The following is a 138,296-nucleotide window of genomic DNA, read 5'->3' as shown; positions in this document are numbered from 1 at the left end:
GAGCAGGGTGTCTGGGGGGTAGACGCTCCCCTCTTCCCCCAGGCACTGGTTCTGTGCAGGGAGAAGCAGGGGCGTGATGACCGGGGTCAAAGGTGAGGGCTTCCCACAGAAATAGCCCCAGATGGGTCCCAACTGGCCCCTAAATGAGTGTGGCCTGGGGGTGAGGACAGTCACAGTCACAGGAGGTGAAGGGGAGGCCACCTGCCCGAGGGCACAGCTATGGGACACACTCCAGGGACAGCAGTGTCACTGAGGCATTGGGGGGGGGGGAAGGGCAGGGAGATCGCCAGGAGGCTGGGGAAGCCAAACCACTGGGGAGAAGTGGCCCCAGGGCTCAAACACGTGTCCCTGACAGGGACCCACGTCCCTGGGGACACGAGTGAGTGCTGTTGAAATTCCCGCTGTAGCCCTTGGGCCAGCACCGCAAGCCAGAAGCTCAAGGTGAGTCACACAGAGGCAGCCTAGGGCCCAGCCGGGGTGTCTCAGAGGTTTAGGTCGACGTATGGACCAGGCGGTCACGGGTTCGATTCCCGGTCAGGGCACAGGCCTGGGTTGTGGGCTCCATCCCCAGCGGGGGGCCTGCAGGAGGCAGCGATCCCTGATTCTCTCTCATCATGGATGTTTCTCTCTCTCTCTCTTCCTCTCTGAAATCAATACAAATATGAAAATAAGAAGAAGAAGCCCTGGCTGGTATTGCTAAGTGGGTAGAGCCTCACTGAAGGGTCCCAGGTTCGATTCTGCTCAGGTGCAAGGACCTTGGTTGCAGGCTCCTCCCCTGGTTGGGGCACGTGCAGGAGGCAACCCATTGATGTGTTTCTCTCACATCAATGTTTCTCTCTGTCTCTCCCTCTCCCTTCCACTCTCTCTAAAAGTGAATGGAAAGATATCCTGGGGTGAAAGTTAAAATAATCTATACTAATAAAAGGATAATATGCTAATTAGAATGGACATCCTTCAGGACAAAGCCATGATGGCAGGGGTTGAGGCAGAGGCGATTAGGGGAGATCAGGCTGGCAGGGGAAAGGGGTTAGGGGAGATCAGGCTGGCAGGGGAAAGCAGTGAGGGGCGATCAGGCTGGCAGGGAGAGGGGTGAGGGGCGATCAGGCCGGCAGGGGAGAGGGGTGAGGGGCGATCAGGCTGGCAGGCAGTCCTGGATTGCAAGGGGGATGTCCGACTGTCGGTTTAGGCCCCATCCTGTGATTGGGCCTAAACCGGCAGTCAGACATCCCCCAAGGGGTCCTGGATTGGAGAGGGTGCAGGCCGGGCTGAGGGACCGCCGACCCGTGCATGAATTTCATGCACTGGGCCTCTAGTTATAATAATAATACTGAGGAGGAGGAGGGGGAGGAGGGGGAGGAGGGGAGGAGGGAGGAGGAGGAGAGGGAGGAAGGCTCCATAGCAGGTGGCGCTGAGAGCCTTCCCCCATCACCTGGGTGACTCTCCCAGGACCCTTTTGTCTCCGGTTACCGTGATCTTCCTTTACGGATGGGCACGGTGACTGGAGGAGCCCAGGACACACAGCTGGTAAGTGACATGAAGGCGACCATTCTGTCCTTCTCCCCTGGAAACCCCCCCCCCCCCAGCCTCCGGCCTGTCACTCACTCTGTGTCACTGTCTGTAAGCCTGTCTTTTTAAAAATATATATTTTTATTGATTTTAGAGAGGAAGGGAGAGGGAGAGCGAGACACAGAAACATCCAGGATGAGAGAGAATCATGGGTCGGCTGCGTCCTGCACGCCCCCCACTGGGGATCAAGCCCACAACCTGGACACGTGCCCCTGATGGGAATTGAACTGGGACCTTCCGGTCCGCAAGTCAACCCTCTGTCGACTGAACCAAACTGACTAGGGCTGAGCCTAATCCTATATAATAAAGAGGTAATATGCAAATTAACCCTCATGTCCTCTCAAGATGGCTGGCTACAACCAGGCCAGCAGGGGGGTCAGTGAGGGACGACCAAATGACTGAACAGCAGGCTGTGGGGGCAACAGGCTGGGGGGGGGGCCGTGAGGGGCGACCAGGTTGGCAGGGGGGACAGTTGGGGGCTTCCAGGCCAGCGGGGGGCAGTTGGGGGTGACCAGGCCAGCAAGGGGGGCAGTTGGGGGCGATTAGGCTGTCAAGGGGGGCAGTGAGGGGCGACTAGGCTGGCGGGGGGGGGTGTAGTTGGGGGCAACCAGGCCAGCAGGTGGGGGCGGTTAGAGGCAACCAGTCGTGCAGGCAGGTCAGCGATTAGCAGCCAGTGGTCCAGGATTGTGAGAGGGATGTCCGATCTCGGGCCTAAACCGGCAGCTGGACGTCCCCCAAGGGGTCCCGGATTGGAGAGGGTGCAGGCGGGGCTGAGGGGACTCCCTGCTCCATGCACGAATTTCATGCACCGGGCTCTAGTTTTAAAATAACGTGGACATGTCTGTGGTCTCATTTTAAAGTCCTACTCCTGTTCTACTTTAATTTTTTCTAGTTTGGCTTTGAAAAAAAAAATAACCTTTTTTTAAAAAATGACAACACGTATATACACATGCATATTAGGAAGTTTGAAAATAAAGACAAGCAAAACTGTTTTTTAATCTATTTTATTGATTTTTTTACAGAGAGGAAGGGAGAGGGATAGAGAGTTAGAAACATCGACCAGCTGCCTCCTGCACGCCCCCCACTGAGGATGTGCCCGCAACCCAGGCACATGCCCTTGACCGGAATCGAACCCGGGACCTCCTGGTTCATAGGTCGACCCTCAACCACTGAGCCACACTGACCAGGCCCCAAAATCTTTTTTCATGGCTGGGTTACTCAGAGCAGTATCCGATCCAGGATTGCCTATTGGGTCTGGTTATTATGGCCCGCTGTGTCCTTTACTCTAGCAAACGTCATTTCTAGCCCTGGCCGGTGTGGCTCAGTGGATAGAGTGTCTGCCCGCGGACGGAAGGGTCCCGGGTTCGATTCTGGCCAAGGGCACAGGCCCGGGTCGCGGGCTGGATCCCCACTGGGGGGCGTGCAGGAGGCAGCCGCTCCGTGATTCTCATCATGGATGTTTCTATCTCTCTCTCCCTCTCCCTTTCTCTCTAAAAATCAATAAAAATATATATTTTTAAAAAAGTCATTTCAAGGAAGATAATACTTGTAAGAAAACAAAGATAACACTTGCGTAGGACACTCGGCCAGCTGTCCTGCAGGATGGCTCACTTCCTGACCTTGCGTGATTGCTCCCTTGTGACACCATTTCTCCGTTCCTCATCCCTCTTCATTTCCGGTGAAACTTGTTTTGGGAGAATAAATAATTACCATGGACCGCCCGTCCCCCATAGAGCACCCTGAGGACGTGCTGTCTTGCCGACCATTCCTAAGCCACTAGCAAAACTCAGATTAAAATTTTTTTAAAAATATTTTTATTGATGTCAGAGAGGAAGGAAGAAGGAGAGAGAGAAACATCCATGATGAGAGAGAATCAGGGACCGGCCGCCTCCTGCACGCCCCCCACTGGGGATGGAGCCCGCAACCCGGGCCTGTGCCCTGACCGGGAATCGAACCCGGGACCCTTTAGTCTGCAGGCCGACGCTCTATCCACTGAGCCAAACCGGCCGGGGCAGCAGATAAAAAATTTTTGAAAATATGTTTTAATTGATTTCAGAGAGGAAAGAAGAGGGAGAGAGAAATAGAAATACCCAAGCCCACACCCCAGACATGTGCCCTGACGGGGAATCGAACCGTGACCTCCTGGTTCATAGGTCCTCCCTCAACCACTGAGCCACACAGGCCGGGCTCAGATTAATTTTTCTTTTCGGGTGGTGGCAGCCAGGTCCCCCTCATTATACATTTAGATTGTTCCCCCCCCCTTTTTTAAAAAATATTTTTATTGATTTTAGAGAAAAAGGGAGAGGAGGAGAGAGATAGAAGCATCAGTGACTGCCTTCTGCACGTTGGACCAAACCCACAACCCAGGCATGTGCTCCCCCGACCGAAATAGAACCTGGGACCCTTAGGTCTGCAGGCCAGTGCTCTACCCACTGGACCACACCCCCTCTCCCCCCCACCTAGGATTTAACCTGTGTTAGTCCAACCCTGTGTGAGTATCCAGTTCCTCCCCAGCTATGGGTGGAACGGGTTAACCAGTGGATAATCCTCACTGATTAAGGGTATGACGCATTATGCTTTATTTTATTTTATTATTTTATTTATTTTATATTTTATTTTATTTACTTTATTGTTTTATTTTATATTTTATTTATTGTTTTATTTTATTTATTGTATTTTATATTATATTTTATTTTATTATTTTATTTTTTGCCCTCACTGGTGTGGCCCAGTCGGTTGGGCACGCACGGCTTGCTGGCTCCATTCGCAGACGGGTGCAGGCCAGGGGACGAGCCCTCGCTCTTCCTCTCTCTAAAAATCAACAGCCAATCTTTTTAAAAAAATAAATAAATAAATTCTTTATTGCTTACCAGTGGTTCTCAACCTTCCGGCCCTTTCAATACAGTTCCTCATGTGGTGACCCAACCATGAAATTATTTTCGTCGCTATTTCATCGCTGTCATGTTGCTCCTGTGATGAATCGTCATGTAAATATCTGACCTGGTCGTTCGACCGCCAAAGGGGTCGCGACCCCCACGTTGAGAACCGCTGGGCCTTAAAGTATGACTTTTGTCTCCTTTCCCCACCTACCCCCCGCCCCTACCCCCCAGCACATGCCCTCACCCCGATAGCGTCTGGGTCCATGGGTTATGCTCATATGCATGCGTACAAGTCCTTTGGTTGATCTTTTACACCCCCACCCCCACCCCCCACCCCTGCACCCCGCACCCCCACCCCCGCCTTCCCTCTGAGGTTGGACAGTCTGTTGGCTGCTTCTAAGTCTCTGGGTCTGTTTTTGTTCATCAGTTTATGTTGCTCATTATATTCCACACCTGAGTGAGGTCGTGGGAAACGTGTCTTTCTCCCCCGGGCTGATCTGGCTCAGCCTAAGGCTCTGCAGGTCCACCCACTGCTGGTGCCAATGGAAAGAGTTCTTTAAATCAACAACAGATCTAAATAATATAAATAAAATAAAATAAAATAAAATAAAATAAAATAAAATAAAATAAAATAAAATAAAATAAAATAAAATAAATAAATAAATAAATAAATAAATAAATAAAATAAATAAAATAAATAAAATAAAATAAATAAAATAATAAAATAAAATAAAATAAAATAAATAAATAAAATAAAATAAATAAATAAATAAAATAAATAAATAAATAAAATAAAATAATAAAATAATCTGCTTCCCCCCCCCCCATCCTCCCTGTTTTTTTTGTTTTCATCCCCCCCCCCCACCCCCATTGCAAAGCAGAGCCTTCTCTCTGGGACTATTTGGGGGGGATGGGGCGCCAAAGATCTTATAGGAGAAAAGTCAGAATAAAGCTGGAATTTTTCGGGTTCATCCACGTCCTCCCTTTCCGTTTTGGGGGTGAGCAGACGCTCCGTGGTCTTTTCCCCTGGAGGTCAGGGCCTGCTTTTAACTTTTTATAGTATTTTTTATTTTTAAATATATTTCACAGAGAGCAAGGGAGAGAGACAGAGAGTCGGAAACATCGACTTGAGAGAGAAACATCGATGGGCCGCCTCCTGCACCGGTGCCCGCCACCGAGGCACGTGCCCGTGACCGGAACCGAACCCGGGACCCTTCAGCTCCGCAGGCCGGCGCTCTACCCACTGAGCACCACCGGCCGGGGCCTGCTTTTTTTTTTTTTTAGCTTTTTAATCAGCGCCTGTTGTGGGAAGAACCGGGGGTGGCGGAGCGGAACCGCCAGGAACCTCGGAACCGAACGGGCCGGGAGGCCAGCGGGGCAGCCGGGCTCTGCGGGCGGAGGACGGGCTTTCCTGCTCGTGCGTGGGGCTCGGTGGGTCGGGGACCCGGGATCCCCTGCCCTTTCCCCGCCCCCCAGCCCCCCGATTGCGTCCTGGGGTCCCGGACCACCCGCACCCACCGCGCGCTTCTGGCCGCAAGGGGGCCGCTTGGGGGGTTCGAGGACACAGTGTTTGTGCGCGAAACGGGGCATAAGGCTGAGAAGGAAAAAAAGCAAAAATGTTGATCCCCAAAATGAGAAAAACAAAACAAAACAAACCCCAAACTAAGACCGAAAGCAACGCCAGTCTTGGAGGAAGTGCGTCGGGACCCTTTGAAAGGACCGAGAGGCGGGCGGAGATGCCACCTGCCCGGCTAGCTCAGTCGGTAGAGCATGGGACTCTTAATCCCAGGGTCGTGGGTTCGAGCCCCACGTTGGGCGGTTCGCTTTTCTTTTCTCGTTTTGTTATTTTTTATTCTTTTCCTTCCCCAGTTCGATCTCAGACCTCATCCGGGGTTTCTCCTTTTTCCAACAATTGAAGACATAAAAAACAACAACTAGTGAGACGGAAGGAACTGGTGAAGAGGGAACCCAGGAAACCAGGGAGCCGCTCATCTGAGAAATACGCAAAGGTCAAAGGAAACAAATAAGCAAATAAGTAAGTAAATAAATAAATACGTAAAAAATCAATAAATGGAAAAATAAATAAAAAGAACGAAAGCAAGAAATACGCCAACGTTAAAATACATAAATGAGCAAATAAGTAAGTAAATAAATAGATACATAAAAAATAAATAAATAGTGGGTAGAGCATCGGCCTGCGGACTGACTCTCTATCTCTCTTCCTTCCTCTCTGTAAAAAATCAGTAAAAATATATTAAAAAAAAAAAAATAATAAAAATAATAAATAAATAAATAGAAATACGCAAAGATTAAAAATAAATAAAAAGAAAAAGAAATACGCAAAGGTTAAAATAAGTAAATAAGTAAGTAAATAAATACATAAAAATAAATAAGTAGTAATACACAAATGTTAAAATAAACAAACAAACAAACAAATAAATAAGTAAATAAATAGAAAGAAAGAAAGAAATAAGCAAAGGTTATCTGGTGTAGGAAAATATTGGTTACTTAAAGAAAAACAAAAAACAAACAAAAAACAGACAAACAAAAATATTGGTTGGGGAGTGGCCTATTGAAGCCAGAGGTCAGAAGACAGGAACATTTATGAAATTGTGGGGTGTGTAAATATTACTGAGGTCATCCCTGTGCAAACGTGGGAAATGTGATGTTTACAGCTGAACGCCATGTGACGTGCAAGATTCCTTTGGAGATCAGCTGGGCCTCACGGGGTGTACGATACAGATTAAGATCATGTCTGTACATTCCTTTACTTTATTTTATTTTTTTTACTTTGTGTATAAATTCCTTGCAATGCCTGCGCTTTCTGCCTGTGGGAAGGACTAGTGATTATCCCAGGCTGTTTTGAAACCTCTGGACGACTGGTTTTAGTCATTCGCTTTTATTTTAATCAGGTGGCTCCTGTGAACAGACCCTTGGGAGTTTTTTTTATTTTGTTTTCCCTAAATGAGTTATTCAAACGGAAAATTTCTCCTTCGGCCATTTTAGTCTCCAAACATACTTCCAAGCAAATAATGAGACTTTCCTAACATAACTCAATTTCTCAGGGCAAAAACGTTGCTTTTCTCTGCAAATTCTTTGTCTTAAATATTTTCTTTTTTTAAAAAAAAATAAATAACTTATTGATTTTTTATAGAAGGAAGAGAGAGGGATAGAGAGCTAGAAACATCGATGAGAGAGAAACATTGATCAGCTGCCTCCTGCACGCCCCCACTGGATATGTGCCTGCAACCCAGGTACATGCCCTTGACCGGAATCGAACCCGGGACCCTTCAGTCCGCAGGCCGATGCTCTCTCCACTGAGCCACACCGGTTAGGACAATATTTTCTTTCTTTTTTTTTTCTTTCTTTTTTTAATGTTTTATTGATTTTTAGAGAGAGAGGGAAGGAGAGGCATGGAAAAATAGAAACATTGATGAGAGAGAAATGTCATTGATCGGCCGCCTCTGGCAGGCCCCACCATGGGGATCAAGCCCGCAACCCAGGCCTGTGCCCTGACCAGGAATCAAACCCGTAGCAATCAAACCGGTTGGTCCCTGGGCTGACAATCGCTAAGCCACACTAGCTGGGCTTATATTTCTTCCCTCATTCCCAGCAATTCTCAGACATCCTCCACAATGACCATATATTATATATATTTTTTAATATATTTTATTGATTTTTTACAGAGAGGAAGGGAGAGGGATAGTTAGAAACATCGATGAGAGAGGAACATCGATCAGCTGCCTCCTGCACACCCCCCACTGGGGATGTGCCTGCAACCAAGGTCCATGCCCTTGACCGGAATCAAACCTGGGACCCTTGAGTCCGCAGGCCGACGCTCTATCCGCTGAGCCAAACCGGTCAGGGCCATGACCATATATTATTATTATCATCACTTCATGACACAATTTCAGACTTTGGAAGGAGCACACAGAAAATTTCAGCATCAGCAATGAAGGTCCCTAAATACCCTTGTTATTACAGAGGGGTACTTAATCACTAGGTGATGGGAGGAGAGGTAGAAGCTTTAAATAGATATAGATATAGATATAGATATAGATATAGATATAGATATAGATATAGATACAGATGATATAGATATAGATATAGATAGATATAGATAGATATAGATATATAGACATAGATATAGATATATAGATAGAGATAGATAGATAGATAGAGATATAGATATAGATATAAATATTTTATTGATTTCATATATATATTATTGATTTCAGAGAGGGAGGGAGAGGGAGCGAGAGATCGAAACATCAACGATGAGAGAGAATCACGGATCAGCTTCCCCCATGCACGCCCCACACTGGGGATGGAGCCTGCAACCCAGGCCTGTGGCCTGACCTGGGATGGAAGGTGACCTCCTGGTTCATAGGTCAAAGCTCAACCACTGAGTCACGCTGGCGGCCGGGCTGTGACCTTATTTGGAAATAAGGTTGTTGCAGACGGAATTCCTGAGGACGTCTGGCCATACCAGAGTGGAATGGGCTCTGCATCCAGGGTGACCGGTGTCTCTATGAAAAGGGGAAATTTGGAAACAGACGCACACAGGAGAACGCCCTGTGAAGGTGAAGGCAGGGATGGGGTGGTGCTTTTACCAGCCAAGAAGCGAAAGGGCGGAGATTGCCAGGAAACTTCTAGAAGCTGGGGGAGGAGGGGGGGCATGGAACAGATTCTTCCTCAGGGCCACCCAGATAACACATGTGCTGTGTAAGCCAGTTTACCGTATTCTGTCCTGATTATATCCCAGGGCACAGATATCATCCGCGTTCTACTGCGAGGCGATTTTTCATTTTAATGTTTTTGCACCTCACACTAGGCAATTGTCACCGTATCTTCATTTTGTTTCAAAAACCTCAGGAAAAGCAATGGTTTGTGCTGCTATTTGGGGGAGTGGGCAGATAAGGGACGGAGGTGGGAAAGGGACTTTTTCAGCCCTGGCTGGTTGACACGCGAACTCATTTTTTTTGGTTGATTTTTCTTTGTTAAAGGGCATTTAAATACATAAAATAAATATCAAACATATAAGTCTTTGTTTTACGATGGTTGCAAAGATCAAGAAATTTCTCTATGTGACACGGCACCAGAGTTAAGTTAGGGTTCTTCAAAATGCTGACAGAGAGAATTGCACAGAAGGGAGGAGACCCTAACGGTGAACGCGTGCCCAACAAACTGACCACACCTGACCGGCTCGGGGAAGGCCTGCCTGCATGGCGGCCTCGCCAACTCAGAGATGGGAAGTGTCTCCATAGGAGGGTCTGAAATTAAAACTTTCCAACCGAAAACGAGTCATGGCGGCGAGTCCTGTCCCGGCTGGTGTCTTCCTTGACAAAGGCCAATCTTTACCTGCGCTGAGCCTATGAAATCCTTCGGCACAAAATCCTTTTGTAATGTGTAAAATCAGGTGCAGCCCTGGCTGGTGTGGCTCAGCGGATAGAGCACCGGCCTGCGGACTCAAGGGTCTTCCGGGTTTGATTCCGGTCAAGGGCGCATGCTTGGGTTGCGGGGCTCAGTCCCCAGTGGGGGGGCGTGCAGGAGACATCAATGATTCTCTCTCAGCGTTGATGTTTCTCTCCCTCGCCCTTCCGCTCTGAAATCAACAAAAATATATATTTTTAAAAAATCCTTCCCTAGCCCAAACCGATTTGGCTCAGTGGATAGAGCGTCGGCCTGCGGACTGAGGGGTCCCATGTTTGATTCCGGTCAAGGGCATGTGCCTGGGTTGCGGGTATATCCCCGGTTGGGGGCGTGCAGGAGGCGGCTGATCGATGTTTCTCTCTCATCGATGTTTCTAGCTCTCTATCCCTCTCCTTTCTTCTCTGTAAAAAATCAATAAAATATATATATTTTTTAAATATATTTTATTGATTTTTTACAGAGAGGAAGGGAGAGAGATAGTTAGAAACATCGATGAGAGAGAAACATCGATCAGCTGCCTCCTGCAAATCTCCCACTGGGGATGTGCCCGCAACCCAGGCACATGCCCTTGACCGGAATCGAACCCGGGACCCCTCAGTCCGCAGGCCGACGCTCTATCCACTGAGCCAAACCGGCTTCGGCTAAATGTATTTTTCATCATCATAGACTGTGTTTTTGTCGCTGGAGTGAATTTTATTATTTCTTCAAGGTTCTTCACATACGTACACCTTAAGGGATATCAAGTAGGCATAACACGCTCTGAAAAAATTAGGGTTGGCACGCAGCATTTTGAGCCAGAGATTTTGCTGGTTTTGGCACGCACTCACAAAAAGGTTGCCCACCCCTGCTCTAGGGGCTCCAAGGCCAAGCTCCCGCCTGCATCCCCAGGGGACCCGGGTTTGAGCCCCGCAGGCCACGTGGGCTAGCGGTGAGCGGGGATGATTGATGGTGGATCACCCCCAGGCCTCGGGGCCCTCACGCTGCCCACGCCCCTTCCCCTCGCCAGCCGCCTCGCACCACGTCCCGGCGGCCCGCGGCCTGCACACACGGTGCCTTTCCCGCTCTTGATCGCCCCCACGAACCTCCTCCCTCCCGCACCCCAAACACCGCCCAGAATCAGGGGGGTGGGGGATGGGAGGCGGATGAGGAGGGGCCCCACGGAACTACAGTTCCCGGCATGCCTCGCGCGGCGCGACGCAGGGCGCGTGCGCGGCGTGCGCGGCGGCGGCGGGGACGGGCAGTTGGCAGTGCGGCTGCGCACTCGCGGCTCCGTGAGGTGTTCGGGCGCCGGCAAATCGCGCCCGGGATGTAGAGCTGGTGCCGCGCTCGGCGTGTGACGCGCAGCCGGGTGGGTGGCGAGCGGGGGGCGGCGGTCGGGGCGGTGGGCGCAGGAGGCGGCGGCGAATCCCTATAAATGGCGCCGAAGCAGGACCCGAAGCCTAAGTTCCAGGAGGGTGAGTGCGGGCCCCGGCGCGGCGGGGCGGGGCGGGTAACGGCGGCGGCGGGGCGGCGGCGCTTTGTGCGGAGGCGCATTGCGGCGCGGGGTTCGGGGCGCGGCCCGGGAGGGCGCTGTGTTGGGGGCGGGGGAGGCCGAGGGCCCCGGGGGCGCGGGCGCGGCGGGGCCTGTCCCGGCGGCTGTTGTGTGCGCGGCGGCGGCGCGGCCGGGGGCGCAGGCGGCGGGAGGGCCGGACGCCATGGCGGCGCGGAGGCGGGAGGCGGGAGGCGGGCGGCGGGCGGGCGGGCAACGGCCGGGGGCTCGGGGCGGCGACGTGGGTGCGGGGGGAGGAGGGGGATGCGGGGCCCGGCGGGGCGGGCGGGAGAGCGGCGCCGCGAAATGGCCGCCGCAAGATGGCGGCCGGCGCCTCCCGCGCCCCCTCCCCCCTCCCCCCCCCCCTCCCCTCCCCCTCCCCCCCCCCCCGGGGCGGGCGGGCGGGCGCCGCTTTGTGCTGCCCGCGGGGCCCAGCTCCCCCGCTTCCCGCCCGGGGCCGGTCCCGCTGCCTCCGCGCCGCCCTTTTTGGAAATAACGGGGCGGCCGGGCGTCTGGCGGCGGCGTCGGATGAGCAGCGATGGGGGAGCCCCCGTGAGTGTATTTTGTTTTGTTTTTAGAAATCTGTTTTTGTTGGCTTTTTTAGAGGAGGGGGGTGGGGAGAGAGACGGACAGACAGACATGCGGCGGGGCCGCCTCCTGCCCGCCCCCTGCTGGGGGCCGGGCCTGTGCCCCGAGCGGGAGCCAATCGGGGACCCTCCCGTGGGTGCCCGGATGGAGGACCAACCACTGTGCCACACCGGCCGGGCCCTTAGAGTGTGTGTGTGTTCATTGGCTATTTAATTTAATTTATTTTTTTAAAAATATATTTTATTGATTTTTCACAGAGAGGAAGGGAGAGAGAGAGAGTTAGAAACATGGATGAGAGAGAAACATCGGTCAGCTGCCTCCTGCACGCCCCCCACTGGGGATGTGCCCGCAACCAAGGTCCATGCCCTTGACCGGAATCGAACCCGGGACCCTTCAGTCCGCAGGCCGAGGTTCTATCCATTGAGCCACACCGGTCAGGGCTGTTTTATTTCTTGATTGGTTTCCGAGAGGAAAGGGCGGGGGGCGAGACAGACAGATACACATCCTTGATGAGGGAGCATCATGGATCGGCCGCCTCCTGCGCGCCCCACACTGGGGATCGAGCCCCGTAACTCGGTCTGTGGCCCCGGCGGGAATCGAACCCGGGCCCTTCAGTATCCACTGAGCCAAACAGGACTAGGGCAGTTTTTTATTTTTATTTTTTATTTTTATTTTTAATAGAGAGGAAGGGAGAGAGAGAAACATCCGTGATGAGAGAGAATGGTGGATCGGCCGCCTCCTGCACGCCCCCCACTGGGGATCGAACCCGCAACCCGGGACCCTTCCCTCTGCAGGTTGGCACTCTACCCGTTGAACCACACCGGCCAGGGCTATCCATTGGCTTTTGATGGACAGGGCTTTGGGCCGGAGCGTGGAACCTGGGGGCAACCCCCCCCCCCCCCGCCGCCCCCGTAAGACAGCGCTTTAATTTCACAGTTAAGGAGTGTTAGAGGGGAGGCCTCATCGTGGGCTGAAATAGTAAAACGCTTTAAAATTCCCTTCTTATCGCCCTGGCCTGTGTGGGTCAGTGGGTAGAGCGTCGGCCTGGGGACCGAAGGGTCGGGGCTCGATCCCCACTAGGGGGCGCGCAGGAGGCGGCCGATCCATGATCTCTCTCAACGTGGATCTTTTTATCTCCCTCTCTCCCTCTCTGCAATCGATAAAAATGTCTATAAAAAAAAACAAGATTCCCTTCCTTGCCCGCCTGTACCTGCTTGTGTGCTTGCTCTCCGTCGGTGTCAGGAGGGCGGCGGAAAACGTTCGTGGTCGGATTTTCAGACTTGAATGTGCTTTAGGATTGCGCACAGGGTCATGTATCCCAGACCCAAGTGCCTGGTGAAAGTGTAACATTTAAGAAGTTTTTAAGGGAAATTTAAAAGTGCATGTTTTTATTTATTATTGTTTTAGAGGGGGGGGAGGGAAAGGGAGAGAGGGAAACATGAATGAGGAGAAACATCAGGGAGCGGCTGCCTCCTGCGCGCCCCCTGCTGGCGACCGGCCCGCAACCCGGGCCTGTGCCCTGGCCTCCTGGGTGGATGCTCAACCGCTGAGCCACACCGGCCCGGGCTTAGCGGCCACTGTGGCTCAGGATGGACTCCTTTTGTTTGTTCTATGATTGGCCCCCTGGGGTTTGCTTTCCTTCCCGGGTGTTGAGAGCAGGGATTCTCAGTCACCTCGGGTCGGTGGATAGAATTCAGAAGGTTCCCAGACTTGGGCCGGAAGATAGGATCTAACTGAGATTCATTCTAGTGTTTCAGTTAGGAATGTGCCCCCGCCCCCCGCCCCCCGAAAACAACCACCCGGCAGTATTAGGGAGCCGCGTTTCCATAGTCTCTGTATTAAAGATGAAGAAGGTAGTGTCTCCGTGACTTGAGAATGTTTTGCTCTATCACCTGAGTTAATGTCAGAAATAACGTGCTGTTTTGCTAACTGTCAGTGTGGGTGGTTTCCTTGGTAACACCGTGTGTTACGTGTTTATGGAACATTCTAGGGAAAGGCCGATGGGCGCCATCAGACCGTCAGGGCGGGTGACACGGATCCTCCCACAGGGGCTGGGCCTTCAGGGGAAAGCGCTTAAATTCTAAACTAGAGGGATGGAGGGTGAGGGGCCTGGGTGACAACACGGGGATCCCTGTGCTGCTAGAGAGGTGGTCTGTTTTTTAAATCCTCCCCCAAAGAGAGGATATTTTTCCCATTGGTTTTTTGGGGGGCGGAGGGAAGGGAGGGAGGAAGGAGAGACAGACACATCAGTGTGAGAGAAACACTAGTTGCCTTCCAGGAGCACCCAGCAGGGGCGGGGATGGAATCTGCAACCCAGATAGTGCCCGTGACTGGACTCGAACCCGAGACCCTCCCCCCTGCAGGCCTGCGCTCTAACCACTGAGCAACCCTGGCGTAGCTAAAGGGAGTTCGAGAGAAGTGGGAACCAGGTGCCTTTGAGAAGGTTTTGGAAGCTCCCGAGTCCCGTCCTTACCATCCCTTCCGGCTGTTTTCTACTCGCTGTCAAAGCCGAGTTGCAGAACGGTCACTGAGGAATGATAATTATTTATGTGACAAGTTCCGAGAATACCTTGTAAGGAAAAAGGAGTGTTCTAGCAGTTATAATAAACACTGCAGAAGAATTGGCCGGAAGTAATGCTGCTAATACGAATGATCAGAAATGGTACTTTTTATAATTCCTTTAAGCTTGGAAGTATTTTTCTCATTTCGTAACGGTACAGCGTATGTTATAAAGCAGCGTTTGAGCACAGAGAGTGTCTCGCACTTGCAGTCCTGTTCCAGCGTCGTGTGAAGAAGGCGGGCCGTTCCCAGGGGGAGGGCTCCGGGCCTGGCCAGGCTGACGCGGGCCTGGGTGTGTTCCTAGAGGGAGCGGGGCTGGCATCGGGGGCATCGGGCAGAATGACTGTAGTTCGATATCAGAGGGGATTCGCGTGGAGAAAGGCTTGTAAGGAACACCTGACACAGGGGCTGCTCTTTCTCCGATCGGCAGGCTTTCCCTCCACTTCCGTGGAAATGAGGCGTTTGTTAGCCGGGGTCGTGCTCCTCGGCCGGCTTCTGTTTGTTTTTGACAAACTTTTAGGGCCGAGCAGCTAGAATAGAGGGCAGAGGGCTTGAGCTTCAGTGCTGCTGTCTTGGGCCGCAGGAGCCAAAGGAGGGGGGGGGGGCGGGGGGAGGCCATTTTAGGTCCCTTTAAACTTCAGTAAAGTTTCCCTGGAGGGAAATTGAGACACAGGCCAGGTCTTCGGTGCTGCTGAGCTCTGTGCCTCCCCGTACCCCGGGCTCCTGGCCCAGGTCTCTCCTCAGCCCCAGACGGGCACTCGGCTGCCGACTGGATGGCTCCGCTTTGGGTGTGCTGACCCTGACATCCTCCCAGATGGATCTGAACCCCCCCCCCCCCCCCAGCAGCCTGGCCGTCCTGCACTCGGGGCTCGCTTCGCTGTCCTGACCTCCCACTGGGTCATGTTCAGGCCCATTCGGCTTCCCCAGCTGTGACGCTCCCTGCTCCAGTCTCCGCTTCACCTCTGAGGGCCCCGCAGCCCCGGCAGTGTCCTCAGGGGACCACTCACAGGAGCCGCATGGCGAGAGTTACAGCAGGCCAGGCGGAGGGCCCGCCCGTGCACGCACGCACGCACCATTCCTCTGGTCCAGCGGTGCTCAGCCTTCCGAACGCCGCGGCCCTTTAATGTGGCTCCTGGTGCTGTGGGGACCCCCAACCATAACATTATCTTCGTGGCTGCTTCATCGCTGTCATGTGGCTGCTGTGATGAATCGTCATGTAAATACCTGATCTGCAGGATGGATTTTCACGGTTACACATTGAACATCATGAAAGCACAGTGATTAACCACAAAAACAATATGTAATGATAGATGTGCTTTCCGATGGTCTGAGGCGACCCCTGTGAAAGGGTCGTTCGACTCCAAAGGGGTCGCGACTGAGAACTCCCGCTCTAGTCTACACATTCCTCAGTCTGTTCCGTGGTTCCGTGTTTCCATGTCTGTGCGTTGAGTGTCTGCCCCCTGGTGGTGGTCCGTGCACATCCTGGGTAACGGCCCAATGGCCGGATGGTGGCTTAGGCTTCTCTGTAACAGAGAGGTGTGTCCTGTGCTCTGGTGATGGCACACGTTTACGTTAAACAGGAATGTCCCTCAGCATGTTTCTCTGCGTTTGACCAGCTGTTTCCCTCCACGGGACCTTTCCCTGTGACCTTTCCAGCAGCTCCTCAGCCACTCTCGTGTTTATGAAGATAGTTAACGTGAAATCAGGGCGTTGTGTGAACTGTCTGCTCACATATCAGTGCTCCCGTCAGTCTGACGTGCTCATACAGGCAGCTGCAGGGCAGGCGCTGGGTCCACACGTGGGAAATGGATATTCAGGTTTGCTGGGTGATGTTTCAGGTGGAAGGTTTTTAAGGTGTAAGTTTTGAAAACTTAAAAGCAGCAGTAACATGTTTCAATGGCGAAACTTCTATAGTCTCTTCGGAATGGAGCCGGCAGGCTCTTTCAATTTAATTTTAGACTTAAAGGAGCTGAGTGTGGGACTACTCTTGTCACCTGTGGGCCTGCTGACCACGTGGAGAAATGTTTCTGCTACAATAACGTGATGTGCTGCCGGGAACGCCTGCCTGATGGGTCGGCCCGGCTGCAGGCTGGCTTCCAGGCCTGTATTCTGGGTTCATTGCAGCAGCCCAGTGCCCAGAACATGGATGAACACACGTCGTGGACATGAACCTCTTTAAAAACAAACCCCAGCCATTTCCGATGCACATGGCAATTTTCATGCGTAGATTATTTTACTGATTTTAATTAATAAAAAGTTTGGAAGCGGAGCCATAGATAGAGCATTTGGTTGGGATACATCTTAGACACTGAAAGGCAAAACCAACCCTTCCAACGGTAGGCAGAGGTTTTATTTAGTAGCTCTAGACCTTACCTGTACCCTTTAGCCAGGTGCTAGGCGGGTTGCTGATTTAAGTAGATGGACATTCTGTTACGTGGTTTTTGTTGTTTGCAGCAGATACTAAGGTGTTCTGTTGTAGGACTCTTACTGTATGAAGATAGTTAAAATGGGAAATATTGACGTTTGATCGGAAGTGGTGATCCATGCATAGCCGCTCCCACTTCCCTGGTTTTGTGAGGAAATCCCAAGCACAGGTGTGCGGCCTCTCGGGTGAGACAGGAGAAATGACCGCTAACCCACTGCTCTCTTCCTCCCCCAGGTGAGCGCGTGCTGTGCTTTCACGGGCCTCTTCTTTATGAAGCAAAGGTAGGAAGCCCGTTTTCCTTTCAGAAGTCACCAGAAACTACTGGTTAGGTCTGACCGTGTGAGTTCCCTTTCCCGTCGGGGTGAGGAGTTCCCACCTTCTCTGACGGGGTGTTTCCCGCTTGCTTAGTGTTAGCGGATCAGATCAATCATTGCTGTCCTGCTCGTGCATCCAGGAGTTGGAAGGCGCATTTGAGAGAGAAGATGGTTATTGATGGGAGCGATAGCATTTGTAATCAATGACTGGCTTGTGAGAAAACACTACCAAGATCAATTTTATTTTTAAATCCTCATCTGAGGATATTTTCCATTGATTTTTTAGGGAGAGTGGAAAGGAGGGGGAGAGAGGAAACATCGGTGTGAGAGAGACACATCGATTGGTTGCCTCCCAGGGCCAGGGATCCAGCCTGCAACCGAGGCCGGTGCCCTTGACCAGAGTGATCCCGGGACCCTTCAGTTCGCAGGCACGTGGTCTATCCACTGAGCCAAACCGCCTAGGGTTCAAGGTCAATTTTATTTTTATTTTATTATTTTTCCCCCCAAGGTCAATTTTATATGCAATTGCAGAATGCTACGTATGCACTGAGCTAGTTAAAGTATGTTAAAGGTAAAAGCTAACATTAACCCTTTGCGGTCCAATGTTATTCTTGGAATTCAAACAGTCTGGTCCAAATTAATTGACGGGATTGAATGTTGAACTTTTAATGTTCTTATAGCTCAACGTTGGACCTGCTCCTAGCGCCTGGTCTGTCGAGTCGGCCTCGAGGTTGGACCGAAAAGGGTTAAAAATGAGTCCATTTAACTTTTATTTGTTGTTTGAACCCTGAGGGGGCTCCCTTTCCTCCACCTGTGTGTGCTGAGATTATAAAAACTGATTTTACATTTAGCCAAAGGTGAATGGAATAATGCATTCCAAAATCAAAAGTATTTCTAGTGTTTTCTTCCTGTTAACTTCTTTAGGACAAGTATTAGGATGTGACTATTTTTAACAGTTGTTTTGTTTTGTTTTTTAAGAAAATGCACCACGATATACAAAACAGCAAGCTGTATATGTTTAATGCTTTCATTGAGTGTTTCTGAGAGAGGAAAGGAGAAGGGTAGAGAGAAACATCGATCAGCTGCTGCCTCCTGCATGCCCCCTACTGGGGATGGAGCCCACAACCCAGGCCTGTGCTCCCGCCAACTGAGCCACACCGGTCATGGCAGGGAGCGGTTCACATGTTTGTGTTCCTCTTTGTCAAGAGTTTTAAGTTAAAAACCAGGCCCCCTGGAGGGGCTCAGTGGTTGATGTCAGTCTATGAACCAGGAGGTCATGGTTTGATTCCCGGTCGGGGCACGTGCCTGCGTCGCGGGCTCCATCCCTGGTGAAGGGTGTGCAGGAGGCAGCCCATCCATGGTTCTCTCTCATCATGGATGTTTCTCTCCTCTCCCTTCCTCTCTGAAATCAATTAAAAAATGTAAACAATAAGTCTACACGCAGATATTTCTCACTTGTCATAGTTGACAGCCTCCTGTGTCCATTCTGATTTGTTGGCTGCTTTTAAGAACAGCAAACATTTTTACTTCATCACTTTGCTAGTTGCTGTATTCTGCACCCAAACATTTTACCGCCTTTTCATAAGCTCGTCCAACTTTCACACGTCGTCAATGTTTTTCTTTAGCTGAACTTGTTTTTGGAATTACAGTTTCTGGCTATTTAGACTTTGAGGAAGTAAACAGTAACCGGCACTAGTTGCTGTTGGGGAGCTTGTCCGGCCCCTTGCATTCAGGGTTGGGGGCCCCTTATGCTCATGGTCCTTGGCTTTGTTAGACTGACTCCCGCAACTTGTCACCTTTCGGCAATTTCAGAATTCTTTTTTTTTTTTTTTAAATATATATTTTATTGATTTTTTACAGAGTGGAAGGGAGAGAGAGATAGAGAGTTAGAAACATCGATGAGAGAGAAACATCGATCAGCTGCCTCCTGCACATCTCCTACTGGGGATATGCCCGCAACCCAGGTACATGCCCTTGACCGGAATCGAACCTGGGACCCTTCAGTCCGCAGGCCGACGCTCTATCCACTGAGCCAAACCGGTTTCGGCCAGAATTCTTAATACTTATAAACTTTAAACAATGTTCTTTAGAGCAGCGGTTCTCAACCGTCCTAACGCCGCGGCCCTTTAATGCGGCTCCTCATGCTGTGGGGACCCTCAGCCATAACATTATTTTCGTTGCTACTTCATCGCTGTCATGTTGCTACTGTGATGAATCGTCATGTAAATACCTGATATGCAGGATGGATTTTCATTGTTACACATTGAACATAATGAAAGCATAGTGATTCATCACAGAAACAATCTGTAATGATATATGTGTTTTCTGATGGTCTTAGAGGCGACCCCTGTGAAAGGGTCCTTCGACTCCAAAGGGGTCGCGACCCCCAGGTTGAGAACCGCTGTTTTAGAGAGTCACATTTTGGGGGGCTTCATTTTGGCCACCTAAGAGTTTAAGTGTAGAAAGAATCTTTGAAAGATTGGCTACTTTAAAACCATCTCTTCTTTAGTATCTCTAAGTGACATTTTTCCTCTTTTATTTCAGTGCGTAAAGGTTGCCATAAAGGACAAACAAGTGAAATACTTCATACATTACAGTGGTTGGAATAAAAAGTGAGTATTAGATCTTTAAAAGCAATCTTCTGTTTATAATTTTCAAAGTAACGTGTATCATAGACTGGTACAAACATGCTTCTTGAGTGTGTAGTTTTAACGTGACATATTGCAGCAAGGGTGAGCCATTTGAGTGTGAGGGAAATACAATAGAAATTAGGGTGCAGCCATTTTATTTTAAATTTTTTGGAGTAATTCTTGGTTCTAGTGTCATGTCTGATAATCATTGGTCAACCAGCCACCCTTTTTGGGGTTTGTCCACGTTATTTTATATTTATTTACTTTGTCCCCATTACCGTCTACCCACTCTGCCCTCTTCCACCTCTGACCCCCCCAGTCACCACACTTGTCCATGAGTTTCTCTCTTTTTTTTTTTTTTTGCTCAATCCCTCCACCCTACAACCCTCCCCTCCCCCATAATTCCCCCCTCACATTTTGGAATATTTTAGGATAGTTTGATATATATATATATATATATTTTGCCTTTAGCACAAACTCAGTCACCATGTATGTTATGTCCAGCAGTTATAGTCAAAGTGAGTTGGATTTTTCTACCTAGAAAAGGGAAAAGGATAAAGGTTGTCTGATCTCGAAGTAATGACCAACTTAGGTTGACAGAATGTGATTTCATGTATTTTTACCACATGGTCTAATACAGACACAGGAATTTAATTACAGGACTTCACTTTCCACCTTGAAAAGTTAGTTTTTTTTTTTAAAGATATTTTTATTGATTTCAGAGAGGAAGGGAGAGAGATAGAAACCTCAATGATGAGAGAGAATTGTTGATCCGTTGCCTCCTGCACGCCCCCTCCTGGGGATCGAGCCAGCAGCCTGGGCATGTGCCCTTGACTGGAATCGAACCCTCGACCCTTCAGTCCAGGGGCTGAATCTGTATCCACTGAGCCACACGGGCCAGGGCGAGAGCATCTTGTTAAGCTGTGGTGTGTTGGTGTGTTCCTGGGAGCGGACGGTGCATAGATTGAACCCGTTCTAGAATATCCAGCGAGTGTCTCTCGGCCAGCCCTTCACCTGGGGCCACAGACGCCACGTCTCAGGATTTACTCCTGGTGGTGCTGGTGGCTTTTGCTGTGAGAGGTCGTCAGTTACTTCAGTTAGACAGGGCGTTCTATCCTCCAAGGTGGCGCTGCCAGGAAGTGCAGGTCTCCCGGAGTGGCTCTGTAGCAGCTACTCCTGCTTCGTGTGCCTGAGCCGCGTGTGGTACCCGGGTCTCCCCGTGGCACTGCCCTGACTGGCCGGGGCTCTGGCTGGGGGGAGGCTCGCTCTGTGGTCTTGTTCCCACAGTTCCCTCCCCAGTGACCAGCCCAGGAGTTAGATCAGTTAGAAACGTTTTCCACAAATGCTTTCATTTATTTATTTATTTATCTTTAAATAGATCTTTACTGATTTTAGAGAGGAAGGGAGAGGGGGAGAGAGAGAGAAACATCAATGATGAAAGAGAATCATTGATTGGCTGCCTCTTGCACGCCCCCTCCTGGGGATCAAGCCCACAATCCAGGCACGTGCCCTTGACCAGAATCGAACCCAGGACCCTTCAGTCCGCAGGCCGATGCTCTATCCAGAGAACCACACCGGCCAGGGCTCCACAAATGCTTTTAGCTAAAAAGAGAAAACACAGCAAAACAAACAACAGACCCTTATCTCCTTCTGTGAGTGTAATTGTAGAACGGCGGGAATCTAGAAGCACATTCTGACAACTTAGGAACCCCCCCAGTTAGTGATAATGGGAATAGTTCTAACAGTGATAGTCAGGTAATAGTAACCCAGGACCATGAGCGGTGGACATAGCTTTGAGCCTAACTCTTTCGTGTGTAAGAGATATTTTGCATAAAATTATGTGTAGATGTGTACAGCTTAAAGATGGGTTTTAAGTGGTGTTTATAGTTTAAGAAATTGTGAAAATACCAAATTCTTAGAGTTTCTCATTTCACTGCTTCAAAATATATTAAGAACACTTTTTCCTTTGTAATGTTATAGTCTAGTTTTCAGCTAATTTTATATCAAATATGAATTGGTTCCTTTGAAAGAGAAGAAAAATGGCAATAAATATTAGAGATCTTTATTAATACCTTTGTAGATATTCTGAGGAATGTTAACATATCAAGGTGTGTTCTGTGTTTGATTTGGTTTGTAGGTAAATAGATGTAAGTTTGAAAGTGACCATCCTTAGTGTTTGGGGAAGCCTGGAGGAAGCCCATCTTAGGGGGCTGTTCCGGGCCCGGCGTCGGGTCGCTGGTGCTGCGTGCGCAGGGCCAGCCTCCCCGTGGCTGTGGGTTCCCCCGGGCTGCCTGTAGGAACCTCCTTCAGCCTCTTGACTTACCTGCACACACAGTTCCTGAGTATTTACTTGCCCTTTAGCTACAGCCTTAGTAACGAGCGATGGATGCTCCTCAGAGCAAAACACGTCCTCTCGTTTCCCTGGGGCTCAGCGAGGGGGTCCAGCTCCTGGCAGACAAAGAAGCTCAGAGATGATTGTGTTCTTTAGATCAAAGTCCCTTTTTTTTTTTTTAAATTAAAAAAATGGTTAACTTTTAGGGAGGGGAGAGAGAAAAAGAGAAACATTGATTTGTGGTTCCCCTTATTGGTGCATTCACTGGTTGACTCTTGTATGTGCCCTGACCCGGGATCGAACCCGGACCGTGGGGTATCGGGGAGGCTCTAAGGCAGCAGAGCTCCCTGGCCAGGCCCAAGGTGCTCCTTCAACGTGTTTCTTTGTCGGGGGGAAGGGGTTTGCAAGGTTCTGAATGAACTTTGCGGTAAGTAAGTCAGCCAGTCCCTTTGGGAGAGAATTAGAATAGCGATACGTAGATACGTAAGTAAAATCCTCATTTCCAAAGTGGTTTGTAGGCTATCTTACAACTCAGGCTCAATCCCCGAATTGGAATTTGCTTAAACTTCCGTAAATCTGTACGCGGTCTTTAAAGGCTCAGGAGGTAAGGTCTTTGTGAATTGCCAAAGCCCGTTGGAGCGCGTTGGCCCAGACGGCGGAGTGAGTTACAGTCGTACCTGAATCGTGGGCGTCGCTCGTTGTGCGCTGGTGACTGAGACTCTGCTGTGCTTCTGCATCAGAGGAGCCGGGAGGCCCAGGCGCTCTGACCACACTTGGAGGACACGGGAGGATATTGTAGCCCCTTTTCCTGTTCCTGAAGGAGCTCCCTCAGTCCGCCACCCCCTCCTGACCTCTAGGTAAATGCATGTTTTACCGTTTCTTCTAGGAATCATGTGGAGGGTTGTTTGATTTATTCTCCTTCCGGCCATCGTCCTCAGAGGTCAGGGGGGGAAGGCACTGACGGGAAGCCCGGCGGGCACGTCCCCGTGCCGCGAAGGCGCTCCCTCGGAGGAGGAAAGAGGCCCTCGGCACGCGATGGCGCCCCCTAGGGAGGAGCCGGCCTCATTTCCCCGCGGACAGAACCTGGCAGGCCCGGCCGGGGTGGCTCAGTGCGTGAGCCTCACTGTGACCTCCCTGTGCTATTCCCGGTCGGGTCAGAAATCATGGGTTTTTTTGTTGTTGTTTTTTTAACCATCTTAAACACCTGAGGATATGTTTTTCATTGATTCAAGAGAGAGAAGAAGGGGGGGGGGCGGGGGGGAAGACATCTGTTCGTTGCCTCACGCACACACCCAGACCAGGGATTGACCCGCGGCCCTTTGGTGCGTGGAATAACGCTCTAACCACTGAGCCCACCGGCCAGGGCAGGAATCCTATTTTGAAGGAGCTTTTTTCTAACGGCCAGAACGCCTTAGCAGTCAGCTGTTTCAGCAGAGGGGGCGGTTCTACCTTTGGATGTTTAGAAAGACATCTTCTCAGCTGTGCCTTGGAAGTCAGTATTCCTTTGCGAGTGAAGGTGCAAGAGGTGTCGTCTGATGACCATTATCTGTGATGCTTTGATTTCCAGTGTGAGCCCAGCCGGTGGACGTGGTCCTGAGTCCTGTATGTTCCTGAAGCGCGAGTGTTTATTTTGTGTGAAACTCCCAGGCGCTGGGCCTGCGGTGGCGTGGGCACTGTTGTCGCCATTTAAAGGCGACAGAACTGAGGCACAGAGTTCTGTGACTTCGCTGTTACAGCCGAGGGGCCGCTTAGTTTTAGTTCTTTAAAAAGCCCGCTGGTGGTCTCCTGGGCCCCTTTTTTGAAAGTACACTTTGTGAAGGGATCTCCATTCTGTAAAGACAATTGTTTAGGGACATGCCACCTGGTGACCGGGATTCCTCTGTGTCTGCCTCCGCGTCAGACGTGCTGTGAGGCCCGGGCGCGCTCCACACTCTCACAGGCCAGACTCCGTTACATGCCAGACTCATATGCTGTTTTGAAAAAATGATTTGAATAATTTGGTTTTGAACTCTGGCAGTTTATTATTTTTTTAAAATATATTTTTATTGATTTCATGGAGGAAGGGAGAGGGAGAGAGAGAGGTAGAAACATCAATGATGAGAAAGAATCATTGATGGCTGCCTCCTGCACGCCCCCCACTGGGGATCGAGCCTGCAACCCAGGGAATGTGCCCTTGAGTGGAATCGAACCCGGGACCCTTCGGTCTGCAGGGCAATCAATGCTCTATCCACTGAGCCACACCAGCCAGGGCAAACTCTGGCAGGTCAGAGGTGGAACGCTGCTTTTGAGAATAGGAAGTTTACTTCTTTACAGAAGAGAAATTTTCGCTTTAGTCCTAGTCTTGTCTTGTACATTTCTAAAAAGTAATTGGAGGACAGAGCCTGAGTGAAGGTGAAAATGCTTTTGAATGACGTTTCCCTTCTCTCGTTTGCAGTTGGGATGAGTGGGTCCCAGAGAGCAGAGTGCTCAAGTACGTGGACACCAACCTGCAGAAGCAGCGGGAGCTCCAGAAGGCTAATCAGTAAGTCTGGTCGCAGCACGAGTCTGAGGAGAGGGGCCTTTGGGTTAATTTCTGGAAACGGAGTGAACAGTAGAATCCACGCTGGCGGCCTGGCTCTGAGACGGCTCCTGGCGCTTGTCAGGTGCTGTGTGACGGCTGTGACCGCACGCAGCTGAGAAGCCTCTCCTGGGAAAACGGAGCACGGCTGTGAGTTCCCGAGTCCGTCCTTAGAGGCAGGTGGGAAGCAGGATGTGACTGGGAATTCCTGTGGTTGGCAAGCTCACGGTCACCTGCGCTTGTGGGCTCAGGAAGGTGCACTTAAGGAGAGGGGCGCCCCGCTCTCCTGCAGCGGTAGGAGCACACTGGGAAAAGGAACCCAGGAGACTGGGAGGTCTGTAGGGTCATTGTTTTCTCTTCATTTCAAAGCTGAAATGTGTGTCAAAATTGAAATAAAAGTGATCAAATAAAGCATTGGGATTAGTGAATTCCAAAACAAATGGAATTTTCAATTATGTGTTACAATCTATTATAATCACCTTCTACTACATTTTTACTTTAATTCTGGTAGATACAGAGAGCAAGTTCTTAGGCCTTTTAGTCTTCTTGAGTGATTTCCTTTCTGTAAATATATCATCTGTCCAACTTGTGAGAAACTATCAGAACATGTCTGTATAGACCAGGGACTGCCATCCCATCTAATAAAGCGGGAATATGCAAATTGACCATCACTCTGACAAAGATGGCAGCACCAACAGCCAATAAAGAGGGAATATGCAAATTAATGCAACAAAGATGGAGGTGAAGGTGGGAGGTGGCGGCCAGAGAGAAGGCCCGGGTCCCGGGTGCCGGAGGGAAACCGGTGCCAGCAGCCAGGGGAAGGAAGGCCTATTCTTGCACGAATCTTTGTGCACCGGCCCTCTAGTTTGAATATAAACTTCAAGATGGAATCAAGCTGTCACAGTTTACTTTTCCACCTAAGGACTCCCGTTATGACGACTGTATTGCACTTGTTTTTGCAGGGAGCAGTATGCGGAGGGGAAGATGAGAGGGGCGGCCCCAGGAAAGAAGACGGCGGGCCTGCAGCAGAAGAGCGTGGAAGTGTAAGCAAGGCTCCCTCTGTCCCTGTGCGCACGGCTCTGTCCGTGAGCGTCCTGTCGGCGCCGTTACCCGGCACTAGGGCTTGTGGGTCATAGAAGCTGGAATATGGTAACTTTTTAAAATTCTCACCTGAGAATATTCTTTTCCATGGACTTTTAGAGCAGAAGGGGCGGGGGGGTGGAGACTGAGAAACCGATATGGAGGGAGAGGTGGATTTAACCAGCCACCAATAAGAGTCCTGTGTCTGAGCAGGAACTATTCCTGCCTGATTTTATCATTCGAGGCCGTATTTCCCTAGGAATGTATTCCTGATAAAAAGGGGTTGGCACAGAGGCAGTCTTACTGGCAACAATTATTTATCTTTCTCCCTTTTCTTTTCAGGAAAACAAAAAAGAACAAACAGAAAAGTAAGCATATTTTGTTAACATTATTTTACTTTTACAATACTGAATTTTAAATTGATTTAAATTTAAGGTAGGAAGTTTTTTTTAACATTTATTTTTATTTCCTTATTTATTATTTTAGTTTTTTATTGATTTCAGAAAAGGAGGGGGCGGGAGAGAGAGAAACATCAGTCCCGGTTCAAAGGTCGGTGCTCAGCCACAGCGACCGGCGAGAGCTTTTCCTAGAGTAGCTCAGGCCTCTGATGCCTCAGGTGTGAGTACCGGCGCCGTAGGGACACACTAGCACCAGTGGCCTGACGCTCGTTTACCATGGAGCAGCCTGAGAGCACTTACTTCCGTCATCTTCCTTCTCAGTGACTGACCCTGAAGAGACCCTGCCGAGGCAACATTGTAGATGTTCACAGAGGTCACATTTGTGGTCGGGATGTGATTTTTTTTTTTAAATATATATTTTATTGATTTTTTTTACAGAGAGGAAGGGAGAGGGAGAGAGAGAGTTAGAAACATCGATGGGAGAGAAACATCGATCAGCTGCCTCCTGCACACCCCCCACTGGGGATGTGCCCCCAGCCAAGGTACATGCCCTTGACCGGAATGGAACCTGGGACCCTTCAGTCCGCAGGCCGACGCTCTGTCCACTGAGCCACACCGGTCAGGGCGGGAATGGGATTCTTTAACAGATTCAGGTAACACTGTGTCATGGGAAAATGAAAAGGAAGGTGTGTTCTGAGAGACTTTCTTATGAATGTGTCATTTAATCACTTACCCATCTCTCACCCCCGCGTTTCTAGCACCTGGGAATGGAGACGGCGGCAGCACCAGCGAGACCCCTCAGCCTCCTCGCAAGAAGAGAGCGCGAGTGGACCCGACTGTGGAAAACGTGAGTTTCCCTCCCTCTCAGCAGCAGCAGGTCAGCGTGGCTGGTCTCCGCTCCTGTGCCAGCGCAGTCAGGTGGCCAGGACCCAGTCTCGGAGCTGCTAACGGGTTCACTGCTGGAAGGAAAACCCTCCTCTTGTTGGGAGACCGGGTTTGTGTGTGTGTTTTTACTTGTAATTCTGGGTGTGTCTTTGTTAGATCCCCTCCCCCAGCTTATCCGACGTTGAGGAGTTTGTGTTTCTGCACAAGATTGACGTTTCTGTGGTGTCGACGGTGCATCAGGTGTCCAATAACGTCACCTTGGGCAGCACTGCGGAGATGCTGTAGGAACTGAGCTCTTTTTATATATATTTGATGTCAGAGAGGAAGGGAGAGGTGGAGAAAGAGAAACATCCATGATGAGAGAGAATCATTGATTGGCTGCCTCCTGCACGCCCCCTACTGGAGACCAAGCCCGAAACCTGGCATGTGCCCTTGACCGGAATTGAACCCAAACCCGGGACCCTTCAGTCTGCAGACCGACGCTCTATCTGCTGAGCCAAACCGGCTAGTACTTAACTCTTGTTTATATCCATTTGCCTGTGGTGCAGCTGGTTTTATTTTACGTCGTTTTGCTCAGAGTCAGAGAACTCATTAATGACATTGAGAACCTGCAGTATAGATTGATTAGGTCACACTAAATGGCTTAGTGTGTGACAAGATGACTCCATAAACCAAGAAAACTAGTAAGTGTGTGTGTGTGTGTGTGTGTGTGTGTGTGTGTAATAGCTTTGAATTTTTTAAAATATATTTTTATTGATTTCAGAGAGGAAAGAAGAGGGAGAGAGAGTGAGAAACATCAGTGATGAGAGAGAATCATTGATCGGCTGCCACCTACACGCCCCCACACTGGGGATCGGTGTATGCCCTTGACCGGAATTGAATCTGGGACCCTTCAGTCCACAGGCCAACACTCTGTCCACTGAGCCAAACCAGCTAAGGCTAGCTTTGAGTTGTTAAGTGATAAAAAGTCTTATTTCCAATTTATTGTATTTACTAGAGGCCCAGTGCACGACATTCATGCACTGGTGGTGGTGGTGGGGGGAGTGTCCCTCAGCCTGGCCTGCGCCCTTTTGCAGTCCGGGACCCCTGGGGGATGTCTACCTACCCTGAGCCCAGCTTCTGGCTGAGCAGCGCTCCCCCGTGCGAGCGCACTGACTACCAGCGGCAGCTCCTGTGTTGATCATCTGCCCCCTGGTGGTCAGTGCGTGTTATAGTGACTGGTCGTTCCACTGTTTGGGTGATTTGCATATTAGTCTTTTATTATATGGGATAACTTCCCAAATTTTAAATTATAACCCTGAAAGCAAGGTTAGTATTTTTTTTTTAATTAAATCTTTATTGTTCAGATTACATTTGTTCCTCTTTTTTTTCCCCCCATAACTCCCCTCCTCCCAGTTCCCGCCCCACCCTCCGCCCTCACTCCCCACCCACTGTCCTCATCCATAGGTGCACGATTTTTGTCCAGTCTCTTCCCGCATCTCCCACACCCCTTCCCCCCCCAGGAATAGTCAGTCCATTCCCTTTCTATGTCCCTGATTCTATTATAATCAACAGTTCATTCTGTTCATCAGATTATTTATTCACTTGATTCTTAGATTCACTTGTTGATAGATGCATATTTGTTGTTCATAATTTGTATCTTTACCTTTTTCTTCCTCTTCCTCTTCTTAAAGGATACCTTTCAGCATTTCATATAATCCTGGTTTGGTGGTGATGAACTCCTTTAGCTTTTCCTTATCTGTGAAGCTCTTTATCTGACCTTCAGTTCTGAATGATAGCTTTGCTGGATAAAGTAATCTTGGTTGTAGGTTCTTGGTGTTCATCACTATGAATATTTCTTGCCATTCCCTCCTGGCCTGCAAAGTTTCTGTTGAGAAATCAGCTGACAGTCGTATGGGTATTCCCTTGTAGGTAACTGAGTTTCTTTCTCTTGCTGTTTTTAAGATTCTCTCTTTATCTTTTGCTCTTGGCATTTTAATTATGATGTGTCTTGGTGTGGTCCTCTTTGGATTCCTTTTGTTTGGGGTTCTCCGCGCTTCTTGGACCTGTAAGTCCATTTCTTTCACCAGGTGGGGGAAGTTTTCTGTCATTATTTCTTCAAATAGGTTTTCAATATCTTGCTCTCTCTCATCTTCTGGCACCCCTATAATTCTGATGTTGGTACGCTTGAAGCTGTCCCAGAGGCTCCTTACACTATCCTCGCATTTTTGGATTCTTTTTTCATTTTGCTTTTCCAGTTGGGTGTTTTTTGCTTCCTCGCATTTCAAATCATTGACTTGATTCTTGCGCTCCTCTGGTCTGCTGTCGGGAGTCTGTATAATATTCGTTATTTCAGTCCGTGTATGCTTAATTTCTAGTTGGTTCCCCAATATAAGATCGAGGGTCTTATTAGTTTTCTTGTAGATCTCATTAAGTTTATCGGCGGCTTCTAAATAGTTCTTGAGAGACCTTAAAAGTGTGGTTCTGAACTCTATATCTTCCATTGACAATTTTGTCCTGTTTCTTTGTCTCCGCATTTTGTTATGCTTCCTTGGTGCCTGTATTTTTTAATATTTTGCAGAGAAGAAGGGGGGCGGGGGAGAAAGAGAGAGAAACAGAAACATGAACGATGAGAGTATCATCACTTGGCTGCCTCCTGCTCGCCCCCCAGTGGGGCTCGAGCCCACAGCTGGGCACGTGCCCTGACCGGGGACCAAACCACGACCTGGTTCAAGGGTCAGTTCCCCTGTGGAGTCACATCGGACGGGCAGCGGGGATGTTACTTGTAACTGACACAGTTTGCGTGTCTGACGCTGAGGTTACATGGCAGTGATGTGCTCAGACAGGGTGTGCTCTGGAAGTCAGGCACCTGAGGAGACATTGAAGATGTCACTGGCCGTCAGGACACTTAACTTTATGTTGTAACTTCTCGTTTGTTGTGTTTGGGATGGTCATTGAATATCAACAAATACAGAAACACTAAAAGCTCAACAAATGAGCCCTGGAAGGGTGATCGTACAGAAGAGGAGGGAACTAGCTAAGGAACTGTTGCCTTCACGTGAACTAGCACCGAGTCAACTGCTTTTCTATCAGGAGAAGATTCCTGGCTCCCAGCAGCTGCTTATGGTCTTTTCATTCTGACTTTGAAAAGACAGTGAGGGGGCCTCTGTGGGTCCTGGAAGATTTACACCCAGTGCCTCTCCAGGTGGAGGAGAAACGCCAGAGAGGACGTTTCGAAGTACCGTTTCCTTTTCCTTTCAGGAGGAAACATTCATGAACAGAGTTGAAGTCAAAGTAAAGATTCCTGAAGAGCTGAAACCATGGCTGGTTGATGACTGGGACTTAATTACCCGCCAGAAGCAGGTAACGTGAAAGCGCCTCTGGTTATTAATGGGCGTGTGGTGTTTCTAGTTTGGAAAACAAAACCGCTGGTAAAGGAGAAGTGTATGGACCAGAACGTGGAAGGTGTCACTGGTGATTGCTGTCATTCAGAGAGTGTGTGTGAATAGAACAAGTACATAAAAGTGCGTTTAGAATGATACAGAAAGGTGGGGAGGATTCACTTTGGAAGCTGCTAGCGTGGGAATTGTTCTGAAAACTGGTAAAGACAAAGAAGCCTGTTTCCTGTCCTCACATGAGCCCCCTAATGAGACGCCATAGGAAGCGCACAGCACCGCCTGCAGGTGTGCGTGGCCAGAACCAGACCAGTCCCCTTGCTGGGTCTGGGGACTAGTGGACAGGAAGTGGGGGCCGTGTGAGGAGGTGCCTGTAGGACCCACAGCTGCTCTAGAATGAGGCTTGGACCGTGAGCCGTGTCCTGTGACAGACGGCAGGGGCGGCGGGGGAGGGTCCGGGGGGGCGACGGACGGACGCCTGAGTGCTGTGCCACCAGAGCCGGGGCCATGAATAGCGTGGGCTGCATTCAGTTCTTGACGTGGGTCTGGCTACACCGCCAGGACCGAAGCTTGGCTCTGCCGTGGACCATCGGTGGTGGCACAGGTTCCCGGTGTTTGTGCTTTAGTTCCACCCGGAGTGGAAAGGCCCTGCCTCAGCGAGGGTGACGGAGGCTGAGCAAGAACGGCGCACGGTCCGCGGACGGCCGGTGACGGGCAGCGTGTGAGCCCCTCCGTGGGCGGGTCCCCCGTGCGGTGGTTACGTGTGTCCGATGGCAGCCGCCGGCCACGTTTGACTGTTAATCGACGTTCAGGAAAATCCAGTTTCCTGGGCCACAGCGGCCATGTTTTCAGGACGAACATGCTTTTTCCTGTTTTGTGATACTGTTGAGGGTTTTCTTTATCGTTAAAGCTCGGCCACTGTGACTTCCCTGTAAAAGGCAGTGTGGTATGTGAGTGTCTTTCTGTTCTCACAGCTCTTCTATCTTCCTGCCAAGAAGAACGTGGATTCCGTCCTGGAGGACTACGCGAACTACAAGAGATCCCGCGGGAACACGGACAACAAGTAGGAAGGGGCTCCGGTTTGAGCCGGGTCCAAGGAGCGTTCTCTGTCTTCTTTCAGACAGTCTTATTTCCGAATCGGTTACATGAAATGCGTGCCCACTTTACAAAACACCGTCAAACACTAACAAAAGGGGCACACGCGTTTGGCTGCAGGCTTTTCCTTACAGAGCAGACAGTAAAATTCTAGGCAAAAATCACTTTTAGCCCGAGAGGTTTATTTGTGGAATTGTTTTTCTGTGCTCTTGCTAGATCCTTTTTAAAGAAAGAAATCTGTTTAGTAAGATTTCGTCTCTTTTTATTTGTGAGTACATCTATTTTACCCTAGCCCTCATCTCATTATGTAACCCTTACCTTCTTCCCCGGCACTCACAGCGAGTGGCTGTTTTGGATGTAGCTTGTCTTTGCCCGTTTGTCAGGGAGTACGCTGTGAACGAAGTGGTGGCCGGCATCAAGGAGTACTTCAATGTCATGCTGGGCACGCAGCTGCTCTACAAGTTCGAGCGGCCGCAGTACGCCGAGATCCTCGCGGACCACCCCGACGCGCCCATGTCCCAGGTGTACGGGGCGCCGCATCTGCTGAGGCTGTTCGGTAATGTGCCTTTTAGGAACGAAATGCCACTTCTTCCCCTTGAGCCTTAATTTAAAAAAAAAAAAGTTCTTTCTTTCTTTATTTATTTATTTTAGAGAGAGGGGAAGGGAGAGGGATAGAGAGAAACATCCATCAGAAACATCATTGATCAGCTGCCTCCGGCACAACCCTCCTGGGGATTGAGCCCGCAACCCGGGCATGTGGCCTGACGGAATGGAACCGTGACCTGGGTCCTGGGTTAGCACTCGACCACTGGGCCACGCCATCTGGGCCTTGAATATTCTTTTCTTTCCTCATTGATATCAAGGAGTAACACAAAATAACGTTCTAAAACATTGCGTTCCCATTTGAACTTTTGTCTAAAATTACCATCAGTTTAAAAGTCAAGTTTCTAAAATTACGTATTTTATTTTATTTTAATTTTTTTATTTTTTTAAATATATTTTATTGATTTTTCACAGAGAGGAAGGGAGAGAGAGAGAGTTAGAAACATCGATGAGAGAGAAACACCGATCAGCTGCCTCTTGCACATCCCCCACCGGGGATGTGCCCGCAACCCAGGTACATGCCCTTGATCGGAATCGAACCCGGGACCTCTCAGTCCGCAGACTGACGCTCTATCCACTGAACCAAACCGGTTTCGGCTAAAATTACGTATTTTAAAGGAGTTGGCGATGGTTGCATTTGCTGCCGTAATTAGGATAAGCACGTAGCGCTCCCGTGGAGGTAACTGACGGAGTTGCTTTGTCTGAACAGTGCGCATCGGAGCCATGCTGGCCTACACGCCGCTGGACGAGAAGAGCCTGGCTTTGTTACTGAATTACCTGCACGATTTCCTCAAGTAAGTCTGGGCGGCGCTCGAGGTGAGAACCAGGGTGAGCGCAGGCCCCTGAACCTGACTCCATGGTGGGCGGGCTCTCGGTGTTAAACCATAAAGCGGAAGTAAAGATGATGGTGGTGGCGCCGAAGTAGAGATGGTGATGGAACAGATTCGTGCGGCGGTGGCGGTGACGGCAACAGCCGCTGGGCTGGGAGGGGACGGAGCTCAGATCCGCACTGTCAGGCCTGAAAACTGGGTGACTCAGAAACTTCAACCGTGAGGGTAGCGAAGGGGAACATGTAGCGCAGTATGTTTATGATTTCTGTAGTGAGCACGGCCTTTCCAAAAAACAATACAGGCAATGATTGATGAATTGGACGACAAATACTGAGAATTCCACGTGATAGGACTCTGCTCGTGAAGGTGACGGGCGATGGGATGCTCCGTAGCGTAGAGGACCTGGTACCCTGAGCGAACAAAGAAGAGTGTGCAGTAGGGAACGACGAACAGCAGTGATGAGGGCACGCTGGGGATTCACAGACGTGGGCGCACAGCGAATGTCCAGCACGACGACAGTCAGCATAGCTCTTGTCAGGTTCGCTAAGAGTAGAGATTGAAGACCTGGGGGGCAGACGTCTCTTTCTACAGGGTTTGGGGGCTCCTGGCAGGGCATGTTCAGTTTTTCCACATGCTTCCTCTTGGACTGGGAAGCTGGGCTTTTGGGAACACCGATAGAAATACTTGGATGCACAAAGATTTCCAAGCAGGTTGTGATGGAGAGGGCGCTGTGACCCCTCGTTGGTAGGGAAGCATCTTCAATCTTTTTTTTTTTTTTTTTTTACTATATTTGTATTGATTTCAGAGAGGAGGGGAGAGAGAGAAACATCAGTGATGAGAGAGAATCATGAATCAGCTGCCTCCCGCACACCTCCCACTGGGGATGTGCCCGCAACCAAGGTCCATGCCCTTGACCGGAATCGAACCCGGGACCCTTCTGTCCGCAGGCTGAGGCTCTATCCACTGAGTCACACCAGTCAGGGCTTTTTTTTTTTTTTTTTTTTTTTCTTCCGGATTTGTATTGATTTCAGAGAGGAGGGGAGAGGGAGAGAGAAATAGAAACAACGATGGGAGAGAATCCTGGACCAGCTGCCTCCGCACACTCCCCACTGGGGATCAAGCTTGCAGCCGGACCTGTGCCCTTGACTGGATCAAACCGGGACCTTCCAGTCCGCAGGCCGACGCTCTGTCCACTGAGCCACACCGAGTAGAGCAACATTTTCAATCTTTACAGACACCTGGGGAAGTCTGGTTCAACCTGACGGTGGATTATTTCTTGGTGTGGTCCTGGGAAGAAAGGGTGACGTTTTCTATTGCTACTTCACACGTTTCTGTGTTTGAATTTTCTTAACACCGTCTGTTTTATAATAAAAGAATTGAAGGCTGCCACGTGAGCCTGGGAATGGAAATAGCTTTAAATCGTCTCAAAGAGCTAAGAAAACGCCAGTTATTCTTGGGAGGTAACACCAAGGGTTTCTTACAAGAAACAGTGCAAACTCAAGTGGGTTTTCTGAAGGTAACTTCTCGCTTGGGAATAGGGGAGTCATTCAGGACTTTATTCTTTCTTCCTGGGATCTAACTATTTGCGCTGTAATTCTGTGGTGTTCCTGTGCGGTGTGATGGTCCTGGTACATGTTCACAAGTGTTTGTGCGGCTTGTTCTGTGATAAGGGAGAAGTGATCTGGGCCAGGACCTTCCTTGTGACGAGTGACTTTTGTCCGCAGGTACCTGGCGAAGAACTCGGCGACGCTGTTCAGCGCCAGCGACTATGAGGTGGCGCCGCCCGAGTACCACCGCAAGGCCGTGTGAGGCCTCCCGGGGTCCCCCCGTCCCTCGTCCTGTACAAATGCTGACCTTGACCATGTCCGTGTATAACTGAACCGGTGTTTGTTTTCTGTTGGATTTTAAACAGAGAAAATAAAAGGGGTCCCAGCTCCTTTTTCCTTTTCTTTTTCCTTTTTCATTTGAAAGTCGCTACCAGTGTATCGACAGACCACGGAGAGACGGACTGTAGTCTTCTGTGCCTAGTTGGCGAAGCTGCTTTTAATGCTGGTGGTCCTCCTCCTTTGACACTACGCACTTTTATAACACGTGTTTCTGCTCGATGGCAAACGCTGTCCCCAGTGCCAAAGGTTCGCCCCGTGTACATAACCCCAGTCCGTCCGTTTGTACTCTTTGTTTTTATGGTGCTGACAGTGAGAGCGTCTCCTCTGCAAGGCGCGCCCGCGGTGCCCTGGGCCTCGGTCTTTGCTCAGATGCTGAAGAGGTGGCTTGTTCCCGGTTTTGTGTTTGTGTCTGATGCACGTTTGCCCACGATAGACGCCACGCATTGTGTAGCCGCGGTTTTCCGGAACAGCCAGTCTTAGGACTTGTTCTTCAGATCTTCAATAAATTTTTCTTTCAATTTCAAAGAGCGACATGCTTGTGTGGCTGCGTTACACACCCTTCCTGTCTGTGTTCCCCTCGTGTGGAGACTGGCTCAGGTGGTGGTGGTCCTGCCTGGCCTCGGGGACGAGACGCGCGGCTCCGGCCCCTGCCCCTGCCCCGCAGCAGCTCTGGCGGTTCGCTGTCCCGTTCTGTCGAGTTCCGGCTCAGAAGTTAGAGGTTCCCGTGGCTGTGGCTGTGTTTTTCCTAAACCGTCACTAATTCTGAGCATTGAGGGATTTTCACCTGAGTGACAGCTTGCTGTCCATCATTGTTTAGGGCCGTGGTCGGCAAACCGCCGCTCGCGAGCCACATGCGGCTCTTTGGCCTCTTGAGTGTGGCTCTTCCACAAAATACCACGTGTGGGCGCGCACGTACAGTGCGATGGAAACGTCGTGGCCCATGCGCAGAAGTTGGTTTTCGGCCTGGGCGAGTGTATTTTGGAGAAGTGGCGTTAGAAGAAGTGGGGGGTGTTGGCCGGTTGGGCCACGAGATACGCACCGCAGCGTGGGGGAGGTACATTGTTTTGAGGTACGTTCGCTGAGGCTGACCCCTCCCAACTCTCCCATCCACACTCGTCTCTCTGAAACAGGTCTACAAGACGAGTGTGGATGGGAGAGGTGGAAGGGGTCGGCCTCAGCGAACGTACCTCCATCAGATTGAGGACGTTTTTAGCAAAGGCCGGCTTAGGAGCACCCTCAGTAAGTTAATAACAATGCACCTCCCTAGAGAGTTTACGTTTAAAAAATTTGGCTCTCAAAAGAAATTTCAGTCGTCGTGCTGTTGACATTTGGCTCTGTTGACGAATGAGTTTGCCGACCACTGGGTTAGGTGTTACCCACACTCACGGTGCCTGAAATCCTGGGTTTTTCATTGTTCACTAGCCACACGGATAGGTTTCCCCGCGGATGCTGAAGAAGGCAGTGTCTTCCTGGACATAAAATCTGTGAAGTGTTCTTTTAATTTAGTCATCCTTTTTTTTTTTAATTGATTTTTTTTTTTTTAGAGGGAGGGAGGGAGAGAGAGATTGATGGATGTGAGCGCACCCACCAGCTGCCTTCTGCACGCCCCCTACCAGGGATGGGGCTGGCAACCTTTGGGTGCACAGGACAGCGCCCAGCCAGCCGAGCCACCACCCAGGGCTGACGGTAATTCCGAATGTGACTCCAGAGTAACTCATGCGACCATCAGAGCAACTGGAGCTAAATACAGGCCGCACTGGTCCTAATGTGTCACCAGAAGTTGAAGTGAGATTCATACTAAGGCCATTTTGTGAGGTGTTGACATGCGAGTGTCAGGTGCACAGCGTGACCTGATACTGAAAACAGACTGTGAAACGGTCAGGAACTCTAACATCCGTCAACGTACGTAGTTAACATTTTTTGAGCCATTTTGTTCTAATATATTTTTAAACCCAGGTCCTTATTTCTGTTTGCACTTCTCGTCTTCGTTAAACTCACCAGCACATGTGAGTCGCAGCCAAGTCGGAGACCTTTGCATCAGCTGCCTCACGGCCCGGGACCTAGATTCGTAGGGTTCAGCCTATTCCTTGAACCGGTGACTCCGTCAAACGGAAGGAACAGACTTGAAGGCCAGGGAGGTGCATTGCTGACGTCGAGGCTGCGACAGTCTTGGCTTCTCGCCTCCGTCTCGTTACTGCTGCCCTTCGGTGAAAGGCCCGGGGCTGTTCACAGTGAGGTCTTCTTCGTGTGTCCTTGCTACACAGGGTGGGGCAAACGGTTTACAGCGTTCGTATGGAAAACGGTACCATCTGTATCATAAAAGGCCAGTGGCCGGAACGACCAGACGACCGGTCGCCAGGAGGGGCATTGATGGGTCTGGCGGTGCGGCGAGTTTCTGGGTCCCGTCTCCCCCCCAAGCCCCCCGGCACGGCGGGTCTGGGTCTCGCGATGTCGCGTGCTGGGCCTCTAGAAAATAAGAATAAATGTCCACTGCTCACATCTGTAAGCCTGCTTTTGCCCCACCCCGGACAGTGCACAGACATTGCCTTCGGGTCAGGCGTGCTTTCACATCTGTACCAACGGGCAGTTCTTTTAAAAGTGAACTTTCCAGCCGAAACCGGTTTGGCTCAGTGGATAGAGCGTCGGCCTGTGGACTGAAAGGTCCCAGGTTCGATTCCGGTCAAGGGCATGTACCTTGGTTGCGGGCACATCCCCAGTGGGGGGTGTGCAGGAGGCAGCTGATCGATGTTTCTCTCTCATCGATGTTTCTAGCGCGCTCTCTCTCTCCCTTCCTCTCTGTAAAAAAATCAATAAAATATATTTTAAAAAAAAAGAAAAAAAAAAATGAACTTTCCAGACCATCGTTGCTGAAGCGGCGCCCTGGGTAGTGACTAGCGCTGCAGCCCGTCTGAGTAGCACTCGCTGTTCACGCGTGTGCAGACGCCGTGTGTAAAGCTGTCGGCTCCACGTTTGCTAACAGTCGGGCGAGATGTACGCGTGGAATAGTTGGGGAGCGTCGACACACCCGTGGCATTTGTATGAATCCCTGGGCTGGTCCCTGGCCAACGACCATGGCCACCCTGCCTTCCCCTTCCCACTGAGGCCGGGGGGACAGAGATGAGCGGGGGGCCCTGGCTGTCCCTCTGTGTCTGCTGGTGGGACCCTGGGGCCCGGGTTCCGGGGGAGGTGGGTCCCGGGTTCCGGGGGAGCTGGGCCCTGGCCGTGCGGTCCCGCAGTGAAGCAGAGCCTGTGTTCGTCCCGTGGCTCCTGCGCCCAGCGCTCCAGGGGCAGCAGGCGAGTGCGCTTGGCTGGGGGAAAGTCCGGTTGCCCGTTCCCACGCCAAGTCGAGCCCTGTTTGTGCGGGTGCAGGTCCTCCCGGGGCTGTTCCCTGGGGTCGGGGCTGGGCCGGGGGCAGCGAGCAGCCCTGTGGGGACCCCGCAGAGGACGGTACCAGGTCCAGCCGTCCTGCTCCTGCTCCGGCGACGAGCCCGGCGGAGGGCGGAGGGCGGAGGGCGGAGGGCGGAGGGCGGGGCGGCCCCGGCGCCCGTGGGGAGAAGGGAAAGTAAGAGGAACATCTGGGGCGTCGCTCCTGTTCCAACATCTAGGGCAGCGGTTCTCAACCTGGGGGTCGCGGCCCCTTTGGCGGTCGAACGACCCTTTCACAGGGGTCGCCTGAGACCGTCCTGCAGATCGGATATTTACATGACGACTCATCACAGTGGCAACATGACAGTGATGACGTAGCCACGAGAATGATGTTATGGTTGGGTCCCAACAGGAGGAGATGCATTTAAAGGGCCGGAAGGCTGAGAACCGCTGCCCCGGAAGATTGGGAACAATAATAGAAAAAGGAATTGAAATTGAGGAAGGAGAACCGAGAGCCCCAGTGGTTTCGGAAGAACAGACGGGCGAGGCTTCTGTCTGGACAGACGGACAGACGGACGGGGCGGCTGAGCCGGGATGGGTTCCCGCTGCCGGGAGGGGTGGGGCCCACGGTGTGTGTCCGCGCGTGGACACCCGGGCACCCTGTGGGCACCCGGCTGAGCTGTGCGTGTGAGCGTCAGGAGAAGGGCGGTTTGGTTCATCCCTGACCTGAGCTCGGGCACGTGCTGCGACCGCCCTGCGGGCCCCACATCGCGGACCCCAAAGCGGAGACCCCAGAGCCGGGTGGAGGGCGGGCTTGGGGCTCAGTGCCCCGACGTGATCCGTGTCACCCACTCGGGCCATGCGCCTTCCCTCCAGCTTCCCAGGTGACCGATAAGCAGGGAGTCCCGTTCCTCCCTCCCCCCACCCCCGGTTGTCTGGGAATTTGGGGGCCACTCCCCCCTCCACAGCCACATGGCAGCCCGACAGGTGTGCACGCTGGGTGTCGTGGGGGCCACAGCTGTCCCTGTTGTGAGGGTCTCCCCACCCTGGGGGCCTGCACAGGGCGGCAGGGCCCCCCATGTGGCGCCCTAAACTGCTCAGGGTCACACGCTCATCAGAGCAGGACTGAGCAGGACGTCCCCCGGGGCTGCAGCTGCCTGCCCCCTGGGCCTTCAGCTCCGGGCCTGGGTCAGCCTTGGGGTCCGGTCTCCTCCCCTGGGCAGTCCCCTGCAGGCCTTTCCCGCCAACAGCCTGCGCCCCCAGGGCTGGCCCTGCCGGCACCCTCTGGGGGCCTGGGCACCGGTCACCCCACACCATGGGTCTGGGAGAGGGGCGCTCTGCTGAGCCGCACGCAGCCGGGCCAGTGCCCCGTTCGCCTGGAGCAAGCTGCTGGGTTTCCATTCCCACGGCCACGGGGCTGGGCAAGGGTGGCTCCCCCAGACCCACCTTCTCTCACTTGACATTAAAATATTTAAAAACAGCCCTGGCCGGTGTGGCTCCGGGGCTGAGCGCCGACCTGTGAACCAGGAGGTCCCAGTTCGATTCCCGGTCAGGGCACAGGCCTGGGTTGTGGGCTCCATCCCCAGTGTGGGGCGTGCAGGAGGCGGCTGATCCGTGATTCTCTCTCATCATGGATGTTTCTCTTTCACTCTCTCCCTCTCCCTTCCTCTTTTTTTAAAAAAAATATATTTCATTGATTTTTTTACAGAGAGGAAGGGAGAGGGAGAGTTAGAAACATGGATGAGAGAGAAACATCGATCAGCTGCCTCCTGCACACCCCACACTGGGGATGTGCCCGCAGCCAAGGTACATGCCCTTGACCGGAATCGAACCCGGGACCCTTCAGTCCGCAGGCCGGCGCTCTATCCACTGAGCCACACCGGTCAGGGCTCTCTCTTCCTCTCTTAATTAAAACAAAAATTAAAAAAATATATACCAAGAATTATATAAGGAAAGTACCTAATCTTACCCTTGACTGGGGGCTGGGTTCCCGCTGGTGGGCTCGGCCCCCCTGGGCTTCTGGGGGCCCGTTCCCCGGGAGCCATGTGAGCTGCTTCAAATTACGTTCAAAGTCAGGGTTCTGGGCCTCATTGGAGGCAGCAGAGGGGAGGGGCTGCGAGCCAACTAGAGCGAACCCCGACTCTGCCGATGCTGTGGGCGGGCATGTTGCTTGACCACAGTCTGTGCCTCAGTTTCCTCCTCTGAAAACGGGGGGGGGGGGGTGTCACACAGTGTCTGCCTAGTCGGGGAGCCATGTGGGACAAGGTGGCTCCTGGCAAGTGACGGGATGACACTGGGGGGGGAAGGGTCTGTGGGAGGCGCTGACGTGGGCGGCGTGACTGCCACGGAGGGAGGCCACGGACTCCGGGTCCGGAGCTCGCCCCCGGGGGCTGTAGCGGGAATTCCTGCCGCCTTACCACCTCCTCCCCTCCATTCGGGCACAGCAGCCTGGGGCTTGGCAGCCAGCGCGTCCAGGAGGATTCCCCTGTCTGCCCAGTCCCCACCCCCCCTTCCCGTCCCCACCCCCATGGTCCCCCCAAGCCAGTCCCTGTGACACAGTCGCCCACCCAGACCCGTGGGAAACCCAGGATGCTAAAACAGTCACTGAAAGCGTGAAGTTCGTTAAGGGCTGAAAACACGTTCCCTGGACTCGCTGCCCGCGGGTGGGAGTCGGCCGAACCCCATTCAGCTCAGCGTGTGGACCAGCCGGGCGTTGCCGTTAGAGGACCCGGGGTGTGGGGGCTAGAGGACGGGGGGTGGGGGTTTAGTGAGGGGAGCCTGGAGCGAGGGAGGTGCTCAGGTTTAACAAGCGTCTGTGACTCAGAAACACGCCCGGCCCGGTCGGGGCATCGGCTCGCGGCACACACACTGGCTCGCCGTCCGGGGAGCAAGGAGCGCGTGGAGGGAGTCACCGGCTTTGGGCCCGTTGGCGGGTTTGTGGAATAAACTAAACAAACCGGAAGGTTTGCTGTGGGGGCCGGGTCCCCGCTGGCGGGCTGGGCTTTCTCCCGTCACCCCAGGACCGAAGACTGTCTGCACAGGGAGGAGGTGGAGGGGGTACGAGCGGCCCCGGGCACATGTGTCATGAAATGCGCTCCCCTCTGGGCCCCACCTGGCAGACCGAGACGAGCACCCACCGCCCCACCGTCGCCCAGCCAGACCCCGCGCAGCCCCCCCCCTCCCTGCCCTCCCCCCGGAGGCCGGTGCCCCCAGGGCCGGCCCGTGGGTCCCGCGGCTGCAGCACACACAGCGCAGGCCTGGCCGGGAGGTGCTCGCTGAGTGTTTATTGGGTAAAGGCCACAGGAGGGCCCAGCGCTCCCTGCGGGGCGCACGCGGCCTCGGAAATAAAGAATATCATGGAGAATAATACCCTTGGAGCCCTTACATCCGGGCCTAAGGCACGGCTGGTGGTCGGCTTTGGTTGGAGGCAGGTGGGCTGGTGGCTGGAACTCCCCCTCCTCCCCCTCCTCCTCCTCCTCCCTGGGGGTGAGGACGCCGCAGGGAGGCTGGGGGCTCCCCCGCGTCCTCGGGCAGGACAGCCTCCAGCGGCCCAGTGCCCCGCTCCCCGGCCCCGTCTGGCCAGCGGTCCCCGGTCCCCGCTGCGGCCGGTCACACCTGCGGGATGGGGTAGGAGGCGCAGGCGGCCAGCCCGCACATGTTCTTCCCGCGCTCGATGAGGAAGTACCTGCGGGAGGGGAGGGCGGGTGAGGCCTGGCGGGCGGGCGGCGGACCTGCCGGGGGGTCTGCTGCTCCCCGAGACCTGGCTCCACCATCAGCCCCGGGTTGAGGCTAAAACGGTGGCCTTGGGCTTGTTGATCTCCAGGAAATCACTGGCCTGACTTGGTGAGCTCCCCCTTCTCTCACCCCCTCAGAATTCCCTGCGGGCCCCTGGGGAGCCCTCCCTGGCCCCCCCTTGTAGTTATTTCATTACCACAAGGTCCCCCCCAAAGTGAGGACACGGACAAAGTCAGTTCAGGGGCCCGGCCGGCGTAGCCCAGTGGCTGAGCGTCGAGCCAGGAACCAGGAGGTCAGGGTTCGATTCCCGGTCGGGGCACAGGCCCGGGTTGCGGGCTCCATGCCCAGTGGGGGGCGTGCAGGAGGCGGCCCGTCCATGATTCTCATCATGGATGTTTCTCTCTCTCCCTCCCCCTCTCCCTTCCCCTCGCTCTAATATCAATAAAAACCTTGCGACGTGCCCAGCCACCTGGTTCCAGCCCTTTTCTCCCACATGGAGGGGCTGTCAGCCCACCGTCAGGACAGCCTGGCTGCCTGGACGGAACTGTTCAGATCTGGGCCCGGGACCGGGACCGCGACCGGGACGGGGGAGGGGCTGCTAGAGGGGCCTAGGCGCGGAGGTCTCCTTCTCACCCCCAGCCCCTGCCCGCCCCCCAGGGCTCCCCCACCTGAGCAGGCCCGCCCGCCCCTGCCCCCCTCCCCCCAGCACAGGGACCGGGCCGCCTACCCGTTCATCCCCCACTGGGGGCCCCAGGAGTTCTTGACGATCCAGTAGGGCGTCCCGTTCTCCTCTCCGTACCCCACGGCCAGCACCGCGTGGTTCACCTTGTCCGGGGTCTTGTGGCAGGAAGTGCTGGGGACACAGAAGCGGGAGGGACACGCTCCACGTCAGCGGCGCGCGGTGCTCCCAGAGGGGGGCCCTGGTGGCATCGGCTCCTCCACTCGCGGGGCCAGAGACCCCGCTCTCCGCTGTGCTCACGCAAAGGGCCATCACGCGCAAGGGAGCCGCAAGGTGCTGGCCCCGCCCCCGCCCTCACCCCGCCCGGCCCCGGCCCCGCCCCCGCCCCGCCTGGCCCCGCCCTCACCCTGCCCGGCCCCGCCCTCACCCCGCCCTGCCCGGCCCCGCCCTCACCCCGCCCTGCCCCGCCCTAACCCCGCCCTGACCCTTCTGTGGGGAGAGGACAGAAGGGCTCCCTGTGCAAGGGCTTGGCCGCCCTGGTGCTTATTTTCAAGCCAACAACAGGCTTCCCATGACCACAGTGAATTAGTTTCCATCAAGAAAGGGCCGGTGTGGCTCAGTGGATAGAGCGTCAGCCTGCGGACCACAGGGTCCCGAGTTCGATTCCCGGTCAGGGCACAGGCCCGGGTTGCGGGCTCCATCCCCAGTGTGGGGCGTGCAGGAGGCAGCTGATCCCTGATCCTCTCTCATCATGGATGTTCCTCTCCCTCTCTCCCTCTCCCTTCCTCTCTGACATCAATTAAAAAAACAAAAGACATGGCAAGACGTTCGCGGACAGGCTGTGGGGCCCTGTGTTAGTTCAGCTGACGTGTAACTGTGTTCCTGGCACCACTGGGCCTGGGCCCGCCCCCCCCCCCCCCCCCCCGCCCCCCGCGTCTGGTCGGTGCAGGTGGCGGTGGGGCTGAGGGCATAGCCAGAGGAGGGCGGTCTCACCTGGAGTAGATGCCCTTCCGGTACTGCATGAAGTCGCCGGTCACCTCGAAGGCAAAGCTCACGGGGTTGTACAGGGCCACCGCCTCCACCATGGCCTCCTCGTCGTTCTGGGGGCGGACGGACAGGTGGACAAGGGTCCCCTCCCCGCCCCACTCCAAGCTTCGGCTCCTCACCCCACGGTCGGTCGGTGGGGGAGGCCCAGGCAGTGCAGATGACCCCGAGGGGGGCGAGGTCGGGACATTTGTCGCATCCCTGGAGGGCCATTCAGAACTACCCACCCGAACATGAGCCTGCTCCGCTGGGTCAAGCATTTCACGGACTCACCTGCAGCCTGGGCGGGGCCAGACCGGGTGATGGTGCAGGCGGCCCGCGGGCCCGACGTTCCCCACCCTTGTTTCAGACCAAAACGCAGCCTCCAAGGGCCGCCAGCCGCCCCTCCCAGCAGGTGTGGGGGGAGTGTGGGGGACCCCCACTCTCTTAATGCCGGAAGGGCCAGGTCGCACTGGGTTTTTCTGTCTGGCTCCCAGGTCCCTCCTCCCCAGCCCTGGCCCCCTGACCTCCCAGCCTTGCCTGGAAGGGTCGGCCTGGCCCCCTCTCTCCCCCCTGCTTGGTTCCTGGGGAACCTGCACCCAGTCACTCCTGACGGCTCGCTGGGCCCTCATGAGCCACGGACGGTGACCCACCCACCCCAACACGCTGTCCCTGCACCCCCACCCCACCTGCAAAGCCAGGCTGGGAGCTTTCATGGGGGACCCGGGTTAGGAGCCATGAGCAGGTAGAACCTGGTGGGGGGAAGCGGGGGTGGACAAGGAGACCCAGCCAGGCCCAGTGCCCAGAGGACGTGTCCCCTCCGGCCGGGGAGGCCGCTGGAGGAAGTGCGAGGCTTTGGGTCTGGGCTGTGGGCCAGCAGCCGCCAAAACCCCCGGGGGGAGTTTGCAGAAAGTCCCCGGGCCCAGGCCGCAGCCCCGGCGTGTCATCAGCGCCCCGGGGTGGGTCCCGGACGCTGGGAACCCACTGGTGTCGCCGAGCTAAGGAGCCGGCCCCTGGCTGGGCGCTCGGGGAGTGGACTTGAGGGTGGGGGTCAGCCGAGCTGGGGCCAGACCTGCCTCCCAGGGGCCGGGCTGAGATCCAGACGGGTCAGGGCAGATGGAGGCCGGGAAGGCAGGCCCAGCAGGACCGAGTGTCCGCATTCCTGCCCGCATTCCCGTGGCCCTGCCAGCGAGGGCTGGACGCCAGTGCTGGCTGGCGCCTCGGGGCCCGCAGGCCACGGACAGGGCTCTCCTGGGAACCAGGCAGAGGGGTTCCACGGAACCCCGATTCCCCTCCGAGCAGGATATAAACAGCCGCCCGGCTATGTTGGGGAGATAAATTCACAGACATCCCTGCTACAGGGCGTGGGGCCTGGGATGGAGTGAGCTCGGCTCACAACAGCTGCCCCCGCCCGCTGAGCCGGCTCCTGCTCCTTGAGGTGCAGGTGACGGTGACCCTGTCTCCCAGGGCTGCGTCCTCGGAGGTGATGCGTGGTGAGTGCTGGGCACAGCGCCTGGACGTGCCCCGGCCACCTGGTCGCGGCTGCTACTGCACAGACAGGAGCCCCACACGTCTGTGGGCATGCGTGTGCTCGGCCCGGCGCTCCCGTGTGCACACGTCACGCCTACACACCCACGGAGACGTGCTCTCGGCCTTCACATGCATCCTCCCCCACCCCAGGGTCACCGGGGGCCGCTCACCCTGCCGGCAGCTCCCCACCCACGTGGGGGGAGGCCTGGCTGGGAGACTTCGGGGGGCGTGATGGGTGCACCCCTGTGCCCGCCTTCTGGCCTGGCCCTGCCTGAGCCGTGGACGTGCCCACGAGAGGCTGAAACTCTGCATTCAGCCGGGCGACGTCACTGCAGCGGAACCTGGCTGGTCCTAGCTCAGTGAGGTCACGTTCACGCTCTCGGGCCCGCCCCCGGCCCCCCCTCCCCCGCCCGCCCCCGGCCCCCCCTCCCCCGCCCGCCCGCCGACATCACACATGCTCACACCCCTGTCTGCAGGGTGGCGATGACTGACCCCATTTTACAGACAAGAAAACAGAGGACACGGGGGTGTGAAGACTCGGGCAGACCCAGGTCAGAGTGTCTGCCCGCCCGCGGTCCTGCCCGCTGCTCTCTGGGACCAGTCACCGTTATCTAAGGGACGCGAGCCCGCCGTGCCCGCGGGCCCGATGGTGGCCTCCATGTGGGACGGAGGGCGTGGGACTCACCAGGGTGATGTTGGCCACGTCCTTGACGAACGCGATGGCCTTCTCGGGCTGGAACTTGCATTTGCCGTCCTGTTGAGGGCAAAGGGCGGGGGGCACAGGTGAGGGCCTCCCCCACGCAGCCTGGCAACACGGACAGACGGAGCAGACGCTGCGTGGGCCGGGCCTGGGGTGGGCGCAGAAGCTCACAGTCCAGCGGCAGGAGACGGGCCTGCACTGGCCACGCCCAGGGGGCCCATGGGGGCGCTAGGTGGGAGGGGGTGGAGGGCATAACCCTGCCCCAGGACACGGGGAGATGGAGCTCAAGGCAGTGGGTGGGGGAGATGCGCCGGTCTCTGTCCGGGGAGGTCACGTGGAGGGAGGGGAGGTCAGATGACCGGAGGCAGGACCTGGCCCGGCCAGTGTGGCTCGGTGGTTGAGCATTAACCTATGAACCAGGAGGTCACAGTTCGATTCCCGATCAGGGCACATACCCGGGTTGTGGGCTCGATCCCCAGTGGGGGGCGTGCAGGAGGCAGCCGATGCAGGATTCTCTCTCATCATGGATGTTTCTCTCTCTCCCTCTCCCTTCCTCTCTGAAATCACTCCTATACAATAAATGCCTAATATGCAAATCGACTGAATGACCGGTCAGTGGGGGGTGGGGCTGGCGAGCAGGCAGCGCCAGGCCAGCCAAGGCGGGTGCCAGTGGGCAGAGGGAGGGGACGGCGATCAGGGGGCGGGCGGTGGCGACCGGTGGTGGTGGAGGGGCGATCGGGGATGGGGCGGGCCACTCGCTGTCCCCCAATTGGTCCCCGGTCCCCTCACGCAGAGGGAGGCCACTGGAGGCGGCCGTGGTGGTGATCGGCCCGCCAGTTGCCTTCTGCAGAAGAGCGGGCCTAAGCCGTCAGTCAGACATCCCCCAAGGGCTCCTGGACTGCGAGAGGGCGCAGGCCGGGCTGAGGGCCCCCCGAGTGCACGGATTTTTGTGCGCCGGGCCTCTAGTAAAATATATATTTTTAAAAAAATAAAAAAGAGGAGGAGGGGTGGCCCTGAAGAGGCAGAGGGTGCTGTGTTCCGGCCTAAGGGGCGGCCCGGGCCTGAGGAGGGGTGGGGAGGGAGAGTCCGGGTGGGGGTTGGCGCGGAGTTACCTTGCCCTTGTAGGGGTAGGTGTCCTCGCCCATGATGCCCTTGTTGTAGCGGATGTACTCAAAGGCCTGGCTGGGGAGGCCCCTGCGAGAGGCACACACAGAGGTGGCAGGCGGGCCCGCAGGCCGGAGCTCACGGCCGGTCGCCCCGCGGGGGCCCGCTGATCCCGGGCACGGGGCATGTCGGGGCTTACCCCGTGCCCGAGGGACCCTGGGCGTGTCAGGCTACCCTCCCTCCCCACCCCGGGCACCGGCTGGGCCCACCCCAGGTCCCCTCGGAGCAGGGACGTACCCCTGGCAGCCGTGGTTGTTGAAGTTCTGAGCGCAGTCCACCAGCTGCTGCTCCGCCTGCGGGAGCGAACGCCGACCCTGAGCGCGGTGGGGCCCTGGCACAGGCGCTGAGCCGCCCGCTGAGCCACGCCCCCCGCCTCTGGGTCTGAGACGGAGAACAAGTCCCCGAAGGCAGGGGCCGTCCCTGTGTCTGAAGTGCCAACAGGTGTGGGAGGGGCTGGGCGGCCCACTGGCAGCCGGGCAGGCGACAGGTGGGCGGGCCGTGCTGTGGGCGTGCACGTGGGTGCGTGTGGTCCCGGGTCCCGGGGTGGCACACGGACCGGGAGCGGCCTGCTCCCCTCCTCCCCTTGCCCTGGTACCCACACGGGAGGGGGGTTGGCACAGCCTTCAGGGGCGGGGTCCTCCTGCTGGGGGTCGGGGGATGCCCAGCTCTGGTCTGTGGACAGCCTGGCGGCCTGGGCGTCCTCAGCTGAAGCCCGGAGCCGTGCGGAGGCCCCGCCTGTGCCCACCCCGTGGCCAGCTGCTTACCAACGAGAGCATCTTGCCCGTCTTGATGGCGATGGCGGACTCCAGGGCCCCCGTGGTGGAGAAGGTCCAGCAGCTGCCACAGCCGCCCTGGAGGGGGGCGGGGTCTGTGACTGGGCCCCGCGTGAGGCAGCCCCTGGGACCCAGGCTCCCACCCACCTCGGCCCCTCTGACCCTCACCGCCTCCTCCCCTGTCACAGAGGAGGCGCCCGAGCACGCTCAGTGCTGGCCTCTGTCCCGCCAGGGCCGGCCCCCTCCCTCCCCTTGGCCCCGGCTCTCCTCCCTCTTCCCAGCAGGACTCACCAAAGTCCTGTTTCTAGAACCTTCTCTCTCACCTTTCCACCTCCCATCGCGTTCCACCCACAGTCCTAACTTTAACAACTCCCCATGCCTGGCCGGTGTGGCTCAGTGGATAGAGCATCGACCTATGAACCTGGATGTCACAGTTCGATTCCCGGCCAAGGGCACAGGCCCGGGTTGCGGGCTCGATCCCCAGTGCGGGGCGTGCAGGAGGCAGCCGATCCGTGATTCTCTCTCATCATGGATGTTTCCATGTCTCTCTCTCTTTTTCTCTAAAATTAATCCTATATAATAAAACACTAATATGCAAATCGAACGGCGGAATGACCGGTGCTATGACGTGCACTGACCACCAGGGGGCAGACGCTCAGCCCAGGAGCTGCCCCGAAGGTCAGTGTGCGCCCACAGGGGGAGCGCCGCTCAGCCAGAAGCCGGGCTCACGGCTGGTCCCGGACTGCGAGAGGGCGCAGGGACCCCCGCCCCCCACCCCCACCCCCAGTGCACGAATGTCGTGCACCAGGCCTCTAGTATTTGAAAAACAAACAAACAAACAAAACACCCCCCAACAACTCCCCAAACCCTACCACAGGCTGCCCAGGCCCAGACGGCCTGTCTGTCTCCTAGACAACCTCCCCCGCCCCCCCCAAGACACCTGACCCCACCTGTCCTGCCCCGTCCTTCCATCCCAGCAGCCTCTGCTGTGCCCCTGCCGCTGCCCAGCCTCGCTCACAGGCCCCGCTCCCCGTGGCCGCCCTGCCCCCCAGCCCTGTGCCCGGGCCGTTCTGTCCTCTGTTTCATCACTTGTTCAACGGAAGGACGGTGCTTGCCTCACGGGGCTGCGAGGGGCGATAAGGCCCTGCCTGCCTGTCCCCCCGTTCCCCGCGGGGCTCAGCGATGGCGCTCGGGACGGGGTGGGGGTGGGGGCGGGCGCACCTGGTTCTTCACGTTGGAGACGAAGTGGCCTTTCTTCCTCCAGTCCACAGACACCGGGTAGGGGCCACGTCCCCGGAGGTAGTTGCTCTTGGTGGCCGAGCAGTTCTGGAACCACAAACACAACTGTTTTCTCGGAAATACGCGTCCTTAACGTGGAATCCCCGCCCGCCCGGCCAGGGTGGTTCAGTGGTTGAGCGTGGACCTATGAGCTAGGAGGTCAGGGTTTGATTCCCGGTCGGGGCACAGGCCCGGGTGGCGGCTCCATCCCCGTGGCGGGCGTGCAGGAGGCGGCTGATCCATGATTCTCTCTCATCATTTATGTTCCTCTCTCTCCCTCTCCCTTCCTCTCTGACATCAATAAAAATATATATTTTTTAAAGGACACAGTTCCTCCAGCTAAACCTGGATTTGAGGCAGAAGACCAGCTCTGTGGTGTGTGCCCCATGCAGGGCTCAGGATGCACGTGTGCTAAAATATTACCCTTTTTTTTCTTTTAATCTGAAATCTGACTTTTAACCGGGCACCTGCATGTTGCCCGGCAGCCCTAAGTTCAGGGCCCGCGGCGCTGAGGCGAGAGGGTGGGCTGAAGGCGGGCTTCTGGGAGCTGGCCTCTCGGGGTCCCCGCGGACCCGGGCCCCCCCACAGCGGCGGCCGGGTGGGGGGTGGGGGTCGGGGGGGCCGTGCGGTTAGTCCCAAGGTCGGAGCGAAAGGACTCCGGTCGGTCAGGACGCACGGCACCCACCTGAGGCTCTGACCACAGGTACTTGTGCTTGAATTCTGCGAAGGTCATGTCTGAGAACGGGTTTATTCCCACTGAACGAGAGAAGAAAAAAAAACACAAAGACCAAAGTGAACAATTACAACAAAAGACCAAGACGTGCGTCACGAATAAGGACACAGAGACAATGAAAGAAACCCCATGCTCTCTTTACTCAGTGCCTAAGGTCAGTTCAGGGCCCAAGGTCAGTTCAGGGCCCCAAGGTCAAGCCTGGCTGTGCCTCAGAATCCCCCGGAGGGCCCCGGATAGAGCATCAGCCTGCGGACCAAAGGGTCCCGGGTTCGATTCCGGTCAAGGGCACGGACCTCGGTGGCAGGCTCCTCCCCGGCCCGGGCCCTGGTCGGGGTGCAAGCAGGAGGCAACCCATCGATGGGTCTCTCTCACATCGATGCTTCTCTCTGTCTCTCCCTCTCCCTTCCACTCTCTCTAGAAATCAATGGGAACATATCCTCGGGGAAGAATTTTTAAAAAAAGAAAAAAAAACTTATAAAAGATAATAAGTGGAAGGAGAGGCTGTCACTGATGGGTTTCCCCCCAGCACCCGATGTTCCCTCTCCCCAGAGGGAGCCAGACCCGCAGCCCAGCCCCCCCCCCCCCCCCCCCCCGCAGGTACTTTTAAACGTGCGGTTCTTGGCGTTGTGGGCCTCGATCTTCCTCCGGTTGCTGGCGAAGGTCTGCAGCCTGTGCTGGTACTCGACCGTGCTGTACGCCTTCTGGTGCTAAAACAGAACACAGCGGCGCTCAGTCCCGGAACCGGATGCGGCTCCCGGAGGAGTCGGCGCCCTTTCCTACGAGGACGGCGGATGGAGGTCATTTTTGCTGACAGCCGTTCTCAGACCTGGCCCCGGGCAGCTGCCCACTGCCATCCTGGATCTCAGATGCCAACATCGGGGCGTTACAGAGCGACCCCCGGCCCCCAGGGACCTGCGGCCAGGATGGAGCCCAGGAGGCCACCCGATCGCCCCCCCACACCCCAGGAGCCCCGGAACAGGGACCTGCCAGTGCCGTCAGCCGTGGGCACCACCTCTGGTGCTGGTCCAGTTTACGGCAAAGGTGCCCGGCCGGCGTGGCTCCGTGGCTGAGCCTCTGCCTATGAACCAGGAGGTCATGGTTCGATTCCCGGTCAGGGCACAGGCCCGGGTTGCGGGCTCGAACCCCAGTGGGGGGTGTGCAGGAGGCGGCCAATCTATGATTCTCTCTCATCATGGATGCTTCTCTCTCTCTCTCTCCCCCTCTCCCTTCCTCTCTGACATCAATAAAAAATATATTAAAAAAACAACCCAAAATGGGGAATGAACCCCGAGGCTGGCTGCCGGCCCACATCCCTCCTGGGGACCCTGGAAGGAGGCCACTCAGCTGCCCCTTCCCCGGGGATGGAAAGACCGGAGGCCACGGCTGGAACTCCCCCCCCCCCCCCGGTCCCCCCATCTGGCAGGGCCCGGCCTGGGAACAGGAAGCCCCCAAGGCAGGCGAAACCCCAGAAAGAAGAAGTTGCGCACCGACCTGCAGCATCCAGGACTTGAAGCGAACCGTCTCTGCGGGGAGAAAAAGATGGATTAGGCGCCGGCGACCGTGACAGCCAGTCACGGCCAAGGAGGCCCCTGAGAACCGATTTGCATTTCAGGAAACTGGGCTACAGTTAAAGCCCCCAAATGGTGCCACCTAACGCCCAGCCCCACGGGGAAGGCGAGGCGGGCGGCGGCCTTGGCACCCACGTCGGCGTGGGAAAGCTCGCGCCCCGAGCCGGTGGCGTGCAGGCCAGGACAGCGGCAGGCCACGGAAAGGCCTGTGTAATGATCTGTGTCCTTTTCTGTAGGAGACTCACTAAGAAGTTAATTTAAAAAATCTGTATGCTGCCTGCCGGCCGGCCAGCGTGGCTCAGTGGCTGAGCGTCGACCTATGAACCAGGAGGTCAGGGTTCGAGTCCCGGTCGGGGCACAGGCCTGGGTTGTGGGCTCCATCCCCAGTGGGGGGCGTGCAGGAGGCAGCCGGTCCATGATTCTCTCTCATCATGGATGTTTCTCTCTCTCCTTCCCTCTCCCTTCCTCTCTGAAATCAATAAAAATATATTTAAAAATAAATCCATAGACTCCCAACGATGAGCAATTTTTGTGTGAACAGGACGGAGAGTACACGTCTTAGCCTTTGCACGATCCCGTGGTCTACGTCACAGCCTCTCAGAGCTGCCCTGGCCACACCGCGGGCGTGTTCCAGCGAAACCCTGTTTACAAACCCGGGCCTGCCCGTCGTCCGCGGGCCCCTGCTGTCCCCCACCCCGCACCCCGTTATGTTTAACTTCTCTAAAAATTCATTTCTTTTTAACCGAGGGTATTTTTCCATTATTTTTAGAGAGAGAGGAAGTGAGAGGGAGAGACAGAGAGAGACATCGACGTGAGAGAGACACATTGATGGGTTGCCTCCTGCACGCGCCCCGACCAGGGCCCGGGCCGGGGAGGAGCCTACAACCCAACGAGGTAGTAAATGCCCTTGACCGGGATCGAACCTGGGACCCTTCGGTCCGCAGGCAGGTTTTGCGGACGCTCTGTCCACTGAGCCACACTGGCCAGGGCTCTAAAAATTCATTTTATTTTTATTTTTAAAAATATATTTATTGATTTCAGCGAGGAAGGGAGAAGGAGAGAGAGAGAAACATCCATGATGAGAGAGAATCCTGGATCGGCCGCCTCCTGCACGCCCCTCACTGGGGATGGAGCCCGCAACCCGGGCCTGTGCCTTGACCGGGAATCGAACCTGGGACCCTTCAGTCCACAGGCAGACGCTCTATCCACTGAGCCACACCGGTTTCGGCTAAAAGTTCATTTTAAATGGAAAGACCTGCAAAGGATGTATTCCAGCTTCCTGCACACACCAGCACTGTGAAAGGAGACTGACTTCGCGTGACGGGCGGTGGGTGGTAAGTCCGGGTGATTTAACTAACACCCGGCACCCGGCATGCAGACAGGCCCTGCCCCCAGCGTCAGGCGTCTCACCCAGTTTCTCTTCCTCCTGAACCCCATCTGCACCCACACGCGCCTCAGAACTGGACCCCAAGGGACCATCTGTTTATACCGATCTCTGCCCTCACCTCACTCCGTGCAACAAGGACAAAAAGACCATTTCCGCCCCGGCCGGTGTGGCTCAGTGGATAGAGCGTTGCCCTGTGGACCGAAGGGTCCCGGGTTCGATTCCGGTCAAGGGCACAGGCCCGGGTCCCGGGCTCCATCCCCAGGGCGGGGTGTGCAGGAGGCGGCCGATCCAGGATTCTCTCTCATCATGGATGTTTCTCTCCCTCCCTCCCTCTCTCTTTCTCTCTGAAATCAATAAAATTTTATTAAAAAAAAAAAGCATACATTTCCATCGTGTTTACTCGCTGTGACCCATGGGGGTCGGAATGGTATACACATTTGCTCTGGACGGACCAATCGCCGTTACTGATACCCGGCCGGTGAATTCGATAATCAGGACTTGACTGGCCTCCCGACGGACGTATGTATTCACGGGCGAGTATTGCTTATTTTTCACGGATCCGCGTGAATTCTGGCCTCCGTTCTTTTATGGGTCAAAGGGCTGAGCCGTCCTGTGCAGACAGGCTTACTGCTCACTGATTAATAACAACAAGCAATGCCCCGGCCGGTGTGGCTCAGCGGATAGAGCGCCGGCCTGCGGACTGAAGGGTCCCGGGTTCGATTCCCGGTCAAGGGCACAGGCCTGGGTTGCGGGCTCCATCCCCAGTGCGGGGCGTGCAGGAGGCAGCTGATCCCTGATTCTCTCTCATCATGGATGTTTCCCTCTCTCCCTCCTCCTCCTTCTCTGAAATCAATAAAAATAAAATTTAAAACAACAATAAGCAATGAAAACATTAGTGTTTATTGCTCTTGGGACCAGGAAGGCCATTTAAACAAATTATTCTTCATAGTTGAAAGTATTGTGTATGTCTTTTTCCCTCCCATCCCCGCCCCCGCCCCCAGGCCCTCCCCTCCCCACTGTCTGCCTCCAGGGCCGTGCCTACGGGCATACACGGTCCCTGGTGGATTCCGTCCCACCCACCGCCTCCCGCCTCAGCAAAGCCCTTTTTAGAACGGCGTTGCTCAATGCCTGGCATTCCTCACCCCGCCCAAGTCACACGGCGCCCTAACCACTCAGCCCTGCGCCCGGGACCCCGTCAGCTGACACCCCGTGAGGTCCTCCCTCCTGAAAATCAGCTCCCTTCAAGAACTGACCCCGCCCTGGCCGGTGTGGCTCAGTGGGTAGCACGTCGGCCTGCGGACTGAAGGGTCCCGGGTTCGATTCCGGTCAAAGGCACGTACCTTTGTTGTGGGCACATCCCCAGTAGGGGGCGTGCAGGAGGCAGCTGAATCGATGTTTCTCTCTCATCCATGTTTCTAACTCTATATCCCTCTCCCTTCCTCTCTGTAAAAAATTAATAAAATATATTTAAAAACAAAAACAAAAACTGACCCAGCCTAGATCTGTCACCGTGAGCCGTTGTGTTTGCTGCCCCCCGAGTTCAGATTTAGGACCAATGGAAGGAGAGGTCCCCCACCCCTGGGTGCTTTCCCGGAAGTCAAGGGCCTGGAAAGGGACCCCCAGTCTGTGCGGAATTCCCTGGAATTCCTGTGTGTCCCCCTGCAGATCACGCCCGCCCCCCCAGTTTGAAGATCTCTGCTGTACAGAATCTAGATCTCGCTCTGGGGGGGGGTCACAGACCGGTCCCGGAAACCTGGGGGGAAATGCACGTCCCCCCAACTCCTGCCCCGGGGCGGGCGTCAGAGGGAGGTCCGCAGACTGAGTCCCAGCGGATCTCAGAGGGGGCCCAGGACCGGCGTTGGGAACAGGTGGAATTGGGGGACCACGGGCTGGGCTGGCGGCTGGCGTGTGTTGGCCGCTGGGGGGGTTTTAAAAGCAACACGTGGGTGTGAAAACCCGGGCGATGGGAGGGAGGTCAGTGGGAGAAGCCAGGGAAAGCCCAGCCCCAGCCACATCCATAGCCACAGCCTGTGATGGAGGGAAGAAGGGTTCTTAGGGGGGATGGGGGGAGACTGCCTGGGGACGGCCTAGAACAGGGGTCCCCCACCTGGCCTGCTGCCTGATTTTATCCATTTTTACAGGTGTTTTTATTTTCATTTTACTTTAAAAAAAATATATCTTTATTGATTTCAGAGAGGAAGGAGAGGGATAGAAACATCGATGATGAGAGAGAGACCGATCAGCTGCCCCCTGCACGCCCCCCACACTGGGGATGAGCCCGCAACCCAGGTACATGCCCTTGACCAGAATCGAACCCGGGACCATTCAGTCCACGGGCTGACCGACGCGCTACCCACTGAGCCACACTGGCCGGGGCCTGTTTCTCTAGTTTTGACCGGCTTGTGGGGGGATTAGAGTTTGTGGTCCCTGGAAATCGGTGTGGAATTCCGACTCCAGGGCCCGTAAGCGATGGTTTGTGGAGGCAGGACCTCATGCGTGTGCACCCCGCCGGTGGCTGAGTTAGGTGGCTGCCACGGAGACCGAACACATGGCCCACAACCCCCCAATATTTACCCTCTGGCCTGGCACAGGGAAGCCCCGCCCTGGAGTTAGGGGGGTCCCCGGGCCACCCTCCCAGGGCCTGGCACAGCCCTAGGGGTGGGGATGGGGGGCAGCTGGGTCCAAGTTTGCAAAATTGGGGTCTTTCTTGTATGAAGGGGGGTCGGGGGGAGGAAGGCAGGGTCCTAGGCAGGCCAGGCCCAGCCTCGAGGTCTCGCTCCTGTGGGTGGTGGGTGGTGGGTGGGGGGGCTGAGGCCGAGCGCAGGGGAGCAGGGGTTGGCGGGGGGAGCAAGCAGCTCAGACGGGGGGCCCTGGGGCTCCCCTTGACGCCGTGACCCCCGTTTTCAGGGGCTGAAGCTGCCGTCCCGCCCCCTCTGCCCGCGGTCGGTCGGTCCGGGCGGGGCGGGCGCGCCTGGGGATTTCCCGGCTCCGGGCCGGGGAGGAGCCGCCGGGAGAGGCCGGGAAGGCCGCGCGCCCGCCCCGCAGGCTCAGATCCGAGGCCCCCGGGTTCCCGGGTCCCGGGTCGGGGTGCAGGGCACCGGGGGCTGCGGGCTCCCCTGGCGCCCTGGCCTCTGCACCCCGCGCACCGTCCAGGGCCCCGCGGGTCGCGCACGCCCCTCCGCCCAGCGCGGCGCACCCCTCCGGGCCGGACCCAGCGCCCGGGGCCGCGGGGGCTCCCGATCGGGGTCCCCCCTCCCTCCCTCGCCCAGGGCGCGGGTCTGGATGTCGGACCCCGGCCCGCACCCCGCTCTCCTCCCCCGGGACCCCCCTCCCCACGCACCTGAGAAGCCCACGTACAGACCGGCGGCGCCGGGGGCCCGGGGTCCCAGCAGCCAGGCCCCGGCGCAGAGCAGCGGCAGCGCGGACCACATCCCGGCGGCGACGGCGGCGGCAGCGGCTCCGGGCTCTGCTCCTCCCGCGCGGAGGTCAGGGTGCGGGCCAGGCGCGGGGGCGGGGCCGGATGGCGGGGGCGGGGCCTGGAGGGCAGGGGCGGGGCCTGGCGGTCAGGGGAGGGGCTCCTGGCTCTGGGCGCAGGGAGGTGGGGGCGGGGCCTGCGTGGGTAGACGGATGGATGGGTGTCTGAATGGATGGATGGACGGATGAATGGGTGGATGGGTGGATGGATGGGTGGATGGGTGGGTGGATGGGTGGGTGGATGGGTGGATGGATGGATGGATGGATGGGTGGGTGGACGGACGGGTGGATGGATGGATGGATGGATGGGTGGATGGGTAGGTGGATGGGTGGATGGATGGGTGGATGGATGGGTGGATGGATGGGTGGATGGGTGGGTGGATGGGTGGGTGGATGGGTGGATGGATGGATGGACGGATGGATGGATGGGTGGATGGGTGGATGGGTGGATGGATGGGTGGATGGGTGGATGGGTGGATGGGTGGATGGGTGGATGGGTGGATGGATGGATGAATCGGTGGATGGATGGGTGGATGGATGGGTGTAGGGATGGATGAATGGGTGGATGGATGGATGGATGGATGGATGGGTGTAGGGATGGATGAATGGGTGGATGGGTGGATGGATGGGTGTAGGGATGGATGAATGGGTGGATGGATGGATGGATGGATGGATGGGTGGATGGGTAGGTGGATGGGTGGATGGATGGGTGGATGGATGGATGGACGGATGGATGGATGGGTGGATGGGTGGATGGGTGGATGGGTGGATGGATGGGTGGATGGGTGGATGGGTGGATGGGTGGATGGTGGATGGATGGATGAATCGGTGGATGGATGGATGGATGGATGGATGGATGGATGGATGGGTGGATGGATGGATGAATCGGTGGATGGATGGGTGGATGGATGGGTGTAGGGATGGATGAATGGGTGGATGGATGGGTGGATGGATGGGTGGATGGATGAATGGGTGTATGGATGGATGGATGGATGGGTGGATGGATGGATGGGTGGATGGGTGGATGAATGGGTAGATGGATGTAGAGATGATTAGCCAGAGTTTGTCGAGTGAGAAAGGAGTGAAAGCAGGTGCATAAGGCTGTGGCTGGAGACCTTCTAGAATACATCCCTGTCCCGCTTGGAAATTTCCCACCCCCTCCGCCACCACAGCCGGCCGGTAGCCCCTGTCCCGCACTCAGCTCCGCCCCATCCCTTCCCTCCTGCCTGTCCTCTCCCTGCCACGGGCACATCCTCTTCCTGAACTTCCGAATGACTGCTCCTCACCGCACACTGTCCCGCGTGCCTTCCCCTGCAGGAGGGCATGAGGCTGAGTGGGCATTTTCTGCCCATGCGTGCCCGTGTGGCCACGACTCTGAGTGGTCAGCGCCTGTGCCATCCTGGCGGCTAAATATTTTGAAAATCTTGTTTCCCACCCGGCGGGCATGGCTCAGGGGTTGAACATCGACCTAGGAACCAGGAGGTCAGGGTTCGATTCCCGGTCAGGGCACAGGCCCGGGTTGCGGGCTCGATCCCCAGTGTGGGGCGTGCAGGAGGCAGCCGATCCATGATCCTCTCTCATCATTGTTTCTCTCTCCCTTCCTCTCTGAAATCAGTTAAAATGTATTTAAGAAAAAGAGAAAATCGCGTTTCCTGTGCCTTGCCCTCCTCCGTGGCCGGGTGAGAATTGGCCAGGCCCGCCACCCGCAGGCGTTGTTACTGTTCACAGTCTGAGCGTCAGAGGCTTGTGGTTCTGAAGGTGACGGCTGAGGGGCTTTGGGTGGGAGCGGGAGGTGCTGTTCTCACTTCCTGAGGAGCCCCTGGGGCCAGGTGGGGCTGGGAGAGGGGGCGGGAGGCTCACCGGCCACGGCCACGGAGGGACAGTGAGCAGCAGCTGGGACCCCAGGGAGGGCCCGGCGCCAGGGAAGGCAGTGCCTGGAGAGGGTCAGCAAAGGTGCCCGGACCCTGCCCTTGCCCCCTGCCCCCTGCCCCCTGCCCCTTCCCCCTACCCCTGCCCCCTGCCCCCTACCTCCTGCCCCTGCCCCCTGCCCCTGCCCCCTGCCCCCACCCACCTGCGTGAGCTGGGCATCCCCGCCTCCCCGTCCCGGCAGTGCGAAATGGCCCTGAGCATTTCTGGGTCATGAGTCACTCGTGTGGGTCCTAATTGCCCAGTAAACACACCTGCTGGTTGAGCGATGATAAGAGCTGATCAAGGGCCGCAGGAGGAAGTGGAATCAGGCTGGGCCAGAAGGAGCCCCAGCGATTTCGCCATCATCGCCCCGCGTGGTGGCACCTGGGGGTGACTCCCCACCGGCCAGCCCCTCCCACCGGCTCCCTGGTCCTCACCTGGTCCCCGTGCGGAGCTGTCACTCATCGGAGTCCCGCCTCCCTCCCCTCCTCTCAGCCAGGAGCCCTGGCTGTTCCCCCCACCCACCCCCAACCCCAGGCCCCCCACCCCAGGCCCCCCCAGGCCCAGTTAGAGACACTTTTGTGACCAGCAGCCCCCCCCTGCTCCCTTTTTTTAAAAAATATTTTTTTATTGATGTCAGAGAGGAAGGAAGAGGGAGAGAGAGAGACATCCATGATGAGAGAGAGTCATGGATTGGCTGCCTCCTGGACGCCCCACTCTGGGGATCGAGCCCACAACTGATGCTCTATCCACTGAGCCAAACTGGCTAGGGCCCCCTGCCCCGCCCCCCTTTAAAAAAAAAAAAATTTTAGCTCAGCTGCTGTGGCTCAGTGGTTGAGCGTTGACCTAGGAACCAGGAGGTCAGGGTTCGATTCCCGGTCAGGGCACAGGCCCGGGTGGCGGGCTCCAACCCCAGTGTGGGGCATGCAGGAGGCGGCCGATCCATGATTCTCTCTCATCATGGATGTTCCTCTCACTCGCTCCCTCTCCCTTCCTCTCTGACATCAATCGCAGAGGGAGAGAGTGAGAGAAACATCCATGATGAGAGAGAATCATGGACCGGCCGCCTCCTGCACACCCCCCACTGGGGACAGAGCCCGCCACCCGGGCCTGTGCCCTGACCGGGAATCGAACCCTGACCTCTGGGTTCATACGTAGGTCGCTGCTCGGCCACGGAGCCACTGTTTGTCTTTAAACGGGTGTGAAATCTATAGAACATACAATTAGCCGTTCTGAGGCGTGCTGTTCAGACTTCTCCCGTCAGCCGACCTGCCTGGCCTCCGGTCACGAGGACTTTTCCACGAGATGAGGGCTGCCTTCAGTTCCTCCCCTTATTTGTTTTTCTTGGGGTTCAGTTCCCATCACATGCAATCAAGCATTTTAAAGTGTCTCGTTCTGGGGCCTTGAGTGCCTTCACGGTGTTGTGCAACCACCCCCTCTCTTTAGTTTCAAAACGTATTCACCCCAAAAGTGCACCCTTCACCCATTCAGTAACCGCTAATCTGCTTTTTTGGAGGGACTTTTAAGTATGTACATACACACACACACACACACACACACACACACTAATGGCCGGTGCACGAAATTTGTGCACAGGAGGGTTGTCCCTCAGCCTGGCCTGCACCCTCTCCGATCTGGAACCCCTCGGGGGATGTCCGACTGCCGGTTTAGGCCTGATCCCATTAAACCAGCAGTCGGACATCCCTCTCACAATCAGGAACCGCTGGTTCCTAACCGCTCACCTGCCTGCCTGCCTGATTGCCCCTAACTGCTCTCCCCTGCTGGCCTGATCGCTCCCAACCGCCTCTGCCCCGGCCCCGCCACCGTAGCTTTGTCCAGAAGGACATTCGGAAGGTCTCCCAATCTAATTTGCATATTACCCTTTCATTAGTATAGATTTTTACTGATTTCAGAGAGGAAGGGAGAGGGAGAGAGAGAGAGAGAGAACATCCATGATGAGAGAGAATCATGGACCGGCTGCCTCCTGCACGCCCCCCACTGGGAATGGAGCCCGAAACCCCGGCCTGTGCCCTTGACCGGGAATCGAACCCTGACCTCCTGGTTCCTAGGTGGACGCTCAACCGCTGAGCCACGCCGGCCGGACAATCATGATTTTTAAAGTTTCCCCAAGGTTCACTTTTGAACACACGGATCAGGAATGCAGTTAGATTGCCAGGTTTAACCTGTGTGTGTGAGCTTTCCCGTGGGGTTCTCATTAATTCAGAAGAGTGTTGAGGGGTCCCGTTGGGCAGGAAGTTTGGGAACTGCAGTGCAGGGTGGTGGCGGAGGTGGGAGGAGCTGTCGCCGGCTGCAGGGCGAGCAGGAGGATGACCTCCCCGGGACCCGGTGAGTCCCTGGAGGTGGAGGCACGGTACCTCCGGGGTTCTGGCTGGCACACCCGGGCGGGCGTGGCTGGAGTTGACGAGGTCAGCGGGTCCAGCTGAGTGTAGGTGGCAGGAGGGCACCCACATGGGGGCGGCTTCCAGGGCGTCAGCTGCGAGGGCCTGGAGCCTGCAGGGCGGCGTGGGCTGGAGCTGGAACGGGGGCTCCTTGCTTTGTGGGTGTCCCCCTTGCTGGGCAGGCGCCCTCGGCGGTCGGGGACTCAGGCCCGGCGCTGGGTGAGTGTGGGTGCGTGTGGCTGTGTGTGGCCGTGTGTGGCGAGCTGTGCACACCACACGCAGGGCCCGATGATGACTGGGTGGTACCTCGTGTTCCTGTGACAACAGCCACCAGGCCTCCTGTCCCCACGGCATTGAGGCCTCCGCAGGGCACCGTCGGGAAAGGGACCAGGACCGGTGAGCACAGGGCGGGGCCTGGCCGGGGGCTCAGGTGGTTGGCCATCACCCTGTCCACCAGGGTTGCAGGTTCGATTCCCGGTCAGGCACACCCCTAGTTGGGGTGTGTACCGGAGGAAGCCGTACGATGTTATGTTTCTGTGTCTCTCCCTCCCTGTCTCTCTAAAATCGATAAAAACATATCCTAGCTCCAGCCAGTGTGGCTCAGTGGTTGAGCATTGACCTATGAACCAGGAGGTCACAGTTCAATTCCCGGTCAGGGCACATGCCCGGGTGGCGGGCCCCATCCCCAGTGGGGGGCATGCAGGAGGCAGCCGATCCATGATTCTCTCTCATCATGGATGTTTCTCTCTCTCCCTTTCCCTCTCTCTTCCTCTCTGACATCAATAAAAATATAGGGTGTCCCAAAATTCACGCAAGATTTGAATTCTGCGTGAGCATTAACAACAACAACAACAAATAAAAGCCTGATTTGACTTGGTTGATTGAATCAGATTCTAATATCTGTTGCCCTTGGATGCCAATCCCTTCCATTGGATAAGCATCACCAAGTACCAATGATGGCCCAGGAGCAGGGACAAGGAAGACCCATGAAGACCGCGGCTTTGCGTCTGTGCCAGCAAAGCCGGGGAGGCCATGGACCCGATGCGCTATTCCACACATAACCCTGGACTGTCTACTTTACGAATCAATAAAAAATTTAGTTTTTAATTATAAACCTGTGTTTTCTATCAAAATCACTTCTTGCGTGAATTTTGGGACACCCTATATAGTTTACAAAATGAAAATAGACAGAGGCGGCCAGGCTTCTCAGGGTCTGGCCTCAGGGTGCCCAGAAAATCACACCCACAACATTAATAACAATAACACACACGGCAATCGCTTGGGTTCATGTTGTTGGGTTGAGTTCTGGTCCCAACGCCTACCCCCCCCCAATAGGGACCAAGTGCCCCCCCCGGGAAGGAAGGACACCCCCAAACTCACTGTTCACCCTGAGATAGAATAGATTTATTTAGCAAGAGGTAATCAGGAAACGTACATCTTTACAAAAAACGGAAAGTTCTTTTTCTGTGTTTTTTTTGTTTTGTTTGTTTTTTTCTCCAAACGAGCTGGACGTGGAAAGAGGGTGTAGGGCTGGAAACAGAATCCTCAGACCAGTGGGTATTGCTCACGGCAGACGTGGCCTGGGGCCGCCACAGCGCCTGCCCGCCCCCCCCCCCCCCCCCCCCCCCGCCCTCTGTCCCGCGTAGAAAACGGGGGTGGTGGTCACAGGGTGAGCATGGGGGCCTATGTGCCTCGAGGGGAGGGGCCTTCGGCAGGAGGACACACTCCGGACGGGGCTCTAAACGCTACGGCGGGCGCGATGGTCAGAGGCAGAGACGGACGCGGAGCATCTCAGGGAGGCTGGGGGGCGGGGGGGGGCACGAGGCGTCTGATGGAGAAGTGGCGTGTGTGTGCGTGTGCGTGTGTGTGTGCGTGTTCCCGGCTCGCAGGGACCTGGGACAGCGATCGGTCGGCCGGCGTCGACTTGGCGATGTGCCTGCGTTTTCCTCGGCGAGTTTCGGGGCCTGGTGCCCGCTGTCCGTCCGTCTGTCCGTCTGGTGTGATTCCCAGAGCGAAGGAGGACGGGGTGCCCGGGCGGGTGTGGGTGTCGCGGAGCCTGGGTCTCCCCGGGTGGGGGCTGGGGGGGACCCCCTTGCGTCCAGGCGCCCGGGAGATGGGGGGGCGATGAGTCCCCAGGCCTGCGACTCTGGCGGACACGCAGCGGCTTTGGGAAATGGACGTGGCCGTCCACGGGGAGATCCGTCGATGGCTGGGCTTTGGGGTATGGCCCCCCCGTCCCACCTCCCCCACCCCACCCCACCCCGTTGTAGCAACTACATGGGACATGCTGGGAGGTGCTGGTGGCCGGCTGGGCCCGGCTGGGGGGGGGGACAGAAGCCGGACGTGTCCGAAGGTTCGTGAGCGCACGGCCTGCTGCCCGTGGGGCCGGACCGGGCGGGAGGGGCGGGGAGCAGGGACCAGGCCCCGCAGGTGGACGAGGGCTGGGCGGGCGGCGTCGGGGGGGCCGGAGCAGTCACAGTTCGGGAACGAAGACGGGGCCGGGTCTGTGTTCTTGGAGAAGCACACGGAGGAGAAGGAGGATCCGGAGAGACGGACGAGTATGTACAGCGTAGCCCGGCGGCCTCCGGGGGGCGCGGGCGGCGGGCGGGCGGCCTCAGGTGGGGAGTTTGGGTTCGATGCGGAGGGAGGCCTCGTAGAGGCTCTCCTCGTCCATCACAAAGGACCGGTCCAGCAGGTACTGGGTGACCTGAGGGCGGGGCGGGAGAGGGAGAGGGGGTGTAACCCGTGACTGTGGGCACCAGGGTCTCCCGGGAGCCAGGCACTCCTGGGGGGCACCGGCAGCCAAAAGGGGTGAAGCGGGGTCTTGTCTTATTATTAATATTACTAGAGGCCCGGTGCATGAAATTCGGGCAAGAGCAGGCCTTCCTTCCCCCAGCTGCCGGCACCGGCTTCCCTCTGGCACCTGGGACCGGGGCTGGCTTCCCTCCGGTCCCCGCTTTGTCCGGAAGGACATCCGGAGTGACGTCTGGAAGGACGTCTGGTCTAATTAGCATATTACCCTTTTATTACTATAGATTTGCCATTGTTCGTCCTCACCCGAGTCCATGTTTTCCGTGGATTGATTTTTAGAGCGAGTGTGAGGGAGGGGGCGAGACAGAGAGAGAGAGAAACATCGATGTGAGAGGGACACCTTGACTGGCTGCCTCCTGCCTGGGCCCCGGCCGGGGATCGAGCCTGCAACCAGGGCGCGAACCCTTGATCGGAATCAAACCCGCGACCCTTCAGTCCGCGGTCCGGTGCTCTAACCACTGGACAGCACCGGCCGGCTGGGACTCTTCTGATCGCTCCTTTAGAAAAACCACCTCTTGGCCAGGCTGGTTGCACAATGGTTATCGCACCAGCCTGCACACTGAAGGGTCCGTTCTTGGTCAAGGCGTGTCCCTGGGTTGCAGTTGTGACCCCTGGCCTGGGTCAGTGTGTGTGTGTGGCAACCAATCCATGTGTCTCTCTCACCGATGTCTCTCTCTCTCTCTCTCTCTCTCTCTCTCTCTCTCTCTCTCTCTCGTCCCCGGCCCTCCCTCCTGCTCCCTCTAAGGATCAACGGGAACAATGCTCTCCAGTGAGGATTAACAATAAAAACCAAATACATCGGCCTCCTGGGTGCGTCTGGCTGGCTGCCGGGGGAGGGCTGGAGCCCGAGGTCTCGTGGGCTGGTCGCCAGCCACCGATGAGCGGTTACAGGTCTGCCGGGGGCTCCCGCCGGCCCCTGCAGGCAGACAGCTCAGATGGGGTCTGGTGAACCGGTAACCCCTGGGAAAGACGGGGTGGGGCGACTCCCGGCCCCGGAGACAGACTCGTCTTTCATGCCTCGCCGGGAGCTTCTGGGAACAGCCCTGCTCAGAGCACAGAGGTCTGCACCCTCCCAACCCCTCCTCCATAGCGAGCTGGCTCAAGGTCAAATCGCCTTCAAGGTCACGTGTCTCGGGGCGTCTCCTGCTCAGGTTCTGCTTTAGGGGTGACAGTCGAAGCTGCCGGTGGAAGGTCTGAGAGCAGGGAGGGTCCCTGGCATCGCTGACGGGGCTCTCGGGAGAGTGTAAGGCAAGGGGCCCAGGCCCAACGCCGAGCCTGGCACCCAGCAGGTGCTCAGTAAATGCTGGCCTAAGAGAATGAGTGAATGCAGAGCAGGGGAGATGCTGCCCAATGGTTAGACCGGCGATGTCCAGCCGGGGCCGCAGGAATTTTTAAGCCCGGCCGGCGTGGCTCAGTGGTTGAACGTCGACCTGTGAACCAGGAGGTCAGGGTTCGATTCCTGGTCAGGGCACAGGCCCGGGTTGCAGGCTCCATCCCCAGTGGGGGTCGGGGGGGGCGTGCAGGAGGCAGCCGATCCATGATCCTCTCTCATCATGGATGTTTCTAACTCTCTCTCTCCTCTCTTCCTCTCTGAAATCAATTTTTAAAAATATTTTAAAAACCCACAAAAACAAAACAAAAACAGACGTGACGTCGCCCCTTACCTTTGCCTGGTGCTCTATCTTGTAGGCGGTTTGCTGGAACTGGCGAATCTCTCGGATAATGTGGGATATCTGCGGGGAGGAAGGGGGTGCTGGAGGGAGACAGGCTCCCCTCTCAGTGCCACCCCCACTCCCCAGGGCAGATGGGCATCCCCACTCTGCAGGGCAGACGGGCACCCCCACTCCACAGGGCAGACGGGCACCCTCACTCCACAGGGCAGACGGGCACCCCCACTCCACAGGGCAGACAGGCACCCCCACTCCGCAGGGCAGACAGGCACCCCCACTCTGCAGGGCAGACGGGCACCCCCACTCCCCAGGGCAGACGGGCACCCCCACTCCGCAGGGCAGACAGGCACCCCCACTCCGCAGGGCAGACAGGCACCCCCACTCCGCAGGGCAGACAGGCACCCCCACTCCGCAGGGCAGACGGGCACCCCCACTCCCAGGGCAGACAGGTACCCCCACTCCCCAGGGCAGACAGGCACCCCCACTCCGCAGGGCAGAAAGGCACCTCCATTCCCAGGGCAGACAGGCACCCCCACTCCGCAGGGCAGACGGGCACCCCCACTCCACAGGGCAGACGGCACCCCCACTCCCCAGGGCAGACAGGTACCCCCACTCCCCAGGGCAGACCAGCAGCCACAGCCCAGGCTGCAGGCAGCGTCCTGGCCACGGTTAAAGGCCTTCGCCTCCCTCCCGTCCTGAGGGCCTACTGTGTGCAGGCTCCCAAGAGGCCCCTCTATTAAGCGGGGAGCCCGATACAGGTGGGGGCTCCAGAGGGGAGGGCAGAGGGGGAGGGACGGCGAGCAGCCAGGCGCCCCCCGGCCCCCACTCTGGGGTTCCCCTCTCCCCTAGAGCCCAGGCTGCTCGCTGGGGACAGGTGAAACCTCCCGGCCGTGGGAGGAGCTGCCGGAGTGCCTGTCCGCCCCGTGACCCCCGCGGTCCGTGCACAGGGGGATGGGTCTGAAGGAAGGTGTGGCCGGGGTCAGACAGACAGGGCTCTGGTCCCGGCTCTGCCCTGGACAGAGGGGTGCCCGGGGCCGGTCCCCGCCACCCCCCCCCCAGCCTCGGTGTGCTGGTCTGTGGGGTGGGCAGCACAGGAGGAAGGCGGGAAGGCTGCCCGGGCGGCCACAGGCCAGCCGCTCGCTGCCCGGGTCCCCGGTTCTCACGGGAGGGGCCGGGGCCGGGCCGGGTGGGGGCCGTGGGGAACGCACCATCCTCATCTTGGAGAAGTTGACCAGGCCGTCCTCCGTGTAGTTGGGGGTCCCCTCCTCGATGAAGGCCAGGTCGGTGAGGTACATGCCCAGGTAAGGGACGCAGGGCGGGTCGCAGCTTGGAGGCAAACGGCAGGGACATGCGTTTTCACTCACACACGGGCCCTCGGTTACCGGTTTGAGACCGTTACGGGGTTTGGCGGGCTCCCGCCGGAGGAGCTTGGAGTTTGGGGAGCAGGGACGGGAGAGCGTTTCAAGCCCCAGCTCTTGACCCTTCAGGGGCGCTGAGGTCAGTGCCGTGGGCGTGGACCAGATGAAAATAAAAATACTTTTTCTAGAAAAGTAGTAGAACTGCCTGGCCGGCGGGCGGAGGCCTGTGAACCAGGAGGTCAGGGTTTGATTCCCGCTCAGGGCACAGGCCCGGGGTGCGGGCTCCATCCCCAGTGGGGGGTGTGCAGGAGGCAGCGGATCAGTGATTCTCTCAGCATCGATGTTTCTCTCCCTCTCCCTTCCTCTCTGAAATCAATAAAAATATATTTAAAAAAATAGAAGAGAGGCTGGAGGGGAGGGAGGGATGCAGTCTTGGCCGGCAAAGGCAGTGAGACCCGCTCCCGTGCCAGGTGCTGGCACAACACTGAGTATGTTAGCGAAAGGGGCCCCTCCCAGCTCCCTGTCTGTGCCCACAACTGCCCCCCCGCCCTCGTCCACTGTGCCCGGCCTGGGGAGACCCGCCCGGTGCCTACGCAGCTCACCGTCTGGGAAGCCAGGGCCTCAGGTGGCCCCAACCTCGCCCCCCTCTGCAGGGCAGGCCGCGTGTCCCTGAAGCGAGAACCCCTCTGAGCTCAGGTCTGGGGGGGCCCTCTCCCCCCAGTGCCCGCGTGGCAGGGCTGGGCGTGGGGAGAGGCACTTACAGGGGCCCAGGGGCCCTGGGGGAGGGGCGGGGAGGGTGGGGACGCAGACAGAATGGGGCCCGCGGGCCTGGAGGCGGAGGCAGCGGGCGGCCGAGAAGCCATGTGAAGGAGGCAGATGGAGGCGCCGGGGGCGGGCGGGCGGGCGGACGGAAGGACGCACGCACGGGTGGTGAATGCACGGAGGGGAGCTCCCCACAAGCACCGTCCACGGGGCTCCGGGAGCCCGGGCGGGGGACACACGGCGGGCAGCACGGAGGGGCAACGCGGTCTGAGGACACAAACAGAGGGCGATGGTCAGGCCATGGACACGGAGCCGGCGGACAGACCAGACGCGGGAGGACACGGGGAGGGACAGACGGACAGGCGGGCCCAGTGCTGAGCCCGGAGCGGGGCTCCCCATCGGCAGGCACCCTGGGGCCCCTGGAGAGGCGGGAGGCGTCCGGGTCTCCATGGTAACCAGGGTCTCCCCGTGTCTCTCCAGGGCCCAGGGGTAGCCAGTCGGGCCGGGTGAGTGGGGACAGGCAGAGCCGCCAGGGGGCATGGCAGCCCCCCTCCTGTGAGCTGGGGCCTCGGGTGTCCAGGGGCCCCCCTGCTGCCCTGGGCGGAGGCCGGGCTGTCCGCAGGGCCGGACACCAGCTCCGGGGTCCTGCTCTGGGGGGGACGCAGGAGGGGGCCTGTCAGCGTAGGTTGGCCTCCAGGGGGCGTTTGGCAATGTCGGGGCTCTCCTGGGGTTGTCGCTGGGGGTGGGGGTCACTGGGGGCAGGGGTCGCTGGGGGTGGGAGTCACTCGGGGTAGGGTCACTCAGGGCGGGGTTGCTCAGGGTGTGGGTCGCTGGGGGGGGGGTCACTCAGGGCAGGGTCACGGGGCAGGGTCACTGAGGTAGGGTCGCTGGGGGCAGGGTCGCTGGGGGCAGGGTCGCTGGGGGCAGGGTCGCTGGCATCTCGGGGGCGGGGCCAGGAGGTTGCGGGCCGCCCTGCAGGGCACAGGCCGGGCCCCCACCTGCTCTCGGGGACCCGCCGGGGCTGAGCGCCCTCAGGGGCACGTGGACGAGCTGCAGGGTCCGACCCGGGGCAGTGATGGGCCGAAGGGCGTTTCTTTGATTCTAAGATGCACTCACTGTCTGTGAAGGGACTTACTGTTTGACCCTCACCCAGGCTATCTGTCCCGTTGATCTCGGGAGAGTGGAGAGGAAGACAGAGACACACACGGACCGGCTGCCTCTCCCGCATCCCGGCCGGGACTGGCGATCAAACCCAAACCCGAGCCCTGGCCGGTGTGGCTCAGTGGATAGGGCATCGGCCTGCGGACCGGAGCGTCTCGGGTTCAGTGCCGGTCAAGGGCACGTACCTCCGCTGGATGCTCGATCCCCGGCCCGGGTGCAGGGGGGAGGCAGCGCAGGGATGTGTCTCTCTCACATCGATGTTTCTCTCTCTCCGTCTCTCCACCTCCCTTCCACTCTCTCTAAACAACAAAAATCAGTGGAAAAATATCCTCAGGTGAGAATTAACCAAATAAATAAATAAAAGTAATTTTTAAAAATCTGCAACCGAGGTACCTGCCCTCGACCAGGAATCGACCCCACGGCCCTCCTGTGCGCAGGCCGACGCTCTAACCACTGAACCACACGGGCCAGGGCGTCACTTTTGTTTTGAGGCCGGATTCCCAAGTACAGGAAGTAAAAACACTCCTATTCGAGAGAGACGGCGCCTTTAAGACGTATATCCCAGTGTCCGAAATACTAAAATGTTAAAGAAAAAAAAGAAAAATCCCCAAACCGTGCATTTTAGAATCAAGGACTCTGACGCCGCGGGTCCTCCCTGGGCCTGTCCGGGAAGGGCCCCGGAGGGGAGTTTCTCCGGCGGAGGATGGAGGACAAGGCTGGCCCGCCCTGAGGGGGGGGGGGGTCTGGGGGGAGACAGACGGACACACAGACACACAGACACACAGACAGACAGACAGACTCCTGCTCCAGGCAGATGGGGTGCGGGGGGTGAATGCCGGCGGCGCAGTCCCCGCGAGGAGGCGACTGGCGGGGGACACACTCACTTCTTCAGCGCTTCTCGCAGATTCTTAAACCGGCCGTCGGAGGACACCAGCTTCTGCAGCTTGTCGATCAGCGCTTTCGTCTGCGAGGAGTTAGAGGCGCTCTAGCCCGCGGCGCGCGCCCCACTCTGTACCCCCACTCCCTGCGCCCCCACTCCGCGCGCCCACTCCCTGCGCCCCCACTCCGCGCGCCCCAAACTCCCTGCGCCCCCCACTCCCTGCGCCCCCACTCCGCGCGCCCACTCCCTGCGCCCCCACTCCGCGCGCCCCACACTCCCTGCGCCCCATACTCCCTGCGCCCCACACTCCCTGTGCCCCCACTCCGCGCGCCCACTCCCTGCGCCCCCACTCCGCGCGCCCCACACTCCTTGCGCCCCCACTCCGCGCGCCCCCCACTCCCCGCGCCCCCACTCCGCGCGCCCCCCACTCCGCGCGCCCCCACTCCGCGCGCCCCACACTCCCTGCGCCCCACACTCCCTGCTCCCCACACTCCCTGTGCCCCCACTCCGCGCGCCCCACACTCCCTGCATCCCCACTCCGCGCGCCCCACACTCCCTGCGCCCCCACTCCGCGCGCCCACTCCCTGCGCCCCCACTCCGCGCGCCCACTCCCTGCGCCCCCACTCCGCGCGCCCCACACTCCCTGCGCCCTCACTCCGCGCGCCCCACACTCCGCGCGCCCCACACTCCCCGCGCCCCACACTCCCCGCGCCCCACACTCCGCGCGCCCACTCCCTGCGCCCTCACTCCGCGCCCTGTGCCTCCAAGGCTGGGTCCAGGACCACGTGTGCTCTGCCCTCCGTGGGCGGAGTCAGGGGTTCGTTTGGGGCCCTCCCTGGGCTTGGGAGCCGGGACCCCAAAGTCCTGAGGATCCTTGTGCCCACACACATACCCTCCACACACACACAGGGAAGTGGGGCGCGGGCGAGACCCGGAGGTTGGAGGAGGACTTGGTGGGTCTCCCCTGGAAGCCGGCACCCAGAGTAATTGCTGGGCTTCTCACACCTTCGCGTTTCTCGTTCAGGACCGCCCACATTCAGGAATTTAGGAAAAAGACAGCAAAAACAGTCCCCAGGTGCTCTGGCGGTGTGCTCAGTGGTTAGCGTGCTGGCCCGCAGACCAAAGGGTCTCAGGTTCAATTCCCGTTCAAGGGCACGTACCTCGGTCTCAGGTTCGATCACCGGCCCGGGTCGGGGCACGTGCAGGAGGCAACCCATCGATGTCTCTCTCTCACATGGATGTTTCTCTCTGTCTCTCCCCCTCCCTTCCTCTCTCTCTATAAATCAATGGAAAAATACCCTCAGGTGACGATTAACAAACAGAACAAAACAAAAAGTCACGGGCCCCGGAGCCTGGCCCTGGCCTCTGTGGTGCCCGCCCTGTCCCTGCACACATGCCCGCTGTGGCTGTGGCTGTGGCTGTGCCACCCCCCCAGGTGCCAATGACACCCCCAGCTTTCAGAACTGCCCCTCGGACCCTGATAGGGCCCTCAGTCCCCAGGCAGGACCCTCCTATGGGTCTTCAGACCGTGTTTTGAATAAATCAAGATCAAGGCCCCCATTGAAGATGGTCAACTGGCCGGTGGGTAGCAGGGACCGACTGGTGCTCTGGTGGGCAGGGGTCTGGGGAGGTCAGGGTCCTGAGAGGGGCCTCGGGATCCCCGGGCACCATCTCAGCCACGGGCAGGATGTCCCAGGTGTGGGCTGGGGTCCCCACGAAGCCCCCACGCTTGTCCCAGCTCAAGGAGAAGACTGTTGGGACCAATAGTCAAGCCTATAGTCCCCACTTTGGGGTATTCGTTCATTTTTTTTTTTTTTTAATTTCAGAGAGTAAGGCAGAAGGAGAGAGAGAGAGAAACATCAGTGATGAGAGAGAATCACTGACCGGCTGCCTCCTGCATGCCCCCTACTGGGGATCGAGCCCGCAACCAGGGCATGTGCCTTTGGCTGGAATCGAACCTGGGACCCTTCAGTCTGCAGGCTGATGCTCTATCCACTGAGCCAAGCCGGCTAGGGCTGGGGTATTCATTCTTCAAGTGGGAGTTACGGACGCTCGGGCCCCCGTGCCACACCTGTGGGCCTGCTACCTGGTCCCAGGCGATGCAGGAGTGGGTCTCTGTTGTACCTGGGAGTGCTGGCCCTCACTCTGTCCTTTGTCCACCGACGGCTGCCCAGTGTCCAGCGCCCTGGACTCCCTGCCCCTGCCCAGCCCCAGCCGCCCGCCCACACCTGCTTGGAGACTTTGAGCCACGTCTTCTTCAGCCGGAAGATGGCGCTGCGGTTCATGGAGGAGGTGATCTCCAGGACGGCGTTGTAGTTGTGCAGGCAGCGGCAGATGTCGGCCACGGCCACCCACTTCTCGATGGCGCTCACCCGGGCACTGATGTCCTCGTTCCGGATGATTTCGGACGCGATCAGGTTACTGATCTTGAAGCCCATGCGATACGACAAGAAAAAAAAATAAGGGTGAGAGAAAGAGTGTCGTCAAGGCGACAGGTCACCGTGATCTGCGGACGATCTGAAAATCCCGAAAGAGCAGCGACGGACTCCACAGACAGGCATGAGAAGCTTTTCTCAGTATGAGGCAGACCAGTGAGAGGATACAGTGAAAACCGATTATCTTCAAACTGCCGGCGGGAATCTGTGAATTACCTGGGATGCAGGTGGGACGGGATATGAAAAACAAACAAGTCAAACACAGGCACTGAAGGCTATCATAGGTCTGAATAATGAAGAAAAAGGTCAGATTCCCAAAGGGAAATATAGAGATGCCATTTTTCTTTTCTTTTTAAAAAAATATATTTTTACTAGAAGCCCAATGCACGAAATTCATGCACGGGTAGGGTCCCTAGGCCTGGCGGGTAATCAGGGCCATCTGTGGGGCGACTGGCGGGGCGATTGGGGAGGGGGGCGTCCTGCTGGCACCCGCTTTGGCCGGCCTGGGGCCTGCAGGCTGGGGGCAGCTCCTGTGTTGAGTGTCTGCCCCCTGGTGGTCAGTGTGCATCATAGCAATCAGTCGTTCCGCTGGTTGGTCTGCCGGTTGATTTGTGCATTAGGTTTTTATTATATAGGATTGATTTCAGAGAGGAAGGGAGAGGGAAGGAGAGAGAGAGAAACATCCATGATGAGAGAGAATCACGGATCGGCTGCCTCCTGCATGCCCCCCACTGGGGATGGAGCCCTCATCCCGGGCATGAGGCCCCGACCAGAATCGAACCCGGGACCCCTCCGTCCAAGGGCTGGCGCTCTATCCACTGAGCCACACTGGCCAGGGCAAGACGCCATTTTCCAAAAGCAACGTGTGACGCACATCATCCTAAATCCACGAACGAGATGCACTGTCTTAGGGGCCTGGACTGGGGGCCGCTGGTGGGGCAGCAACAGCCACGGGAGGGTGGCAGCTCTTTGGGATCCGCCCCTGGGCACCTGCCTGCCTCGCCCGCCCGGGTGCTGGCCCTGAAGGAGGTGCTAGCCAGCCTGTCAGGCAGAGAGAGGACCTGAAGCCAGCGGGACCGGAAACAGCAGAAATGTCTGTGCCAGGAGGTGAAACGGTCTCAGGCCACGGTTAACCCGCCACGGAGGAGCGTACACTGTGTCAGAAAGAAACGGAAGAGCCGGCGTGGCTCAGTGGCTCAGTGTCGACCTACGAACCAGGAGGTCAAGGCTCGATTCCCGGTCAGGGCACAGGCCCGGGTGGAGGGCTCCATCCCCAGTGTGGGGCCTGCAGGAGGCAGCCGATCGGTGATTCTCTCTCATCATGGACGTTTCTGTCTCTTTCCCTCTCCCTGTCCCTGCTTCGCTGACATCAATAAAAATGCCCTCACCCTGTCCCTCCCAATCTCCTTCCTTCATGTGGGCGGTCTCACCAGGAAGCTGCTTGGAGGAGCAGGGATGGGGCGGGGGGTGTCGGGTGTGGGGTGTGTGTATCCCTTCTCCGCCCAGCCCCTCGCGGCTCCTGCGGGGCCAAACCAGAGAGAAAGGGCCGCCACCGCCCACACTCACGTCGTTGAAATGCTTCGTGGTTTTCATGATGTAGGGCGTCCTTTCGTTCTTCTCCAGCTTCATCCAGCCTTGTCCGAAGAACTCCCTGCAGGACACGGGAGGGACCCCAGGGCGGAGGTGTCAGGCAGCCCTCGGGGTCCCTTTGCTTCCAAGGCTGTCATCTGGGGGGGGGGGGGGGGGCGGGGAGGCCGGCACCGCCCCACGCACTCACTCGTAAGGGATCTTCTTGAAGACCAGGTGGTCCAGCAGGGTCAGCTGCTCCGCGATCTCCAGGGCCGAGTGGTTCTCAAAGGGCTCGGCCTTCACGCCCGCGGCCTGAGGGGGGCCAGGTCCCCGTTAGCCCCGCGTAGCCTCCTGGCTTCCAGACACTTCCCCAGGGGATCGCCACAGATGGGGGGGCAGGTGGATGGAGGGGTGTGACTGGGGAGGCCCCTCCTGGCAGACCAGATGGGAGAGGAGGCCTGGCTGGGAGAAGGTGTGCTGGGCAGGAGGGGCAGGCTGCCCCCTCGGCTCCCCCCCTCCTGTTTTTATAACCTATATTCTTTTAATAGTTATTCTTTTAAAAAATATATTTTATTGATTTTTTTACAGAGAGGAAGGGAGAGGGACAGAGAGTCAGGAATATCGATGAGAGAGAAACATCGATCAGCCGCCTCCTGCACGCCCCCCACTGGGGATGTGCCCGCAACCAAGGCACGTGCCCTTGACCAGAATCGAACCCGGGACCCTTCAGTCCGCAGGCCGACACTCTATCCACTGAGCAACACCGGCCAGGGCTCCCTCTGCTCCCTTTGCTGGGGCCTAGGAAAGAGGGTGAGCCTGGGAGCAGAGGCGGGGGGCGGGGTGGGGGTACAGCCTCCTTCCCCCTTCGCAGGGCTTGGCGGAGCCCTCACAGCAAGAAGGCGCTCTGAGGCCACCGGAGCCTCCTCCAAGCGGGACGTGCCGCACCCGGGCTCCCAGGGCCCGGCAGCTCAGGGCACTTGGTCCGGAAGAGTCTCAGGCTGTTGCCCTCAGGGGTGAATAGTCCAGCCGGACCCCACGGGGGGCAGGGGCCCAGGGCAGCCGCTCCCCTGCAGGGAGGTGCAGGGCGACCCCTTCTCCCAGGGCCAGTCTGAGAGGAGCCGTGTCTGTGCAACCCACTTTCCGCCCCAGGGGTGAGGGTGGGTTCCAGACGAGCCCCCTGAGCCGCCCTGGGGATGGGGCAGGAACTGGGCAGGGTGGCTGTGCTTGCTCAGGGGGCCTGGGGGGCAGCGGGCGGGGGCAGGGCAGGCCCGGCTCACCAGCTGCGTGATCTCCTCCAGCGTGATCTGGTTGTCCCCGGGGTCCTCTTGCGTCAGAGTCCTGGGGGCCAGACGCGGAGATGAGCTGTCGGCACCCACCTGGCCTCCGGGGCAGCCCCTGCCGGCCCCTGCACAGACGCCTGCAGGCTCTCCTGCCTGGCTGCTCCAGGGGTGACCGCCCCAGGCTGCTGGCCACCCCTGTGGGTCAGCAGCCGGCTAATCCCACCCCCGAGCCCGTCCCAGCTCATCCAGCCCCAGGCCCACCGCACGATGTTGGCGGCTGCCTTCCGCTCCTGGGTCAGCAGCTCGGGGTTGCGCGTCACCTCCTCCAGGAAGCCAACCACCTTGCTCTTGAGCTCCTTGTTGGTCTCAAAGTCCTGCGGGAGAGGCGCCGGCTGTGGCCGCTCCGTCCCAGCTGCCCGAGGGGTCCCGGCTCAGGCCCGGGGAGGCGGCGGTTTCCAGTCCCACCCGCGGAGGCGCCCCCTCACTCCCTTCTCACGGGGCCCCAGCGGCGCCCGCAGACCTTCCGTGAAAGGCTCACGCGTGGCTGCCTGTGCCTGGGAGGCAGACCCTCCTTGCACCCGAGACAGGAGCCCAGCAGCCCTGCTTCCCACGTCCCAGAGGCTGGGGTGCGCCTGCCCTTGAATGTCCCTGGTCCCCTCCCCGGGGTCTGAGACGGCAGATGGCGCCCTGGCTTCCCCTCCCGCTGCCCTCGCCGCCCCCTCTTCCCAGATCTGTGCCCACGCCCCTGTCCCCGGCCCCCCTGTTCCCAGCTCCGTGCCCACCCCCATGTCCATCCGTCCCTTGTCCCGCCCATGGCCCCGCCCACCTGCGCGTGCTTGGACACCCAGTGACAGGCCCCGCCCACCTGTCCTGTCCCCGCCCACCTGCGCGTGCTTCGACACCCAGTGCCCGGCCCCGCCCACCCACTTTCTGCCCCGCCCACCCAGCCCCGGCCCCGCCCACCTGCGCGTGCTTGGACACCCAGTGCCCGCCCCCGCCCACCCGGCCCCGGCCCCGCCCACCTGCGCGTGCTTGGACACCCAGTGCCCGCCCCCGCCCACCTGGCCCCGCCCACCCGGCCCCGGCCCCGCCCACCTGTGCGTGCTTGGACACCCAGTGCCGCAGCACGTTGAGCACGCGGTTGGTGGCCGCCCTGCGGATCACGAACTCCTTGTCTCCGTTCCTCTGGTCCGGGGGGAAGCCTGGTGGCACAGGGCAGGGGGTCACGGGGACACGGAACCCGCCTCCCACTCGCCTCACCTCCTACCCCAGGCCTGGCGGACAGAGCCCGTCCCCGCCCACCGGAGCCCCCCACGTGCGCAGGTGGGACGGGGTGCCCGGGCGCCGTGGGGCACCCTTGGGCACAGGCTGCCCACGAGGAGAGGGGTGAGCGAGCCCCGCCCCGCACCTGTGCTGGCCAAGGACATCCGCCGGTACTTCTCCTTGTTGGGGGTGCCCTCGTTGGCGCCCGAGGTGGCGATGGCGAAGGCGGAGGCCGCCGACAGGCCGCTGCGGCTGTTGTCCAGCTCGCGACAGGACCTCATGACCACCCCGTTGTTGTAGGAAAAGAGGGGGAACTCTGGGGAGGAAGGAAGGCCAGGGTCCCAGGGCGGGGCCAGGGCCGAGCTGGGGAGGGGTGTGTGCCCTGCCCGCCCCCCCTGTGCCACCCCCTCCATCTCCCCGCCATCTCCCCGCCTCTCCCTGCTGTCCCAGACCCAGCCGGGCACACGCCGCGTCCTCGCCTAGGTGCTGTGTGGCCTCGGGTAGCTACTTAACCTCTCTGGTCTCAGGAGGCAATCAATCTGTGGACAGTGGGGGTAGGAACACGCCCTCAAGGGGGCACGTTGAGGTGAAAGGAGGTCCTGGGACCGTGGGAAAAGCTCTGTGTCCGCAGATGCTATCAATAATGCCTGTTAGGCCGGCCTGTGTGGCTCAGCGGTTGAGCGTCGACCTAGGAACCAGGAGGTCAGGGTTCGATTCCCGGTCAGGGCACAGGCCCGGGTTGCGGGCTCCATCCCCAGTGTGGGGGGTGCAGGAGGCAGCCGATCCATGATTCTCTCTCATCATTAATGTCTCTCTCTCTCTCTCCCTACTCCTTTCCTCTCTCTGAAATAAAAAAAAAAAGGAAAAGAAGAAAAATGGGAATAACCCGGCCCCTCGATGGGGCTCCCAGGAGTGGCCCTGGGTGCTGGCCCTCCGGTCCCCTGTGGGGCGGGTCGCGCATCCTGTCTGGGGCCGGGGGTGAGTGCCGGGTGTAAGAGCAGGACCCACCCAGTCCCATGGTCGCCCCGTAACCCGGGCGACTGGCTGGCTCTCTCTCTCTCTCTCTCTCTCTCTCTCTCTCTCTCTCTCTCTCCTGCCCGGCCACCTGGTCCCTGCCCGGGCCCGCACGCCCTCTGGTGAGCGGTACCTGAGGGATTTTTGCTTTTGACGGGCTTGGGTGTCGTCGGGGATTTGGTGGGCGACGTCTCGGGGTCGGCCTCGTCACTCTGGTTCTGGTCTGTGTCCGACTCCTCCCTCACGGAGACGTCGGAGCCTGGGAGGGGCGGAGACGGTCTGACGTCTCCCAGACGGTCCCCGATTTTTGGATTCGGGCCTGTAGTTCCAGATGAAACAGAATTCGTGTGGGGTTCTCCGTGGGGGAAGGGTGAGCGGCTCCCTTGGGCTCCTCCGCCCTTGCACGTGGGAGCGGGCGCTGTGACCTCCTGGCGGCTCTGCCCTGAGTGGCCGACAGGCTCCAGGGGGCGCCCCCCGCTGGTCCACGGCCGCACTGGGAGCAGGAGGGTGTGTGTGAAGCATCTGAGGCAGGCGACCACCTGTCCCGGGAAGCCGGGCTTCCCACCTGCCCGTGCACCGGGGCCTGGCCAGGAACTCACAGGCTCCCCGATCCGGGGAGACTTGTGGTCAGGCACTGTGGGGGAAGCTGGCGGGGTACACGGAGAGATCGGCTCCCACGTGGGGGGGTCCTGCTCAGAAAGGGCCTCTCTGGCCCTCAGTTTCCCCAACTACAGAGCGAGTGGGGTTGCACCTGGACGTGTTAGAGAGCTCAAGGGACGCCCGCCTTCTCTTCAGAATACGGCGTCCAACGTGTGTGTGCACACACATGCAAACACGCACAACACAATAAACACATGCAAACATGAACACACATGAACACAAAGCACACCAACACAAACACATGCACACCATCATATACATGTGTGCACATGTAAAGCACACGTCCATGTGCACATGTACACACGCGTAGACACAAGCACACAGACACGAACACACATGCACACAAAGCACACCAACACATGCACACAACTGTATACACACATGCACATACAAAGCGCACAAGCATGCATGCAAACATGGACGTGCGTGCACACACAAAATACACCAACATGCAAACACACCACCGTATATGCACACGTGCACATAAATGCACATACACAACAAACACATGCATGAGTACACACACAAGTATGCATGCACGTGGGCACATGTACATACAAGCACATGCACACACAGTCTGGAGGGCGGGACTAGTCTGGTGGTGACTGTGGCCTGGCCCCGGATGCGTCCCCTGTGGCGACGACACCCCAGGGCCTCAGAGGGCCCCCCCAGGAGCGGAGCTGGGGCCCCATGTGCCACTCACTCTGCTTGCTGGGGGCCGAGGGCTCGTCCGGCTTTTCGGCGGCGGCCTCGGCCTCGTCGGCGATCTTGCTGGCGAAGCCGCCGGACATGCAGAGCTTGCCGGTGTCCAGCGCGGCCTTGCCGAGGGGCGCCACGGCCGAGTAGACGGGGGAGTAGCCGTTGGAGCCGCAGCCGAGCGCGGCCAGGTCCAGGGCCTTGCCGCCCGTGATGATGGGGATGTTGAGGGACAGCTTGCGCCGGCGGCTGGGCGAGGCCGTCTTGGTGGTGAGCGACAGCGGGGGCGGCGAGGAGAACTTGCGGGTGGCTCGCGGGGACTTGGGGGGGTCCCCGTACAGCAGCTTGTTGTTCTGGCCGCTGGCGAACAGGAGCTCCAGCGACCTGTGGGGGGGGGGGGGCAGGGGGAGGAAGGAGGGTCGGCGTGGCCCAGGCTGAGGGTCGGGGTCCCCCATGCCTGCTGGGCCCCCAGGCACGTGCCCATCCTGGACGGGGTCTCTCCTGCTCTCGGGGCCCCTGGGGGGCCGGTGCCGAGGTCAGAGCCGCCCGTGGGGCCCGAGCCGGTGGACAGTGGGCGCAGGTGGGGGTCCTGGTCCTCCTCATGCTTCTGGCTGCATTCGGGACCCGCCTGGCCTCCCCGGGGCCCTGGCAGGTGGGGTCGTGCAGGAGGCCTGCCTCCGACAGCCGGGGGCCCAGCTCCAGCCCCATGTCGTGCCTGGGGGGATGGGGAGCACAGCGCCCACACTGTCCCCCAGCCTCGGACGGCCGGGCACCCGCGGGCTCAGCGAGACCAGGGCTCCGGGTGCAGGCGCCCCCTCAGCCACGGACTCCTCTTTGGGCCTTGGGGGGCATGTCACAGGCTCAGGCCTGCCGCCCCGTGTTGTGCCCATAGGGACCCCACTTCTCCTCAGAGCAGGATGCGGGCTCAGAGAGCGGGAATACGTTCCCCGTCTCCTTCCCTCCATCCCTTCCTTTTTTCTTTCTTTAAATATTTGTATTGATTTCCGAGAGGAAGGGAGGGAGAGAGAGAAACATCACTGATGAGAGAGAACCATGGATCGGCCGCCTCCTGCACGCCCCAACCTGGGGATCGAGCCTACAACCCAGGCCTGTGCCCCGACTGGGAATCGAACCCTGACCTCCTGGTTCCTAGGTCGACGCTCAGCCCCTGAGCCACACCGGCCGGGCCAGGCTTTTTCTTTCTTAAATGGGGAAGGTGTGGACTCTGACCCTTGGAGAGGGGTGGGCCCAGCTTCATGGAGGGGCTGAGAGGTGAGACCGTGGAGGACAGAGCAGGTGTCCGCCTGCAGCGGATCCCACCCGGGAGCCCGAGGGAAGAGGTCAGCCCCCCGCACCCCCGCCACTCGGCTTGGTTCTGGGGGTGCCCGCCCCCCCGGCTCAGGCCACGGCTTGGTTCTGGGGGTGCCCGCCTCCCCGGCTCAGGCCACGGCCGGCCGCTCCGGGCCCGGGAGAGCGGGAGAGCGTGGCTCCCGGGAGACGGCGGCGCCCACCTTGCGGGGATGGCGCTGATGGGCCGGCGGTAGATGGCCACGAGCTTGTCCAGGACCACGGCGGCGGAGGTGAAGACGCGGTAGGAGTGCAGGAAGGTGTTGAGGAAGTCGATGCTGAGGAAACGCAGGTCGGTGAGCCGCTCCAGCAGCCGGCCCACGCTGGCGTAGCGGATCTGCAGCACCTTGCAGGAGTTCATGGTCTTGCTGAAGCGGATGTCCACGTCGTCACAGTACAGCGAGGCGTCCGACCTGCGGGGGCGGGGGGGGCACCGGGTCACACGGGGCAGGGGGGGGGGCGCTCGCCACCGGGCATCTCTGGCTCCCGACGCACTGACAGCCAGGGCGGACAGACGGAAAGACAGACGGGCTGCTCGTGGAACAAGGAGGACTTTGGGAGGAGGACACCAAGAGGAAGAAGGGGCTGTGACTTATTTTATTTTTTGGCAACGATACTCTTAGAAACCGGCCACTGTTACTATTATGTTTTTTTTTTAAGTTTTTTATCGCCCTAACCGGTGTGGGTCAGTGGATAGAGCATCAGCCTGCGGACTGAGGCGTCCCAGGTTCGATTCCGGTCAAGGGCATGTACCTTGGTTGCGGGCACATCCCCAGTGGGGAGTGTGCAGGAGGCAGCTGATTGATGTTTCTCTCTCATCGATGTTTCTCTCTATCCCTCTCCCTTCCTCTCTGTAAAAAGTCAATAAAATATATATTTTTTAAAAAGTTTTTATTGATTTCAGAGAGGAAGGGAGAGGGAGGAATAGAAACATCAATGATGAGAGAGGCCTGGCTGGTGTGGCTCAGTGGATAGAGCGTCGGCCTGCAGACTGAAGAGTCCTGGGTTAGATTCCAGGTCAAGGGCACATGCCCGGGTTGCTGGCTCGATCCCCTTGGGGGGCATGCAGGAGGCAGCTGATCCATGATTCTCTCATCACTGATATTTCTCTCTCTCCCTCTCCCTTCCTCTCTGAAAAACAAACAAAACACACACACACACACACACACACACACACACACACACACACACTCTAGAGGCCCAGTGCACAAAATTTGTGCACAGGTAGGGTCCCTAGGCCTGGCCAGTGATCAGGACCAATGTGTGGGGCGACCGGCAGGGTGATGGGGGGGGGCCCTGCTGGCACCCACCGTGGCTGGCCTGGGGCCTGCAGGCTGGGGGCAGCTCCTGTGTTGAGCGCCTGCCCCCTGGTGGTCAGTGCGTGTCATAGCGACTGGTCATTCTGCTGGTCTTTCCACCATTTGGTCAATTTGCATATTAGGCTTTATTATATAGGATATACAGTGGGGCCTTCACTTACGAGTTTAATTCGTTCCCTGATGGAACTCGTAACTCAAATCACTCGTATGTCAAATCAACAGTGAACGAGTGAGACACGTGATGCTGGGCTGATGTGGTGGCGTTCACTGTGACGTTCGCTGCGCCAACTAGCAGTGGGGTATCTGAAGCTGCTCGTAACCCCAATTTTAGCTCGCAACTCAAAGCAAAAACTCGGCCGAGAGACGGCTCGTATCTCGAAAAACTCGTTAGTCAGGACACTCGTAAGTCAAGGCCCCGCTGTGTATACTTAAAAAAATGATGAGAAAGAATCATGCATATCCCACACGCTCTATCCAGGAGCCCGCAACCTGGGCATGTGCCCTGACTGGGAATCGAACCGTGACCTCCTGGTTCCTAGGTTGACACTCAGCCCCTGAGCCACGCCAGCCGGGCTCCACTGTTATACCTTAAACAGCCTCAGGCAAAAACCCAGTGAGCCAGAGCCGTCTTCCAAACAGGCATGAACTAGCCCTGACCGCGTGGCTCAGTGGGTTAGAGTCGTCCCCGTGCTCCAAGCTTGCGGGTTCGGTCCCCGGTCAGGGCACAGACAAGAATCAAGCAATGAACGCATCCATCAATCGGTGAGACCACACACGGATGTTTCTCTCTCCATCCCTGCCCCCCCTCTCAAATCAATAAATAAGAATTTAAAAAACCCCAAATAGATATAAACTCAAAACAAATACCCAAAAGACGAAAGCCGGGTGTCAGAGCCAGCACGGCCGGCCCAGGGGGTCAGGGGCACTCACTTGATCATCTGTGGCACCGTGACCTTGGAATTCTCCTCGAAGGCGTTCATCATGAGGCCGTTGCACCGGATGTTGTCCACGCACTGGAAGCACAGGGGGCCCCGAGTCAGAGCAGCCGTCCCCATCCCGGACCCGGCCCAGCGGGGGCTCCTCCCCCCGCGACAGGTGCCCGGCCCCCGAGGGCCCCGTGCGTCCGGGCAGGGGCAGGGTTGATGCATAGCCACCCACGAATGTTGGTCAGAAGTCAGGCCCCTGCTCAGGGACCCTGTGGGGGTTCCCCTGGCGGCCTAAGCCTCAGCATGTCTACCTGCAAAATGGGGACAAACTGAGGCTGGCTGTTTGCAAGGTGTGCTTAGAATGGGAAGTACCCACACGAACCAAAGAAAAGTGTGACCTTTCCCCTCATTGTCCTCTGCCCCAAGCCCGCACGTTTCCGCCCGGAGAGGGTTCCTCCTTGGCTGGGGGTGTGGGTGTGGGGGAGGGGGGCTGTATTGGGTCCTATCCCAGAATCCTCTGGTTTCAGGATGCATGTTGTGGCAGTGGGGACGTCACTGGGGTGCAGCAGACAGGTGGTGCAGTGGGAGGGCAAGGCTGGGGCCCCCGCCCCCCAGTTTTGCAGCTCGCACTCCCGGCCCTCCCCAGCCCGGCTCCTGCCGCAGCCCCGACATGCATCACAGGGCGGCTGACCCAGAGGCAGGGCTTCCCAGACCCGGCTTGGCGGGCGGCCCAGGGAATGGCCGGCCGGCCCGGAGGACACAAGCCTTGTCCATCGGAACCATCCAGGCGTGGGGGGGCTCAGGAGTGGAGGGGCCAGGGGTGGAGGGGGTCGGGGTGGAGAGGCTCAGGGGTGGAGGGGTCAGGGGTGGAGAGGCTCAGGAGTGGAGGGGTCGGGGTGGAGGGGCTCAGGGGTGGAGGGGCCAGGCGAGGAGGGGCCCAGGGGTGGAGGGCCCAGGGGTGGAGGGGTTCAGGGGTGGAGAGGCTCAGGAGTGGAGGGGCCAGGCGAGGAGGGGCCCAGGAGTGGAGGGGCCAGGGGTGGAGAGGCTCAGGAGTGGAGGGGGTCGGGGTGGAGAGGCTCAGGGGTGGAGGGGGTCAGGGGATGGAGGGGCCAGGGGTGGAGGGGTCAGGGGTGGAGAGGCTCAGGAGTGGAAGGGTCAAGGGTGGAGGGGCTCAGGAGTGGAGGGGCCAGGGGTGGAGGGCTCAGGAGTGGAGGGGCCCAGGGGTGGAGGGGTTCAGGGATGGAGGGCTCAGGAGTGGAGGGGCCAGGGGTGGAGAGGCTCAGGAGTGGAGGGGCCAGGGGTGGAGGGCTCAGGGATGGAGGGCTCAGGAGTGGAGGGGCCAGGGGTGGAGAGGCTCAGGAGTGGAGGGGCCAGGGGTGGAGGGCTCAGGGATGGAGGGCTGAAGCTTGGAGGGGCCCAGGCTCTGGGGAACGGGTCATGGGCTCACCTGGCTGATGTCACTGGTCCAGGCTGCCTTCTCCTGCCGGGACGAGGCCACCAGGATGACGGTGAAGGGCGGGGCCTCCTTGGGCTCCACCCCGATCTTGAAGTCCAGGTGGTCCATGTCCTGGCCGGACCCTTTGGCTTCCGGGTGCAAAACACGCAGTCGGCCCAGTGAGCGTGGGCCGGGCCCCTAACACTCTGCCCGCCGGGGGAGGCGGGGCGTTTGGGGCACAGGCCTCTGGCTGCCTCTTGTCCCCCGCCACTGCCAGCTCCCCTCCCCCCTGCCCCCCATCCCCGGGGACCACGCCCGGGCCCAGCCTTCGGGTGAGTGTGCGTGTATATGCATGTGTGTATGTGTGTGCACACGCGTGTACATGCATGAGCAGCTCCCACACCGACCTTCCTCCTCCGTGCTCTCCGGGTCCTCCAGCAGGGTGCACTCGATGAGGGACACCACCCCGTTCTGCAAGAGAGCGGCCCGGGGTCGGCAGGCGGCCTGACCGTGAGCAGCCACGGCGTGTGTTCTATCCCAGCGGCGCTGAGAACATACGTTTCTACTGATTTCATCCACTGATGTTTCTCTCTCTTAGAAACATCCATGACGAGAGACAATCATGGATGGCCGCCTCCTGCACGCCCCCCACTGGGGATCGAGGATTCGGGGGTTTCCGACAGAGGGGTTCTCACCCCCACTGTGCAGACCCGCACACAGGGGCTCAGGGGGGCCAGGTGCCGGGTGCGAGGTCCGGGCAGTGACGCCGAGGGCCCAGCCCCGCCCGGCCCCCCTCACCTTGGTCAGGCCCAGCCCCCCCCCCCCTTGGTCAGGCCCCGCCCCCCCTCACCTTGGTCAGGCCCCGCCCCACTCACCTTGGTCAGGCCCCGCCCCCTCACCTGGGTCAGGCCCCGCCCACCCCCCTCACCTTGGTCAGGTGCAGCTTCCCGCCAGAGCCCCGCGTGCAGATGATCAGGTGCTTGGAGAACAGGAAGCACTGCCGCTCGCCCTCCTTCCTCAGGGACAGAGACCCCAGGCGGCCGCGGGGGATCTTGCCCTTCTCGGACATGGGCACCTGGATGAGGGAGCCTGCGGGCAGAGGGGAGAGGCCGGCTGACCCCTGGGTGACCCATTTCCGGGCTGACCTCTGGCTGACCCCTGGCTGACCTCATCTCCAGGGTGACCCCTGACCTCTGGCTGACCCCATCTCCAGGGTGACCCCTGACTGACCCTGGCTGACCCTTGACTAACCCTGGATGACCCATCTCCAGGTTGACCCCTGACCCTTGACTGACCCCTGGCTGACCCTGTCTCCAGGGTGGCCCTGGCCTCTGAGCACTGGGGGAGTTGAGCGTGGGACTGAGCTTAGGATCAGGGGGACCCCAGTCCTGGCAGCAGCCCCTCCCCCGGGCCAGGCACGGGGACAGGGCTGGGCGGATAGAGAGGCACCGTGGGGGACCCCGTGGCCTCCCGGCCAGGGCCAGGCCTGGGCGGCACGGAGCCCTCAGGACACGGACCCCTGGCCAGAGGCGGGAGGGGGTGGGGGGGGCTGGCAGGAGGCTGACGGGGGGAGGGGCTGGCTCTGGCCAGGGGGACGGAAAGAAACGGGAAGATGACAAGCCAGGACGGAGGGATTGACCTCCCCGCCCCCTCAGACGCTGCAGTGCCCAGACGCAGGGCCGGGCAGCGTCTGTCCTCAGCCTCTGCCCCCGCGCTCCCCAAAGGGACACGTCACAACCGCCCACTGGGACGTGCAACCGGCGACCCAGGCCGCCTGCGAGAGCCGTGCGCACACTGGACAGAAGGAAACCGGAGCCAGAACCTCTGCATCTCCCCCCAGCCCTGGGGACCCGCGGTCACTCCCCCCGCCCTGGGGACCCCGCGGTCACTCCCCCCAGCCCTGGGGACCCGCGGTCACTCCCCCCAGCCCTGGGGACCCGCGGTCACTCCCCCCAGCCCTGGGGACCCGCGGTCACTCCCCCCAGCCCTGGGGACCCGCGGTCACTCCCCCCAGCCCTGGGGACCCGCGGTCACTGCCCCCAGCCCTGGGGACCCGCGGTCACTCCCCCCAGCCCTGGGGACCCGCGGTCACTCCCCCCAGCCCTGGGGACCCGCGGTCACTCCCCCCAGCCCTGGGGACCCGCGGTCACTCCCCCCAGCCCTGGGGACCCGCGGTCACTCCCCCAGCCCTGGGGACCCGCGGTCACTCCCCCAGCCCTGGGGACCCGCGGTCACTCCCCCAGCCCTGGGGACCCGCGGTCACTCCCCCAGCCCTGGGGACCCGCGGTCACTGCCCCCACCCTGAGGACCCGCGGTCACTGCCCCCACCCTGGGGACCCGCGGTCACTCCCCCCAGCCCTGGGGACCCGCGGTCCCTCCCCCAGCCCTGGGGACCCGCGGTCACTCCCCCCAGCCCTGGGGACCCTGTGGTCACTCCCCCCAGCCCTGGGGACCCGCGGTCACTCCCCCCAGCCCTGGGGACCCTGTGGTCACTCCCCCCAGCCCTGGGGACCCGCGGTCACTCCCCCCAGCCCTGGGGACCCGCGGTCACTCCCCCCAGCCCTGGGGACCCGCGGTCACTCCCCCCAGCCCTGGGGACCCGCGGTCACTCCCCCCAGCCCTGGGACCCGCGGTCACTCCCCCCAGCCCTGGGGACCCGCGGTCACTCCCCCCAGCCCTGGGGACCCGCGGTCACTCCCCCCAGCCCTGGGGACCCGCGGTCACTCCCCCAGCCCTGGGGACCCGCGGTCAGGCGGGCAGGCGCGGCTGCCACAGCGGCCAGAGGGGCCGAGTCCCCCGCCCCCGGCCGGGCTGGCGCAGGCCCACCTTGCCTGACGAAGGTCTGGCTGGTGTCCAGCAGGATCTCGCAGCCCTCGATGATCATGCGCTCGATGGCCAGGTTCTTCCGGATGTTCTCCGTCTCGCTCACCTCGTCGTGCATGATCCTGGGGGGCGGACGGGGAGCGGCGCGGTCGGACGCAGCTCGGGCGGCCGCCCCGCGGGGGAGGGGTGCCGGGCCCAGCCAGGTCTGGGGAGAAAGCCTGGCACCCCCAATTCCCAGCGGGGCCCCCCACAAAGGGGTCGGGAGCAGGAAGGAGCCAGTGTGCTGGGCACGGAGAGGCCCGATCTCATGTTATCTCCCACAGCCCAGGAGGCGGGCGATCTTGTGTCAGAGAAAAGGAGATGGAGGTGAACAGCCAAGACGCAGGCCGCTGGGATTTAAAAGTCTGACACATGCCCGGCCGGCGTGGCTCCATGGTTGAGCGTCGACCTATGAACCGGAAGGTCAGGGTTCGATTCCCGGTCAGGGCACAGGCCTGGGTTGCGGGCTCCATCCCCAGCAGGGGGCGTGCAGGAGGCAGCCGATCCATGATTCTCTCTCATCATGGATGTTTCTCTCTCCCTCTCCCTTCCTCTCTGAAGTCAATAAAGACATATTTTTTTAAAAGTCTTAAACGTGTGAGGCAGAGATAGCAGCATGGGGAGGAAGATGGGCATCTTTCATCAACCGGCCCCTCATCCACCCGACCACCAGCCCTGTCCACCCACAGAAGAAACTGGCTTCATTTCTGCCCCAGGGCCTTTGCACGTCCTGTGCAGGGCCCCTCGATGCTCTATATGCGGCCGTTTTTCGTTAATAATGGGTCTGGAATGGCTTATTTCTGGAGGACAGGGCACTGCAGCTGGCTCGGGGAACACAGACTTCAGTTATTTCTGTGAATTCTGGCTCGTCTGAGAGAGAAATAGGACACAGCTCTCCCCCCTCCCCCCCAATCTGAGAACACAGACAACTGTCCCTGTTCTGATGGCTGCAATTCCGCTAGTTTCCACAAGGTGGCGCCATCGACCGGCTTTTTACAAAGACTATTGGGTAAGAGGACCAGAGTCTGGGACTTTGCTCAGAGCCTCCATGAGTTCCCAGGAGCCTTAGGAAAGCAGTGGGTCATTGGGGGGGGGGGGGGGGGAAGGGGGAAATCGGAGACGTACCCCAGGGCCTTTGCACTTACTGCTTCCCCCTTCCGAGCCCTTCATGGGGCTGTGTCCTTTATCCTGGCTCTGGGATGGCTTATTGTTGGAGGACCCGACAATGCAGCCGGCTCAGGCAAGAATGACTTTACTTAGTTTTGTGGGTTCCGGTGCGTCAGGGAAGGAAGCCGGCCGGTGAGGCTCAGTGGCTGAGCGCCGACCTAGGAACCAGGAGGTCGGGGTTCGATTCCCGGTCAGGGCACAGGCCCGGGTTGCCGGCTCGATCCCCAGTGAGGGGCGTGCAGGAGGCAGCCGGCCCATTATTCTCTCATCATGGATGTTTCTCTTTCTCTCTCCCTCTCCCTTCCCACCCCTCCCGAGGGCTTCTATACTTGTGGTTCCATCCCCACTGAATTCTCTTATATGGCTGTTTTTAAACTTATTATTTTTAAAAATAACGTTTAAGTTGACTTTTAGAGAGAGAGGAAGGGAGAGGGAGAAAGAGATAGAAACACGGGTGAGAGAAAAACATCATGGATCGGCTGCCTCCTGCACGGCCCACCCTGGGGATGGAGCCCGCAACCCGGGCCTGTGCCCTGACCGGGAATCGAACCCATGACCTCTGGGTTCCTGGGTCGACGCTCAGCCACGGAGCCACGCTGGCCGGGCTCTGGCTGTTTTTTAAATCCTGGCTCGGGCTTGGCTTATTGTCAGAGGTCACGGCAGTGCCGCCAGCGCAGGGACAAACCCACTGGGTGAGTTTTGTAGGTGCTGGCGGGGCTGGGAGGGAACTTGGCTGGGTGCGTCCCAGTCTGAGAAACAAATCAAGTCCCTCCTCTCCCTGCAATACCGCCCCTGTCCACAGGGTGGCAGCATTCACTCACTTTTATGGGGGGAAAAATGCCCATTCGCGAAGGTGGATGCACGAGCTCGTGGCCAACTTTGCTTGCAAACTTAGTTTCAGAAACTAGTTTTGTCATTTTTAAAAAATATATTTTTACTGATTTCAGAGAGGAAGGGAGAGGGAAAGAGGGTTATAGAAACATCCATGATGAGAGAGAACCATGGACCGGCTGCCTCCTGCACGCCCCCCACTGGGGATGGAGCCCACAACCCCGGCATGTGCCCTTGACCGGAATGGAACCCGGGACCGTTCAGTCCGCAGGCCGACGCTCTAGCCACTGAGCCACACCGGCTGGGGCTGGTTTGTCATTTTCGAATGACGGTCTGAACAAGTTTCCTGCCAACTCCTTCTCAGGGCCTTAGTATTTCTCCCCCCCGCCCCCCCCAGGAACCCTCTTCTATGTTGGTTTTTAAGATCCCGGCTCTAAACGGGCTTATTACGGGAGGGCCTGGCGATGCAGCTCTAGCTCCGCTGAGTCTGACCTCGGTGAACTTGTAGGTTCAGGCCGGTGTGGGAGGGACGCTGGACACAGCTGGTTCCTAATCTGAGCTAAAGAACCCAAGACCCTTCAGTCCGAGGGCGGAGGCTCTATCCACTGAGCAACCCGGCCTGGGCGGTCCCGGCACATTAGGGAGGGAGGCAGGTCACCTTAGCCCCTAATCCGAGAGGACAAAGAGTGGACCGCACGCCAGGGCCCTGGGGGACCCGGTCAGCTTCTTAGGGCACATGCTTGGGCAGCTAGGTGCTCCCTGCCCTGCCCACCTGTGCCCGCCCTGTGCCTGCCTGTGCCCACCCTGTGCCCGCACCTGTGCCCGCCCTGTGCCCGCACCTGTGCCCGCCCTGTGCCTGCACCTGTGCCTGCACCTGTGCCTGCACTGTGACAGGTGTCCTGGGTCAGGTGTCCCTCTGTGCCAGGAGCCCCCGTTGGAATGTGTGTGTGTGTGTGGGATCTGGTAGTGGTCCCTCCTCCCTGCACACCCTCCCCCACTCTTCTTGTCTGCTCACCCCGCCCTGACTCGGCCTGTCTCCCTCTCCACATCGGACCGGACCGTCAGCAACTCCAGCTCCAACACCCGCCCCGAACCGGACCCTCCTGCTCACCTCCCCGGCCACCGCGATGCAGGCGGCGACCCTGCAGCCTGGGGCAGGCAGCGCCCCCTTCCTGGTCTCCCCTGCCCCCCTCTGCCTGCGGGAGGCCCCCAGGCTTCAGGGGCTGAGAGGGGCCTTGGCTGGTCCCCCGTGGACACGGCCTGGGCTGATGGGGCCTTGGGCACTCGAAGGCCCGCCCCCAGGCCCCGCGGGAGACGGAGGATGTGAGCCGCTCCTGTCCCGGGAGGTAGCCCTGCCTCGGACCTGACCCCGAGGGAGCTGGGCCTTCCGCCCACGTGGGTGTGAGCTGTGAACCAGGCACTGCTCCCCGCCCCCCCCACCTTGAATCCTACTCTGAGCAGGAGCTCCCCTGTGGGCTCAGCACCCCGGGGGGGGCGATGGGGGCACCCCGGGTGGGGTCGGGCTGCGCTCACCGGGACAGCTCCTCCAGCTTGGACTTGGCGTAGTCCAGGCTGTTCCGCTCCACGTGCTCGTAGGGGGTGTGTGCCAGGAGCTCGTGCAGCGTCAGGATGTACCTGGGGATCTGGGGGGGCGGGGGGTGGGGGTGAGGGACGGGGAAGAACAGAGGGACAGAGCAGCATTGGGAAGGTTCGTGCAGCTCGAGGACACCTGCAGGGGCAGGGCCTGGGGTGCCTGGGGCCAGGAGGGACAGGGCCCCTGAGGGAGCTACCCCGGCCTTCCCACCACGCCTGCTCTGTGGGGCAGTCCCCCTGCCCCCTTCCCCCCGCCCCCGTTCTCCAGCCCCGAGCAGGCATGGCAGGGCCTGGACTCTCCCTGTATGGCTATGGGAGCCCCACGGGAGCCCCAGGTATGGCAGACTGGCTCCTTCCTTGCGGCAGCCGGGTGGCCCACCTGGGACGTGGGGTAGGTGAGGACGCACCTGGGGTGGGGGTGGGGGTGGGGGGACGCACCTGGATTATGGGGTAGGTGAGGATGCACCTGGGATGGGGGGTAGGTGTGGGGACGCACCTGGAACATGGGGTAGGTGAGGAAGGTCTCCAGCGTCCGCTCCTCGCAGTCGGGCTTGGCCTCGTAGTGCTTGAGCAGCTTGTCGAAGTCGCGGTTCTGCTTGCAGTGCGCCAGGATCTGCAGGCTGTACTGGTGGTTGCGCACGAACTCCTGGTAGATGTTCAGCATCGGCAGCAAGATGTCGAACAGGTCGGCTGCGGGGCGGGGTCGGCGGGGTTGGCAGGGTTGGTGGCATCAGCAGGGTCGGCAGGGTCAGCAGGGTCAGCGGGGTAGCAGGGTTGGCGTGGTCAGTGGGATGGTGTGGTCAGCAGGGTCAGTGGGTTCAGCAGGGTCAGCGGGGTCGGCGGGGTCGGCAGGGTCAGCGGGTTCAGCGGGGTCAGCAGGGTCAGCAGGGTAAGCGGGGTCAGCAGGGTCAGCAGGTCTCCCCCCTGAGACAGACAGGAGCTCTAGGCCCCTCCCCCCAGAGACCCTGCCTTTGGAGGGGACGCTGACCAGGGAGGTGGCCCCGATGTAGGGGTCCCATCAGAGTCTCAGATATTTTTTTGTTAATCCTCCCCCATTGATATTTAAGAGAGAGTGGAAGGGAAGGGGAGAGAGAGAGAGAGGAACATTGATGGGAGAGAGACACATCCATTGGTTGCCTCCTGCACCCGCCCTGCCCAGGACCGGGGATCCAGCCTGCCAAGAAGGCACATGCCTGTGACTGGAATAGAACCCAGGACCCTTCGGTCCATGGGCTGGTGCTCTAACCACTGAGCACACCAGATTTTGAGAGCTGGGCCCTGTCGAGTCTGACATGTGCCCCGGGGGACAGGTGTAGGGGGTGCTGTGCTTGCACCCCGCCTCCGGCAGCACACAGACCCGTTACAAACGCCTGCAGCAAGACCCGAATCCTGTATGCAGTGCGTTCACAATCACGCAAAACAGGGGGGCAGGAGGGGATAACCACCCTGAGACCCACGCACAGAGAGACGCTGGAAGGAAACCCCATGTTTACAGCAGGACCCGGGGAGGCAGAGCCACGGGGGGCGTTTTTCAACATCTCCTCCTGTTTTGGGGATTCTTGAGTTTCCTCCCACGGGCACATGGACATCTATATATACAAAAGCCTAAGAGACCATCATGACCGAATGATGACGGGAACGACAGGTCCACCAGTCGCTATGACGTGCACTGACCACCAGGGGGCACATGCTCAATGCAGGAGCTGCCCCCTGGTGGGCAGTGCGCTCCCACAGCCAACCTGCTGTGGCCGGCCAACCTCCCACGGCCCCTCCCCCAGGCCGGCCAGCCCCCCAATAGGCCTCGATCACCGGCCAGGCCGAGGGACTCCACCCGTGCACGAATTCATGCACCGGGCCTCTAGTTATTTATAAACGGGAGAAGTGGTTAAAGAACGAAGGCTATGTCACCTGGGGCTGCTGGGTGTCCCCCGGGAAGGAGGGACGTGCCCCGGCCTGGAGGGTGGCCCTGGAGGGGGGACCCCGCGGGTGGGGGGGCCGGGACTCACCCAGGACCAGCGTGGGCCAGTTGGAGATCCGCGCCTTCAGGCCCTGGTAGAAGATCTGGTGCAGGAACATGATGGTCTCGCTGGAGGGAAAAGGGGGGGAGGTCAGGGGGGACCCCCAGAGCTCCTGCCCCGGGGTGCCTCCCCCCCAGGTGTACACAGCTCGGGGGTCCCGGGGAGACTCCAGCAGCAAACCCCTTTCGCAGCGAGACCTGCTGTGAAACCCCTTGGGTCCCACGGACTGTAATTTGGGGGGGGCCAGAGCGGAAGGAATATGGGAGCCCCCTGTTTAAAAAGGCCCAGGAGTTTCCAGAGGAGACATCAGAGCGTTGGGGTCGCCCGCCCGGGAGGGAGGCCCCCCGAGGGGCTGGGGCAGAACCGCGGCTGGGAACATCACAGGCTAGACCTGGGGTCGAACCCGAGCCCGTTGTCACTCGCTGGCCAGGGCGAGGCTTTTGCTGTTGCTAAGCCTCACCCCAGGGTATTTCCATTGATTGTTAGAGAGAGCGGAAGAGAGAGGGAGAGGCAGAGAGGAACATCCATGTGAGAGAGACGCATCGATGGGCTGCCTCCTGCACGCGCCCCGACCAGGGCCCGGGCCGGGGAGGAGCCTGCGATGGAGGTCCGTGCCCTTGGCCGGAATCGAACCCGGGAACCGTGGGTCTGCAGGCCGACACGCTAGCCACTGAGCCACACGGCCAGGGCAGTATTTTTTCTTTTTAATGTATTGATTTGGGAGAGAGAGAGAAACATTGATTTGTTGTTCCCCTGATTGATGCATTGTCGGTGGATTCTCGTCTGTGCCCTGACCGGGGATCGAACCCGAAAGCTTGGCGCTTCGTGACGGACCCTCTAACCGACTGAGCTGCCCGGCCGGGGCTGAATGGTCAGTTTTGACGGAGACCCACGGGCCCACAAGGTCTCACACGCTTCCTGTGTGGCCTCTCGGAAGCTGGGGGGGGGGGTCCCTGGTCGGTGTGAGGGGAGCCCCTGGCTTGTGCGCTTGGGGGCAGCTGCCTCCAGGCCCTGTCTCTGCCCACAGCACCATCGCACACCCGTGGGGACCAGACACGAAGGGAACGACCACTCAGTGTGGTGGATGCTGCCACAGAGGGGCCCGGCCGCGTGGCTCAGGGGCTGGGCGTTGACCTATGAACCAGGAGGTCAGGGTTCGATTCCAGTGGGGGCACATGCCCAGATTGCAGGCTGGATCCCCAAGTGCGGGGCGTGCAGGAGGCAGCCGGTCCATGTTGATGTTTCTCTCTCTCTCTCTCTCTCTCTCTCTCTCTCTCTCTCCCTTTCCCTTCCGCTCTGAAATCAATAAAAATATATATTTTTAAAACGTCCCCAAACATGGACACATGTCCCCTGATAGGGGGAGGGGGCGCGATACTGGCCGCGCTCAGAACCAGCCCTTAGACGTACACCCTGGGGCCCCCCTTTGCCCTCCTGCCCCCCAATCCACACGGTTGGGGGGGCGTGGCTTCCTCCACGTGGCCTGGGCGCCGCCTTCCTCCCGGGCCTCGGTTTCTCTTCTGCACCCACCTCTGCACCGGGTGGGACCTGGCTGTGCGGCCGGGGTCCCAGGGAGGCCCGGCTCGGGTGCGGCCCCCGCGGGCGGGGATGGGGTGGGGGGTTGGGGGTTGGGTGGGGGTGGGTGTGGGTGGTGGGGGTGAGGCGGGGGTGGGGGTGGGTGTGGGGGTGTGGGGGTGGGTGGGGGTGGGTGGGGGTGGGGCCCGCCCACCTGTTGAGGAAGATGCTGCTGACGTCGTCGTGCGTGATGGGCGGCCGCTTGGAGCTGGCGGCCATGCGCAGCGGGCGCAGGAAGTTGTTGACCAGGATGTGCAGCTGCTGCACGTACTCGGCCTCGGCCTCCAGCATGCTGAACACCAGCTGGTTGCGCTTGCGCATGCTGTCGGCGTGCGGCGACCGGATGTAGTCCTGGATCACGGTCTTCCACTTGCGGCGGCACAGCCAGCCGCGCAGGAAGCTCTGCACCTGGGCGCGCGCGGGGCGGGGCCTCAGTGCTGCGGGGCTGGCGGGGGCTGGCGGGGGTGGGCAGGGAGCCCCCCCAACTGCCTGCCCCACACCCTCGGGCGCGCGGGGACCAGGGCACATGCGGAAACCAGGGCGCACACGCGGGGACCAGGGCGCACACGCGGGGACCAAGGTGACCAGGGACCAGGGCACACACGCAGGGACCACGGCACATGCGGGGACTAGGGCGCACACGCGGGGACCAGGACACATGCGGGGACCAGGGCGCACACGCGGGGACCAGGGCACATGCGGGGACTAGGGCGCACACGCAGGGACCAGGGTTCACACGCAGGGATCAGGGCGCACATGCGGGGACCAGGGGGCACACGTGGGGACCAGGGCGCACACGCGGGGACCAGGGCGCACATGCGGGGACCAGGGGGCACACGTAGGGACCAGGGCGCTCACGCGGGGACCAGGGCGCACACGTAGGGACCAGGGCGCACATGCGGGGACCAGGGCGCACATGCGGGGACCAGGGGGCACACGTAGGGACCAGGGCGCTCACGCGGGGACCAGGAGGCACACGTAGGGACCAGGGCGCACACGCGGGGACCAGGGCGCACATGCGGGGACCAGGGGGCACACGTAGGGACCAGGGCGCACACGCGGGGACCAGGGCGCACATGCGGGGACCAGGGGGCACACGTAGGGACCAGGGCGCACACGCGGGGACCAGGGCGCACACGTAGGGACCAGGGCGCACACGCGGGGACCAGGGCTCACACGCAGGGACCAGGGCGCACATGCGGGGACCAGGGCACACATGCGGGGACCAGGGGGCACATATAGGGACCAAGGTGACCAGGGACCACGGTGCACACGTGGGGACCAAGGTGAGCAGGGACCACGGCGCACACGCAGGGACCAAGGTGAGCAGGGGCCACAGCGCACACTCAGGGACCACGGCGCACACGCAGGGACCAGGGCGCGCACGCGGGGACCAAGGTGAGCAGGGACCATGGCGCACACGCGGGGACCAGGGCACACACGCGGGGACCAAGGTGAGCAGGGACCATGGCGCACACGCGGGGACCAGGGCACACACGCGGGGACCAAAGTGAGCAGGGATCAGGGCACACACGCAGGGACCACGGCGCACACGCGGGGACCAAGGTGAGCAGGGACCAGGGCACACACGCGGGGACGAAGGCGCACACGCAGGGACCAGGACGCACACGCGGGGACCAAGGTGAGCAGGGACCAGGGCTCGGGAGTGCAAGGCCTCTGGCAAGGTGCTGGGTGCCTCTGAGCCTCTGGGCCACTGGACTCCAGGCGTGGCCCACGGGCGGGGCAGCCGGGCAGTACAGACCTTCTTAATCTTCTTGATGTCGCTGTCCTCGTCGCCGGGGTCACTGGTCACGGTGGTCTGGGTGGACTGGATCCGCTCGTTGTCCTTGAGCAGGGACGCGATCTGCGGCAGAAACACAGGTCAGCCGCCCCCAGGGGCACCGCCCGGTGGGAAGCTGAGGCCCCTTGCTCTGTGGGAGGTCGTTGAGCCAGACATCTGAGCCGCCTGGAGGGGGGGACCAGCCCACCTGGGTCCCAGGCTGCTGGGCTTTCGCTCTGAGTGACTTTGGGCAATGCCCTTCGGCTCCCTGGGCTGCAGGCAGCACCTGTCCCCTGTCCCCTGTGCCCTGGGAGCCGGGCCTGGATCTGTGCCCGATGCCTCAACCGTGGCTGCCTTTACGCTTGGGTTTTTATTGGCGTCAGATGCCTGCAACATAAAGTTTGCCATCTTAGCCGGTTTTTAAAAAATACGTTTTTATTGCCCTGGTCAGTTTGGCTCAATGGGTAGAGTGTTGGCCTGCGGACTGAAGGGTCCTGTGTTCCATTCCGGTCAAGGGCGCATGCCCGGGTTGTGGGCTCAGTCCCCAGTGGGAGACGTGCAGGAGGCAGCCGATCCATGATTCTCATCATTGATGTTTCTCTTTCTCTCCCCCCCCCCTTCCTCTCTCTGAAATCAATAAAAATATATTTTAAAAAAATAAAATATGTTTTTATTGATTTCCGAGAGAGGAAGGGAGAGGAAGAGAGCGAGAGAAACATCCATGATGAGATAGAATCATCGATCAGTTGCCTCCTGCATGCCCCCCCACTGGGGACTGAGCCCGCAACCCAGGCATGTGTCCTTGACCGGAATTGAACCTGCAACCCTTCAGTCCACAGGCCGGCGCTCTATCCACTGAGCCACGCAGGCTAGGGCTTGTCACAAGTTTTGGGATTTGCACCTGGCACCCTTTTCCCTTTAGTTGGGTGATGTGCGTGTGTGCGTGTGTACACGTGTGCGTGCATGCGCATGCATGTATATGTCCATGTGTGTCAGTGTGTCCACATGTGCACACATTGCATGCGTGTGCACGTGTGTATGCATGTGCATACATGTGCGCTCGCATGTATGTATTTAAATTTGGTGGCACTCCTCTAAGGGAGAGGCATTCCAGGACATCCACTCAGCAGGGACCAGGTCAAAAAATAGATGTAATTAGGCCAGGCTCTCACTCTGTGCTCAGCGAAGCGGGCAGCCCGGAGCCTTAGTTAAGCATCAGGCTGGGCGGGCAGAGCTCTGCAGAGCGGGGAGCCAGCAGGGGAGGGGGCCCCGGGAGCTCGGGGAGCCAGCCTTGCTCTCACCCTGGCAGGCCCCCTTGGGGGTGGATGGGCCGGCTTTGGACCCTGGTTTGCTGGCGTGGCATCAGGAGCTGCCCTGCTGACCTCGTCCCTGGAGGCCGTGGGGACTTGGGACTGGCTCACAGCCCAGCTCGCCGGCAAGCGCCCAGCTCTGGCTGCCCCCGCGGAAATGGGAAGGGCTTTCCACAAGAGGTTTTGCAGGGCAGATAGGAGCCTAACAGGTGGCTCTGGCACAGGAGGAATTTGAGCAGAAGGGATGGTGTGAACTGGGCGTCTCTGTTGCCCACTTATCCCCCCGCCCCGAAGACAAAGACGGGCTTTCTTTTTTTTTTTTTAAATATATTTTTATCGATTTCAAGAGGAAGAGAGAGAGGGAGAGAAACATCAGTGATGAGAGAGAATCATGGATGGGCTGCCTCCTGCACACCCCCCTGCTGGGATCACATGCCTGCAACCCGGGCATGTGCCCTGACCGGGAATCGAACCGTGACCTCGTGGTTCATAGGTCAACGTTCAACTACCGAGCCATGCTGGCCGGGCACATGCCTGGTACGGGCACCCTTTAATCCGCAGATCTCCGCTGCGGGGGGAGGTAACCTGCAGGGGGTGTGAGCCGGGAGGTCCAGGTCTGGGCTCGGCCTCCAGTGCTGACGGTGACCCGTGGCCCTCGATGTCTTCAGAGCCCTCCCAGCTCTGACCTGGTGAGACCTCGTCTTTGTCACGGGGCCGCCTGACACTCCCCGGCTTCTCAGTGCCTCCTGCCACCTGGCGGCCACCTCCCGGGCCGTGGGCTCTGTGCTTCCGCGTCCTAGAGCTGGTCCAGAGCGGACAGGTGCCCTGTGCCCTGTGGGGGGTGTGTGTGCGAGAGACACAGAGCCACGGTGGCCCTAGAGCTCGACCAGCAGGCGCTGCAGAGTCTCCTTGAAAAGAAATCTCTGCCCCGAGGGTGAGGCACTCAGTTGGAAACATTGCCCCAAACTCCCACAAATGGACCCAGTGGTTGAGCATCGACCCACGCACAGGCCCGGGTTGCAGGCTCCATCCCCAGTGTGGGGCGTGCAGGAGGCAGCTGATCCATGATTCTCTCTCATCATGGATGCTTCTCTCTCTCTCTCCCTCTCCCTTCCTCTCTGAGATCAATAAAAACATTAAAAAAAGAAAAAAAAGAAATTCCCACAAATGGGCTTTTGCTGCCACACACACTCACAACCACCCCTGCGCCCGCCCCTTCTCTGCACTCCCAACTCCCGAATCCAACCCCGGAATCCCTTTAGGGCAGAAGCAACACCAGCCCACACCCACGTCGGCCACGAAATGACTCACTTCCGGAGCTGGGTGCCCCTGAGCTCTATGCTTGTGACCCACAGTCAGACCTCTGCTTCTCCAGTGCCCACCACAGAGCCCGGCGCCCTGACTGACCACCTACTACGTGCCAGGCTGGGGGGCTGGCAGGGCAGGGAGTCCCCTGGAGGGGGCCTCTGAGCCTGGGGTGACAAGGGCATTGCAGTCGGGTGCCGGCAAGCCCAGAAGCCATGCAGCGCCCACCCCCGGAGCCTTGGGCTGGTAACGCGGAAGGCTGACTCAATGTGCGTGTCGTCACAGAAACTAGGAATCTACCCAGACGTAACCTTGTAGCCTTGAGGGTTAGATGTAAAAAAAAAGCCCATGAGAAGGGGAGGCACAGATGTCCGGCTGGCGTGGCTCAGTGGTTGAGCGTCGACCTATGAACCAGGAGGTCACGGCTGGATTCCCGGTCAGGGCACAGGCCCGGGTTGCGGGCTCGGTCTCCAGTGAGGGGCGTGCAGGAGGCAGCCGATCCATGGTTCTCTCTCATCATGGATGTTTCTCTCTCCCTCTTCCTTCCTCTCTGAAATCAATACAAATATCCTATATAATAAAAGGCTACTATGCAAATTGACTGAACGGTGGAAGGATTGGTTGCTATGACATTCACTGACCACAGGGGGGCAGATGCTCAACGCAGGAGGAGTGCCACCACAGGGGGAGCGCTGCTCAGCCAGAAGCCAGGCTCATGGCAGCACTGAGGACCCCTTGGGGGATGTCCGCCTACTGGCTTAGAGGGTGCAGGCTGGGCTGAGAGACCCCCCCCAGTGCACGAATGTTGTGCACCGGGCCTCTAGTGTTAAAAGAAGAAGTGGGGGCACATGGAGGTTGGGGGTTCGCTCCAGGTTGCAGGTTTAGGTGTCAGAAGTGGGATCTGAATCCAGCTGCGACCCCAAGGACCGCCCCACTCGGCCAGCATCACCGGTTTCAGGGCTGGAGGCTGGCAGGGCAGCGGTGGGGAGCCGCCCCCGTCCTGTCCTGTGGCCTCCCCTCCCCCCTCCCGATCCCAAGGAACCTGGGTGCCAGGCGTGGGGCCCGGCCCCGGCCAGCAGTCACCTCTGCCTTCAGCCGCTCGATCTCGACCTCTCCATCCTCGATCTGCCTCCGCAGCTGCTTGGCCACCGTCTTCTCCGTCTCCACAATCTGCAGCAGGTGCAGGTACTTCTGCATCAGTGCCTCGTGCTCCGTGGCCAGCTCCCGGTAGCTGTGGGCACACGGCCGCCGCGGCAGGTCAGGCACGGCCCGCTCGGCCCCCGAGACCCCACCACTGCCCTCAGGAGAGGGTCCCGCCGCCCGGGCACGATGCTGGGCCTCCCCCGGACGCTGCTACTGGTCACCCAGCCCCTTCCCCGCACTCTGACCTCTGCTTCCGCCCACGGGCCCTGGCCCCCTGCCCCACCCCATACACCCCAGGGCCTTTGCACAGACAGATCTTCTGTCTGAAGCATCCTCTGCCCCCCACCCCCCCGTTCCCTGGACCAGGTCCGTCCTCTTTCCTAGCTTAGCTCTGGGTCTCCAGAACTTTCCCTGCCCCCCCTCGCCCCGACTGGGTGGGGTGTCCCAGAAACACCCTCGGCTTCCACTACCACAGCATCGGCCGGACTGATCTATTTTTTTACAACTTTTCTTTTTTTCCTTATCCTCACCTGAGGATATTTTTCCATTAATTTTAGAAAGAGTGGAAGAGAGAGGGAAAGACAGAGAAACATCAAAACACATCGGTGGGAGTTGGCCTGGAGGTCAAATCCCCCCCGTGTTACCTACAACAATCAAGGCTTAACTACAACAAGACGGCGCACAAAGACCCCTCGGGGGTGCACCAAGAAAGCATAAAAAATGAGGAGACAAAAAAAAAAAAAAACAGGACAGAAACGGAGGAAGGCAAAATGCTGGATATAGAGCTCAAAACCACACTTTTAAGGTCTCTCAAGAACTGTCTAGAAGCTGCCGATAAATTTAGTAAGGCCCTCGAAAAGACTGGTGAGACCACCGATAAATATAGTGAGATCCTCAAGAAATCTAATGAGACCCTCGATGTTGTGATAAAGAACCAACTAGAAATTAAGCATACACGGACTGAAATAAAGAATATTATACAGACACCCAACAGCAGACCAGAGGAGCGCAAGAATCAAGTCAAAGATTCGAAACGCGAAGAAGCAAAAAACACCCAACTGGAAAAGCGAAATGAAAAAAGAATCCGAAAATACGAAGATAGTGTAAGGAGCCTCTGGGACAGCTTCAAGCGTACCAACATCAGAATTATAGGGGTGCCAGAAGAAGAGAGAGAGCAAGATACTGAAAACCTATTTGAAGAAATAATGACAGAAAACTTCCCCCACCTGGTGAAAGAAATGGACTTACAGGTCCAGGAAGCGCAGAGAACCCCAAACAAAAGGAATCCAAAGAGGACCACACCAAGACACATCATAATTAAAATGCCAAGAGCAAAACACAAAGAGAGAATCTTAAAAGCAGCAAGAGAAAGAAACTCAGTTACCTACAAGGGAATACCCATACAACTGTCAGCTGATTTCTCAACAGAAACTTTGCAGGCCAGGAGGGAGTGGCAAGAAATATTCAAAGTGATGAATACCAAGAACCTACAACCAAGATTACTTTATCCAGCAAAGCTATCATTCAGAATTGAAGGTCAGATAAAGAGCTTCACAGATAAGGAAAAGCTAAAGGAGTTCATCACCACCAAACCAGGATTATATGAAATGCTGAAAGGTGTCCTTTAAGAAGAGGAAGAGGAAGAAAAAGGTAAAGATACAAATTATGAACAACAAATATGCATCTATCAACAAGTGAACCTAAGAATCAAGTGAATAAATAATCTGATGAACAGAATGAACTGTTGATTATAATAGAATCAGGGACATAGAAAGGGAATGGACTGACCATTCTTGGGGGGAATGGGGTGTGGGAGATGCGGGAAGAGACTGGACAAAAATCGTGCGCCTATGGATGAGGACAGTGGGTGGGGAGTGAGGGCGGAGGGTGGGGTGGGAACTGGGAGGAGGGGAGTTACGGGGGGAAAAAAGAGGAACAAATGTAATAATCTGAACAATAAAGATTTAATTAAAAAAAAACACACAAAAAAACACATCGATGGGTTGCCTCCTGCACGCGCCCTGACCTGGTCCGGGCTAGGGAGGAGCCTGCAACCGAGGTCCGTGCCCTTGAGCGGAATCGAACCCGGGACCCTTCTGTCTCCAGGCCGACGCTCTACCCACTGAGCAACACCGGCCAGGGTGAACCTCACGTACCTTCTGATGCCCAAACTTTGTCTCTGTCAAGCTCCCATCCCCCCTCCTCTCCTCCGCTGCCTTCCTCCCTCGTCCTAAGGAGGGGGTTTGCCCGATCGGGCCCTCGGGTTCAGGGTTCCGCCACTCGTGCCCGGACCCGGGGGCTGGGGGAGACCCACCTGGCGTGAGCGATGGCTGCCACCCACTCGTCACAGTCCTTGGCATCCTCAGTCCGCAGCTCCAAGGCCTTCTGGTTCTCGTGGCTGAAGTTCACGGTGAAATAGTGCTGCGCCGAGGAGAGAGCTCCGGTTACCGGGGCGTCCGCGGAACCAGCGGCGCCTGCCCCGCTAGCTGTTGGCAGAGCGCTCGCTGCCACCCAGCCGGACACGGGTTCCTTATCTGCGGCTGTGGGGGCGCGGGCCCGGGGAGGACGCTCACCCTCTCAATGAGCGTCGACCTATGAACCAGGAGGTCAGGGTTCGATTCCCGGTCAGGGCACAGGCCCGGGTTGTGGGCTCGACCCCCATTGGGGGGCGTGCAGGAGGCAGCCGACCCATGATTCTCTCTCATCATTGGTCCCTCTCTCTCTCTCTCTCTCTCTCTCTCTCTCTCTCTCTCCCTCTCCCTTCCTCTCTCTGAAATCAATAAAAGTATATTAAAAAATAACATCCTATGTAATAAAAGCCTAATATGCTAAGTGTCTGGTTGTCCATTCAACCAATCAAAGGGTAATATGCTAATGAGATGCTAAGTCCACTCAACCGCTCGCTATGACATGCACTGACCACCAGGGGGCAGACACTCTGACCAGTAGGTTAGCTTGCTGCTGGGGTCCGGCTGATTGGGACTGAGATGGGCTAGACACGCCCCAGAGCCCTTCCTCGGTCCCTCCCCAGCTGGCCAGCCTCTCAGGTCCCTCCCCAGCCCCGATCGTGCACCAGTGGGGTCCCTCGGCCTGGCCTGTGCCCCCTCGCAATCCGGGACCCCTCGGGGGATGTTAGAGCGCCGGTTTCCGCCCGATCCCACAGGCCAGGCCGAGGGACCCCACTGGTGCACGAACTCGTGCACCAGGCCTCTAGTTAATTTATAAAAAAAGAAGAAGAAATGGGGCTGAGGGGCCAGCCTTTTAGCCGAGCGGGAACTGGGAGATGGGGTGGCTGGCCACTTGTTGGGGGCAGCCTGTAAGGGCCCCTGAAGAAACCAGAGGAGACAGGCAGGTGGGGGGGGGGGCAGGGCGGGACCCTCAAGCCTGCCCATCCATCCGGAAGAGGTCATGGCAGGGCCATGGGTCAGAGAGGGCGCCGTCCTGGTCCCCTGTCCCTGGGTGTCCCCTGGGTGTCCGGGCGGCAGGGAGCAGCAGGCCGAGGTGGGGCGTATAAAGTCCTTTTAGCTCCTGCTGACATTACTGCATTTCTGTTAATAGCCTGGGTGGCAGCCAGGGTGCGTGTGCGTGCGTGTGTGCATGTGTGCGTGCGTGTGCGCGTGCGTGTGCACGTGAGCCTGTGGGTTGCTGCAGCCACTCTCTCTCACTTGTTTCCTGGGAAACATACTTGGGGCTATAGCATGAAACGTCATCCGCTGGGTTGAGGGGCTCCGATGGGTACCCCCTCCTCCTCGAGACGGAAGCAGGGAGAACACGGGGCCGCAGGGGGGTCCCCAAGCGCTCCCCCCTCTCTCACGCTCTCACGCTCGTCTCCCAGGGCCTGTGTATTCCCACCTTCTCCAGCTGGAACTGGTATGATTGTCTGAGGCTCAGAGAGGTTGAGCCACCTGCTTAAGGCCACACAGCAAGAAGGCAGAGAGAGGAGCCCAGATGACAAACCTTCACCGGGCACCCACCACCTGGTCAGGCCCCGGACGCGGCCCTGGGGTGTGAAGGGGAAGGAGGCTGTGGGCAGGTCAGACTTGGGGTCCACACTCGGAAACGAGGCCCTCTTGGCGACACGAGGCCTGGTTCCGGGGAGCAGAGGGGTGGGCGCTGGGGAACTGGAGTGGAGGAGGAGGGATGGGCGCAGCTGCTTGCCGTCCAGGCCTCGGAGACTCAGGTTCTAAGAGAGTCCGTCCTCGCTGTCGCTTAAGCTGCTCTGAATGGGCTCCGGTTCCCTCAAGTGTGTGATTCCTGACCAGGAAACGCCGCCCGCCGGGCACCGAGCCCAGCCGAGCTGGTGGATGACAGCAGCCATTCACCATCACACGCAGGGGGCACTGGCTTGGCCCCGCAGGTGTGGGTGGTGACAGTGGCCAGCGGGGGATGGGGCGCCCTGGCTCCATGAACCACGCCCGCGACGCTCAGTCATGCGGTAAAGGCACTGACAAGTCCTGCGCGTGAGGGAACCTCTTCCCAAACTCGGTTCCCCACGGAACCCCACCGCTTGCATCTGTTTGGAAGAACACTCCCAGCGTTCCCGGGAGTCCCATGGGGACTGCAGTTCGAGTTTATTCTTTAGGTCTCTTCACTCCTGCATTTTCTCTTCTTCACAAATTGGGGAGGATACCGCCCACCTCGCAGATCATATCGTGAGTCTGGGGGTCAGTGAGGGGGGGATGCCCTCACTCGTGGTCCACCCCGCCCCTTGCCAGGCCCCATTCCAGTGCCCAGGTCAGCCATGGCGGCCTCTCCCCCCTGGGCACCTTGGGGGCTGCGGTCCCAGCTGGCACTGCCTCAGCAGCCCTCTCTACCCAATGCTGTCCCATGTCCCATGCAGGTGTGCATGTCTGTGCATGCGTGTATGTCTGTGCATGTGTGTGCATGTCTGTGCATGCACGTGCATACACACATGTATGTGTGCACGCACATGCCCTGTCCTGGAGTCCCTCTCTCTCCCCTCCTCCCTCACTAAGGGGCCATCCATGCGGGTCGTCCTTGCATCCTCCTAGACATCCCAGGTCCCCTTTCCACCTCACCCTTAGGGTCCCAGGGGAGCCACTCTGCTCTGCAGCCCTTGTAGGGGGAGCTCACCCTGACCCCAGCCAGGCGCCCCAAGAGTGTCTTCTGACCTCTCACCCCCTTCCACAGCCTGCTCCTTGCTTTCGGCCCCTCCTGGCCTGGCTGTACTGCCCGCCCAGTGCCTGGCACACAGTGGGGCCGCAGGCACAGCATGTCCCAAAGGCCTGCTCACCGGCTGTGCCCGCCTGCCCCCCAACCTCCACCTGATATGACCGCACAGGGGGGCTGGGCCCACTCATGACCCTCTCCCCCAGCTAGGAGCTGAGTGCCTGGCTCAGCCCCCGTCTGGCTCCCAGGCTCCCACCTGGCCTGAGCCGCCGGTTGCTCCACCCGCCACCTGCCTGGGGCTGCAATGTGAGGACGGGAAAGCCCGGGCAAAACCCAGCCCAGCCCTGCCTGGCCGGCCAGCGTGGCTCAGTGGCTGAGCGTCGACCTATGAACCAGGAGGTCACGGTCCGACTCCTGGCCAGGGCACATGCCCGGGTTGCGGGCTTGATCCCCAATAAGAGGCGTATGCAGGAGGCAGCTGATCGGTGGGGGATTCTCTCTCATCATGGATGTCTTTATCTCATTCCCCCTCTCCCTTCCTCTCTGAAATCAATAAAAACATATATTTATTTTATTTATTTATTTTAAATCCTCCCCCGAGGATATTTTCCCATTGATTTTGAGAGAGAGTTGAAGGGAGAGGGAGAGACAGAGAGAAACATCGATGTGAGACACATCGATGGGTTGCCTCCTACACGCGCCCCGACCAGGGCCCGGGCCGGGGAGGAGCCTGCAACCCAGGCACGTGCCCTTGACCGGAATGGAACCGGGACCCTTTGGTCCGCAGGCTGATGCACTAGCCACTGACCCACACCGGCCAGGGCAAAGCATATGTGTGTGTGTGTGTGTGTGTGTGTGTGTGTGTGTATTTAAAAAGCCCCAGCCCTCAGGGTCAGCTTGGAGGAGGCCTGACCCACAGCCTGGGGGCCTGCGGAGTGGTCCTGTTAATGGGTAGGAACGACTCCAGACCCCAGGTGTCATACCTGGCTGGTCCCACGCCCACCTCTGCCCGTCTGTCACCCCGCTCACCGCCCGCCGCTCCCCTCCCTCCAGCTGCCTCTCTGGACGTTTGCCGAATGAACCCGCCTGGACACATCGGCCCTTCCGCTTCCGTGTGTGTCGAAGCAAGAGATGCCATTCACGCACGCTTCTAAAATTAATTTCCAACAGCTTTTATTTTCAGGTCTGGGTTGGGTTTCCCCATTTGGAAAACATAAAAACTCCACGCGGAAGTACCTTGTTGAAAACAATTATCTCACTCTTCAGGGGAAAGGCTGGCTCTGCATTTGCTTTGCCAGATTAGTGAGATCGGGTTTTTTTTATAAAAAATATTTTTATTGATTTTAGAGAGGAAGGGAGAGAGAAACATCCATGATGAGAGAGAATCATGGATCGGCTGCCTCCTGCACGCCCCCCACTGGGGATGGAGCCTGCAACCCGGGCAGGTGCCCTGACTGGGAATCAAACCGTGACCTCCTGGTTCACAGGTCGACGCTCAACCGCTGAGCCCCGCCGCACGGGCCGGATCGAGTCTTGATCGTGGGTGAATGGCTGAGGTTAGCAGTCGGCCTGGATGTCCATTCATCCGAAGGACCTGGAACCCGGAGGCCGGGTTCCAGCTCTGACTCTCGGGGCCTGGACGCAGGAGACCCTTTGTCCGTTGAGACATGAGCTCCGTCTATCTGAGCCCCGTGTGCCAAACGAGGGTGGCTGTGGTGCCGCCCAGACATGCTCATCGACACAAGGGTGCCACCGCAAAGGTGCTTATCTGGGTGGCGGCTGGATAGGAAGGCACAGACCTGCACCCGGAGCTCTCGCGGGGTGAGAACTGGACGCTCCCGCCGCTGCCCACGAAGCTCAGGGTGCGGCTCAGTTGTCACTGCAGCAGAACCCAGCCCGTCCTGACTAATACACCAAAGTCCGGATGGGCGGTGACAGCAGCCTGGGCTAGAGCGGTGGAGGGAGAGAGGGACGCACGTGGGTGCGTCTGAGAGAGATAGGAGGTCAGACCAACAGGCCGGTGGCTGTGTGGCCACCAGGGAGGAAGCAGGCTCCCCTAGCAACCCCCTTTCTTCTTGTAGGGGCACCTCGCTCAGACTTTTCCAGAAACCCACGGGTTCTTTATGTTAAGACTAGAGGCCCAGTGCATGAAATTCATGCACGGGTAGGGTCCTAGCAGCTGCCGACTGCTGGCCAGGGCCTCCCTTTCCCCAGCTGGCTGGGGTGGGGCCGGCCAGGGGAGGGGCCGTGGGCGGTTGGCTGGCCGGCCCCGCCCCCTGGTCGAAATCCCGGTTGAGGGGACAATTTGCATATTAGGCTTTTATTATATAGGATGTACCATTCTAGCCTGGCCGGTGTGGCTCAGTGGTTGAGCGTCAACCCATGAACCAGGAGGTCACGGTTCGATTCCCGGTCTGGACACAGGCCCGGGTTGCGGGCTTGATCCCCAGTGTGGGGCGTGCAGGAGGCAGCCAATCCATGATTCTCTCTCATCATTGATGTGTCTATCTCTCTCTCCCTTTCCCTTCCTCTCTGACATCAGTAAAAACATATTTAAAACACACACAATGTGCTATCCTATCTTTATATCCAGGGTCAGGGCTCGGTGTTGACATGCCAGAGGCCCAGGTGAGCCGCTGCGTCCCTGAGGAGGACCCGGTCGTAAGGTGGAAGCTGACTGTGTGCCAGTCGAGAAGACCTACTGTGGGTGTTGTGCTAGGACTTGGAACACAGCACCCAGGTTACTACTCGGGACAGGGCTGCCAGGCGGGCTCTCTTACAGCCTCCATCTCGCCGATGGGGAAACGGAGGCCCAGAGAGCCCTGCAGGAGGCGGCAGAGGCAGGACCCCAAGCCAGCCTGTGTGGCCGGAGACCCGTGGTCAGAGGCGGAGTCACGCAGCTGCTCAGGGATGGGCGGGGAGCAGGGGCTGTGCCATGGAGGGGCTGCAGGGCCGGCTCCGCGTGGGGGACGAGCGGCGGGGGCGGCCAGGGCTCCCAGCTGCTCCCTGCACGACGGCGGCCCTCCCGGAGGAGTCTGGGCGTTGGCAGCGTTCTGGGCTCCTGCCCAGTCCACGAGCACAGCTCTTACATCAACACCGGGGGCCGCGCTCTGTTCTTGGCTGCTTGGACGCGGGCCCCGGCTCCAGGCTCCCACGGAGTCCGGGCATCGGGGCCGTGGGCTGGGGACGCCTGGGTGAGTGTTCCCTAACACGCGTGGGACCCCGGCAGACACAGGAGCCACCTGGCAGAAGCCACGGTGACACGTTTTCACGGCGGTTAATTGTGTTTCTCTCCCCCCGCCCCTCTATGTATCTTGGCAGAGAATGATAAACTCAAACCGCAACCCCCCCCTCCGCGCACACACACACACACCAGCCCATATCTTTATGTGGCTGGTGGGTCAAAAGCTCAGGTGTTGGCCCCGGCCAGTGTGGCTCAGCGGATAATAGAGTGTGAGCGTGCGGACTGAAGCGTCCCGGGTTCGATTCCCGGTCAAGGGCACATGCCCGGGTTGCAGGCTCGATCCCCAGTAGGGGGTGTGCAGGAGGCACCGACCCATGATTCTCTGTCATCATGGATGTTTCTCTCTCTCTTCCCCTTCCTCTCTGGAATCAATACAAGTATAGTCAAAACAAAACAACAGAAGCTCGGGTTTTGGAGTCAGGCAGCCTGGGTTCCGGTGCAGGCTCTGTAACCGTGAATAGGGGACTTGAACATCTCCGGGCCTCAGTTTTGTCATCTCAAAAATGGGTCAACAGTGATACCGCCCCGCCCGCGCCCCCCCCCCCCCGCCCCAGGGCTGTTGGGATGACTAAGGCAGGTGCCGTGTGTCAAACATGCCCTCTGGCGCTGGGCACACAGTAGGGCTGGGCACACAGTAGGTGCGCAATAAATTGTGTTTCCTGGGACCAGGAACGTTTGGTCTGGTTTCTGAAGCGCTCTGCAAACAACACATACCCATCGAAGCCCGCACTCACGCCCCATCGGGGCTGAAGGGCACATAGCAGTGAGTGTGGGCACAGGTGACTTTTTAAAAATTATTTTTAAAAAATTATTATTATTATTTTTTAATATATTTTATTGATTTTTTACAGAGAGGAGGGGAGAGGGATAGAGAGTTAGAAACATCGATGAGAGAGAAACATCGATCAGCTGCCTCCTGCACACCTCCTACTGGGGATGTGCCCGCAACCCAGGTACATGCCCTTGACCGGAATTGAACCTGGGACCTTTCAGTCCGCAGGCTGACGCTCTATCCACTGAGCCACACCGGTTCCGGCAAAAAATTATTATTTTTAATATATATTTTTATTGATTTTAGAGAGGGAGGGAGAGGGAGAGGGAGCTAGAAACACCAATGATGAGAGAGAATCATGGTTCGGCGGCCTCCTGCACGCCTCCCATTGGGTATGGAGCCTGCAACCCGGGCATGTGCCCTTGACGGGAATCGAACCCGGGACCCTTGAGTCCACAGGCCGAGGCTCTATCTGCTGAGCCACACCGGCCAGGGCCGGAGGTGGCTTTTTAAAGCTAATAAACAAGGATGTGCGTGTGGACCCCTTGTCCAGGTTGCAGGCAGAAACAGGATGCTCTGATTGGCAGGCGCGGCCCGAAGCACGTGCCTTGCACGTGCCTCCGCAGCGAGTCTGCTCACGTGACCGGCGAGAGGGGCGAGCCTTTCCTGCCCTCACGCAGCCCAACTCTGATCTCGCGGGATCCTGAGACCTCGCGAGACGGGGCTCGTGGTTGCACCTGGTCTGCCTGTGCGAGCCTCGCCGCCGCCTGCGCCACCAATGCTGTGGGACTAGCGGGCGCTTGTGACCTGGGTCCCACCCGCTCCCTTAGGGCGCGTCCTGCCCGGACACAGCCCCGAGGGTCTGCTTGGAGCCCCTCACACAGAGCGGCCCTGCGCCCCCTCAGGGCCTCGGTCCCTCACGGACCCTGAGTTGCGTCGGTCGAGGCCCGCGTGCCAGCCCGTGCGTGGACGGCCCACATCCGCGTGAGGACCCCCCACAGGTGAGTGAGCGCAGGAAGGAAGGTACCTGGAGTGTCCCGCGCGCGGAGGGGAGCAGCGGGGAGGCGGCTTGAGGATAAGGCCTGCTGAGCCGGGAGTAGGCCCCTCAGGGCTGGGGGCGGGGCCATGCGGGTGGGCGGGGCCTAGGCCGTGTGGGGTGGAACCAGGCGTGTGGGCAGGGCCTAGGCCAATTGGGGGCGGGGCCTAGGACGAGTGGAGGCGGGACCAGGTGTGTGGGGCGGGGCCTAACCGAGTTGGGGCGGAACCAGGCGTGTGGGCGGGACCTAGTCCGATTGGGGGCGAGTCCTAGTCCGAGTGGGGGCGGGGCCAGGCGTGTGGGCGGGACCTAGTCCGATTGGGGGCGAGTCCTAGTCCGAGTGGGGGCGGGGCCAGGCGTGTGGGCAGGGTCAAGGCCGAGTGGGGGCAGAACCAGGCGTGTAGGCGGGGCCTAGTCCGAGTGGGGGCGGGGCGATCCGGCTCTGCTTCCGGTTTTGCTTCGTTTCTAAGGGCGGTGGGAGCCCCTGTCGCATCCGCAGCTTCTGTGCCCTGGTTTCGGTCTGACTGTGCTTTAGGGGGTTCCTCTGGCGGCCCGATGCGCGGAGGGGGACCTGACGGGACCCGGGAGCGGCTGAATAGGAGGCTGGGTGGGGGGCAGCTCCCAGCACGTGGTCATCGCTGAGAGGGACCCCGAGACCCCCCTCCACTCGAGCACTTTGATCACAAGGCTTCCTTGTCGCGGGACCCACGGGGCCCAGCGCAGGTGTGGCCCCGGTCGCGTTCCCCCCCCCCCCCACCCCCCACCCCGCCACATGGTAGTCACACACCCGTGTGAGAGTTAGGCACCGGGGCAGAGGGGTGGGGACCTGGTATTTCTTGTCCCCGTTAAGGTAAAATGAACCAAGCTGCGCAATGCAACCTGATTTCAGCTCAAGCAATCTGTGGGGGGTGGGAGGTGGGGGGAGGGACACCCCACATGGTTAATCCCGGGGCCTCAGGCCTGCGGGGCTGGCGTTTCCAGAGCCCGGTCTGAGCGGCTGGCTCCGCGTGTGTGCTGTGTTGCTCTTAACTCAACCTCTGCCCCTACATCGGGGTTGGCCTTTTCCTCCGTGGCCTAGAGGCCGGGTGTGCGGGGTCAGAAAGCCAGAGAATGGCCCTGGCCGGTGTTGCTCAGTGGATAGAGCGTCGGCCTGCGGACTGAAGGGTCCCGGGTTCGATTCCCTGTCAAGGGCACATGCCCGGGTGTCCCGCTGGATCCCCAGTGGGGGGCGTGCAGAAGGCAGCAGATCAGTGATTCTCTCATCATTGATGTTTCTCCCTCCCTCTCCCTTCCTCTCTGAAATCAACAAAAGTATATTAAAAAATAAATAAATAAAGCCAGAGCATGCATCTCAGCCACTGACACCCCCTCTGTGAACCAGCACACTCACAGCCTCAGAGCGGTTGTAGATCCAAACCCACCAGGGCCCCTGTCCTGTGTCCTGTGATGAGGGCCTGGAGTGGGCTTCCTCCGGCCTCAGGGAAAGGTACCCACTGGGTGCACACACAGCAGGCACTATGGGTCCCCCAGCTTCCAGAACCTCCACCCACACTGCTGCCCACGCTCTGGCTGAGGAACCTGTCTGTGTCCCTCTGTCCAACGTGAATCAGGGAGAGCCCGGGGTCCACATTGTGACCCCTCCTGGTTGGGGGTGAGGGGCGTGCTGGAGTCCCCCCGTTAGAAGCTGGGGCTGGAAGCTTTTTTCAGGCGGCTGGGAGTGAGAAAAGCCAGTTTGGGTAACTCCATGCCAAAGCGGGGCAAGGGTCTCCCTGTGGGGAAGCTGAACCCACACTCTAAGTTCAGGGGCCTGTGCCTCCAGTACGTGGCTGTGGGGTCTGGAGGCGAGGGGGTGGGCACTGAGTGAGCAGGGCCCAGGCCAGGGAGGGGCCTTGCAGCCGCCAGTGGGCACTGAAGCCTGGCAGTGCCAGTCTGGCTCCATGAGGCCTGGGGGTTCCCAGACCTGAGCTCCAGGACACGGGGGCTGCACTGGACACAGGACGTGTAGGAGCAGCCAGAGCACAATGCATCGTGCCATGGTGGGCATGGTGCTCCATGCCTTCGCATCCCGGCACCCTGCCTGTTTCACTCTTAGAGCAACGTCGCATATTTAGGGATTGGGGACTCTGAAAATCCAACTTCTTAGGCCTGTGACACAGCACAGGGCCAGGACCGGAGCCCAGCTGGCCCTTAAGACGTAAAATGGGGAATTAGCATGAGATACACCAGCAAATTCAGTTCAATAAACATTTCCGGCCCACCTACTATGTGCTACCCCCCCCCATTCCTGCCCACCTACTACGTGCTCCATCCCCGACCCCTTCCTGCCCACCTACTACGTGCTCCATCCCCGACCCCTTCCTGCCCACCCACTACGTGCTCCATCCCCGACCCCTTCCTGCGCACCTACTACGTGCTCCATCCCCGACCCCTTCCTGCGCACCTACTACGTACTCCATCCCCGACCCCTTCCTGCGCACCTACTACGTGCTCCATCCCCGACCCCTTCCTGCCCACCTACTACGTGCTCCATCCCCGACCCCTTCCTGCCCACCTACTATGTGCTCCATCCCCGACCCCTTCCTGCACACCTACTGTGTGCTCCATCCCCGACCCCTTCCTGCCCACCTACTACGTGCTCCATCCCCGACCCCTTCCTGCCCACCTACTACGTGCTCCATCCCTGACCCCTTCCTGCACACCTACTACGTGCTCCATCCCTGACCCCTTCCTGTGCACCTACTACGTGCTCCATCCCTGACCCACTTCTGCCATTGGGGGAGCTCCCTGCCAAGGTTTGGTTTCTGTTCCTTCAGAACCTGTCGTGGCCCTTCTGGGTGGAAGCTTCCTGTTTACACCTGGATGAAACCACATCTTGCTAACACCACGTCTTCACCAGACACCAGCCAATCCAGTCAAGTGGTCAGCCTCTTGGAGGCCTCCTGGTGTGGGGGCTCGGCCACGTGCTGGCAGGTTTGGAGTCAGAGGATTCCTGGGGGCCCCAAGGCAAGGCACACGCAGCTGGGCATCCGCCAGGGCTGGGGGGGGGGGCATGGGGCACCCAGGCCCAGGAGAAACATGGAACCACTAACTGCTAGGGTCACCCGTTTGCCTCCAAGCTTTAGACGGGAACAAGCTGTATGTCGTGTAGACACACACAGGCTAAAGGAGCAGGGTCTTCCGAGACAGGTGGCTCTGATGGCATCTGCACCTGAGCTGGGGGCGCCAGGCCATCGCCCACTCTTCCTCCCTGTTCGGTCCCCTGGTGCCACATGGGGCCCTCCCTGAACACACCAAGCCTCTGGCTGGTGGGGTCCGGGGAGAGGGCCCTGAACATGTGTGCGGACCCTTAGCGGGTTCTGCGCTCCTGCTCCTCCCAGAATCCACTGCTGGCCCGAGCTAGGGCCTGAGCCCTGAGCTGAATGGTTTGGAATCAGCAGAGGATCTGTCTCATGTTCACGAATTCTTAGACGTGGGGTGGGATCTAGGTCTGATTCTGCCACTGATGACGTTGGGTAACTCCCTTCCGCTCTTTGGGCTTCAGTCCCTCTCTCTGTGAAACGGGAAGGAGGGCCCGGCCAGTGTTGCTCAGTGGGTGAGCATCAGCCTGTGAACCAGGAGGTCATGGTTCGATTCCCGGTCAGGGCACATGCCGGGGTTGCTGGCTCCATCCCCAGGGTGGGGCGTACAGGAGGCAGGCGATCCATGATGCTCAAAATTAATTTAAAAAATATCTATGATAATAAAAGTGTAATATGCTAATTAGACCAGACAGCTGAAGGACCTTACAGACAAAGCCGGGGCTGCGAGGGCCGAGCCCCTTGCATGGATTTCGTGCACCAGGCCTCTGGTCTGTATATAAAGACATGGGAAGGAGGCCGTGCGTGTCAGGTTCCTTTCAGCATTCACATTTTGTGTGAGGCCCTTATTCCTGTCCAGGTGGATGTAATTCAGACCCAACTAAGATGGACCTAGATCCATCCAAAATGCGTCATGAGCGTGCGTTCATATGTGTTATTTAATTGTATTCACAAAACCCCCCAGAATGCTGGGTGTGGAGACCCCCATTTTGTGGATTACAAACGGAGGCTCAGAGAGGTTGAGTGTGTTCCCTGAGGTCACACAGCCAGGAAGTTGCAGAGCTGAGCAGCAGTCTCAGGCCTGCTTCTGGCTCTGAGGGGCTGAGCCCCACAGGTCAGCCTCCTCCGCCCTCTCCCTGTCTCCCAGGGAGCTGAGCTCGGGCTCTGAGCAGGGGCTGAGGGCGAGGTGGGTTCCACTGCCGGCCACTGGTGGCACTCAGAGGTGGGGGGCTTTGGCGGGCAAGGGGTGGCGATGTTCTGGAAGGCTCGGCAGGCTGGGGGAGGGGCAGGTCATGGAGAGTCGAGAGCAGCGTCTCTGGCCGGGCCTGGGTCTGGCCCTCCCCCTTGTGCCTCTAGACCCGTGTACCTTTGCAGCTCAGGCTGCCTGCGCTGCGCTCTGCCCTGCGCTCTGCCCTGGCATCGGGGAGCCCCTAGCGGCCCCAATCCCCGGAAACCCCCTTCAAATATTCCTGTCCATTCCCCAGCCCCCGCCCGCCCAGGCTGAGGGCAGGGGAGGGAGGGGCAGCTTCAAGCAGTGCCTTTATTTCGGCCTGTCCAGCCCCCCCCCCCCTCCCAGTTCCCCCGCCCCGGGTCTGTATGTAGCAAGGGCTTCTGAGAGTTGCTGGCGATTCGGGGGCAGCCCCGCTGCTGGCATGACACTGGGCCAGTGGTGTCCTCCGTGTGCTCACCGGGTGTCACCGGCTGGCGGGCCTCCTGGGTCCCTCTGGCCCCTTCCCGCGGACAGGACAGGTCGGGTCCACTACCTTCACTTCACCTTCCCAGGCCGGAGGGCGCGCCAGACGCCTTTGGAGAAGCATCAGCGGAAAACGCTGTCGCCCCGTCTGGCTGTTCCCGCTCGGCCTGCAGGTGCTCAGCCTCCCTCCACGCTGAGGGCGCACCCCCACCCCCGCCCCCGCCCCCGCCGGCCCAAGCCCCGAGATCCAGGCCGGGCCCTTAGCCTGGCAGCTCAGGAAACGCGCGAGCGCAGCCCTGGAGCCGGACTGCGGCGGTGGCGGCGACTGGCGGCGGCGGAGGTGGAGGTGGAGACGCAGGGGGGGGGGGGCGCCCACTCGTCCGGCCCGCCGCCTCCGCCGCAGCCCCGTCAGCGGGGCGCTTGGGACCCCTCGGTGTGCTGCTGGGAGACCATCACCACGCGATGGCGCCCAACCGGCCCCTGCGGGCTGCAGCCCCGAACTTGGCAGAGCCCGCGAAGGCGCCCCCGCTCCCGGCTGCGGGGAGGCAGGGCTGCGGGGAGGCAGGGACGCGGTGCCCCGTGCATCCATCTCTGCCTTCCCCGCCACCGCGCGGGAGCGACGCCTCCCAGGTCTGGGCAGACGGTCGGGCTCTCCGGGTCGGAGGGGTGGCAGCGGGGGTGGCGAGCACCATTTTGGGTTGGGTGTGGGTTCACATTCCTCATGGCTGTCAGGCCCCCGGACCCCTCCCCCTCGCCTCTCCCCCTCGCCACCCCTCGGTCCTGCCTCCCACCGAAGTGGCAGGTGGAGGGCAGCAGCAGCCGCACCCCCTGCCCGCTGCCCCTGCCCGCTGCCCCTGCCCGCTCTGCGCCACGGGCGGGCGCTGAGTCCAGGGACCAAAGTTTGGGTCCTGTCGGCGGCGGAAGGCCCCGAGCCCCGGCGCGGCCTCACCTGTTTCTCGGGCGGTTCCTTGGCCGAGAGCGCGGGCTTGGGGGAGGGCGCGCGGTCGCAGACGCAGCCCTCCAGCAGGTAGAGCCCCGAGGGCCTGGTGCTTGAGTCGCTCTCGAAGTAGAAGAGCAGGTTGTGCAGCAGCGCGAACCACTTGGTTTGCCATTTTGTGTTGTCCGCGCTCCGCTTGCTCAGGTAGCCCTTGCGCGTGCCGTCCTGGCGCGCCAGCAGCCCCAGGGACGCGACGTGGCCATCGTTTAGCCGGATCCCCTTCTGCATGGTGCTCGGAGGCCAGCCAGACCCCACGCGCTCACATCTTCCCCGCGCAGCCCCTCGTCCGTGCCCGCGGCGCGCTCGCTCGCTGGCTCGCTGGCTCCTTCTCACGCTCCCCTCCCCCCCAAATGTCTACACTCCGGGATCTGGCGCCGAGCCACGGCCTCTGCAATCCAGAGGTACCATTCCGCCCCACAGGGCCCCCGGGCCCCGGAGATGCCGCGCGACCCTGCCCCCTGGCACCTGGGCAACGGAGGGAGCGGGGAGCTGCGCTGCGCGCTGGCGAGGGGCAGGCGGAGTCATGTGACGCGATCCCTCGAAGCGCCCGTTTCAGCGGCGCGGACAGGGACACACGCACGCAGCCGGCGAGGCGCAGAGCCACGCAGGCTGTACCTTGGCGCCTCCTCCCTCTCCGGGACACGCTCGCACCAACGCAAACCCTGCGTCCCCGCCCTCGGCCTCCCTTCCCCCCTCCGGGGGTTAAAAAGCAGATCGGATCCGTTTTCGTTAACCTCGCGGAGCCCCGAAGGCTCGCCATCCCGGAGTTTGCGTTCTCTTGACCCTTTTTGCAGGACGCAGTTGTCATTGTCCCCAAAGGCTCCCTCCTGTGTATGTGTCCGGTCCCAGGTGGATGGAGGGAGGTGCATGCGAGGTGCATGTGAAAGTGCCTTCAGTGCTTGTCTTGGCGCGATCGGCCGGCCACCTCCCTGTCGGCATCCAGCCCGCTCCCGTGGCTTCCCCCGGCATAAGGACAGTACAGGGGCGAGGTGCGGAGGGGGAGGGGCGCGGGCCTTTATTTTGGGCGCTGCCACGATTACCAGCGCACCCCAGCGCCCTGGGGTGCGGCTGGCTCTGGCTGCTGGAGTTTTCTGCAAATACCCCCCAGAGCCCGAGGGCGGGCTGCACGCTCCGGCGCTGGGGACCATGGGAGCCTTCAAATAGCTGCGCTGGCGCAGTGATACCTTAATGATAGATTTTCCGCTCTTATTTTTAGCTCTCACTCGCCTACACAGTTACAAGGCGTTTATGCGAGAACGTCATGGCGCGCGTGCTGCACCAGGCGGGCTGCCGGCTGGTCGGGCGCCGGAGCGGGGCGCGCCGCTGTCTGCCGCAGAGGCAGCGCTGCGCCGGACCGGGGGCGCCCGGCCTCCCTCCGGTCTGCATGGGGGGGAGGGAAAGACACCATCTTTCAGCACCGAACCTGAGGCTCCTCGTCCTGGGAGGGCGCGCGCACACACGCACGCGCACACGCACGCGCACACGCACGCACACATGCACACGCGCAAACACGCGCGCACGCGCGCACACATGCACATGCGCAAACACGCGCACACGCGCGCATGCGCACATATACACGTCTCGCGTGCCACCGGCCACCGAAAGACCCACCATAGAGGACTTTTAGGGGCCCCGTTCTGGGCACGATGGCGCAGGCCTCGATTCCCAGGGGGCGGCGGGCGTGGGACATTCTTGGGGAGCTAATGACCCTGTGACCTCGGTCTTTCCTCGGGGCGGAAGGACCCTGTGGGGCTGATCTTCCTTCCAGCATCTGGTTGATGGACAGGGAGGTGAGAGCAGAGTCCCCCGTGAACGGTAGGCACCGAGCTCCTCTGTGAGGAGTAGCTGTTCCGAGCATGCGCGGTAGGCCCACCACCAGCCCTGCCGCTAGGTTCCGGGGACCGCCCCTCCCGCGGCGCCCCAGGCCCGGCTGGTCCTCCCCAGGCCAGAGCATCTCTGGGGTCTCCTACTCCCAGCCCCAACCTTTGCAGAGCCCCTGGTGTACACTCCCCGCACATCATGCGGCGCCATGCTCCCTCTTGGTCCCTGCGGGCCCCGCCCCATTCAGAGCGGGTTGGAAGAGTGACGTGCCCGTGCCCGAGGCTGCGGAGTTCGGGGCGACCGGAACCAGAGTCCGGGCCTCTGGGGTCCTAGCGTGCCAGTCCTGCCTCTCCAGCATCCTCTCTCTCTGGTTGAAACGTGTTGCCTATGGAAGGCGAGGGGTGACTTGTAAATGTGGGAGAAGACGGAAAGGCTTACCGCCCTCTTCACTGGGATCTGCCCCGCTGATCTGACCTTCTGAATCATTGTCTTCTTTCCCTTCTTATCTGTATTTTCTACTTTTTGTAATAAAACAGACAGGGACATGCACGCAGACTTGGGAGAAATGCTTTCAGTCAAAACCTCCTGGTGCTTAAAATAGCTCACCAGCTATTCAGAGAGTGGACCTATCCCGATGGAACATTCTGGGGAGTTCTGGGGTGTGCTGGGGGAGTGGTGACCCCAGTCACTGCACGAGGAGTCGTCGTTCACAGGCCCCATGTTCATTCTATGGGGTATGTGTGCTGCAGAGGCCAAAACAGCAGAGAGAGGCTTTTAGGAGATGGAACTCCGAAGAATTTAAAAGTCAACCTATTGTCATTAGTCTGTTTTTAATGTTTTAAGTAAAAAGAAAAAAGAAAAAGAAAAAAGTGCCCTAGCCGGTGTTGCTCAGTGGATAGAGTGTTGGCCTGTGGACTAAAGAGTCCCAGGTTCGATTCCCGGTCAGGGCACATGCCTGGGTTACGGGCTGGTCCCCAGGAGGGGGCGTGCAGGAAGCAGCCGATCTATCAATAAAAATATTTTTTAAAAAGTGAGGGGATTTATATTTTTAAATAAATATATTTTTATGTTTTTATTGATCTTTAGAGAGCAAGGGAGAGGGATAGAGAGAGAGGAACATCAATGATGAGAGAGAGTCATCCATCAGCTGACACACTGGGGATGGAGCCGGCAGCCCAGGCGCGTGCCCTGACCAGGAATCGGACGGTGACCTCTTGGCTCCTGGGTCAGCATTCAGCCACCGAGCCACACCGGCGGGGAGGGCATTCCCTGTTATCAGTGACAGGAACAGGGTGGGTCGTCAGGTAATAACTTCCCGGGCGCCCGGCCCCCAAACCTCACACCCCGTGCGTTCCTCCAACACAAGGAGGAGGCAGGTTCCTCAGAGAGCCGGTCCCTGGCAGCTTCCACTTCCGCTGTAGCCGTGAGCCCCGAAGACGCCGCCTCTCGCACGGATGCTCATGGTTTATGGAGAGAATTACTCCCCCTCGGGACCCAGAGCAAACACGGAGGCCGCAGGCTGGACACGCCGCCCCCGTGGTTTCCAGCAGGCGGCAGGGCACACGGGGCTGTGGCCGATGAGCTGCTCTCCCTCGGCCGCTGCGGCCAGAGCTCCGGGGGCCTGGCTCCCTCGGCTCGGGGCTGCCAGGGGCCTGGTGGTTGGGGCCCTGCCGCCAGTGGGCAGGGTTATGGCTGCCGCGAGCTTTTAAAAATGTTTAGCCCTGACCGGTGTGGCTCAGTGGATAGGGCGTCGGCCTGCGGACGGAAGGGTCCCGGGTTCGAGTCCAGTCAAGGGCATGCACTTTGGTTGCGGGCACATCCCCAGTGGGGGGGTGCAGGAGGCAGCTGATTGATGTTTCTAACTCTCTATCCTTCTCCCTTCCTGTCTGTAAAAAACCAATAAAATATATTTTAAAAAATTCTTAAAAATCTTCATCAGGGATAATTTTTCCAGTGATTTCCAGATAGAGTGGAAGGGGAGGGGGAGAGAGACAGACGGACCTCAATGGGCCGATTGGTTGCCTCCCGCACGCGCCCCGACCTGCTGGGATCGAGCCTGCACCCGCATACTTGCCCTTGGCTGGAAATCGAACCCTGGACCCTTCTGTGGAGGGGCGATGCTCTAACCACTGAGCAGCCGGCCGGGGCTGCGTAGGGCTTTCGTATAAGTTAATGAGAGGTGCCATTAGGCGTGTACCGGCTCTGTGCAGGGACCAAAGGCTGGCAGATGGCGAGCTGGGCTGAGCCCCTAAGGACATCTCCCCCAGGCCCTGGGGCAGCCCCCCCACCCCTGGGGCGGAATCGGTCCCGTTCCAACCCAGCACAGTCACTGGAGGGTGGGGAGCATCCTGATGGGCTTGGACTAATCAGGACCCTCCCTGGGGCAGGTCGCGGGTTAGCGCAGGGGGTGGGGTGGGAGGAGCCACAGAGCACGGGACGAGGACCAGCAGCGACCCCTGCAGGGGTGTTGGGGAAGGGCACCCCCCGCAGGAGGGGCGGCACAGGGGAAGGTGGGGGGGGGCAGGGAGAGCAGGAGGGTGAGACGTGGAGGCCGAGTCGCCAGCCCAGAGGAGAGGCTGGCCCGCGAGGAGGGTCCCCAGGGTGACGGGAAAGGCTGCGCGGGCCTCCAGGGCCACACTGGGCTCTGTGAGCAGCCGCCTGGGCATCGGACGCGGCGTGGCGGGGACCTGCTCTGTGGGAGGACGGCCGGAGGGCGGGGCTGCACGGCCTGTTTCACACACTCATCACATGCGCCACACGCCACACGCCACATACACACCACATGCTACACACACACCACACACACACCATACACACCACATATATGCCACACACACCGCATCACACATGTCACACATGCCATACATCACACACCACACACACCACACCATACATGCCACACACACCACACGCATACCACGCACACCACAGACATGCCACATCCACACCACCCCCACAGATACCACACACACACCACATGCCACACACGCCACACAACCCACATGCCACATGCATGCACACACGCACCACATGTACACACTACATGCATGCACCACACACGCCATATAGACACACACACCACACACGCCATATACACACACCCCATGCCACACACCCCATGTGCACACACATGGCATATACCCCCCCCACACAAACACACCACACACACACCACACACGCCATATACACACACCCCATGCCACACACCCCATGTGCACACACATGGCATATACCCCCCACACACAAACACACCACACACACACCACACACGCCATATACACACACCCCATGCCACCACCACCCCATGTGCACACACGGCATATACACCCCTCCCCCCCCACACGCACCACACGCCACACACACACGCGCACGCCACACGCACATGCAGCCTCGCCATCTCCGGTTGTCGCTCCTCAGATGGCGCAGCTGCTCTCTGCCCGAGCAGCACAGGCCTGGTTCCCACTCAGGGAAGTGGGGGGCTTGCCTGCACCCACTGTTCTCATGCATCGCCACCTGGACATCTCACAGCCCTGCCCCCCGTGCCCCCCGCCCCGTGCCCCCCGCAGCCGGGGCGGCTGGTCCCTGGGGGGGGGCGTTGACGGGGAGGGGGGGCAGGGCTTTGCCAGGGCGCCGGCTTCCCAGGGGATGAAGGAGAGGGAGCTGCAGCTGTGAGGTCTGGGCTCGGAAGTCCTAGACTCCCCCCCAGAGGGTCCATCCTCGTGTCCCCTAGACTCTCTGCACCCCCGCGGGACACACACTGCGCCCGCTGGCTGTGGCCGTCACTGGGCGCCCGTCTCCTGCCTGGGACCGGAGGCCCGGACCCCCGGCCACCCCCGCGGAACTGCGGGAGCCGCCTCTGCTGTGAGCAGGTCGGGTCCTGGGCCCTCTCGGTTCTGGCCTGTGCCCTTTCCGTCTCCACGGAGACCCGAACCCGCCCGGCAGCTCCCGCTGCGCCCCTCAGCCTCGGGGGGCGTGAGGGCCCCCGACAGCCGTCGGGCAGCCCCTGCTGAGGCCCCTCTGTGCTCAGCGCTGTCGGAGGCCCGAGCCCAGCAGGAAACGGAGCACACACCGCTCGCCCGCCGTGACCCGTTCCCCGGAGGCCCGTCCGTGCCCACACGGCAGCTCGTCACTGACGCCCTGCGCACCCCAGACGGCTATAGTTTGCTGATCCGACAAAAACAGGTGTAATTTGACTCATTTCACACCGAACAGCTGTTGCTGTGTTTGCCGTTGTCATCGCTTCATCTGACCGTCCAAGGCCGTGGCTCTCAGCCTTCCTGATGCCGCGGCCCTTTAATGCGGCTCCTCATGCTGTGGGGACCCCCGACCATAACATTATTTCCGTGGCTCCTTCATCACTGTCATGCTGCTGCTGTGATGAATCGTCATGTAAATACCTGACATGCAGGATGGATTTTCATTGTTACACATTGAACATAATGAAAGCATCGTGATTAATCACAAAAACAATATGTAATTATATATGTGCTTTCCGATGGTCTGAGGCGACTCCTGTGAAAGGGTCGCGACCCACAGGTTGAGAACCGCTGCCTAAGGCGAGAGCTTGGGCCCTGACTGAGCAGTTGGGCATCTCACGTTCTAGAAGCTCTTGCGGGACAGGGTTGGAAACGGCTGCTCCCTGTTTCCTCTCTGTCTCTCCATAAGGGGGACCCCCATTTGCCCTGGCGCCAATTCTCGTTAAAGGGGGCACCAGGTCAGCACCAGGGGCAGATGCAGGAAAACAGGTTTCTTCCCTGAACGTGCTCAGATCCACACTGAGAGCTCCTCCACGTGGAGGTGAGAGCCGGCCTTCTGGTCCGGACTCTGCCCCGACCCTGTGACCGTGGCCGGGTCACCTGGACGGTCACAGGCCCCCCCTTCTCATCTGTGAAGTGGGTGCCGGGCCGCGTCCCCGGCTGGGTCGCGCTCGTGTGTGTGAAGTCACGGTGACTGCGCGCCGCAGTCCTCAGTCCGGACGGCGGGAAGGAGGACGCCAGCCCTTCTGATTCTCTGCGTTTCTCTCCTTCCTGACCCGCGGCTGTCAGACCGCAGGGTGTGTCTGCCCCGAGTTTACACCGATTCCCGCGCGCTCCGCGCAGCCTCTTCCCGCCGTCAGTGCGGGGCTTGCTGCCCTCACGCACACCAGAACCGCCCAACCTTCGCTGCCATGGCAACGCTGCGGGTGCTCCTTGCAAACGCCCCCCCCACCCCCGTCCCCAGTGGGGTCCCTTCCCTCAGAAGGTCTCCTTAAGGAAGGGGACCTTTCCCGCACCTCGAAAGCAGCTCACGATTTATCTTATAAAACAACCATTTTATTTTATTTTATTTTATTTATTTATTTATTTTTTAACTGTTGCAAAAAGCTTTATTGTCTCATTTGGTCCAATGCATGGGAGAGGGCTCCGGGGTGGTTAAAGGAATGGCTAGTAGTTTCGGGAAGAGGCTCAGGTATAAGCCAGAGACGCCAAGGGGGTGCAGCGGGGGGCCTCGGAAAGGCCTCTGGGCTGCAGAGGCTCCTAGTCGTGCTTGAGGGTGAGCCTCTCGAAGAGATACTCGCCCAGCCCAGCCTGGGGCCGGCCAGCCTGCGGATGTGAGTCAGGTGGTCGCCCATCTTCTTGATGAGTTTCACCTCCTCATCCAGGAAGTGGTTCTCCAGGAAGTCGCAGAGATGAGGGTCGACACGGGTCGAACCCAGGGCATGCAGATCCAAAAGGGCCTGGTTCAGGTTCTTCTCCAAGGCCAGGGCGGCTTCCATGGCGTCCTGAGTTTTGCCCCAGTCATCCTGGGAAGGTTTCTGCACGTCCTGGAAGAGAATGCGGCCGCCGTGCTTGTTCTCCAGCTTCAGGAGATGCTCCGCGCCCTCGCGCCTCTTCTCCGCCAGCTCGCGGAAGAAGTGGCCACGCCCTCCAGAGCCACATCGTCGCGGTCGAAATAGTAGCCCAGAGAGAGGTAGGGGTAGGAGGCCCGCAGATGCTGGTTGGCCAGGCGGGTGTTGGTGCCTCCACCTCGGGGAATAATTCTGGCGAATTTGGGAGCTCATGGTTGTCCGGCAATAAGGAGTTTAAGGTAGAAAAAAAACAAAACCAAACCGGTGTTGGCTGGTCCCGGGGGTGGTCCTGAAGGTGGAGAGTGGCTGAGACGCAGGAGAGTGGCCGGAGGCTGGAGAAGGGGCGTCCTGGGTCTGTTCCATCCAAACGCTGTTGAAGCCGGAGACAGATCCGGGAGCTCCGGGTGCGCTCTAAAAACAGCCATTTTAAAACGAAGTCCTGCCAACACGCCATGTAAGGGCAGATACAGATTAAAGATAAGAGGCTTATGCCCGGCCGGTGTGGCTCCGTGGACAGAGCGTCGGCCTGTGGACTGAAGGGTCCCGGGTTCGATTCCCAGTCAGGGCACAGGCCTGGGTTGCAGACTCGATCCTCAGTGTGGGGTGTGCAGGAGGCAGCCGATCTGTGATTCTCTCTCATTGATGTTTCTATCTCTCTCCTCCCTTCCTTCCCCCCTAAAAATCAAGAAAAATATATTTTAAAGCCCTGGCCGGTGTGGCTCAAGGGATAGAGCGTCGGCCTGCAGACCGAAGGGTCCCGGGTTCGATTCCAGTCAAGGGCGCAGGCCGGGGTTGCAGGCTCCTCCCCGGCCCGGGCCCTGGTCGGGGCACGTGCAGGAAGGAATCCATCGATGTGTCTCTCACATGGGATGTTTCTCTCTGTCCTTTCCTCTCCCTTCCACGCTCTCTAAAAATCAATGGGAAAATATCCTTGGTGAGGATTAAAAAAAAAAAAAGTGGAATAAGGAAGTTTAAAAAAGAAATAAAGAGCATGGGACCCACTTTGGGCTCATCCCCGTCCTGGGTGAGGCTGTCCAGCTGCTGGAGACGCACCCCGCACCCGCCTTCGCGTCACACTCTGTCCCCAGGGGCTGCTCCGTGTCGTTTGAAGAGCTGTTTTGGGGTCACCCCCGGTTATGCACCCCCAAGGGCCTTATCACAGCTGCTGGGAATGCGCCAGCGCCCGCACAGCACCGTGCGGGGAGGCGGGGGGGGGGGGGGGGGGTAGGCGGGGAGGTTAAGTGCCGACTGGTCCAAATTGTCGCAGTGACTTTACACCAAGTGTGGCCCTGCCTTTTCTCTCCGGAGTTAACCGCCAGATAGCTTTGCTGTGCCGTCGCCATGGCAACGGGGTCTAATGGCGCTTTTACTTTTTCTCTCCGCCTGGTCTCCCTGCGACCGGTCTGCCGGCCTGCTTTCCGGAGGCGACACCGGCGGCGGGACCGCGACCGGCCCCGCGGAGCCCCCTTTCGCTCTGACTCAGGACGGGACCGGCGATGCCGGACCGGGTCCCGAACGCGGACACCGTCGCCCCTTCCCTCGGAGGGGACGGCATCGCTGCTCCGACAGCCGTGCGCTTGTCATTTTAAAATTTCCGGAGTTATTTTTGGTTCACTGCAGGAAAAAAATGCGAAAATGCAAATGATGCAACACACATGCCCAGTCCCTTTGTGCTAGTACATGTGTCTGCGCCCCATTTCATTATCGGGCGGAACCAGGCGGTGCCCGTCACCCCGTGCTGCCCAGCAGGACTGGGCCTCGGCCTCAGGTCACGGGCGTTGTGGTCCGTCCTCCCAGGTGGGGAGGCTGGGCCCCGCCACACATCCCTCACCATCCCCACGGCGCCCTCGTCCCTGTCACAGCCTCTCTGACGTGCTTTCCCAGGGGTTTCTGGTCCCTGGAGGTGCAGGAGCCAGGCACCCCAAAGGGAGCCCCGACCCTTGACCGCATCGTGAGTATTTTTTTAAAAATAGGATTTTATTGATTTCAGAGAGGAATGGAGAGGAAGCGAAAGAAACACATGACGAGGGAGAATCATGGATCGGGTGCCTCCTGCACGCCCCCCACTGGGGATCGAGCCCGCAACCCGGGCCTGTGGCCTGACCGGGAATTGAACCATGAGCTCCTGGTTCAGAGATCGACGCTCAACCCCTGAGCCACGCCGGCCGGGCCATCATGATTCAGAGAGGAAGGGGGAGGGACAGAGAGTTAGAAATATCGATGAGAGAGAAACATCGATCAGCTGCCTCCTGCACACCCCCTACTGGGGATGTGCCCGCAACCAAGGCACATGCCCTTGACCGGAATCGAACCCGGGACCCTTCAGTCCACAGGCCGACGCTCTATCCATTGAGCCACGGTGGCTGGGCCATCATGATTCTTAATAGGCCTTCTCTGTAGCTGCCTCTTTTTCCTTGTTTGTTTTGAAACAGAGAGCTAGAGCATTTGGGGGTGAGGGGTCATGGGTTCCCTGATGTCTGGCCAGGCGTACCCATGTCACAGATGTGGGGACTGAGGTTCAAAGACAGCCCAGGGGGTGGTAGCCTCGGGCGGGAGAGGGGTGCTGGGTAGGATTTCCGGTTCTCCCGTCACATTGAAAGGGTTTAACGCTTTGTCAGATTGTGTCGTGTGGCAGTGCAGCGTGCGCATCGACGAGTGCAGCTCAGTGAGGCTTCGTGTATGCACAGCCGTGCAACTACCACCACGTCAACACAGACCATGGCCTGCACCCCAGCGGGCTCCCCGTCTCCCTCCTGAGCCACACTCCGCCCGAGAACCACTGCCCCGCGATGAGTTTGCTGACAGTGTGTGGTCACCGCCGTCCCCACATGCGCAGCCTGTGACCCTGGTCCAGTAACAGCAACAGCGTGTGGTACGTGCGCCGCGTCCTCTGTGCCGGGCACTGTCACACGCGCATCTCATGGAGCGCTCAGATCTCTGGGAGGCAGACAGTTACCGCCTGGTGTCTGTTGATATCCATCCATCACCCATCCGTCCATCCATCCATCACCCATCCGTCCATCCATCCATCACCCGTCCGTCCATCCATCCATCATCCATCCATCCATCCATCATCCATCATCCGTCACCCATCCATCCATCACCCATCCATCCCCCATCCATCCATCCATCATCCATCACCCATCCATCCATCCATCCATCCTCCATCATCCATCATCCGTCACCCATCCATCCATCACCCATCCATCCCCCATCCATCCATCCATCATCCATCACCCATCCATCCATCCATCATCCATCCATCCATCCATCATCCATCATCCGTCACCCATCCATCCATCACCCATCCATCCCCCATCCATCCATCCATCATCCATCCATCCATCCATCATCCATCCATCCATCATCCATCACCCATCCATCCATCCATCCATCCTCCATCATCCATCATCCGTCACCCATCCATCCATCCATCCATCATCCATCATCCATCACCCATCCATCCATCCATCCTCCATCATCTGTCATCCATTCATCACCCACCCACCATCCTCCTATTTAACCATTCAGTCTTCCATCTACTATTCAACTATCATCTATCATCTATCTATCCATCCATCCCCATCATCTGTCTGTCTGTCCATTATCTACCTATGCATACATCATCTATCTGTTCCCCGTCTGTCTGTCTGTCTGTCTTGCAGGGGGTTGACCTCCACATGGAGGCTGGTTAAGCAGCCTCTGTAAGGCTGTTTGTTGGACGTGCGCTGGGCTTCGAATTCCACGGAGCAGCCAAGGGGGAGGGAGCCGGGTGGAAAGTGGGGGAGAGCGAGGACACAGACCCCCTGAGCGTGACCTGGGACAAGGGGACCAACGGTCCTGTCTTCCCAGGACTGAGGGTCCGCCAGGTGGAGACTCACTTTTCAGTGGGGACGTGCAGGCGAGCCCCGGGGAGGCGGTCCCCCGGCGGGGGCAGGCGGGGGCAGGTGCTGGTCAGGGCCCCCCCCCCCTAGTCTCGCTGCCCCAGCCCCGATGGTCACCTGCAGGGGCTGGACTCCCCGACCCGGCCTAGGAGTCGGAGGAGCTGAAGGGGTGCCGGGAGGTGGGCACTGCAGCCCCCACACCAGAGCTGCGCCCCCAGGGCAGCGACGGCCTCTGTGAGCTGCCCAGGGCCCCGCGGGAGCGCAGTGCCTCCAGCATCACTCCCACCCCCAGGGCCCCCCTAGGTCTCCGTGGCCGCTCCAACCAGAAGTTCACAGAGCAGAGAATTCTGGGAAATGTAGTTCAGCCTCGCCAAGGTGACACGCGGCAAAGCCACCCTCTTCTATAGACTGTGGACGGGGAACTGAGCCCCGAGAGCCTGTGTGCACGCCCAGGCCCACCCTGAGCAGCTGGGGGGGGGGGGGCCGAAAGGCCAGGGCGCTGCTGCTGTGCTGATCCCTGTATAAAGCGGGCAGGTTCCTTAGCCTCCGCAAGCCTCAGTTTGCCAGTCCGCCAGATGGGTTCACACAGCACCTCCGTGGAGGTCGACGATCCGGGACGGGGAGGCAGTTACAGCCGAGATTCAGAGCAGCACCCGCTCCTGGAGGAGGGGCTTCTGGCCGGAAGACGGGGAAGCAGTGAGTCATGGATGCCCAGCCCGGACCATCCCTCAGCCAGCGGTCCCCGCACAGGACGGGGGGTGGGGGGTGGGGGGCGGGGGGGCAGGTGCAGCTCAGGCCCTGCCGAGCGGGCGTGGGGCGGCAGTCAGGGCGGTGGGGCACCTGCCAGGCCTTGGACGCTGAGCTGTGAGGGGTCTCACCTGCCCCATCGCTGTTCCTGCCACTGGGCGGCCCCGTGAGTCAGCAGCGGGTCCCTGGCATCAGGCGGCCCGGCAGAGTGGGAGGAGCACGCAGCCCACGGTGCCCGCGCTGGGGCCATGTGCCAGGTCCCAGAGTTTGTGCTAAATTTTAGAACCCGGTGTGGTGTCTCGGCGAGCTCAGCCCTCCTTCCTCAGAGCAACATCCAGGCCTCACGGATCCACCTGCCCTTGTCTGCGCCCCTGGTCCTGGCCACCCCTCTCCGTCCCCGGCAGGCTGTGCGGCCGCCACGCCAGGGCCCAGGCCTTGACCTTGGGGCTGGAGTGCATAGGCACTGCCGGGAGGGCTGTCTGTGTGCTCCCGTGAGGCTGACTGTGCTCCCGGGAGGGCTGACTGTGTGCTCCCGTGAGGCTGACTGTGCTCCCGGGAGGGCTGACTGTGTGCTCCCGTGAGGCTGACTGTGCTCCCGGGAGGGCTGACTGTGTGCTCCCGGGAGGACTGCCTGTGTGCTCCCGGGAGGACTGTGTGCTCCCGGGAGGGCTGACTGTGTGCTCCCGTGAGGCCGACTGTGCTCCCGGGAGGGCTGACTGCGTGCTCCTGGGAGGGCTGACTGTGTGCTCCCGTGAGGCCGACTGTGCTCCCGGGAGGGCTGACTGCGTGCTCCTGGGCGGGCTGACTGTGTGCTCCCGTGAGGCTGACTGTGCTCCCGGGAGGGCTGACTGCGTGCTCCCGGGAGGGCTGACTGTGTGCTCCCGTGAGGCTGACTGTGCTCCCGGGTGGGCTGACTGTGTGCTCCCGTGAGGCTGACTGTGTGCTCCCATGAGGCTGACTGTGCTCCCAGGAGGGCTGACTGTGTGCTCCCGTGAGGCTGACTGTGCTCCCAGGAGGGCTGACTGTGTGCTCCCGTGAGGCTGACTGTGCTCCCAGGAGGGCTGACTGTGTGTTCCCGGGAGGGCTGACTGTGTGCTCCCAGGAGGACTGACTGTGTGCTCCCAGGAGGGCTGACTGTGTGCTCCCGGGAGGGCTGACTGCGTGCTCCCGTGAGGCCGACTATGCTCCCGGGAGGGCTGACTGTGTGCTCCCGGGAGGGCTGACTGCGTGCTCCCGTGAGGCTGACTGTGCTCCCGGGAGGGCTGACTGCGTGCTCCCGTGAGGCTGACTGTCTCCCGTGAGGCTGACTGTGCTCCCGGGAGGGCTGACTGTGTGCTCCCGTGAGGCCGACTGTGCTCCCGGGAGGGCTGACTGTGTGCTCCCGGGAGGGCTGACTGTGTGCCCCCGGGAGGGCTGACTGCGTGCTCCCGTGAGGCTGACTGTGCGCTCCCGGGAGGGCTGACTGCGTGCTCCCATGAGGCTGACTGTGCTCCGGGGAGGGCTGACTGTGTGCTCCTGGGGCGGGGCATGGCGGGGCCCGCTCTTCACTGGGAACCTGTCTGCTGTCAGGACTTTGCATTGGGAGCAGGGTCCCCCGTCTGTGGCTTCAGGAGACCAGCTGCTCCCCGAGGGCAGAGCACGGAGTCCCTGGGAGTCAAACGGGGGATTCCTGAGCACCTACTGTGTGCGAGGCCTGTGGGCGCAGAGCTGCCTGTTGACAGCAGGGCTTAGAAATTAGGAGTTGCCCCCGGCCCGTGTGGGTCAGTGGCTGAGCATCGACCTAGGAACCAGGAGGTCAGGGTTCGATTCCCGGTCAGGACACAGGCCCAGGTTGCAGGCTCATCCCAGTGTGGGGCGTGCAGGAGGCGGCCGGTCCAGGATTCTCTCTCATCACGGATGTTTCTCTCTCTTTGTCCCTCTCCCTTCCTCTCTGACATCAATAAAAATATATTAAAAAATGGAAATTAGGAGTTGCAACTCCCTAGGGGCCATGAAATCAGCTAGTGGCTCATGAGCAGCATTTAAGGAAACGGAAGAACCTAGACAAGCTGGGAGGGCTCTGCCCACCTGAAGCCCCCGGGCGACGAGGCCTTTGCACGCGGCCGCCTCCCTCCCCACGGGGCGGGGCGGGGGGGCACTCGGATGCAGGTGTTGGTGACAGGTGGGCACTGGCCTCCGGATCCTGTTGCCATGACGACGAGGCCTGGGGCCTGCCCGGGCTCAGGCTGATGGGCCTCTCCGGGTGTGAGGGCGTCCAGGCTGGGACGGGGCCTCAGAGGAGGGTTGGGAGGGATGTTGGGGGTCTGGCCTCAGGGGCCACAGCCGTGCGTGCGGTCTCCTGTCTGCGTGTCGGCTCGCGGCAGCCCGAGGCCACCCCTGCCTGCGATGCGGGTTTTGGGGAGTAAAGCGCGTTCGTCCCGGGCACCGCTTGTCCTGGCCGAGGACTCGCAGGTTCTCCGCTGTGACCCGCGGGCGTGGGCTGGCGTGGCCTTGGCGCCGTCATGGGCTTGGGGGGGGGGGGGGACACAGGACGTCTCCAAGGGGTCAGCCAGGCCTCACGGAGCCCGAGTCTCCCCTTCCCATCCTAACTCAGACCAACGCCCTCCCGCCCCGGGTGGGGCCATCCCCGCCCGCCGCCCGTCTCCGTGGTCTGGGAGGGAACTGCCCACCCTGACACTGGGAACAGGCTGTGAGGCTGCGAGCCTTCCCTTCACCTCCTGCCTCCTGTTTGGGGACCGATGGATGGGGGAGGGGGAGGGGAGGGGGGAGCCCTGGGGCAGCTCCGCCCGCTCTCAGGCCACCCTCCTGGCCTCCCGCTCACCACCACCCACCGTGCCCCAGCGTGGGGGGGGGGGGGGCGCGGCTTGTCCACGCTGAACGGGCCCCGAGGGAAGTTCTCTCTCATGGGCCTCGTTCCCCATAACCATGGCAACAACGCAAACGCGGGCTCAGGGCTGCTGCCTTCTCCGGAGGCCTGGGCAGGAGTGGGGCCTGCGCAGCCCTGGCCCGTCGCTGTGACTTCAGCACCGAGCGGCTCCTCCAGCCTCAGTTTCCCCAACCGGGGCGTGGGGATGGGGCCGGGTCTCCAAGGGCGATCCCGCGGCGTCTCCGTGAGCGAGGAGCCTGTGTGTTCCGGGGGCGGAGGGGAGTCCTGGCCCCTGAGCTGGGAGCTGGCTGCGCCCCAGGAGGTGGGAGGCAGGCCCCCTGCTGCGGGGGGTCCCCACTGTGTGATGATCCTGGGAAGCTCCCTGATGGAGGCTCACACCCTCCTCGCCCAAATCCAGATGCCTGACCGGGGAGGGGGGTGTGGGCAGCCCTGGGCGGGGAGCCCGCCTTCTCCCAGTTCCCAGCTGCCCGCCCGGGCCCCAGGAGGGAGCGCGGGGCTTTCAGAACCGGAGGCTGTGGGGTTTGAGGCCTCTGGGCCTCGGTTTTCTCATCTGCCCTGCGGGGAGGGGCGTGTCTCCTCATGGGGCGATGGGCGAAGACGACCCACGGTGACCCCAGGGGGTGCGAGGAGACCGGACGGGCTCCCTCCCTCCTCGGGGCCTTAGGCTGTGCACACCCCTCTGAGACTCGGTTCCCCAGCGAAGGAACCTCACAGGGGCGCCGCGGGGCTCAGTGGGTGCTGCCCCAACGTGCCTGGCGGTGCTCGAGGTGCTGGTAGGTCGTGTGGCCGTGGGCAGAGGTCGGGTGTCCCGTCACCTGTGCTCTGCAGGGTCCTGTGCAATCGGGGTCATGGTCCGTGGGCCGTGGGCTGACTGTGGGCCGTGGGCTGTGGGCTGTGAGCTGACTGTGGGCGGCACACACAGCACAGGGGCCGCGGCTCATTCAGCTGAGCTGCCACCACCACCGTCTGTTGTGAGACACCCACAGGCCCAGGCCCTGGCCCTGTCCAAGCAGAGTTACCGTTCCTCTCAAAGATGGCCCCGCCAGTGCGGCTCAGTGGGTGTGTCGGCTCCGCGCGCTGGAGGGTCCTGGGTTCGAGTCAGTCAGGGGCACGGACCTCGGGTGCAGGCTCCCTGGCCCTGGCTGGGGCGCGTGCAGGAGGCAACCAATGAATGTGTCTCACATCAGTGTCTCTCTGTCTCTCCCCCTCCTTCCCACTCTGTCTAAAAATCAATGGAAAAATATCCTTGCGTGAGGATTCACAAAAAATAAAAAAATAAAGACGGCCCTCATGAAAATTACTAGTACGTTCTCTTTTTTAAAAAATCTCAATTACAGTAGCTCTCACAGGGGACTCGCGATGTGCCCGGTGTTGTCCTAAGTGCTTCATAGGCATTAATTCGCACCACGGCCTTCGACACGCCACGGCCTACAGACACGCCACGGCCTTCAACACGCCACGGTCTACGGACACGCCACAGCCTACGGACACGCCACGGTCTACGGACATGCCACGGCCTTCAACACGCCACAGCCTACGGACACGCCACGGCCTACAGACACGCCACGGCCTACAGACACGCCACAGCCTACAGACACGCCACGGCCTTCAACACGCCACAGCCTACAGACACGCCACGGCCTTCAACACGCCACAGCCTACAGACACGCCATGGCCTTCGACACGCCACGCCTGCGGACACGCCACGGCCTTCGACACGCCACAGCCTACAGACACGCCACGGCCTTCAACACGCCACAGCCTACAGACATGCCACGGCCTTCGACACGCCACAGCCTACAGACACGCCACGGCCTTCAACACGCCTCAGCCTACAGACACGCCACGGCCTTCAACACACCACGGCCTACAGACACGCCACGGCCTTCAACACGCCACGGCCTTCAACACGCCACGGTCTACGGACACGCCACGCCTTAGAGGAGGTGCTGGAGTCCCCCGGCTTTGCAGGCAGGAGACGGGTCTGGTTGGAGCCTGAGGGCGGCGGGACCTGGGGGAGTCCCCGGGGGAGTCCCCAAGGCCACGGGCGGGTGCACACGGGTTAAGCCCGTCGCCCAGAGCCACCTGCTCCTCGGTGCCCTCTGACCTGAGCAGCCACTTCCCGAGGTGCCCCGTCCTGTCCGACGGGCGAGGCCACCACGGACCCCCCTGCCCTGGATTTCACCCCATCGGTTTCCCACCCCAGGCCCCCAGCTGTGACCCGCCCGGGAGAGGAGTCCTCAGTGACAGGAAGTCAGCCCTCAGCACCCGCTGCCTGTGCCGTCCGGGGGGCGGGGCACCTCCAACCACGACCCTCCCTCGCCCCGCTGTGCCCGGACAGCACCCCCGTCTGGGTGCCCCGGGAGGGGGCGGAGGGAACCCCGCCCGCGGGGGCTCTGCTGTCCCGGGCCCAGTGTCAGCGACCGGAAGCCGCAGTCACCCCTTCTCTGCCCGAGCGCTCCCTCCTCACTCCTCGGGCGTGACGGCTTCCAGCAGCGAGGCCTGGGGGACGGACATGCACAGGCTCGGACACATGGGGGGAGGGGCGGGGAGGCCCGTGTGCTGTCCCCCTCGGAGGGAGGGACGGAGGGACAGCAGGACGGCTGAGCTCCGGTGGCCCCGACAGCCCCGATGCAGGCCCAGGACGCTCCCAGAGGTGACTAGCCGCGGCCGCGCCTCCGTCACCCGTTGGCACCGCGTCACCGAGCCCCGCGCTGCGCCCTCAGCCGTGAGATGGGATCCTGGTGCCGCCGGCTGCCTCCGGTGTGAGGGCGCGTCCACGGGAGCGCAGGCGGTAAACCCTTCGCCCACCCGGGGACACGGGCTCTGCTCCTGGTGCTGAGCCAGGCGCTCGGGGCAGACTGCCCCCTCCACCTCCCGCGGGGTCGCTCTCCGGGGGGCGGGGGACGCCCTCGGGGCCTGAAGAGGGAGGTTGAAATTCTGGGGTAAAGAACCACTGCCCCCCAGGCCTCCCCCGGAACACGTGACAGAACGTACAGAGGTGCCCTGGCCCAGCCAGCTCAGTGGTTAGGGCACCGGCCGCGGACTGCACTGGAGAGTCTTGGGTTCAATTCCCTGTCGAGGGCACCTGGGCTGCAGGTCCGATCCCGGCGTCTGGGAGGCATCCCCCCACCCCCTCCTGTGTGAGCTTCGGGTCCCATGACTCCTGGACCTGCCCGCTCGCCCCTCCTGCCCCTGCCCGTGGGCCCCGGGGGAGGGGCCACAGGCTCCCCGCCCGCACGTGCGCCGTGTCCTGTGTTTCTGCTCCCGGCACAGGCCTGGCCCTGAGCGACAGGTGAGTGAGCGGGTCCGGGTGCGAGGCCGCGAGAGGGGGTGGGGGCCCTGGGTGCTCGGGGCAGCGGCACCGCGGAGCCCGCCTGGGCCAGGGGCTGTCAGACTCCGTTCCCACGGCCTTTCACGTGGGAGCCGGGAGGGAGCACAGCCCTGTCCCCGAGTCCCGTCCCCCAAGCTCCCATGAAACCCAGCGTCGCCTCGTGGAGGCGGGTTCTCGCCTTTGGGACCGGAAGGGCGAGACGGAAGGTTGTAGGAGGAAGACACTCGCTCAGGACCCTGCCTCAGTTTCCCATCTGTCACCAGGGGGAGGAGGTCGCTGGCCCACCCAGTGCCAGGGGCTCGGGTTTCGTCTCACTAACGTGTGGCAGCAGTGCCCCCTGGTGGCGAGGAGGGGCCGTGGCAGCGGAGAGGAGCCTGGGAAGTGGGTTTCCGCAGGGGAGGCGGGGGAGGCTGGGCAGGTGACCCGCCTCTGGATACAGGGGTGAGGCGGCAGGTGAGAATCCCCCCCCCCCATGCTGCCACGGCCCCTGTGGTCTTGGCCAGCCTTCCCGCTCTGCGTCTCAGCTTCCCCCTGGGCAGCCCAAGGGGGGGGTATGCCGCCCCCGTTCCTAATGTGGCGGCCGTGGCCGTGGCCGTGGCCGTGGCAGGCAGGGGCTTTGTCTCGGAGATGGGAAGAGTCGTGCGGGCACCCAGTGTGCGGGCGAGAGCTGTACCTGCTGCCTGGGAGGGGCTCCTATCGGGGCGCCTAGGGCTCGGGGATCCCGGGAGCTTCCCCCTGGGCACGGGGCACGTTCGCAGTCACGCCTGGCACATGCGCCCGACTGGTCGGGGACGTGGAGAATGACCAGGAAGCCACAGCACCCAGTGGGGGCCCAGGACCCAGGGATGCAGCCCAGTCCCCGTGGCCCCGCTTGGCGGCTGACCTGTGGGTTCACAGATCTCCGCGGGGGGGGGGGGTGCTGGCTGGGCTCCCCAACCCCTGGGCAGCTTCAAAGATGGGAGAAGGCCCGGCCGGTGTGGCTCAGGGTTGAGCATCAACCTAGGAACCAGGAGGTCAGGGTTCGATTCCCGGTCAGGGCACAGGCCCGGGTTGCGGGCTCCATCCCCAGTGTGGGGCGTGCAGGAGGCAGCTGATCCATGATTCTCTCTCATCATGGATGTTTCTCTCTCTCCCTCTCCCTTCCTCTCTGACATCAATAAAAATATACTTTAAAAAAGGAAGATGGGGGTTGACAAGGTGAGACCTGGAGGGCGTAGGCCCTGGTCCAGCTCCTTCTAGGCCAGCGATGGCGAACCTATGACACGTGCGTCAGAGGTGACATGTGAACTCATATTTTTGGTTGATTTTTCTTTGTTAAATGGCATTTAAATACATAAAATAAATATCAAAAATATAAGTCTTTGTTTTACTCTGGTTGCAAAGATCAAAAAATGTCTCTATGTGACACGGCCCCAGAGTTAAGTTAGGGTTTTTGAAACGCTGGCACGCCGAGCTCAGAAGGTTCGCCGTCACTGCGAGTCCAGGCCTTGGCGATGGGCTGCCCCTCCCCCTGAAGCCCCGTTTCTCTCAGGGCTGCTCCCCCAATGCGCCCCCTCTGGCTCCTGCAGGTCCCACTGGCGGGAGAGGAGGTGGAGGCGTTGGCGGTGGAGCCGGCTCCGTGGCAGGCGCTGGCCTCAGGGCTCCGCCACGTTGGCGCGTCTCACCCTCAGTGGCCCTGGGACCTCGGACATTCCCACAGGGGAGCTGCGGACTCAGAGGCTCAGAGACGGTAAGCGACCGGCCCGGGACCCTAGACCTGGCCACACTGGGGGTCTCCCTCCCGCCTTCCGCCAGCGCCTGCTCAGCTTGGGGACGGACGGACGGACAGACGGACAGACGGACAGGGCGGGTCTGAGCAACTCCGCCTGGCTGATCCCGGGTGTGGCCTGTCAGTTCTCGTTACTAGAATCGCCCGCTGACGCTGACGCTCCACCCGGGGTTCTCACTGCCTGGGGGTGACCGAGGGTTTGACCCGACATTCCCCAGACCACACCCGGCTCTGCCCCCGCCGCCCCCCCCCCGCCCCCGCGGGTGGGGAGTCCCCCGGGCAGAAGTCCACACCTGCTCTCCGCTCCCCACCCCGGGCCTTCGCCCGCCCTGCCTGCCCCAGCAGCAGGCCACCGCCCCCATGGGGGCCAAAACACACAAAACGGCAGGTTTGTAAGCAGCTCTTCTCTGCAGGGGTTTCCCTGCGGCCCCCCTCCCGCCCCCCTGCAGGCCCCGAGGCTGCCCCGCCAGCTCTGTCCTGGGCCCCTGGACAAGGGGCGCTTCCAGGCCCAGCGCACGTGTCCGCGTTGGGGAGACGGCGAGCTCAGGCCGGTTGGGGGAGGTGTGTTTCTCCACCCCCCCCCTGCGCCCAGGCCGCTCCTGTGCCGGCTCCCGCCTCCCTCTGTCCCCTGTGGCCTGACGGTCGGAACCACATCCCACTGGGTCTGGGCACCCAGGCACTTCTCCACCGTTTGTCTCTCCCTCGTTCCGTGGCGATTGCTCCGTGTCCCAGGCCCACAGCCCGGCCCTCGGCTGCGGCTCCGTGTCCCAGGCCCACAGCCCGGCCCTCGGCTGCGGCTCCGTGTCCCAGGCCCTCAGCCCGGCCCTCGGCTGCGGCTCCGTGTCCCAGGCCCTCAGCCCGGCCCTCGGCTGCGGCTCCGTGTCCCAGGCCGGCCGGCCAGAGGGAGAGGGTCGCTGAAGGAGGGACACAGGAGCCCAAAAGGGGTGAAGAACTATGCATTTATTAGGCCTCTGGGTACCTGATGGCTGAGCCCCAAACGGCGCCAGCCCCCGCAGATGGGGGGTCAGAGGTTTAAAGGCCTCTTGGGGGCTTTTTCTGGGCGGAGAACCCTCTGCAGGTCCGGGTCCTGGGAAAGCCGGAGGGAGAGAAGGGCCTTAGCAGGTGGCGTGTGGCCTAAGTGAGGGCCGTGTCCGCTGTGCAGCGGCCTGAAGGTCAGCTCCCGGGGGAGGGGCATCGGTTTGACGCCAATCAGACCTCGCAGGTGCTGTCCCGGCCTCAGCCCCGAGCGCCTTCAGAGACGGGCTGACCGGCTTCAGGGCGGGGTCTGCAGGGCAGGCCTGGTGCGCGCCCCTTGTCTGCAGAACATGAGATGCAGGCGCCCCAGTGTCCTGAGCAGCCCGACGGAGGCGGGAGAGGCGGGGGGCAGAGCCGGGCAGGGCCTGCAGGAGAGGGGCCAGAGCAGACGCGCCCCCAGCGCATTCCTGAGCTCATTAGACGGATGAAGGGAGCCCAGGCGGACGGAGAAGGCGGGGCCAGGCCGTGGCCTGAGCACAGCGGGCAGGGCAGCTGCTCAGGAAGGGCTCCCCTCTGCCCCCCCCCCCCGCCTGTCCCGGCTCAGTCCCTCCCAGGCCCTTCACCCCCCAACCCCGGGCAGGTGCGCGGGGCGGGCTCCGGGCGGGCAGGCTGGGGCGCCGGCTGCTCTTGGGAACTGGCTCTCGGGCTCCAGGCGGGGCGGGCGGGGCAGAACCAGTGAGCCGGCAGGAGAGGATTAGGTGGGAGCCAGCGGACATGCCAGCCGCCTGGCCAGACAAGGAAGGGTGGGGTTTCCTGGCCCCGGGGTCAGCCAGGCTGTGGACGTGCCCAGGCAGCGGTGGGAGTTGGGGGGCCAGGAGGGGGCGGGCGGGGCCAGCATCTCCGTGTGAATCTGCCTCCCCTCCTTGAGGCCGGTGGTACCTCAGTTCCTTCCCTCTTCCCTGCTCCTGGACAGAGGTCAGGGGTCACCTTCTCTCCGTCCCCCCAGAGGGTGCCAGCGGCCCCCAGGATCAGCCAGGCTGGCTCATCTCCTTGGGCGCAGACACGGACACCCCCTAGCATCCAGAGCCCCTGTTTTAACCTCCCAGCAGCCCTGGGGGGCTGTGTGCGCCCTCCTGTCGTTTACGGGACACGGCAGGGACCCGGGCCCGAGCCCCCAGGCGCTGGTGTGGGACTGGAACCCGTGCGCATGAGCCCTTCCAGCCTTTTCTCACCGGACTGGCGATCCTGGGAGTTGGGGGACCGAGGCTCACAGAGGTTCAGTGAGCCCCCAAGTCACACAGCCCGGCGGTGGGCGCCTCAGGGGGACCCATTCCTGAGCTGGGGGGGCCTTTGGTTTCATCCCAACGGGGGTCGTGTTAGGGTGCCCACAGCTGAGGCCCTGCCCGCAGGTTTGGGGTCCACAGGCCCTGTCGTCGGGGTGGAAGGTCCGCGGTCACGGAGGCCTGGGTGCACGAGGCCACTGGCCTCACCGGCTCCGCCCCGGCCGCCGGCTCAGTGGGCGCCCCCCCTGGGGACTCGGCTGCGGGCCGCCCCCAGCACCTCTGCCCGCCCACTCCCGGGGCGGGACTTGGGGGATGTTATGAATGGGGGCGGCCTGGGCGCCAGCAGAGCCGGGAGCAGAACGTCCAGCCTCAGCCCCAGGAGCTCTGGGTAACGACTGCTCGTTCTGGTATATTTATTCATTTTATAATTTACACTTAAAATTTTAGTTTTTTAAAAAATGCAGAGTCCACGACTTCCCACAGCTACTCAGGGCTGCATGCCTCAGTCTGTGTGTGCAGGAGCCTAACTGCTCCACAGAGACTTGGGGGGAGGGGAGGGGGTTGCAGGCCTTGGGGGAGGGGAGGGGTTGCAGTGATGGTGGGCGGACACTTGCCTGAATCGGATGCCGTTTTCTTCGTTCTGCAAAGGTTCATCAGCGCCTCCAGCCAGCCACGTCCCCTTATCACTTCTCCAGCCGGCTGTGCCCGAGTGCTGGACGGAGAACTGATAAGGGCAGGTGCCTGTGCTCAGCCCCCCGCCCGAGGCACCTGCATCATGGGGAGACCCGGCGCCTGCTCTGGACTTGAGGGGGAGGCCCTGCAGTCGGGGGGCCCTGCCTGCGCCCCCAGAGGGAATGTGGGAGCCACCTTGGGGGTCGGGGGGCCCTGCCTGCGCCCCCAGCGGGGAGGTGGGGCCATCTTGGGGCCGTGTGCTCAGGGGTCTTCACTCTGCTTATGTAGAAATCTCTGTGC

The 138,296-nt window shown here is 59.7% G+C and overlaps 3 protein-coding genes, 1 non-coding gene and 1 pseudogene across 7 annotated transcripts; 2 read left to right on the top strand and 3 right to left on the bottom strand.

The window, feature by feature from the left end:
* The first annotated feature begins 6,190 nt into the window (after positions 1-6,190).
* Positions 6,191-6,263, top strand: TRNAK-CUU. Its single transcript has one exon. It is a non-coding gene; the product is annotated as a tRNA-Lys (tRNA).
* Positions 6,264-11,141: 4,878 nt separating this feature from the next.
* MORF4L1 (mortality factor 4 like 1) lies at positions 11,142-35,487 on the top strand. Of its 2 annotated transcripts, XM_036355375.1 has the most exons (13): positions 11,142-11,332; positions 17,213-17,259; positions 19,837-19,904; positions 22,995-23,111; positions 24,689-24,775; positions 25,774-25,854; positions 26,234-26,259; positions 27,048-27,136; positions 30,415-30,516; positions 31,523-31,611; positions 32,027-32,199; positions 32,956-33,040; positions 34,801-35,487. In XM_036355375.1, the coding sequence occupies exons 1-13, from the start codon at positions 11,293-11,295 to the stop codon at positions 34,883-34,885; spliced, it is 1,089 nt and encodes a 362-aa protein (XP_036211268.1). In that variant the 5' UTR covers positions 11,142-11,292; the 3' UTR covers positions 34,886-35,487. The 2 variants fall into 2 exon arrangements, with proteins under 2 accessions (XP_036211268.1, XP_036211270.1); XM_036355377.1 differs by lacking the exon at positions 22,995-23,111 and having other exon boundaries at positions 11,152-11,332.
* Positions 35,488-41,590: 6,103 nt separating this feature from the next.
* Positions 41,591-56,399, bottom strand: CTSH (cathepsin H). Its single transcript, XM_036355483.1, has 12 exons — positions 56,239-56,399; positions 51,435-51,466; positions 50,545-50,650; positions 49,896-49,966; positions 49,154-49,258; positions 47,924-48,010; positions 47,397-47,452; positions 47,108-47,189; positions 45,981-46,049; positions 43,736-43,842; positions 42,791-42,916; positions 41,591-42,013 (listed from the first exon to the last, which is right to left on the bottom strand). The coding sequence occupies exons 1-12, from the start codon at positions 56,327-56,329 to the stop codon at positions 41,938-41,940; spliced, it is 1,008 nt and encodes a 335-aa protein (XP_036211376.1). The 5' UTR covers positions 56,330-56,399; the 3' UTR covers positions 41,591-41,937.
* A 6,554-nt stretch (positions 56,400-62,953) lies between these two features.
* Positions 62,954-115,418, bottom strand: RASGRF1 (Ras protein specific guanine nucleotide releasing factor 1). Of its 3 annotated transcripts, XM_036355487.1 has the most exons (29): positions 114,751-115,417; positions 101,164-101,270; positions 98,790-98,937; positions 95,074-95,175; positions 93,466-93,719; positions 91,725-91,804; positions 90,215-90,408; positions 89,659-89,768; positions 86,092-86,210; positions 84,194-84,354; positions 83,673-83,736; positions 83,278-83,414; positions 81,835-81,917; positions 79,750-79,998; positions 78,246-78,622; positions 77,016-77,201; positions 76,014-76,184; positions 75,701-75,807; positions 74,867-74,979; positions 74,603-74,663; positions 73,534-73,637; positions 73,323-73,407; positions 71,550-71,747; positions 69,326-69,405; positions 67,444-67,547; positions 67,121-67,187; positions 66,369-66,486; positions 65,155-65,223; positions 62,954-63,386 (listed from the first exon to the last, which is right to left on the bottom strand). In XM_036355487.1, exons 1-29 carry the CDS (start codon positions 115,024-115,026, stop codon positions 63,294-63,296), a joined length of 4,017 nt encoding a protein of 1,338 aa, XP_036211380.1. In that variant the 5' UTR covers positions 115,027-115,417; the 3' UTR covers positions 62,954-63,293. The 3 variants fall into 3 exon arrangements, with proteins under 3 accessions (XP_036211380.1, XP_036211382.1, XP_036211381.1); XM_036355489.1 differs by lacking the exons at positions 67,121-67,187; positions 67,444-67,547 and having other exon boundaries at positions 114,751-115,416; XM_036355488.1 differs by lacking the exons at positions 62,954-63,386; positions 65,155-65,223; positions 66,369-66,486 and having other exon boundaries at positions 67,133-67,547; positions 114,751-115,418.
* Positions 115,419-121,970: 6,552 nt separating this feature from the next.
* On the bottom strand, positions 121,971-122,777 carry LOC118679135 (annotated as a pseudogene).
* Between the last annotated feature and the right edge of the window lie 15,519 nt (positions 122,778-138,296).

This window comes from Myotis myotis, unplaced genomic scaffold (assembly GCF_014108235.1).
Source record: "Myotis myotis isolate mMyoMyo1 unplaced genomic scaffold, mMyoMyo1.p scaffold_m19_p_22, whole genome shotgun sequence".
Taxonomy (NCBI): Eukaryota; Metazoa; Chordata; class Mammalia; order Chiroptera; family Vespertilionidae; genus Myotis; species Myotis myotis.
Note: the sequence above shows the minus strand (reverse complement) of the source record. Positions and strands in the feature narration are given on the sequence as shown.

Bases quoted from the DNA above. Each gene is read 5' to 3' on its own strand.
- RASGRF1 (XM_036355487.1), bottom strand. From the start codon at position 115,026: ATGCAGAAGGGGATCCGGCTAAACGATGGCCACGTCGCGTCCCTGGGG. The intron at 98,938-101,163 runs GTGGGTCTCCCC...GTGTGCCCACAG, and splicing joins GCAGCCATCGCTCACGCCAG to CTACCGGGAGCTGGCCACGG. The intron at 83,415-83,672 runs GTCGGTGTGGGA...TGCACCCGGAAG, and splicing joins GGAGAGCACGGAGGAGGAAG to CCAAAGGGTCCGGCCAGGAC.
- CTSH (XM_036355483.1), bottom strand. From the start codon at position 56,329: ATGTGGTCCGCGCTGCCGCTGCTCTGCGCCGGGGCCTGGCTGCTGGGA. The intron at 49,967-50,544 runs GTACCTGCGGGG...TCTCTCGTTCAG, and splicing joins CAAGAACCGCACGTTTAAAA to TGGGAATAAACCCGTTCTCA. The intron at 46,050-47,107 runs GTAACTCCGCGC...TGCCCTCAACAG, and splicing joins CCTACCCCTACAAGGGCAAG to GACGGCAAATGCAAGTTCCA.
- MORF4L1 (XM_036355375.1), top strand. From the start codon at position 11,293: ATGGCGCCGAAGCAGGACCCGAAGCCTAAGTTCCAGGAGG. The intron at 11,333-17,212 runs GTGAGTGCGGGC...TTCCTCCCCCAG, and splicing joins GAAGCCTAAGTTCCAGGAGG to GTGAGCGCGTGCTGTGCTTT. The intron at 24,776-25,773 runs GTAAGTCTGGTC...TTGTTTTTGCAG, and splicing joins GAGCTCCAGAAGGCTAATCA to GGAGCAGTATGCGGAGGGGA.